The sequence below is a fragment of the Pristiophorus japonicus genome, chromosome 8, assembly GCF_044704955.1.
Source record: "Pristiophorus japonicus isolate sPriJap1 chromosome 8, sPriJap1.hap1, whole genome shotgun sequence".
Taxonomy (NCBI): domain Eukaryota; kingdom Metazoa; phylum Chordata; class Chondrichthyes; family Pristiophoridae; genus Pristiophorus; species Pristiophorus japonicus.
The window spans coordinates 49,531,467-49,675,645 of record NC_091984.1 but is presented as its reverse complement, the minus strand read 5'-3'; the positions used below and the strand labels follow the sequence as shown (position 1 = coordinate 49,675,645).

Sequence of the window (144,179 nt, the reverse complement as noted above, 5' to 3'; positions counted from 1 at the left end):
ATGGAACAGGGGCTGCAACCTCGTGCACTCAATAAAAACATGAAACACGGACTCCTCCAGACCGCAGAAATTGCAGGCGGCCTGGGAATCCGTGAACCGGCTTAAAAATTTGTTGCACGGCACTGCTCCGTGCACCACCCTCCAGGCCAAGTCCCCGATGAATAGTGGGAGGACCCCTGCGTAGAGTGCCCTCCATCGGGGACCCCCGCCTCCTCCGGACGGCAAGATGGTACGCCATGGCGTGTCCGGACGGCAGGCGAGGATGGCAAAGTTGAGAGTGTGCAGGAGCAGCCCGTACAAGAAACCCCTCCGCGCGGAACTGAAAGGCACGGAGGGGATTTCCCCGACGCGGCTCAAGTTGTGAGGCGCCGGCCCCCGAGGGAGGTTCCGGGGTTTGGCGCCGATGAGGAATTCCGTCTGGACGGGGGTCAGTTCGGATGGGATCTCCCCACGTGCTTGAGCCTCCTCGATGCACCTAACGGAGTCAGGGCCCAGAGCTGTTTTTAGCGACTCGATGGCATCGGCCGCGTGGCGGACGTTGGCAGAATTTAGGCGCCGCGCCAGCGTGTCTGGCACCATCCAGCCCGCTCCTCCGCCATCGAGCAGGTCCCTGACCCTGGTCACCTCACCAGCCACAGCCCTCTCTTCCGACCGCCACATAAAACCTTGGTCGTTGAGGTACGGATTCCCGAGCAGCGGCTCCTGCAGGACGGCCGCCACTCCAGCCGGCGGAGAGCTGCGCTTGGTGGAGACTTTGTTCCAGACCCTGATGAGTTCCTTGTAAAAGACAGGCAGCTCCCGGAGGGCGGTCCTGACACCCCCCAAGTTCACAAACAGGAGCTGCGTGTCGTAATTGAGGTCGCGCTGCTGGCGGAAGAAATACGTCGCCAGAGCACACCACCTAGGAGGGGGCTCGACGTAAAGGTATCTCTGCAGGGTCTGAAGACGGAAAGTCGCGAGCTGGGCGCTGACGCACACCAACGACTGACCGCCCTCCTCAAGCGGGAGACTCAAGACCGCGGCAGAGACCCAGTGCTTCCTGTTGTTCCAGAAGAAGTCCACCAGCTTCTTCTGTATCTTGGCGACAAACGCAGGGGGAGGGGTCAAAGTGACCAGCCGGTACCACAACATTGCGGCCACCAGCTGGTTTATGACTAGCGCTCGACCCCTGTAGGACAGCACTCGGAGCAGTCCTGTCCAGCGCCCTAGGCGAGCGGCGACCTTGGCCTCCAGCTCCTGCCAGTTCGCCGGCCAGGCTCCCTCGTCGGGGCTAAGGTAGACTCCCAGATAGAGGAGATGGGTCGTGCTCCAGGCAAAAGGCCTGAGCTCCTCCGGCAGGGAGTCCACCCGCCACTGACCCACCAGGAGTCCGGAACATTTCTCCCAGTTGATCCTGGCGGAGGACGCGGCCGAGTAAATCTCCTGGCACTCACGCATCCTCCGCAGGTCAGCGGGATCCTCTACCGCGAGGAGCACGTCATCGGCGTAAGCCGAGAGGACGACCTCCACGCCCGGCCCTTGCAGAGCCAGTCCCGTCAACCTCGTCCGCAAGAGGCGCAGGAAAGGTTCCACGCAAACGGCGTATAACTGGCCGGACATGGGGCATCCCTGGCGCACCCCTCTCCTAAAGCGAAGGGGCGCCGTCAAGGACCCGTTAACCTTAATCAGACACTCCGCGGCGGCGTACAAAAGTCGGATCCGGGCGACGAAAAGCGTCCCGAACCCGAAAGCGCGCAGAGTTCCGAGCAGATAGTCGTGATCCACCCTGTCGAACGCCTTCTCTTGGTCGAGAGATAAGAAGGCGACCGACAGACCAGCCTCCTGGGAATGATGGATGAGGTCCCGGACCAGATGGATGTTGTCGTGGATTGTCCGGCCCGGGACCGTGTAGGACTGGTTGGGGTGGATCATGTGGTCCAGCAAGGCACCAAGGCGAGCAGACATCGCCCTGGCGAAGATTTTGTAGTCCGTGCTGAGGAGGGAGACCGGGCGCCAGTTCTTAAGGAGGCGGAGATCGCCCTTCTTAGGCAGCAGGACGATGACTGCCCTGCGCCAAGAGAGGGGCATCTCCCCGGTCGCCAGACTTTCCCCCAGGACCCGCGCGTAGTCGCCCCCCAGGACGTCCCAGAACGCCCTGTGGAACTCCACGGTCAGCCCGTCCAGCCCCGGGGATTTTCCCCTCGAGAGCCGGTCGAGGGCACCGGTCAGCTCCGCCAGGCTTAGCGAAGCTTCCAAATTTTCGGTGCCCTCTGGGCTGACCTTCGGCAGGTCCTCCCACAAAACTCTACGCGCTTCCTCGCTGGACGGATCCGGAGAGAACAGAGCCCCATAATATTCACGGGCCCTGTTGTTGACGCCCTCCGGATCCGAGACGAGAGAGCCGTCGTCGGCCAGCAGCATCAAGAGCTGCTTACGGACACTCTGCCTTTTTTCCAGCGAGTAGAAGAAGGGGGATCCGCGACCTCACGAACGCGCCTCGGGACCCGACGAGCTGCAGGTCCTTCAGCGCGGCCTTCTTCGCTTCGTACACCGTCCGCAGGGCCGGGTCCCCAACAACTTGACCGAGACGGGATTCCAGGTCGAGCACCTCTTTTTCTAGGCGCCCGACCCTGGCCGCCCGCCTCTTGGTCGACCCCCTCGCATACTCTTGACAGAAGACGCGGACGTGAGCCTTGCCCACGTCCCACCATAACCCCCTCATGAATCACAAAAAATTAGTTTGCAGGTGCAGCAGGTAATCAGGAAGGCGAATGGAATGTTGGCCTTCATTGCGAGAGGGATGGAGTACAAAAGCAGGGAGGTCCTGCTGCAACTGTATAGGGTATTGGTAAGGCCGCACCTGGAGTACTGCGTGCAGTTTTGGTCACCTTACTTTAGGAAGGATATACTGGCTTTGGAGGGGGTACAGAGACGATTCACTAGACTGATTCCGGAGATGAGAGGGTTATCTTATGATGATAGATTGAGTAGACTGGGTCTTTACTCGTTGGAGTTCAGAAGGATGAGGGGTGATCTTATAGAAACATTTAAAATCATGAAAGGGATAGACAAGATAGAGGCAGAGAGGTTGTTTCCACTGGTGGGGGAGGCTAGAACTAGGGGGCACAGCCTTAAAATACGGGGGAGCCAATTTAAAACCAAGTTGAGAAGGAATTTCTTCTCCAAGAGGGTTGTGAATCTGTGGAATTCTCTGCCCAAGGAAGCAGTTGAGGCTAGCTCATTGAATGTATTCAAATCACAGATAGATAGATTTTTAACCAATAAGGGAATTAAGGGTTACGGGGAGAGGGCGGCTAAGTGGAGCTGAGTCCACGGCCAGATCAGCCATGATCTTATTGAATGGCGTAGCAGGCTCGAGGGGCTAGATGGCCTACTCCTGTTCCTAATTCTTATGTTCTTATTTCAGTCAACCCCTGCACCCACCCTTGGTCTGGATCGTCCGCATCTGGTTCTTCTTCTGTATCTTCAAGATTGGCATCACCTTCTGCAAAATATAACAGAACAGTCAAATGGTTAGCAGGAGGGGGCAGAACAGGTGGCATGAGTGATCTCACACATAGCAGGCCAGGCAGCAGGTTGATTTGAAGGGCCACGATGCATTTTCAGGACTTACCCTCTCCCTCGCGTGTGGGCCCAGCTTGTGCAGTACTGATTGCTTTTCTCCATGTACGACTCATCAAAGCAGCGACCCTCTGTTCCAAGGCTGTCAGGGGATGCAGATTTGGCACGCCTCCTCCTGTTCGGGTTCTTTCCCTTTTGTTGTGGGAGAATTTCTTCTGCAAAGATTAAAATATAACTTTTTACAGAGTGCGTCTTTCTGCAGGGTGGGAAATATACAGATGGTCACATTTACAATTGAGATTCCAACGCGCATGTGCAACGCTGCCGGCACTCAAACTGATGCTGGGCCCTAGCCCCGCCCCGCCGGCAGTGCTTGGTCAGAATGTGTTTGCTCCTCCCCCAGCAGCTCCTGCAGCGTGCGCTGAGCTGCAAACAGGCCTACAGATATCGAAGAATCGCGAGGTAAGTACTTGGTGCTTTTTCAGTTATAGAAATTGGCGGGCCTCTCCGAGGTGCGCCGCTCTACCGGGGATCCTAAACTTGGGCCCAACATTTCCACCTGACTTTCTCTCGTGCTCCTGATTTACTAATTTTAAAAACTCTGTCCCCTAGTACTCAAACCCGTTTTCACAGTAAACAATTTCCCTGGATCAACGTTCTCAATTGCCTTCATAACATTGGAAGCAGTTACAGTATTGCACATGGCTGACTTTCTCCAGTTGTGAACCTGCTCAATACACTGTGATTGCTGCTGCAGATGGGTTGCCTTCATTTGAGATCAAACGTTCTACCAGGATATAAACAGGTTTGATGAAGTGGATTTGCATAACTATGTAGGAAAAAAAAATGAAGGTGCTGTTTTACAGAAAAATTACTGCTTAAGAAAGACTTGCATTTATATAATGTCGCACAGTACTTTACAGCCAATGAAGTATTTTTGGAATGTAGTCACTGTTGTACTGTAAGAAACGTGGCAGCCAATTTGCACATAGCAAGTTCCAACAAAAGCAATGTGATAATGACCAGATAAGCTGTTTTAGTGATGTTGATTGAGGGATAAATATTGTCCAGGACACTCTTCTTCAAAATAGTGCCATGAGATCTTTTACGTTCACCTGAGAGGGCAGACGTAATGTGTAATGTCTCAAGCAAAAGACAGCACCTCTGACAGAGCAGCACAAGTTCAGCACTGCATTGGAGCATCAGCCTAGATTCTTTTTGTGCTCAAGTCCCTGGACTGGGAGTTGAACTGACAACCTTCTGACTCAGAGGCAAGAGTGCGACCCACTGAGTCACAGCTAACACTATAACTGAAGTAATAAACCAATTGTTTGGAATGGAAACTGGCCATGTCATGCTTATTTCCTTGTCTATTACTAATGATGTGCAAATATTCTTGTTCTTTTACTGTATTTGGAGGAAATAGCATTACTGTTTCAAAACTTACTACTACATCAAAAAGGAGTTAGATGAGGTCCTTACTGCTAGGGGGATCAAGGGGTATGGCGAGAAAGCAGGAATGGGGTACTGAAGTTGAATGTTCAGCCATGAACTCATTGAATGGCGGTGCAGGCTAGAAGGGCCGAATGGCCTACTCCTGCACCTATTTTCTATGTTTCTATGATAAATAAAGTGATTTAAGTTGGAGATAAGGAACAATTGGTTACTTTAAAAAAATACTTCAAACAGCATTTAGTCCCATTCCTGATTGAAGATTCAATAAAACATCTTACTACTCATCACATTGTGGCAATGATACTGTGCCTGTTGTCTCAAAATCAAAAGATCCTTCAAAACTGACTATCAGATCCTTCCTTAAGTTTAAGCAGTAGTGTGAATGAGGAATACACAATACAAGAAATGCTGGTGATGTAACAGAGATTTGGTAAACAGGAATTTTTGTTCACTTAGGCTGAGAGTATCTATTAGTATTCCCTATTGGTCAGCAATATCTGACCTAATTAAGAATGTGCCTAACATACACTTACCATATAATGCACTCTTAGCAATTTTGAGGACTTGCAGTCCTAAACACATGGCAAGGGTGATTTAGTCCTCTAAATAGAACACTTTATCTCACTTGTCCCAAAAAACTAATACCTCACAAATATCTATTGAATTTTCCTTTACATTTTTCCACACCATCTGCCTCAGTGGACAGTCCATTCTTAACGTTCATCATAATCTGCAGAAAGCAGTTAAATATAAATTGTACCTCCCCTCTTCTCAGCCCATGCCTCCTTCCTCCAGCGTTTATAACAATCTCAAAACATATTATTGAGGCTTAAGGAGATAAGAAATAGGATCAGGAGTAGTCAATTCTACCCTTTGAGCCTGTTCTGCCATTCAGTAAGATCCTGGCTGATCTTCTACATCAACTCCACTTTCCCGCCTTATCCCCATATCCCTTGTGTTGTGGTAAAATGTCCACACTCGAGTCTGCTAAGTCCAGCAAGTAAAGAGTTTATTCGAGCAAATGCAAGGGAGTAATCCTCAGTTGCCTGAGATACCACACTCAATAGTACAGCGTTTGCAGCACTTTATAATACACAAGTTACTGTAATTTCGATTGTTTTGCGACAATCATAAATCAGTACACACTGTTTCAACACTTATCACATGAGCTTCACAACCCAGTTAATCAATGGAGTTATTCAAATCCAGCAGGTGTCTCCCATTAACTAAACTCCGACTCGCCTTGGGCCTCCCGTTCCCATGGCAACCTTTCTGGCCTTCATTCTCCCCATCTTGATCATAACAATGTGTATTCTTTCCAAGCTTCTAAACAACACTTTATTTTCCCAAGCTTCTAAATGAGCTAACTGTCTCTAAAGATACCCATGGTCAAATATCCCATCATCCCTAAATGAAGTACCATTACCATTTACATCATCATAGGCAGTCCCTCGGAATCGAGGAAGACTTGCTTCCACTCTTACAATGAGTCCTCAGGTGGCTGAACAATCCAATATGAGAACCACAGTCCCTGTCACAGGTGGGACAGATAGTCGTTGAGGGTAAGGGAGGGTGGGACAGGTTTGCCGCACGCTCTTTCCGCTGCCTGTGCTTGATTTCTGCATGCTCTTGGCGATGAGACTCAAGGAGCTCAGCGCCCTCCCCGATGCACTTCCTCCACTTAAGGCAGTCTTTGGCCAGGAATTCCCAGGTGTCAGTGGGGATGTTGCACTTTATCGGGGAGGCTCTGAGGGTGTCCTTGTAACGTTTCCTCTGCCCACCAACTACAGCGTTTATTTCAAAGATACGCTTTACTAACAATTCAAGCATTGCTATTATAATGTTAGCCGAGCTATTATGTTAGCCTAGCCCCACCTGACCTTGAATACCTCAGTATATAAAAATCCAAAAATTGATCTATGTCTTAAATATACTCAACGACTGAGCATCCACAGCTCTCTGGGGTAGAGAATTCCAAAGATTGACAACCCTTTGAAAGATTTCTCATCTCATTCTTAAATGGCTGACCTCTTATTCTGAGACTTAGGGCTCAATTTTCCCCAATTATCTGTGCCGTTTTTTTGGCGTGCATCGTTTTTCTTTGAGTAAATAAAAATCTCCAAATTTCCCCAAATTTTCTGCGGCAGTGTAATTCACTTAGATCCGATTTTTTTAGGCTTCTATTTTTTTGCGTCATGGGGACGTAACCTGATGTCTGCGCCAGTTTTTGACATTTACGCAAGTTTGCCCAACTTACATTATTCCAAGGATGGTGTATGTGATGACTCCCAAAGAATCTTCTCGGCACACCAAAATCAGCACACATTACAAAATCGGTGCAGAAAGACGCCATTGTTTTTAGCCAAAATTTTGGAGGGAGTGAAGAAGGCAGAGAATATGCATCATAAATCTTCATTTTTTCAAAGTCAAAAGGGAGAAATTGGAAGTGTAATGCAATTCTTGAATTTTTGATTTTTTTTCCAGAGTACCAGCCCACCACCGAAACTTTCCTCACCGGACTCGAGGATCGGAGTGTCGGCCGGCAGAATCGCTCCCTCACCCAGACAGAGGGGCTTGGCTTCCATGACCTCCCCCCCCCCACCCCCGGCTTCTTTTGAAGCTGAGCCCCGAGGTCCTGTGAAAGAAATCAAAATTCAAGAATTGCATTACACTTTGTTGCCCCAAATGTCTTAATTGAATGTCTAGCTTCCCATTGTAAGCAAGGCTATCCCGCATGCGCAGACCAGGTTGTGGTTCATACTAGGGCATCCACCTTGGAGTGAGGGAGGAAAGAGGTGTGAGTGCTTTGTCCTGCTGTTTTGAGGTTGTTGGAAAGCTCCAATTTAATTATGGGGGCAATATTGACAATGCCAAACTCGTGCAAGCCTTCTGCGTGATGATGCTGCGGAGGAGAAGGTTAATTAGACAGCATCACCTGAAGAACCTCGGAGCATGGAGGATGATGGGCAAGAGGCCTTACCCACATAGGGTATATCAAGACCTGCACCTGAGTGAGGCAGACTGTGTGAGAAGGCTGCATTGCTGCAAAGAAGTTGTAACCGAGATCTGCGAGTTAATAAAAGCAGACCTGCACCCTAGAAGTGTCAAGAGCACTGCTTTGTCAGTTGAAGTAAATGTTACAGCTGCATTTTCATTTTATGCATCTGGATCATTCCAAGCCACAACTGGGGATTTGCATGCCATTTCTCAACATGCAACACATATCTGCATTCAGCAGGTGACGGCTGCACGATATGCCCGGAGGAATAACTACATAAAGTTCCCCATGACCGCCCCGGCAATGCGTGACAGGGCGGTAGGCTTCTCCAGGATTGCTGACTTCCCAAAGGTACAGGGCTGCATTGATTGTACCCATATCGCCATGAGAGCACCTTTGGAGGATTCAGAGTTGTACAGGAACAGAAAAGGCTTCCACTCCATGAACGTGTAGCTCGTCTGTGACGACATGTATCACATCATGGCAGTTGATGCGAGATACCCTGGGGGAACCCATGATGCTTTCATCCTACCCGGGAGTGCTATATCTGCCATATTTCAGCAACAGCCAGAAGGGCAGAGCTGGCTGCTGGGGGACAAAAGGTACAGCCTCGCCACCTGGCTTATGACGCCCCTACGCGTAAACCGGACGGAAGCTGACCGGGAATACAACACGTTGCACATTGATATGCGCAGCATAATAGAAAGGACCATTGGCATCTTGAAGCAGAGTTTCTGATGTGTGGACCATTTCGGAGGCTACTTGCAATACTCCCCTGAGATTATCGGTCAGTTCACTGTTGTCTGCTGCATGCTGCACAACTTAGCCATAATGGGACAATTGCAACTGGTAGTAGAAAATCCACCTGACGTGAGAGTGGCTGATGATGAGGAAGGTGCAGATGACGAGGAGGAGGAGGACGAGGAAGCCATGCCACTACCTGAACCCGGAGCATGACAGGGGAGGAAGGCGGGCCGTCGTGCCCCTTTAACGATTACCCGAGCCTTGCGCCAGCAGCTCATCCGTGAACGCTTTGCCTGAAGGCTTAGCAGCAACTATTCAAAATGGACCATGTTTACTGTTTGGACCTGTTCCGTAATGTTGTATTAATAATGGAACAAATAATGTAAATGATTCAGTTATAATTTAAAATATATAATTTATTCAACATATTAACACTTGTATGTACTTAACTTTAATAAAAATATTATTGTATCAAAACTTTAAACTATTCAGTTAAGATCACTTACAAACTTATAAATTTACATCACTTACAAAAAACTTTTAATTTGAGAACAGTTACAACCGTGATAATAACAACAACAGCAACAAAGAAAGGCTGCACCCATCTCTCCTTCACCTTATTCTAAGACTGCCCACTGTGCTTGGTCTTGGTGACTCCATCCTTGCCCACTGGCAGTGGCGCAGCGTTTCTTGGGTTGGTACCAAGCTTATTCTTTCAAGCATCTCGAGTAATGGGCACTTCTTGACTGGGCGGCGTGGGTAGGCGGGAATGTGGAAGGCCCGGCTTGGGCCTCTTCAAAAGTTGGTCTGGAGATTGGAGTCGGAGTGGCAGTTGATTCCGTCAATGGCCGCGGGGTCTGGGCATGTTTCCTTAGTGCAGCAGCTACCTCCGACATTCCATCCCTCATGTGCTCCGCCAGTGTCTCAACTACCAGTGACATTCCCTCCCTAATGTTCACCGACAGTGTATCAGCTATCTGTCACAGGCAGTTGAGACGCTGGCGGAGCACATGAGGGATGGAATGTCGGAGGTAGCTGATACACTGTCGGTGGATATGAGGGAGGGAGCTGCAAAGCAACGTTACAGACGGCTCAAGGCTGAGGTCCAACAAAAAAGCAAGGACCTAAAGAATTGGTGGTGGATGGAGAAAGCACAGGGGTTACAACTGGCCGACAGCCACGATATGCGAGGATTCTTCATTGCAGTCAAGGCCACCTACGGTCCAAACTCCCAAGGCCCCATCCCACTCCTGGCCAAGAATGGGGAAACACTCATCAAGGACACCGAGGCTGTCAGGGCCCGCTGGAAGGAGCACTTTGAAGATCGCCTCAATCGAGACTCTGCTTTTGACTCGAGTGTTCTCAACTCCATCCCGCAGCATGCAACCCGCCACCACCTCAGTGAAACTCCAACACTGCACGAGGTTGGCAAAGCCATAAAACAGCTCAAGAATAACAAGGCTACTGGTACTGATGGAATGCCTGCTGAGGCGCTAAAGTATGGCAGGGAAGCGCTGTTGGCGCGGATACATGGCCTCATCTCTCTTATTTGGAGGAAGGAGAGCATGCCGTGAGATCTCAGATGCAGTGATCGTGGCCATCTTTAAAAAGGGGGACAAGTCCGACTGCGGCAACTACAGGGGAATCTCCCTGCTATCAACCGTCTTTTCCCTGTGGCCAAGGAGCTCCTCCCGGAATCACAGTGCGGATTTCGTCCTCTACAGGTCCCAACAGACATGATCTTTGCAGCACAACAGCTGCAGGAAAAAAGCAGGGCGCAGCACCAGCCCTTATACATGGCCTTTTTCAAACTTACAAAGGCCTTTGACACTGTCAACCGTGAGGGCTTATGGAGCGTCCTCCTGCATTTTGGATGCCCCCAAAAGTTTGTCAACATCCTTTGCCTACTCCACGACGACATGCAGGCAGTGATCCTTACCAACGAATCCATTACAGACCCAATCCACATCCGGACCGGGGTCAAACAGGACAGTGTCATCGTTCCAACTCTCTTCTCAATCTTTCTTGCTGCCATGCTCCACCTCACAATCAACAAGCTCCCCGATGGAATGGAACTAAACTACAGAACCAGTGGGAAGCTGTTTAACCTACGCCGCCTCCAGGCCAAGTCCAAGATCACCCCAACCTCTGTCGTTGAGCTACAGTACGCGGACAACTGCGTCTGCGCACATTCTGAGGCTGAACTCCAGGATATAGTCGATGTATTTACCGAGGCATATGAAAGCATGGACCTTATTCTTAACATCCGTAAGACAAAGGTCCTCCACCAGCATGTCCTCGCCGCACAGCACTGCCCCCCAGTTATCAAGATTCACGATGCGGCCCTCGACAACGTGGACCATACCTCGGGAGCCTCTTATCAACAAAGGTAGACATTGATACGGAGATTCAACATCACCTCCAGTGTGCCAGTGCAGTCTTTGGTCGCCTGAGGAAAAGAGTGTTCGAAGACCAGGCCCTCAAATCTACCACCAAGCTCATGGTCGACAGTAATACCCACCTTCCTGTATGGATCAGAGGCATGGACAATGTAAAGAAGATACCTCAAGTCGCTGGAGATGTATCACCAACGATGTCTCCACAAGATCCTGCAAATCCCCTGGGAGGACAGGTGCACCAACACCAATGTCCTCGCCCAGACTAACATACCCAGCATTGAAGCATTGACCACACTCAATCAACTTCGCTGGGCAGGCCACACAGTTGGCATGCCAGACACGAGAGTCCCTAAGCAATTGCTCTATGCGGAGCTCCTTCATGGCAAACGAGCCAAAGGTGGACAGCGGAAACGTTACAAAGGCACCCTCAAAGCCTCCCCTGGTAAAGTGCGACTTCATCACTGACACCTGGGAGTTACTGGCCGAAGACCGCCCTAGGTGGAGAAAGTGCATCCTCGAGAGCGTTGAGCTCTTCAAGTTTCAACGCCGCGAGCAAGAAGAGGTCAAGCACAGGCAAAGGAAGGGACAAACCAGTCCCATCCACCCCTTCCCCCGACGAATGTCTATCCCACCTGTGACAGGGTCTGTGGCTCTCATATTGGATTGTTCAGGCACCAAAGGACTCACTTTAGGAGTGGAAACAAGTCTTCCTCGATTCCAAGGAACTGTCTATGATGATGATGAGCCAGCTGTGACATTCCCTCCCTAATGTTCACCGACAGTGTATCAGCTACCTGCGACATTCCATCCCTAATGTGCCCGGACAGTGTTCCCACTTCTGCCGATAGTCCCGATACCTCATCACCCATCCCATGATGATGTCCAGGAGTGATCACGTAAGGTCAATGCTCTCCCCACTCATTGCCATCATTCTGCATCTCAGGAGCGCTGCTGAGCTCTCCTTCCCTCCTCACCCTGGGCGCGGCTTGTGACGGACGCCTGCTCTCAACAATTTCTTTCATAGTAGGGTATATAAGGAATAACCTGGTTTTGAGCGTCCTTTTCATTAGCAGCTCTGCGGGTGGAACCCCTGTGAGCGAGTGTGGTCGGGATCTATCGGCCAACAGGAGCTGTGATAAACGGCTTTGTAGGGAACACCCTTGGATTCTGAGCATCCCATTTGATTATCTGCACTGCTCATTCCGCCTGGCCGTTTGAGGCCGGCTTGAATGGTGCAGTTCTGACATGGTTGATTCCATTGCCTGCCATGAAGTCCTGAAATTCAGTGCTTGTGAAGCACGGGCCATTGTAGCTGACCAAGACATCTGGTAGACCATGGGCGGCGAACATTGCCCGTAGACTCTGCCCGTGGCAGAGGATGTACTTGAATTTAAAATGGCACACTCAATCCATTTGGAGTAGGTGTCTAGTGTAACCAAAAACATTTTTCCCGTGAAAGGACCTACGTAGTCCACATGGATGCGTGACCATGGCTTGGCGGGCCAGGACCAGGGGCTAAGGGGGGCTTCCCTGGGTGCGTTGCCCAGCTGAGCACGTGTTGCACCTGCGAACACAAAGTTCCATGTCTGCATCTATCCCTGGCCACCAAACGTGTGACCTGGCAATTGCCTTCTACATGACAATGCCCGGGTGCTCATTGTGAAGTTCTCTAATAAACACCTCTCTGCCCCTCTGGGGCATGACTACTCGGTTTCCCCACAGTAAGCAATCGGCCTGAATCGAGAGTTCATCCTTGCGCCTATGAAACGGTTTAAATTCCTCAGGGCATGCCCCGTACGTGGCTGCCCAGTCCCCATTCAGGACACATTTCTTGACTGGAGACAGTAGCGGGTCTTTATTTGTCCAGACTTTAATCTGACGGGCTGTCACAGGTGAACCTTCGCTTTTGAAAGCTTCAACAGCCATGACCATCTCAGCATCATGCTCAGTTGCCCCCTCAGTGGTGGCTAGTGGGAGCCTGCTGAGTGCATCGGCGCAGTTTTCAGTGCCCGGTCTGTACCGAATTGTGTAGTCATAGGCGGCTAATGTAAGTGCCCATCTCTGTATGCGGGCCGATGCATTCGTATTTATGGCCTTGTTGTCGGCCAAAAGGGACGTTAGGGGTTTGTGATCTGTCTCCAGCTCAAATCTCCTGCCAAACAGGTACTGGTGCATTTTTTTTTTACTGCATATACACATGCTAGCGCTTCCTTTTGTACCATCCCGTAGCCCCTTTTCTACCATCCCGTAGCCCCTGGGACAGATTTCTGGAGGCATAAGCTACCGGCTGTAACTGACCATTGGCATTCACATGCTACAACACACACCCGACTCCATAGGACAACACATCGCATGGTAGAACAAGTTTCTTACACGGGTCATATAACGTTAACAGTTTGTTAGAGCACGCAACTTGTTATGCACCATCAAAAGCCCTTTCTTGGCTGTCCCCCTAGACCCAATCGCGACCTTTGCATAGGAGCACGTGTAGCGGCTCTAACAGCGTGCTCAATTTGGGAAGAAAGTTACCAAAGTAGTTCAGGAGCCCCAGGAACGAACGCAGCTCCGTCGTGTCATGGGGTCTGGGTGCTTTCTGGATCGCTTCTGTTTTGGACGCAGTGGGTCTGATCCCATCTGCTGCTACCCTCCTCCCCAGGAATTCTACCTCTGGAGCTAAGAAGACGCACTTTGCCTTTTTCAGTCGCAGCCCTACCCAGTCCAGTCTGCGTAGCATCTCCTCCAGGTTGTGGAGGTGTTCTTCAGTATAGTGGCCCATGATGAGGATGTCGGCTTGAAAAACCACCGTCCTTGGAATCGACTTGAGGAGGCTTTCCATATTTTGTTGAAAGATCGCGGCGGCCGAACGAATCCCGAATGGACATCTGTTATACTCAAACAACCCCTTGTGTGTCGTGATGGTGGTCAGCTTCTTCGACTTACTCGCCAGCTCCTGGGTCATGTAAGCTGAGGTCAGGTCCAATTTTGAAAAATGTTTGCCACTGGATAGAGTCGCAAAGAGGTCCTCCGCTCTCGGTAGCGGGTACTGGTCTTGGAGTGATACCCGATTGATGGTGGCCTTGTAATCACCACATAACCTGACCGACCCATCCGCCTTGAGCACCAGCACGATCGGGCTCGCCCAGTCACTGAATTCGACTGGCGAGATGATGCCTTCCCTCAGCAGGCGGTCCAATTCGCATTCTATCTTTTCCCGCATCACGTACGGCACCGCTCTGGCCTTGTGGTGTATTGGCCTGGCATCCGGGTTTATGTGAATCACTACCTTGGTCCCCATGAAAGTGCCGATGCCAGGTTGAAATAATGAGTCAAATTTGTCCAGGACCTTGAGCATGATACTCGCTCCACAGAAGAAATTGCATTGACATCGCCCCATTTCCAGTTCACGATGTCATGTATTCAACTATCATTATAACTCATGTATAAGCTGACCTAAGTTGTACACCTTGAGAACATTGACCACAAGGGGGTGAACTTGTGGGAGACACTCCTGACCTGGACTTTCAGGTATAAAAGGGGAAGCTCCACCCACCTTCATCAGGGAGTACGTTCTGGATCCACAAACTGTCAGGAGATGAGCCCTGCGTTTTCGGCCGAATCCTGTCCCATCCATTCCTTAGTGACAAAACGTTGCTGTAGTCTCTCAGTAAAGTCATCCCAATCATCACCAACACAGTACCTCTCTTCTGTGCTGCTAGTGGCCATGCTCGCGTGGTTTAAATCCCAGTTTCTCGTTGCCAATGATGTGTCCTTACTATACAGTATAAATGCACGAGGCCCATACTTGAGAGAAGGTCACTCTGTGACCAGTTACCTTTGTTACCAAGGCCTCAAGTGATGAAGGTGGGTGGAACTTCCCCTTTTATACCTGAAAGTCCAGGTTAGGAATGTCTCCCACAAGTTCACCCCCTTGTGGTCAATGTTCTCAAGGTGTACAACTTAGGTCAGCTTATACATGAGTTACAATGATAGTTGAATACATAAGACCCTGGGTGTGGCTCGCTGCACCCCACTGGGACCCGCAGTCTCAGATGGTGGGGCCTTGGGTGTGCCTCGCTGCACCCCACTGGGACCCGCAGTCTCAGATGGTGGGGCCTTGGGTGTGCCTCGCTGCACACCACTGGGACCTGCAGCCTCGGACGGTGTGAAACAATGAAATGTCCCAACACTTGCACCATTCAGGAAAGGGGCTGGCACCTCAATGGGTGGCACCCACCTCCTCCAGAGTGAGTACAACAGTGGGGGCTTCCTCCTCCTCCTCCCCCCGCATGCTCTTGATCTGGAAGATCGGATTGGAAGCTGTTCTCATCAGGCTCGTCTGCATCGGAATCTTCGGCATCGGCTTCAGCCTCTTCAAGGTTGGCCTCAAGTTCTGCAAAATATAACAGAACAGACAAATGGTTAGCAGCAGAGGAGGGGGCAGGGTGGGTGAGATGAGTAGGCTCACACTGCACAGGCCGCAGGCTAATTTGAAGGACCACGATAGCACATTGCATCAACCGAAGCGTAGCTGACGGAGACATCCCCATGAACCAAAGCATGGCTAGCCCACGCAGTGCTTAACATTTAGCAAAGCCAGACTGTGGAATTTACAGGACTTACCCTCTCCCTCTCCCTCGAGTGTGAGCCCAGCTTGTGCAGTGGTGGTTGCATATCTTCAGGCAGGACCTATCAAAGCAGTGACCCTCTTTTCCATGGGTGTCAGTAGGTACAGATTTGCTGGGCCTCCTCCTGTTAGAGTTTCTCTCTTTTGTTGTGGGCCACCTTCCTCTGCAAAGATGAAAATGTAACTTTTTAGAGGAGGGTGTCTTTCTGCTGGGTGGGATGTACACGTTTACAATTGCAATTCCATTCCATAAATGAAAATATTACTCACATCAACTGCTTGACCAAGGTCCTGCCACTTCTTTTTGCACTGACCTCTGGACCTCGGGGTGGTCACCATTGCACAGTAATCTTGTGAAAGTTGATTCCAGCGTTTCTTTATTTCTTTTGGTGAAACTTTGATGTGACCTCTGCTGGTGTCCAGCTTGTGCCATCTGGCCTCAATTACAGTAACCAGTGCCTCCACTTTGTCCTTTGAGAAATTGTTGTTCCTTGAGCTGTGTTGCTCTGATATTTTTCCACTGAGAATAAAAGTTCTCACACACAACTGGCTCTTTAAAAATGGCTGAATGCAGACCGGGGAGGTGTACTGGGCATGCGCGCCCATACCAGTCATGTGGAAAATGTCATTTTTTTTTTGTGCATGCGCAGAAGGGTGAGCCTCCCTTTTTTGGCGCAGACCTTAGGCTCCACCACCCCGCTCCCCCTACCCCCCAAAAGCTAAAGGACAGGTTGCGCGGCCCCAATTAAAAAAATTAGAACGGGAAACTTTAAAGTTTTTTGGGGCTGTAGTCGAGCCCTCAAAAAACGGGCATAATTCTTCAAATACACCAAAAAAGAGCATTGGGGAAATTAAGCCCTATGATCCCTAGTTGTAGACTCCCCAGCCAGGGGAAACATCCTCCCTGCATCGACCTTGTCAAGTCCCTTAATTTAATGTATCTATTAATGCATTCCCCTCAAACACTTGAATACTTGATCACGATCTGGCTAGAACCTTCTCTTCTCCAGAGTAAAGAATCCCAGACTCTTAACTGCTTATCATAGTCCACGATCACTTAAGCTATGTATCAGTTTGGTTGCCCTTTAATAAGTTGCCCCCAGGCCTGGATATTCTTGCTACTGTATCCAATGTCTGGATATTTTTGCCGTGGTACAGTAACCAAAATTAGACACAGTGTAGCAGGTGTGGTTGTACCAGTGCCTTCATCAGCAGGGAAGTGTCATCTGAAGGCAACATTGTCAATATGTACAACTTTTTATAAAAGTGCATATAGGTACCAACGATATAGGTAAAAAACGGGATGAGGTCCTACGAGACGAATTTAGGGAGCTAGGAGCTAAATTAAAATGTAGGACCTCAAAAGTAGTAATCTCAGGATTGCTACCAGTGCCACGTGCTCGTCAGAGTAGGAATCACAGGATAGCTCAGGTGAATACGTGGCTTGAGGAGTGGTGCAGAAGGGAGGGATTCAAATTCCTGGAGCATTGGAACCGATTCTGGGGGAGGTGGGACCAGTACAAACTGAACGGTCTGCACCTGGGCAGGACCGGAACCAATGTCCGAGGGGGAGTGTTTGCTAATGCTGGTGGGGAGGAGTTAAACTAATATGGCAGGGGGAAGGGAACCTATGCAGGGAGGCAGAGGGAAATAAAAGGGGGACAGAGGCAAAAGATCATAAGGAGAAGAGTAAAAGTGGAGGGCAGAGAAACCCAAGACAAAAAACAAAAAGGGCCACATTGCAGCAAAATTCTAAAGGGGCAAAATTCTAAAAAGATAAGCTTGAAGGCTCTGTGCCTCAATGAGAGGAGTATTCGGAATAAGGTGGACGAATTAACTGCGCAGATAGCAGTTAACGGATACGATGTGATTGGCATCACGGAGACATGGCTCCAGAGTGACCAAGGCTGGGAACTCAACATCCAGGGGTATTCAACATTTAGGAAAGATAGACAGAAAGGAAAAGGAGGCGGGGTGGCGTTGCTGGTTAAAGAGGAAATTAATGCATTAGTAAGGAAGGACATTGGCTTGGATGATGTGGAATCGGTATGGGTGGAGCTACGGAATACCAAAGGGCAGAAAACGTTGGTGGGAGTTGTGTACAGACCACCAAACAGTAGTAGTGAGGTTGGGGACAGCATCAAACAAGAAATAAGGGATGTGTGCAATAAAGGTACAGCAGTTATCATGGGCGACTTTAATTTACATATAGATTGGGCTAACCAAATTGGTAGCAATGCGGTGGAGGAGGATTTCCTGGAGTGTATTAGGGATGGTTTTCTTGACCAATATGTCGAGGAACCAACCAGAGAGCTGGCCATCCTAGACTGGGTGATGTGTAATGAAAAGGGACTAATTAGCAATCTTGTTGTGCGAGGCCCCTTGGGGAAGAGTGACCATAATATGGTAGAATTCTTTATTAAGATGGAGAGTGACACAGTTAATTCAGAAACTAAGGTCCTGAACTTAAGGAAAGCTAACTTCGATGGCATGAGGCGTGAATTGGCTAAAATAGACTTGCAAAGAGTACTTAAAGGGTTGACGGTGGATAGGCAATGGCAAACATTTATAGATCACATGGATGAACTTCAACAAGTGTACATCCCTGTCTGGAGTAAAAACAAAACAGGGAAGTTGGCTCAACCGTGGTTAATAAGGGAAATTAAGGATAGTGTTAGATCCAAGGAAGAGGCATATAAATTGGCCAGAAAAAGCAGCAAACCTGAGGACTGGGAGAAATTTAGAATTCAGCAGAGGAGGACAAAGGGTTTAATTCGGAGGGGGAAAATAGAGTACGAGAGGAAGCTTGCCGGGAACATAAAAGCCAACTGCAAAAGCTTCTATAGATATGTGAATAGAAAAAGATTAGTGAAGACAAACATAGGTCCTTTGCAGTCGGACTCAGGTGAAATTATAATGGGGAACAAAGAAATGGCAGACCAATTGAACAAATACTTTGGTTCTGTCTTCACGAAGGAAGACACAAATAACCTTCCGGAGGTACTAGGGGACCGAGGGTCTTGTGAGAAGGTGGAACTGAAGGATATCCTTATTAAGCGGGAAATTGTGCTGGGGAAATTGATGGGATTGAAGGCTGATAAATCCCCAGTGCCTGATTGTCTGTATCCCAGAGTACTTAAGGAAGTGGCCCTGGAAATAGTGGATGCATTGGTGATCATTTTCCAACAGTCTATCGACTCTGGAGCAGTTCCTATGGACAGGAGGGTAGCTAATGTAACACCACTTTTAAAAAAAAGGAGGGAGAGAGAAAACAGGTAATTATAGACTGGTTAGCCTGACATCAGTAGTGGGGAAAATGTTGGAATCAATTATTAAGGATGAAATAGCAGCGCATTTGCAGAGCAGTGACAGGATTGGTCCAATTCAGCATGGATTTATGAAAGGGAAATCATGCTTGGCAAATCTTCTGGAATTTTTTGAGGATGTAACTAGTAGAGTGGACAAGGGAGAACCAGTGGATGTGGTGTATTTGGACTTTCAAAAGGCCTTTGACAAGATCCCACAGAAGAGATTGGTGTGCAAAATCAAAGCACATGGTATTGGGGGTAATGTACTGGCATTGACAGAGAATTGGTTGGCAGACAGGAAGCAGAGAGTCGGGATAAACAGGTCCTTTTTGAAATGGGAGGCAGTGACTAGTGGGGTGCCGCAGGGATCAGTGCTGGGACCCCAGCTCTTTACAATATATATTAATGATTTGGATGAAGGAATTGAGTGTAATATCTCCAAGTTTGCAGATGACACTAAGCTGGGTGGCGGTGTGAGCTGCGAGGAGGATGCTCAGAGGCTGCAGGGTGATTTGGACAGGTTTGGTAAGTGGGCAAATGCATGGCAGTTGCAGTATAATGTGGATAAATGTGAGGTTATCCACTTTGGTGGCAAAAACACGAAGGCAGAATATTATCTGAATGGCAGCAGATTAGGAAAAGGGGAGGTGTAGCAGGCAGTGAAGAAGGCAAATGGCATGTTGGCCTTCATAGCAAGGGGATTTGAGTATAGGAGCAGGGAGGTCTTACTGCAATTGTACAGGGCCTTGGTGAGGCCTCACCTGGAATATTGTGTTCAGTTTTGGTCTCCTAATCTGAGGAAGGACGTTCTTGCTATTGAGGGAGTACAGCGAAGGTTCACCAGACTGATTCCAGGGATGACTGGACTGACATATGAGGGGACACTGGATGAACTGGGCCTTTATTCACTGGAATTTAGAAGGATGAGAGGGGATCTCATTGAAACGTATAAGATTCTGACGGGACGGGACAGGTTGGATGCAGGAAGAATGTTCCCGATGTTGGGGAAGTCCAGAACCAGGGGACATAGTCTTAGGATAAGGGGTAGGCCATTTCGGACTGAGATGAGGAGAAACTTCTTCACGCAGAGAGTTGTTAGCCTGTGGAATTCCCTGCCGCAGAAAGTTGTTGATGCCAGTTCATTGGATATATTCAAGAGGGAGTTAGATATGGCCCTTACAGCTAAAGGGATCAAGTAGTATGGAGAGAAAGCAGGAAAGGGGTACGGAGGTGAATGATCAGCCATGATCTTATTGAATGGTGGTGCATGCTCGAAGGGCCGAATGGCCTACTCCTGCACTTATTTTCTATGTTTCTATAAAAGAACTTCTGTACACCATGGTTGAAAAAGAGATGAAATGCTGATTAGATGACGCCAAATGAATTGCTTTTGAAGTGTTGTGTCGGCAAACACAGCAGCCAATGCAAGGTGATAGACAGCAAACAAGCGAGTTGCTTCAGTGTTGCTGATTGAGGGATAAATGTTGGCCAGTGCATCAGAAGAACTCCCCTGCACTTCTTCAAATAGTGCTGTGCAATCTTCCATTTTATCATCAGGAGGGTGAGGGCCTCTCATTCAAAAAATGGCACTTTCAACAATGCAACACTCCTTTACTTCTAGCAGTTTACAGGTTGTTTATACATAGAATTACATTGAATGTACAGCACTGAAACAGGCCATTCAGCCCAACTAGTCTGTGCTGGTGTTTATACTCCACACGAGTCTCCCTCCCATTCCATCTGCCTCATCTCAGCCTTTCAGAATATTTTTCTATTCCCTTTTTTCTCATGTACTCATCTAGTTTCCTTTTGAAGACGTCCAAGTTATTTTCCTCAACTACTTTCTGTGGTAGCGAGTTCCACATTCGAACCACTCCGAGTCAAGAAGTTTCTCCTTACTTCCCTATTGGATTCATTAGTAACTATCTTTTATAGATGGCTCCTAGTTTTGTATTTCCCACAAGTGGAAACATTCTCTCCAAATTGGTCTTGTCTCGGTTGAGTCGGTGTATGTAGTCTAGCTAGCTGTACTCCACCAACTCAGTGCAGCAGAGCAGGTCTCCAGTCATCCTGGCTCAACCCTTTTCACTGGATAAAGGTCTCGCTCTGTCAAGCCCGTGTGGTGGCTGATGTGCAACGGTCACCACACGTTAAAAAATCCACGCACAGGCATCTTCCACCCCCTCAATTGGAGTTCAGGACTGGAACATCGGGTCCTTCATTGAAACAGCTGTGAACTCTTGTGGAGCCAAGTCATCCTCGTTCGAGGGACCGCCTATGATGATGATGGACACATCATCACCTTCTGGGATTTTTGCTTTATTTCTCTTGACTATATATCCCAAAATCCAGTTAGCTTTCCTTACTGCTGCAACACACTGCTCTGTTGCTTCCTGTGAACTTTCCACCAATACCCCACTATCCCTCTCTTGAGTTGTGCCTTGTAGCCCAGAACTATTTAATTTACATTCCCACTGGTTATTTTCCCTCTCTTGTCTCATTACCATATTTGGCAAAAATGAGAACACCCTGAATTGGAGGTAGCCGTTTGACTTGGATTGGAAATTGTTTGGGAGGTAGGAGACAAAGAGTGGTGATAAAGGATATATATTAAAATTGGCAGGATGTGACAAGTGGTGTTCCCCAGGAATGTGTTCTAGCACTTCAGCTTTTGACCATTTTTTTGAGTGACTTGGATAAAGGAATAGAGAGTTGTAGAGCCAAGTTTGCAGATTACACTAAATTAGGAAGAACAGTAAGTAGTGCAGATGGGAGCAGAAGTTGCAAAGGGACATAGACAGATGAAGCGAGTGGGTAAAACTATGGCATAGGATTACATAGAATATATGACACAGAAACAGGCCATTCGGCCCAACCAGTCCATGCAACGTTTATGCTCCACTCGAGCTTCTTTCCATCTTTCCTCATCTAAATCTATCAGCATAACCCTCTATTCCCTTCTCCTTCATATGCTTGTCTAGTCTCCCCTTAAATGCATCAATACTATTCGCTTCAACCATTCCCTGAGGTAGCGAGTTCCACATTCTCACCATTCTTTGGGTAAAGAAGTTTCTTCTGAATTCCCTATTAGATTTCCTGGTGACTATCTTATATTGATAGCCTCTAGTTGTGCTCTTCCCCAGAAGTGGAAACAGTCTCTCTGTATCCACTGTCAAAACCTTTCATAATTTTAAAGGCCTCTATTAGGTTATCCCTCAGCCTTCTTTTTTCAAGAGAAAAGAGACCCAGTCTGTTCATCCTTTCCTGGCAGATGGAGTTTAATGTAGGCAAATGTGAGCTCATCCATTTTGGACCCTAGAAAGGTCTATCAGAGTATTTTTAAATAGTGAGATACTAGGAACTGTGGAGAAGCAAAGGAATTTTGGAGCTCAAGTACATAAATCATTTAAAGCTAGTGCACTGGTACAAAAAAACAATCAAAAACACAAATGGAATGTTGGCATTTATGGAATGTGGGCTGGATTACAAAAGGAAAGAAGTGATGCTTCAGTTCTATAGCGCATTGGTCAGACCCCATCTGGAGTATTGTGTTCAGTTTTGGGCACCACACCTCAGGAAGGACATATTGGCCTTGGAAGAGAGTGCAGCGCAGATTGACCAGAAATGCTTAGAAGGTTAAATTACGAGGTTGCATAAATTTGGCTTGTATTCCCTTGAGTGTAGAAGATTGAGGGCGATCTGATCGAGTAGTTTAAAATGTTAGAAGGATTCGATCGGGTAGATACCACTAAACTATTTCCTCTAATGGGGAAGCAAGAAAAAGGGGATATAATCTTCAATGTAACTATCCGTACTGCACTTTTTTTGACAGACAGGCGACAAGCCCTGCCCAGTCGAGCCCTGCGCGCCACCCCCCGTCCCCCCCCGTCCCGAATCATTCCATGAAGCAGGACCTGAGGTTCCGACTCTCTCGCCCCCTCCGGCCGGCGGTCCTGGGGTCAAGAGCGGCCGGTGTGGGCCTGAGAGAGAGAGGGAGAGGCTGGGGGGGGGGGGGGGAAAGAGAGGCTGGGGGGGGGGGGGAAAAGAGAGGCTGGCGGGGAGGAAAGAGTGGCTGCGGGGGGTGGGAAGAGAGAGCAACTGGGCCGGGGGGGGGGGGTGGGGCGAGAGAGAGAGGTTGGGGGGCGGGGGGGGGGGGGAAGAGAGCGCGAGAGAGAGAGTGAGCGAGCGCGAAAGCGAGAGGTGTGACACGGGTGTGTGGGGGGAGGTGGGAGGGACATGGGAAGACGGATCACGTACTTCCAACCCCCTACAAGCGACATCGTTGGAGTGCATAATATCCGGAAGTCACAACACTATCACTATTCACTTCATACCCAATAAACCTGTTTACAATCCGTGCACAATGCCTGCCCCATCTAGGGTGGGGTGGCGAGGGCAGGGGAGAGGAAAGAGTGGCTGGGCAGGCAGGGGGGGGGGAAAGAGAGAGAGAGAGAGAGAGAGAGAGAGAGAGAGAGAGAGAGAGAGAGAAAGAAAAAGAGAGAGAGAAAGAAAGAGAGAGAAAGAGAGAGAGGCAGGGGGGCGGGGGAAGGGAGTGACACAGGTGTGTCGGGGGTGCGGGGACATGCAAAGTCGGATCACGTACTTCCAACCCCCTAAAAAGGACATCGTTGGAGTGCATGATATCCAGAAGTCACAACACTATCACTATTCACTTCATACTCAATAAACATGTTTACAATCCGTACACAATGCCTGCCCCATCTATGGTGGGGTGGCGGGGTGAAAGAGGGTGGGGGGGGGGGGGAAGGGGAGGATGCACTTCCGCTGGGATAAGGCACCTCGGCTGGGGAAGGCATGCACAGGGACTGGGGTAAGGCATTTTGACTGGGAGAGGGCTGTACTTGGACTGGGGTAAGACACTTCAGCCGGCCCTTGTTGTCTTCTGGGGAGCTCTGTCCTCTTTCGCTTCAGGAAGTCAAAGTGGGTCAAGTTACAATTTGCAAAGTCAGTGAGACCTTGGAATGGGTGGTTCCAGTTACACATTGCTGTGAAACTTCAGGGTGTGGCTTATCCTCCAAGGGGACCATTCAGAAACAAAGAGTGGAGCAGGTTGGCCATTTTTACAGTACAAATAAGCATGTCCTATAATCTAAGAGTTATTCTATTTAGGAGGGAAAACAGGAAGCTGTAGATGCTAGATCAATTGGAACTTTCAAGACTGAGGTAAATAGATTTTTGTTAGGTAAGGGTATCAAGCGATATGGAGCTAAAGTGGGTAAATGAAGTTGGTACAGATCAACTATGATCTAACTGAATGGCGGAGAAGCCCAGGGGCCGGATGGCCTGCTTTTGTTCCTATATTTGTCCACATTAAATGCTATTTTTCACTCATCAACCTATCTAGATCTTTGTAGTTTCTTTGCCTGCTCCCTATTATTTGACCCATCCCCAAACTAAGACAGCTTTATTTTTGGCCAATCTCCAAATCATTCCTTGACACTGTAAACAGCAATGGCCCCAGCATTAATTCCTACATCACCCTACTCGTGACTCCTTGTAAAAGAAAGACTTGGATTTATATAGCACCTTTCATGACCACCGGACGTCTCAAAGCGCCTTACAGCCAATGAGTGTAGTCACTGTTGTAATGTTGAAGATCTCCTCAATCGAGACTCTGCCTTTGACTCGAGTGTTCTCGACCCCATCCCGCAGCATGCTACCCACCACCACCTCAGTAAAACCCCAACATTGCACGAGGTAGAAAAAGCCATAAGACAGCTTAACAACAAGGCTACGGGAGCAGATGGAATTCCCGCTGAGGCACTGTTGGCACGAATACATGACCTCATCTCTCTCATCTGGAGGGAGGAGAGCATGCCGGGAGATCTCAGACGTGCAATGATTGTGACCATCTTTAAAAAAAAGGGGCAAGTCCGACTGCGGCAACTACAGAGGAATCTCCCTGTTATCAGCCATTGAGAGAGTCGTCGCTAGAGTCCTCCTAAACCGTCTTCTTCCTGTGGCTGAGGAGCTCCTCCCGGAGTCACAGTGCAGATTTCGTCCCCGACAGGGCACAACGGACATGATCTTTGCACCGCGACAGCTGCCAGAAAAATGCAGGGAACAGCACCAGCCCTTATACATGGCTTTCTTCAACCTGACTAAGGCCTTTGACACTGTCAACCATGAGGGTCTATGGAGCATCCTCCTCCGTTTCGGATACCGCCAAAAGTTCGTCACCATCCTCCGCCTGCTCCACGATGACATGCAGGCCGTGATCCTTACCAACGGATCCATTACAGACCCAATCCACGTCCGGACCGGGGTCAAACAGGGCTGCGTCATCGACCCAACCCTCTTCTCAATCTTCCTTGCTGCCATGCTCCACCTCACAGCCAACAAGCTCCCCGCTGGAGTGGAACTAAACTACAGAACCAGTGGGAACCTTTTCAACCTTCATCGTCTCCAGGCCAGGTCTAAGACCACCCAAACCTCTGTCATCGAGCTACAGTACGTGGACGACGCCTGCAGTGGCTGAACTCCAAGTCATAGTCAATGTATTTACTGAGTGGTACGAAAGCATGGGCTTTACGCTAAACATCCGTAAGTCAAAGGTCCTCCACCAGCGTGTCCTTGCTGCACAGCACTGCCCCCCAATCATCAAAATCCATGGCCCGGCCCTGGACAACGTGGACCATTTCCCATAATTCGGGAGCCTCCTATCAACAAGACGAGATTCAACACCGCCTTCAGTGCGTCAGTGCAGCCTTCGGCCGCCTGAGGAAAAGACTGTTTGAAGACCAGGCCCTCAAATCTGCCACCAAGCTCATGGTCTACTAGTAATTCCCGCCCTCCTATATAGCTCAGAGACATGGACCATGTACAGTAGACATCTCAAGTCGCTGGAGAAATACCACCAACGATGACTTTGCAATATCCTACAAATCCCCTGGGTGGACAGACATACCAATATTACTGGCCTCGACCAGGCCAACATCCCCAGTATTGAAGTACTGACCACACTTGATCAGCTCTGCTGGGCAGGCCACATTGTTCGCATGCCAGACACGAGACTCCCAAAGCAAGCGCTCTATGCGGAACTCCTTCATGGCAAACGAGCCAAAGGTCGGCAGAGGAAACGTTACAAGGACACCCTCAAAGCCTCCCTGATAAAGTGCAACATCCCCACTGACACCTGGGAGTCCCTGGCCAAAGTTCGTCCTAAGTGGAGGAAGTGCATCCAGGAGGGTGCTGAGCACCTCGAGTCTCATCACATAGAGCATGCAGAAATCAAGCGCAGACAGAGGAAAGAGCATGCGGCAAACCCGTCCCACCCACTCTTTTCATCAAGGACTATCTGTCCCACCTATGACAGGGTTCTCGTATTGGATTGTTCAGCCACCCAAGGACTCATTTTTAGAATGGAAGCAAGTCTTCCTCGATTCGATGATGAGTAGGAAACGCGGCAGCCAATTTGTGCACAAGCAAGCTCCCACAAATAGTAATGTGATAATGACCAGATAATTTGTTTTTTTGTTATTTTGATTGAGGAATAAATATTGGCCAGGAGATCGGGGATAACTCCCCTGCTCTTCTAGAAATAGTGCCATGGGATCTTTTATGTCCACTTGAGAGAGCATACGGGATCTCGGTTTAATGTCTCATCCAAAAGACAGCACCTCCGACAGTGCAGCACTCCCTCAGCACTGCAGTGTCAGCCTAGGTTCTTTGTGCTCAAGTTCCTGGAGTGGGACTTGAACCTTCTGACTTAGAGGTGAGTGTGCTACCCACTGAGCCACAGCTGACACTTGTGATGTCAACATAGCTCCACTCACAGCCACAATTTCAATTCAACTCAAACCACCTATTCCATATTTCCTTCTTTGTCCACGAATCACTTGCGTGGCACAGTGTCAAAATCTTTGTTGCAATCTAAATATATCACATTTGGAGGATTTAAATTGTTCACATAGGATGAAAATCTTCAAAAATTGTTAATTCTCAGGATGTGTGCACTGCTAGCAAGCCTGTCCCTAGTTGCCCTGAAAGGTGATGGTGATGGGCTTCTGGAGCCACTGGTAGTCGTTTGATATAACTGAATGGCTTGTTCGGCCACTTCAAAGGGTAGTTAAGAGTAAACCACATTAACTTGGAACTGGTGTTCTATATAGGCCCAATCGGGTAAATCCTGGTTTCCTTCCTTAAAAAGGACATTTGTGAACAGTTGGATTTTTACGAAAATTGGACAGCTTCATGGTCACTTTTCCTGATACCAGCTTTTTATTTCCAGACTTTTTAAACTGAATTTAAATTCTCAAACTACCATAGCGGGATTTGAACTCTCATTCTCTGGATTACTAGTCCATGCTGGCTCTTTGTTTAGCCTGTGACACCAAAGCCAATTTAGTATCACAACCATGGCTCCGGCTGGCTAAGATTAGCTAACTTAAAACAGAGCAGAGATAAAATCTGGGACTTTCTTGGGATGTATAGCTCTGTACAACACCATGAAATAATTTTTTTTTGCACAGAGCCATTTTCAGAGTTTAAACATAGGACTAGTTGACGAATTGTCTTCAAATTAGGCTTCTAATTTAACAACTTGCATTTATATAACGCCTTTAACAAAGTAAAACGTCCCATGTCATTTCACAGAAGCGTTATCAACCAAAATTTGCCATTCAACCACCGAAGATGTTAAAACAGATGGCCAGAAGCTTGGTCAAAGAGGTAGGTTTTAAGGAGCATCTTAAAGGAGGAGAGACAGGTAGGGATGCAGAGAGGTTTAGGGAGGGAATTCCAGAGCTTAGGGCCTAAGAAGCTGAAAGTACGGCCGGCAATGGTGGAGTGAAGAAAATCGGGGTTGCGCAAGAGTCAGAATTGGAGGAGTGCAAGAGATTTCAGAGAGTTGTAGGGCTGGACGAGGCTGTGGAGCGATTTAAAAACAAGGATGAGAATTTAGAAGTCGAGGCGTTGACAGACCGGGAGCCGATGGGTGAACGGGGCTTGGTGCGAGTTAGGATATGGGCAAACCTCTTTAGGTACAATGGTTATGGTTAGGAGGAACAGGCAGGAAAATGGAGTTGAGGCCAAGATCAGATCAGCCATGATCTAATTGAATGGCAGAGCAGGCTCGAGGGGCTGTATGGCCTACTTCTGCTCCTAATGTTCTTATTCCTTAATGAGTTAGAGGCAAAGTTACTGTGGTGCCTGCATTGTAATGAAATTCATGGACCCACACATTTAGATCAAGTGGCATCAATAGGCTACTTCCAGCACGGTTCCTCTTCTGTACTTGCAGCTGTCTAGTTCGGGAGCGCAAAAATACTTGAAATGATCTTGTGATTTTTCTCACTTTTCTTCAAAATGAAACTGAATTCTCATCCCAAAAGAAAAATCAGCACTTACTTTCAGAGCGCGTATATGTTACAAAAATATTTCCTGCGAATGATGAGTGAATCGATCAGAGTGGCAATGCCAGTTGGGGAAGCGGGCGATCAGTCAGACATGCGCAGCAGGCAGGGGAAGCTGACGCACACTTGACTCCTTGCCCCAGCTCTCTCTCGCTCTGTCTGTGTCGCCCTCCCAGTTCCCGGAGCTTCTGCATTCGCGCGGCATCACCTGGCGGCACTTGCGGAGCGTTCGGCGGCCAGCTGAGTGTGGCTCGGGCTCGGCCCTCCCTCCCACACAGGCAAGTTGATCAGTGTTAATCGTGGCTGCCTTTTGTTCTTTATCGAGGCGTGGCATCGGCCGTTATTGATTGCATCACTTGTTGAATGCTGTGCAAACGATTCCGTTCCGATCAGGATTCATACATTTTTTTTTGGCGTCCCGGAGACTCCCAGCACTAATTGCAAAGCATAATTTTTGGGGGAATTGTTTTTTTTCAAACCAAGTTTTCATTTCGAGGCATTAGAAGAATTGGGGAAACTTTTTTTTTGGTGTGGGGGAATATGTTTGTCTTTAAAAGTTCAGGGCTCTCCGAGTTAGACCTTCACTTTAACCGCATTATTAGCGCTAATCTTGTGAAATCGGTCTTTACTCCGAATGAAATGTTTTGGGTGAACCAGACTGCGCTGCATGGAGAGCGATGCAGGCCTATCCGCTCACAGCAGTTCGCTGGTTTCCTGCTGATTGGTGGTGGACTCCGCATCCTCGTTGGTGCACAGGCGAAAAGTGGCGCCTTAGACGGGATCGATTGCAGTTCCAGTTCCGCACTGTCGGCCGCCTTTCACTGTCCGTGAGGTCAAATTAGGATCGAAGGAAGAATTCTCATTTATAGAACGCCTTTCACGACCTCAGGACGTCTCGAAACGCTTTATAACCAATGAAGTACTTTTTGTTTTTGAAGTGCAGTCACTGTTGTAATATGGGGCGCAGCAAGATCCCACAGACAGCATTGAGATAATGGCAGTGGGATCTGTTAGGTTTGCCAGCGATGCCAGATTGGGCCTCGGTTTAAAGTCTCTGCCGAAATACATTTTCATTACTCTGGTTAAAGAAGTTCCTCCTAAATTCTTTATTTGATTTCTTATATCTTATATTTATGACTCCTTGTTTTGGACCCACGTCTACCCTATCGAACCACTTGATAATTTTATAGACCTCTAGACGTTTTGCTGAGTCTTCATAAGTAATATCTGCACTCTGGTTTCTTAATGTTAACATTCCTATAACTGGCTCCCATATGCCAATGGCAGAAATGTAGGTGCATTGAAAGCCTGTGCACAGATAATGCTTTCATGTGATTCAAAGTGCCGAACTTGGATGTGCCATGTAGTTTGTAGAAAAGTGGATATGTGGAACAAGCACCTCACAAAACTAATTGTTGCTGTGAGCTCCTTCAAAAAGATGACGAATCAAGTTCTGGATTGCCAAACTCCACCTTCCTGATCCTAGTTGGGGCCACTGCTCCTTTCTCATGTCCATCTTTGAATCTGCAAGTAAGTTTTAGCTAAGTATTTTTGTTTTGGAAGTTTTATTTTTTCTAAATTTCAACCCTTCCTTCCCTCACTGACAATTGCTCCTGTTCCTTGCTACCTTCATGGACCTTTGGCCTTTACTTTTGCTGCTGCCCTATACCCCTCCTATCCTGAGCACAGTATCTATTCTTTGTCTTTTGCTTCTGGTCATACTTCTGTCACTGCTTTTTCAGGCCCTGGGCCATCTGCCCCCTCCCCCTCCCTTTCTCTCTCGGTTCTAATCTTTGCTGGTTGCTGGAACCAACCAGGAAGAAACTTCTGCCACTGCAATTTCAGACTTTTGGCCCCAGGCCATTCTCTTGACTATGTCAGAGACCTGCTAGTCTCCTAATGGGGACCCATGCTTTTCTCTCACAAATACGTACACTGTTGAAATTGCACAGCTCGAAGCTGGTATGCAGGACTTTCAATTTTTTTTTAAAAAGTTGGAATGAGGAGGCACAAAGTGAAGATGAGAGCAAAGAGAGCCGGGTCAGGTAGGCGAGGAGGTGATAGTGGAGACTCAATGGGTTGAGGGGAGAGTGCAGCAGAGGTGGAGGCAGGAGCTGAGTGATAGGGCAGTTGTTTGGAGGTTGGAGGAGTCGAAAGGTGTGAAAATTGGGCTGACTTATGGGGCATAAGGTTAATGGTGGAGGAATTGATAGGGACAGGGCGGATGGGGTGAGGGTGAAGTCATATTTGGAGGCAAGGCTGGAGGACAAGGAGAGGGAAGAACAAAAGTGACAGAGGTAAGAGTTGACAATAGCAGTTCATGCAACTGATGGTGCTATGGAATCATTGGGGCAAAGTAAAGAGGTGAGGGGGAACTGCATGGGTGGAAAGGAGGGTAGGTGTGACAGGAAGATGGCATAGTGTTGACTGGACTGTGGGGTGCATGGTGGAGGTCGGGTGAAGTACAAATGCTTGTAAGTGCTTCAGCTGCTCCCATCACCCATTACTTTACCTGATGTGAGGAAAGAAAGAGGTATGCAGAAACGATATGAGAAGGAGACGAACAGGTGAGGTGATTCAGAGAAGGCGCGGCATGGAAAGGACAGATAACTAAAACATTCGCCAACTGAGTGGTGCTGTGGAAGATGCACTATTTAATGAAAATAATTCTATTCAGTTCCTTCTATAAGTGAAGCCATTTCCTTGTCTCATTAGGTTATTGGAGTATATTTTTAAAAAATTACATGAGAAAGTTATGTGAGTTTGACAAAGAAATACTTCTACGAAGTTGATATCTCACTGGAACTATTTGTATAGCCCGTGGCTTAATCTATTGCTTTATTTTGTGAAAAAGTAATTTGAGTACTATTATGAACTCTGCCAATGTAGAGTTATTGAAGAAATCTTGATGACCGCTCCTTAAGTAGAATGTCCTATGTTATTATGAAGGTTGAATTAATGACAATCTTCAAAAAAAAAACAAAGCCGTGGGTGTTGAATTGGAAGAAGCATAAAGTAAGCCAATCTCAAAGGTTTGATTGACTCTGGACAATTTGGATGTGTGCCAGGGTAGCAAAGTTACAAATTATTGACCAACAAAATAAGATGCAGGAAGACAGAAATGTTAACAAGATTTTAGTATGTTTCTTTTCTGAGGTCATTCAATGTTGTGGTACCTTGTGTCAATATAACTATGATAAGGTGGTTTGCATAGGATTTTGATGTCTTTTGAATGGATTCACACATTTAGTATCGAGGCAGATGAATGACAAATGGCACTTGATACTGGTAAATGTAGCTGTAACCACTTTTAAAGGAAAATAGTAACTAACATTTTCAGAAAAAAACCTTCAGTCCATTTAGCCCACCTATCTACAGTATTCTCTTGGTGCATTTCCAATAACCCTGAATTCCATTTGTTGACAACCTGTCTAGTTCCTTCTAACAATCCATTATAGTTTTTTGTTTTACCATCTGTGCCAGTAATCTGCTCCAAATAATTACCACACTTTTTTTGTAAAGGGTAAAAAAAAAAGTTCCTCTTATTTTGTTTTATTGTCCTGAATTTGTAAATATGATCCCTTGTGCTTCAATTCTGCGTACGGCAGAAATGCTGACTTAATGTGCAGCCATTCTCTGTACCCCCTCCAAATTAAAATTGCCCCCTCATAGGTTTCATCTATTCACTTGTTTTTGGTAATTTCCTAACTTCTTCCAGGATTGCTGTGCATTTGTTTCTCCACTTTGAAGACTCTTGGGACATAAGAATTAGGAGCAGGAGTAGGCCATTCGGCCCTCGAGCCTGCATTCAATACGATCATGGCTGATCTACCTCAACTCCACTTTTCTGTACTCTCCCCATATTCCTTGATTCCCTTAATATCCAAAAATCCTATCAATCTCTGTCCTGAATATGCTCAAAGACTGAGTAGACAATTCAAAAGATTCACCACCCTCTGACTGAAGAAGTTTCTCCTCATCTCAGTCCTAAATGGCCGACCCCTTATTCTGAGACTGTGACCCATGGTTCGAGACTCCCCAACCAGAGGAAACATCCTCCCTGCATCTACCCTGTCAAGCCCTGTAAGAATTTTGTATGTTTCAATGAGATCACCTCTTGTTCTCCTAAACGCGAGAGAATTTAGGCCTCGTCTACTCAATCTCTCCTGATAGGACAATCCCCACATCCGAGGAATCAGTCTGGTGAATCTTCATTGCACTCTTTCTATGGCAAGTATATCCTATTAGGTAAGGGGACAAAAAGGGACATTTTCTACTTTACAGGTGCTAGAGAAATGAAAGTTGTTAAGTTCTGTAGTTGCTTCACACTCTAAGTCAAGAGTAATAGTAATTCTAAGATATATTCAGAATACCTTCGTGAACTGAACCATTGTTAGTGTTGTATCTCTGAGTGTCTCTGATTTAGATCAGTTAATTGTATAACCAAATGACTTGTGAAAGTGATTGGTCCTGCATAAAAATTGAACAGAATTGATTTAGAAAACATCAGGGTTTAATAAATCATCCCTATATGTAATCCCACTGACAAAATGAATGCAAAAGAGGATGATTATTCTTCTTGGAGCTGGCAGGGTAATTTTAATATGCTTGTGTAATGAAATTGCTTTTAGTGGGGAAGAGGGAACACAAATCAGCTCTCATCTCCCCTGATCTTACAGGTTAGATGCAGGAAGAATGTTCCCAATGTTGGGGAAGTCCAGAACCAGGGGACACAGTCTAAGGATAAGGGGGAAGCCATTTAGGACCGAGATGAGGAGGAATTTCTTCACCCAGAGAGTGGTGAACCTGTGGAATTCTCTACCACAGAAAGTTGTTGAGGCCAATTCACTAAATATATTCAAAAAGGAGTTAGATGAAGTCCTTACTACTAGGGGAATCAAGGGGTATGGTGAGAAAGCAGGAATGGGGTACTGAAGTTGCATGTTCAGCCATGAACTCATTGAATGGCGGTGCAGGCTAGAAGGGCCGAATGGCCTACTCCTGCACCTATTTTCTATGTTTCTATGTCTATGTTTCTATGTTGTAACCTAGTCCAGTACAGGGTAATAATATAGTTCAAAAGTCTCTCATCAGAAACAAATGGGTTCCTTGTTGGGTATGTTGTCACTGTTAGTACAGTCTCTTGGGAATTATGATGCACTTGTGCTATGAAGTAGAGGATGTGTCTTTAAAATTAAGAGTTTTGTTCTTTCCACACCCTCTTTTCTCTCCCATGGTAATGTCTCAATTTTAGTGGTATGGGGACTAGCTGGGGTGTTGAGGATGAGGAAGTTGAAGATGCAAAATGGAGGCCTGCTCTCTTCCCAGGTCAGTGCTGCATACTTTTAATGTAGAGCAGTATTTGGAGGCCCTTGGTCACTACTCTGTCCCCTTGACTGAAGATAGATAATATGTTGTGCAGAAACTCATGAGAGGAGCAAATATAAAGAGAAAAGCTTGCATGTTCCTCCTTTTTTCCCCCTCTTTTCTCTTTCCCCCTCCCCCCCCCCCCCCCCCCCCACCCCTCCAAACAAAAATAGTGCTAAAACATTGGTCAAAATTTTGATTTTGGTCAGACTGTAGAAGAAGAAGCACTGCATTTGATCCAGGAACACACTACATTAATGCCAGGTTTGCAAAACTGATTCCTCTGTTGAAGGTTGGCAGTACATTTTTTTTTCCTAAAAGTTATATACTTAAATCTATGGGTTAGAGTTGCTGTGTGACTTTTTTATGCGGAAAGAAGTGATCATGGATGTGAGGAAAATAGATATATACATTATCAAAATAAAATGTTGCGTATGCCAGCCAGATTACTGTAAATTCCATTATACTAATTGTATTTGTCACCCAGTCGTCCAATTACTGTTTGAAATAAGTTATTCGGTCTTGTTTTCTGATGTGGAGTGAGACATACACTTTTGCACCTTTTTAACAGCCAAGTCAAAGGAGATTTCTGATGACTGCAACGTCGCCATTTGAAATTGTATTAAGTGTGTGTGTGCGCAATAATCCATCCCACAAAGTTTCCTTGTAAAACTCCTTTTATTGACAAAAAATAAATCTACAGTACAATACAACTCTGACATGTTGGGCGATTGGCCTTTCGGTGCCACCCACATATCAGTGACAAAACCAGTACTGTGCACTTGAAACTTTTCCTTGATTAGCTTTGTCCCTGGTTTGTTTGTTTCTTCTAGCTTATCCTGTATGTATAAATTTGCACTATACAATTGATAATTTAAAGTTGTTTAATTCAAATGGTTTAGTAATACATTTTCCCCTTTGCTTTGTTTTTTAATTCAAACTCCCAGGGTTGGCGTTCTTGGAGCGTTGTAGGACTGGAGGTGGTTGCAGAGATAGGGTACCAAAAGACCATGATGGGCTTTGTATGTAAGGAAGAGAATTTTAAATTGGAGGTGTTGGGGGAATGGGAGCCAATATAGGTCAGGGGTGATGGGTGAGCAGGACTTTGTGGGATAGGATATGGGCAGCATAGATTTGGATGAGCTGAAGTTTATGGAGACTGATCAGGAGAGCATTTGACTATTTGAGTCTGGAGGTGACAAAAGCATGGATTTGGGGTTTGGCAGCAGAATTAGAAAATGTTTCCATAACTGGTCAAAGAAGAACTCCTTTCTTTTACTTTGCTTCCTCTGCCAACTGTTACATTGTTTTTCCCATCTTTATTTCAGATGTAAGTTTGTGCTTCGTTCCATTTTATTATTTTGATGGCTATCTTCAATGTATTAATAGCTTCCCTGAGTTTTACACACTTCACTGCGGTCTGACCATTTACATCACTAAACAGTAAGTGGAGCTTGGAAACTGCAGCCAAGAATTCAGGAGAGCCCATTTTTTTGGCGAGCGGGGGTTGTAGATTACATTGTGCCAGAATGGTGATGCCCAAGGCTTTGCAGATACAGAGCATAAATAACCAGATTCTATTTTTCTTTACAATTGGCAGCAAGACTTGCTATTCGCTGAGCATGCCAAAGACTTGCTGGCCTAGAAATTGGTCCACGTTACTCGGACTCCTAAGGGCCCAATATGGCGGGCAGGAAGTGCGCGTATATTTCCGGCGGTAGCAGTGGCCCGATTTTATTTCTCGTCTTTGCCGGCGGGCTGTGCCTGATGCACCACATCGGCTCCGTTATGCTGAGGCCTTCAATTTGGGCAAGATTTTGTAACTCTGTTCCTAAAATCCTTAATACATTGTATATTTATTTCTGGTTTACAATGTGGCATTCAGAACTAATTATTTGAGAAAGTTAATGTGACCTGCTTACAACCCATGAGAGAGCATTCATGATGCAACCTGTTGTGCCAAAATCAACAATGCACATGACCAGAGAGATGATTAAATTTTGGCGCTCAAGGTTTTTCCATCTTGCAGGTGAAATGTACAGTTTTAACAATTTTGTTTAAGAAATTAAAATTAGATACTTAGGGATCAATTTTGGCCATGACTTACTCCAATTTTTTTGGAGTAAGTTTTTTCTGGCGTACGTTTAAAAAAACGGCATTTTCCCCAAATAAACTTGCTCCAGAGTAACTCAGTTAGGTATGATTTTTTTTTTTAGTTGAGTTTTTTTTTCAAAAGGGGGCATTTCCAGCCACTTGGGCCAGTTTTGTGCAACATTTTGTTTGATATGCTTCCTGTAATATAAGTGCCACATTTGTGCAGGTTTATTGGCCTGTGAACCTGCAGTCTTTGTTTTCACACTATCTTTTCTAAGTTGTGGGGTTGGGCCAGGTAGCTGATCATTTTTCAGTTGATCGGCTCATGAGGCAGCCTTTGTGTGTTTTTTTTTCTCTACTGACAAAAGGAGTGTTATATAAATGTTTGCCTGCTTTGTACTGTGCTGTGTTTTTCTTGGTCTATTTTGTTGATCACTGTTATGATGTAGGGAACGCAGCATGGTCTCACAAGCAGTAATATAATAATGACCAGATAATCTGCTTTTGTGATGCTGGGTGAAGAATAACTTGGCCAGTAGAACTCCCCTGCTGTTCTTTGATTAATGCCTCAGCCCTCCTCGGTCTAATTCGATCCCTCCCTGATAGTATAAAGGCTACAATTCAGTGCAATGGTAACTTAGTTTTGAAATTTTTTTGATGTCAAACAGCAATGTGTTTATTAAAATTTTGTTTCTGGGATGTGGGCGCCACTGGCAAGGCCAACATTTATTGCCCATCCCTAATTGCCCTTGAGAAGGCGGTGGCGTGCCACCACCTTGAACCGCTGTAGTCTCCCACAGTGAAGGTGCACCCATAGCGCTGTTGGGGAGGGAGTTCCAAGATTTTGACCCAGTGACAATGAAGGAATGGCAATATATTTCCAAGTCAGGATAGTGTGTAACTGGGAACTTGCAGGTAGTGGTGTTCCCATGCTCCTGCTGCCCTTGTCCTTCTAGGTGATAGAGGTCGTGGGTTTGGGAGGTGCTGCCGAAGAAGCCTTGGCGAGTTGCTGTAGTGCATCTTGTAAATGGTACATACTGCAGACATGGTACGCCAATGGTGGAGGGAGTAATTGTTTCAGGTGGTCGATGGGGTGCCAATCAAGTGGGCTGTTTTGTCCTGGATAGCGTTGATAAGCTTCTTGAGTGTTGTTGGAGGTGCACTCATCCAGGCAAGTGGCGAGTATTCCAGCACTCCTGACTTGTGCCTTGTAGATGGTGGAAAGGCTTTGGCGAGTCAAGAAGTGAGTCACTCGCCACAGAATACCCAGCCTCTGACCTTCTCTTGTTGCCACAGTATTTATGTGGCTGGTCCAGTTAAGTTTCTGATAAATAGTAACCCCCAGGATGTTGATGGTGGTGGATTCGGCGATGGTAATGCCGTTGAATGTCAAGGGGCCATGGTTAGACACTGGTCATTGCCTGGCACTAACGTTCTTTGGTATATTTATCTCTTTGCTGCTTCATTATGCTTACTACTCTGTTCCTGAAGGTGTATTACTCTGTACAAGATCAGATGGAAAACTTTTTAATATTGCATGCTCAAGAGCAAATGGTAAAGCCAAACATCTGTTAAGAGATGTTATTACCAACTATGCAGTGCTCATTGCACACAATGAAGTGGAACTTAAACAACATTGCAACAGCTTTTACAAAAACTAATGGATGGAACGCAGGCGAGATCATCAGTCCTTTTGTCTTTTATTCTCTCCTGCCTAACCCTTTTGTTCTTTCCTTCCCTCCCCACCCCCACCCACCACTTTCCCTGCTTCTTCACTTGCTTAAAACCTGTTGTATCGCTAACTTTTTCCAGTTCTGAGGAAAGGGCATCGACCTGAAACGTTAACTCTGTTTCTCTCTCCACAGATGCTACCTGACCTGAGTATTTCCAGCATTTTCAGTTTTTATTTGCAACAGCTTTTTACAGATTTGTGATGAATTTAGACTATTAGTCCAAAGAAGACCGTGATCATGGCACAGGGTGTATTGACTGCACCAGAAGTTTCATAGCTAACGGCATTCTGGAAGTTGTATGCAAATTCTGCTACTTCGGATCAACTGTATTTGATAACTTAGCTCTAGATGACACGCTAAATTTTTGCATTGAAAGGCAGCAACCACATTCGGCCAATTAACTAAGCCTGTGTGGAATAATGGGAAATTAATATTGAACACAAAGGTACTGAGAAGTACTATAAGATTCTGAAGGGGATTGACAGGATAGATGCTGAGAGATTGTTTCCCCTGGCTGAAGAGTCTAGAACAAGGGAGCATAGTCTCAGGATAAGGGGTCGGCCATTTAAGACTGAGATGAGGAATTTCTTCACTCAGAAGGTTGTGAATCTTTGGAATCGCTGCCCCAAAGGGCTGTGGATGCAGAGACGCTGAGTATATTCAAGGCTGAGATAGATAGATTTTTGAATCCAGGGCTATGGGGATCGAGCAGGAAAGTGCTGTTGAGGTTGAAGGTCAGCCATGATCATATTGAATAGCAGAGCAGGCTTGAAGGATCGTAAGGCCTATTCCGGCTCGGGTCTACCAACCATGCAGTCTGAGCATGCTGCTGCAACCCTTTTGACACCTGTTGTCTCTGCCGTAGTCTAATTATCAAGTGGAAAGGCAAAGTTCCTGACACCAAAGTACTCAAGGAAGCTAAGTTTCCAAGTCTACTACCATTTCTCAAACACACATGCCTCCGGTGGCCTGGTCATCTATGTTAGATGGAAAATGCAAGCATTTTGAAGGATCTTTTAAATGGAGAACTTGCAAAACTGCTGAGCCGACCTATGCTCTGGTTGAATGATGTCTGAAAGATGGCCTTAAACTTTTAACATCGATACCACAAGCTGGTAAGATGTGGCTAACAGCAATATACACTGGAGGGCTGTGTTGCATTGAGGAGCCAGAGAGACTTGAGAGAGAGGATAGAGAAGAATGCAAAGAGGAAAGCACATCATGCTTCAAGAGTTAACACTGCGGGCTTCTTCATCTAGCTCTGATTTACATCCACACCTTCTGTGGCAAAGACTGTTGCTCAAGAATTGGATTCTGCAGCTACTCATGCTGATGCAGCACGGCAAAGTAACTGAATTGCTTTGGTGCTTATACCATTGTCTTTTGAGCTAAACTGTTGCCATATAATAATTTGTTTCCAGTCTACTGGTACTTCCCCATTCCCCTGTTCCCAATGTTCTCCCTCATGATTGTCAATTTCTCTCAAATCTCCTCCCTAATAATTGAAAGTACTTGGTGCAGATCAAAAGCCATCTCATTCAGTTCCAAGCATCTTGGGTGATTGGCTTCCTGGGGTACTGGCTTTGACTGACTTCATCCCAGTCACAGGAGTCATCGATCAGGTCCATATGGGAGAAGCGTCAATGATCCTTTTGGATAGCTCTGTGGCCAGGAGCATTCAATTATGTGCTTAGATTTGGCGACATGAGCTCAGGTGAGCATGTTGGTCCGAAGTCTAGAGATTGGGTTCAATCTGGCGTTGTGATACTGTTTTGTCATATGTTCTGGGGATCAATTTTATGTTGAAAGATGGCATAGTGGAAACCTTTTTTCTCAAGGAAAAGTAAAGATTGTAATTACTGTTTGATTCTACATTTATGTGTGTAATGTTAAATAAATTAATGTGTTGGCCTGTGGTCTGATTGTTCTGCTTTCTAAAGGAGGTCATATGGTGGCATATAATATATTCGATACAATGTATGGGTTCTCTATCCAACCCTTGGTATGCATTATCTGTACTTCATATTGGGCAAAGAAAAACTTTTGTTCTTGAGGGACATGTGGTCAGCTTACTAGTATGGTCATTGAACCCAAGTAGTATATCAAAAAATGTAATGCAGCTGATAATCTTGAGGACCTCGAACAAATCACCCCTCCACTTAACAGCTTAATTAAAAATCCTAACTTCTCAAGTCTTCATGTCTGTAACACCACACCATTGGTACACTGCCCTGCACCTTTTCCATTGCTTTTATATGCTTCCAGTACTGGGTGGACAATGATGTACATCATCGTCAGTGAAAATGAGGCTCCTCTACACCACTTGGTGTCAGTTAATGGGAACCTTCCTTACATCACTGACTATCAGTGCATATCATGCTGGTGATTTGACATTTTTTTTTCTTTTTGCTTTTCTTCAACACAATAAGGAGAGCTTATTGGGTGATCCTTCTACAGTCCTCCATTCCTTGACATTCCCTCCCACAGAGATTCCACAATGTGCAAAAGCATTCTCCACCATCTCCCACTTGTGCCATTTACATTCATGTACCCTGCTCCATCTTGAGTCCTCCATTCAGCGAGATATGAATAGAGCTGATTTTTTTTTAAAACAGATTTTAAAAATGTGTATAATGTGATGAAATCATTTAAGAAAGGACATGTGTCCATTCACGTGTGATGAACAGCATCGCGTATGTTAAGCTTTTAGCCGTTGGCCTTTATTGCAAGAAATATAAATGTAAGGAAGATTTGTTGCAATTATATCATCATCATCATAGCAGTCTTTGGTGAGACCACACCTGGAGTACTGTGTACAGTTTTGGTCTCCTTACCTAAAGAAGAATATACTTTCCTTGGAGGGGGTGCAACAAAGGTTTACAAGCTTGATTCTTGGTATAAAGGTTCAGGCCAAACATGTGCCCTTAAAGAAAAAAGCTGGGAAAAATAATTCTAGAGCTCCCTGGATGTCTAGGGACTTACAGGGGAGGTTTAAGAAAAAAAGGGACGCTTATGTCACACATCAACGGCTAAATACTTCAGAATCTTTAGAGGAATATAGAAAGATAAGAGGTAGAATTAAAAAGGATATTAGGAATGCTAAGAGAGAGCACGAGAAATTATTGGCCAGTAAAATTAAGGAAAACCCCAAGAGGTTCTATAAATATATTAAGAGTAAGAGGGTAATTAAAGAAAGGGTAGGGCCGATTGGAGCCCATGAGGGTAATCTTTGTGAGGAGGCAGAAGATGTTGGTAGGGTTCTCGACGAATACTTTGCATCTATTTTCACAAAGGAAAGAGTTAATGCAGATACTGCTATAGAGAAGGAGTGTGATACTCTGGATGAAATAAATATAGTGAGAGAGGAAGTATTAAGGGGTTTAGCAGCTTTGAAAGTAGATAAGTCCCCAGGCCCGGATGAAATGCATCCCAGGTTGTTGAGCGAAGTAAAAGAGGAAATAGCAGAGGCCTCGACCATCATTTTCCAGTGCTCTTTGGATATGGGCATGGTGCCGGAGGATTGGAGGACTGCTAATGTAGTACCCTTGTTTAAGAAGGGAAAAAGGGATAGGCTGAGTAATTACAGGCCAGTCAACCTAACCTCAGTGGTGGGAAAATTATTGGGAAAAATCCTGAAAGACAGGATAAATCTGCATTTGGATAGGCAAGGATTAATTAGGGACAGTCAGCACGGATTTAAGGGAAGATCGTGTTTGAGTAACCTGATTGAATTTTTTGAGGAGGTAACCAAGAGAGTCAATGAGGGTAGTGTGTACGATGTATATATGGACTTTAGCAAGGCTTTTGATAAGGTCCCGCATGGTAGACTGGTCATGAAGGTTAAAGCCCATGGGATCCAGGGCAAAGTGGCAAGCTGGATCCAAAATTGGCTTGGAGGTAGAAAGCAAAGGGTAATGATTGATTGGATGTTTTTGTGACTGGAAGGATGTTTTCAGTGGGGTTCCGCAGAGCTCAGTACTGGGTCCCTTGCTTTTTGTGGTATATATCAACGATTTAGATTTGAATATAGGAAGTATGATTAAGAAGTTTGCAGACAACACTAAAATTGGCTGTGTGGTTGATAATGAAGAGGAAAGTCAAGGGCAGCAGAAGGATATCAATCTACTGGTCAGGTGGGCAGAGCAGTGGCAAATGGAATTTAATTCAGAGAAGTGTGAGGTGATGCACTTTGGGAGGGCTAATAAGGAAAGCCGTAGGCCACTTAATAGTGTAGATGAACAAAGGGAGGTTGGAGTGCTTGCCCACAGATTCCTGAAAGTAGCAGACCAGGTGGATAAGGTGGTTAAGAAGGCATACGGAATGCTTGCCTTTATTGGTCAAGGCATAGAATACAAGAGCAGGGAGGTTATACTTAAATTGTATAATACTTTGGTTAGGCCACAGCTGGAGTATCGCGTGCAGTTCTGGTCGCTGTATTATGGGAAGGACATGATTGCACTAGAGAGGGTGCAGAGGAGATTTACTAGGATGTTGCCTGGAATGGAGAATCTTAGTTCTGAGGATAGATTGGATAAGCTGGATTTGTTCTCATTGGAACAGAGGAGGCTGAGAGGAGACCTCATCGAGATGTACAAAATATTGAGGGGCTTGGACATGGTGGTAAGGGTCTATTTCCATTGGTGGAGGGAGTTATTACAAGGGGACATAGTTTTAAGGTGGTTGGAGGAAGGTTTAGAGGGGATTTGATGGGGGGCTTCTTTACAGTGTTGTGGGGATCTGGAACTCGCTGCCTGGAAGAGTGGTGGATGCAGAAATCCTCACCACTTTTAAGAGATGGTTGAATGGGCACTTAAAGTGCCGTAACGTGCAGGGTTACGGACCTAGAGCTGGTAATTGGGGTTGTTCGGTGCAGATATAATGGTAAGTACTGCAGGGAGTAGAATGCGGCCAGGGTGATCTCCTGGACTAGTTTCGATCGCCTGGATGGGTCGGAGAGGAATTTTCCCAGATTTTTTTCTCCCTAAATTGACCTGGGTTTTTATCTGGTTTTTGCCTCTCCCAGGAGATCACATGGCTCCGGTTAGGGTGGGGTGTAGATGTTTTTAGTATAAGGGGTGTTGCAATGGTGTGGAGTGGACTGGTTGGGCTGGGTGCTCTTTGCCTTTCCGTCATTGTTCATGGGTTTGTATGTAACCTTTAGGGCTGCTGACGAAGGGCCGTGTGGCTCTTTGTCGGCCAGCACAGACGGGATGGGCCGAAATGGCGGCCTCCTGCGCTGTAAATTTCTATGTTTCTATAATCATAGAATGGTTACAGCACAAAAAGAGGCCCATTCGACCTGTGCGGCTCTCTGTTCAGCTAGTCCCGCTCCCCTGCCCTTTCCCTGTAGCCCTGCAAATTTTTTTCCTTCAGGTACTTATCCAATTCTCTTTTCAAAGCCTCCATCATTCTTTCAGGAGGGTTGTCCTATGAAGAGAGATTAAGTAGAATGGGCCTGTATTCCCTAAAGGTTAGAACAATGAGAAGTGATCTCTTTGAAATGTATAAAATTCTTAAGGGGCTGGACAGGATGCGAAGAGGTTGTTTTCCCCTGGCTGGAGAGTCTAGAACTAGGGGATCAAAGTTTCAGGAGAAGGGGTCGGTCATTTAGGATTGAGATGAGGAGAAATTTCTTCAGTCAGGATTATGAATCTTTGGCATTCTCTATTCCACAGGGCTGTGGATCCTCAGTCATTGATTATATTCAAGACACTGCGTAAAAATCTATCCACCGAAGTGAATCGAGCTGTGGGAATAGGGCAGGAAAGTGGAGTTGATTTCGATGATCAGCCAGGATCTTATTGAATGGCGAAACAGGCTCGAGGTGCCAAATGGCCTATTCCTGCTCCTATTTCTTATGTCCTTAAACCTCAATAATATGTTTGAGATTGTTACAAACACTGGAGGAAGCGGGCATAGGCTGAGAAGAGGGAAGGTATAATTTATATGTAACTGCTTTATGCAGATTATGATGAATGTTTAGAATGGACTGTCCACTGAGGTAGTAGATAGTGTGGTAAAATGTAAAGGAAAATTCAATAGATATTTTGGACAGGTGAGATAGAGTGCATATGTTCTATTTAGTGGACTAAATCACCTTTGCCAAGTGTTTAGGACCACAAGTCCTCAAGATTGAGAAGAATGCATTACATAGTGAATGTATGTTGGGCACATTCTGAATTAGGTTGGATATTGCAGACCAATAGTGTTTTTTTGTTGGACCTCGGCCTTCAGCCACCTGTAGAGCTGCTTTGCTGCTCCCAAGTTGGGTTGCTGCTTTTAAGTTCAGAAATGCCTTGCGCTTGCCACTTATTAGCTCTTGGATCTCCCGGTTGTTCTCGTCAAACCAGTCTTGATGTTTCCTGGTTAAGTGATCGAGCACCTCTTCGCAGGCACTGTTTATGATGGCCTTGAGGGCAGACCAGGTGCTGGTGGGCACTCTTGAGTTTCAGGGTCATCGAGGGTTGCCAGCTTGGTAGTGAGGCGCTGGCTTTCTTAACTGGGTCTTTGAGTGCCCCGGCGTTGATTTTTCTGCGGCCTTGTTTCTGTTGCCATCGCTGCATTGGAGCTATGTTGATAATGACTGAGCAGATTAGCGCTGGTCCGTCCAGCAGTTGTCAGCTCCTGTCATGGCGCGGGTGATGCGCATGTCCTTGTGGTCCCTCGCTTGGACGATGACATAGTCGAGCAGATGCCAGTGTTTGTAGCGAGGGTGTTGCCATGATGCCTTGTACTTGTCTCTCTGATGGAACAAGGTGTTGGTGATGATATGGTCATGTGCTAGGCATTTTGTCAGGAGCAGGGTACCACTGGAGTTGGTTTTCCCTACCCCCTGTCTGCCGATCACGCCTCCCCAGAGGTCTGTGTCCTTATCGACTCTGACAGTGAAGTCGCCGAGGAGGATCAGTTTGTCGTCCGTTGGGACTCGGGACAGGGATTGTTCGAAGCTGGAGTAGAATTCCTCTTTGGCCTCATCTGTTGCGTCGAGTGTTGGGGCGTTCGCACTGATGACTGTGGTGCACTGGTTCCGGGATAGGGTGAGCCGGAGATCATGAGACATTCGCTTATCCCACAGGGGGAGTCTCTGAGATGGCCCACCAGCTCATTCTTGATGGCGCAGCCAACTCCATCGAGGCAGTGTTCTTCTTCTGGTTTACCTTTCCAGAAGAAGGTGTAACCACCACTTTGTTGTTTGAGCTGGTCTTCCCCTGCCCTCCAGATCTCGCTTAGGGCGGCAATGTTGACGTCGAAGCGTCTGAGTTCCCGGGCAACAATTGCAGTGCGACTTTCTGCTGTGTTAATGTTGGGGTTGTCCATGAGAGTCCCGATGTTCCAGGTCCCGAACTTCATTTTGAAACATAGAAACTTGTAAGGGCTAGACTTTCCACTTCACATCGCCCATCTATTGCCCAAAACTGACCTCTGGCCCATTTTGAGCAAAAAGTGGAAACTAGGTCCAAAACATCGCCAGAAAGAGGTGCCTAAGTTTCCACTTTGATCGCCGAGATGATCGGCTAAATGATCGCCCACACAAGGCCCATCCCAAGTTTCGGCTCCGAGCATGTACTTCGCTGGGCCGATGCAAGGCCCAAAAGAGTGCTGAAAAATAGTTGCTTTTTCAAGGCCGAAGAGAAGGAAATGGGCACTACGGACGCCATTTTTAACTTCGGAGGAAGGGTGGAGAATTAGTTGTGAGTCATTTAGAGAGTAAAATTGTACTCTGAAATTTGGGACAGGGAATATAAATAGGTATTATCAACCTATTTATGCTAAATAGATCTCTTATATTGGAATAATTTAGTAAATAACTTTTAAATAGTGAAGTAATTTAATGATATTGTTGGGGCTGATCAAACTGACTGGTACAGAGAGGGCAGACTACAGTGATTAGAGAGTATAGAGTAGAGAGATTATTAAAATTCGTGAAAGTAATTATTGATAGTGATATGGGGCCTATGCTTTCCCTGCCTTTTAATTGCAACTGCTCACACACTGGTTGGCACAGTAATACGGAGACGAGGACAGAGGAGGAGACCGTATAGCCAACGAAGGTACTTGGAAAAGCAATCCTACCTAAACTTGTCTGAAAATGCTTGTCTTAGGAGACTGCGATTCCGGAAGGAGGTCATCGATGAGATATGTCAACTCATCAGGGATGATCTGCAGCCTTCCAGCACCATCAGAACTGCACTGTCCATTGAGGTGAAGGTTACTGCTGCCCTAGCCTTTTACGCATCGGGATCTTTTCAGGCTTCAGCTGGCGACATTTGCCATATCTCTCAGCACGCTACACATTGCTGCATTCAACAGGATGGACTTCATAAGCTTCCCAATGACTAGGGAGGCGCAGACTGAGAGGGCATTGGGTTTCTTGAGAATGGCAGACTTCCCCAAGGTGCAGGGCGCAATAGACTGCACGCACATTGCCCTGAAAGCACCCTTGAAGAACGCGGAGGTGTTTCGTAACAAAGGGGTTACATTCACTAAATGTGCAGCTTGTTGTCGATCACAATTAAACAATTATGACAGTAAATGCTACATTTCCTGGCAGCATCCATGATGCGCACATCTTGCGTGAAAGTGCTATCCCTGACCTGTTTGTCAATCAGCCAGAAGGTCACGGTTGAATGCTGGGGGATAAAGGATGTGGTCTTGCCAGTTGGCTCATGACCCCTCTGAGTAATCCTGTCACTGAAGCACCGAAGCAGTATAATGAAAGTCACACAGCGACTCGCAACATCGTTGAAAAGACAATTGGAGTCCTAAAGCAGCGCTTCAGATGCCTGGATCATTCTGGAGGCAGCCTCCAGTGCCACCTTGATCAGCTGGCAGAGTTTATTGTGGTGTGTTGCATGCTGCATAACCTAGCTATAAAGAGAGGACACAAAATGCAAGATCATGTTGCAGGTCCACCTCCAGAAGGAGATGAGACAGAAGAGGCAGCCGGCGAGGAGGAACAGGCGGGAGAGGACATAGGGGACCTTAATCAGCATGGCGATCTAGCACCGGTACCACCCACGTTTCCCAAAGACCAGTAGACAGTGGCAGTTACACGGCCACTAAGCTTTTGCGTCAGCAGCACATTAATGAGCGCTTCGCATGAACTACTATTGTTGATACTCAAACGTTCAATTACAGTTACGGTTAATCAAAAGTTTAATTTCCATGAGGAAACAGAATAAACAAACAAATATGCATGAAAAACTACGTTGTAAGTAACTAAGAGAAGGTACAAAAGTTGTAGAAATTTTTTTTCTTAAGGATCACTTTTTTTAAGAACTAATGAACAACACCCTTCCTCCAACCCCCCCCCCCCGCACCAACCCACCCTTCCCTCAAAATCCCCAAAACGTTAAAAGAAGAAATTGAACATTTAAGTTTTAAAGAACAAGTGGCCATCTCAGTCATGCTAACAAGTGGCCATCTCAAAGAATGGAAAGTGAACATTTAAGTATTGAATACAAGTGACCAATTTAGTAACAAAGCAAGAGAGTAATAAAGTGATGATAAGTGAACTATTGAGAAGCACTTCCCCCGCCCCCCTCCCCCCTCCCTACCTGCGGCTACGTTTCCCTCCAGATCTTGTCCCACCCAGTGTTCGCACCCCACCCACCAGTTTTGGTCTATGCAGACCGACACCAAACGTCGTGCAGAGTGGGACGGCAAGACTTCCTGCCATGGTGGAGGTAACGGAGCGGAAGCAGAAGCCTCAGGCTCTACTTCCGAGTCAGGAGGAACTGTGTCCTCCGTACTCGCTTGCGTTCTCGGGGTCTCGCTGTGAGTGGACACAACACCTTTGGGTGCAGCGCCGTGTCCAGCCAGCAACGCATGCCGTAGGGCATTGGTTGCAGCTGTCTGCTCCCTGATCGCCTCCAACGTCTCCCGAGCAGTCTGACTGCTCAGAAGACCAGCTGGAGAAGAGCAAGCAGAACTCGCTCCAGGTTGTAGAGAACTGGCTCCAATTGGCTGAGAAACCCGCGAACCCCTGGATAAGATCGCGACCGTTTCCCCCTACACAGGGAAAGTAAGCTTGCAGTCTGGTTCTTCATGGCAGGCGAGTGCATATCACACTGACCGGGGGGGTCGGCGTCTGCAATGTCACACATCTTGGCGTCACCACCTGCACACCACTTGGTCCTGGTGCCTCATCTGTCTCAAAAGAGATGGCCACAGGTTGTTCCCCACATGCGGCCCCCCCTCCCCCCCCCCCCCCCCCCCCCACAAAAAAAATCTCCTGTCTTCCTTCTCCTCCTGCTCATGCATAGCGGCAGCAGAAGTCTGCACTGGCCTTAGCCACTAAGTGGAAAGTCTTGCCCATAGAAATTAGGTGCAGAAGCAGGCCATTCGGCCCTTCGAGCCTACACCGCCAATCAACAAGATCATGGCTGATCATGCAACTTCAGTACCCCTTTCCTGCTTTCTCTCCATACCCCTTGATCCCTTTGGCCGTAAGGGCCATATCTAACTCCCTTTTCAATATATCTAACGAACTGGCCTCAACAACATTCTGCGGTAGAGAATTCCACATGTTAACCACTCTCTGAGTGAAGAAGTTTCTCCTCATCTCGGTTCTAAATGGCTTACCCCTTATTCTTAGACTGTGACTCCTGATTTTGGAACTCGCCAGCAACGGGAACATTCTTCCTGCCTCTAACCTGTCCAATCCTGTCAGAATTTTATGTTTCTATGAGATCCCCTCTCATTCTTCTCAATTCCAGTGGATACAAGCCCAGTTGATCCAGTTTCTCCTCATATGTCAGTCCTGCCATCCTGGGAATCAATCTGGTGAACCTTCGCTGCACTCCCTCAATAGCAAGAACATCCTTCCTCAGATTAGGGGACCAAAACTGAACACTATTCCAGGTGTGGCCTCACCAAGGCCCTGTACAACTGCAGTAAGACCTCCCAGCTCCTATACTCAAATCCTCTAGCTATGAAGGCCAACATGCCATTTGCCTTCACCGCCTGCTGTACCTGCATGCCAACCTTCAATGACTGATGTACCATGACATCCAGGTCTCATTGCACCTTTCCTTTTCCTAATCTGTCACCATTCAGATAATATTCTGGCGAGAAAGCAGGAATGGGGTACTGAAGTTGAATGTTCAGCCATGAACTCATTGAATGGCGGTGCAGGCTAGAAGGGCTGAATGGCCTACTCCTGCACCTATTTTCTATGTTTCTATGTTTCTATGTTTCTATGTTTCTATGTTTCCTGTTTTTGCCACCAAAGTGGATAACCTCACAATTATTCACATTATACTGCATCTGCCATGCATTTTCCCACTCACTTAATCTGTCCAAGTCACCCTGCAGTCTCTTAGCATCCTCCTCACAGCTCACACCGCCACCCAGCTTAGTGTCATCTGCAAACTTGGAGATATTCCATTCAACTCCTTCATCTAAATAATTGATGTATATTGTAAATAGCTGGGGTCCCAGCACTGAACCCTGCAGCACCCCACTGGTCACTGCCTGCCATTCTGAAAAGGAGCCGTTTTTTCCGACTCTGCTTCCTGTCTGCCAACCAGTTCTCTATCCATGTCAATACATTACCCCAGTACCATGTGCTTTAATTTTGCACACTAATCTTTTGTGTGGGACCTTGTCAAAAAGCCTTTTGAAAATCCAAATACACCACATCTACTGGTTCTCCCGTGTCCACTCTACTAGTTACATCCTCAAAAATTTTTAGAAGATTTGTCAAGCATGATTTTCCTTTCATAAATCCATGCTGACTTGGACCGATCCTGTCACTGTTTTCCAAATGTGCTGCTATTTCATCTTTAATAATTGATTCCAACATTTTCCCCACCGCCGATGTCAGGCCAACCGGTCTATAATTACCTGTTTTCTCTCTCCCTCCTTTTTAAAAAAAAAGTGGTGTTACATTAGCTACCCTCCAGTCCATAGGAACTGATCCAGAGTCAATAGAATGTTGGAAAATGATCACCAATGCATCCACTATTTCTAGGGCCACTTCCTTAAGTACTCTGGGATGCAGCTCATCAGGCCCTGGAGATTTATCGGCCTTCAATCCCATCAATATCCCTAACACAATTTCCTGACTAATAAGGATTTCCTTCAGTTCCTCCTTTTCGCTAGACCCTCGAACCCCTAGTATTTCCGGAAGGTTATTTGTGTCTTCCTTCGTGAAGACAGATCCAAAGTATTTGTTCAGTTGGTCTGCTATTTCTTTGTTCCCCATTAGAAATTCACCTGATTCTGTCTGCAAAGGACCTACATTGGTCTTCACTAATCTTTTACTCTTCACATACCTATAGAAACATAGAAACATAGAAAATAGGTGCAGGAGCAGGCCATTCAGCCCTTCTAGCCTGCACCGCCATTCAATGAGTTCATGGCTGAACATGAAACTTCAGTACCCCCTTCCTGCTTTCTCGCCATAACCCTTGATCCCCCGAGTAGTAAGGACTTCATCTAACTCCCTTTTGAATATATTTAGTGAATTGGCCTCAACTACTTTCTGTGGTAGAGAATTCCACAGGTTCACCACTCTCTGGGTGAAGAAGTTTCTCCTCATCTCGGTCCTAAATGGCTTACCCCTTATCCTCAGACTGTGACCCCTGGTTCTGGACTTCCCCAACATTGGGAACATTCTTTCTGCATCTAACCTGTCTAAACCCGTCAGAATTTTAAACGTTTCTATGAGGTCCCCTCTCATTCTTCTGAACTCCAGTGAATACAAGCCCAATTGATCCAATCTTTCTTGATAGGTCAGTCCCGCCATCCCGGGAATCAGTCTGGTGAACCTTCGCTGCACTCCCTCAATAGCAAGAATGTCCTTCCTCAAGTTAGGAGACCAAAACTGTACACAATACTCCAGGTGTGGCCTCACCAAGGCCCTGTACAACTGTAGCAACACCTCCCTGCCCCTGTATTCAAATCCCCTCGCTATGAAGGCCAACATGCCATTTGCTTTCTTAACCGCCTGCTGTACCTGCATGCCAACCTTCAATGACTGATGTACCATGACACCCAGGTCTCGTTGCACCTTCCCTTTTCCTAATCTGTCACCATTCAGATAATAGTCTGTCTCTCTGTTTTTACCACCAAAGTGGATAACCTCACATTTATCCACATTATACTTCATCTGCCATGCATTTGCCCACTCACCTAACCTATCCAAGTCACTCTGCAGCCTAATAGCATCCTCCTCGCAGCTCACACTGCCACCCAACTTAGTATCATCCGCAAATTTGGAGATACTGCATTTAATCCCCTCGTCTAAATCATTAATGTACAATGTAAACAGCTGGGGCCCCAGCACAGAACCTTGCGGCACTCCACTAGTCACTGCCTGCCATTCTGAAAAGTACCCGTTTACTCCTACTCTTTGCTTCCTGTCTGACAACCAGTTCTCAATCCACGTCAGCACACTACCCCCAATCCCATGTGCTTTAACTTTGCACATTAATCTCTTGTGTGGGACCTTGTCGAAAGCCTTCTGAAAGTCCAAATATATCACATCAACTGGTTCTCCTTTGTCCACTTTACTGGAAACATCCTCAAAAAATTCCAGAAGATTTGTCAAGCATGATTTCCCTTTCACAAATCCATGCTGACTTGGACCTATCATGTCACCATTTTCCAGATGCACTGCTATGACATCCTTAATAATTGATTCCATCATTTTACCCACTACTGAGGTCAGGCTGACCGGTCTATAATTCCCTGTTTTCTCTCTCCCTCCTTTTTTAAAAAGTGGGGTTACATTGGCTACCCTCCACTCCATAGGAACTGATCCAGAGTCAATGGAATGTTGGAAAATGACTGTCAATGCATCCGCTATTTCCAAGGCCACCTCCTTAAGTACTCTAGGATGCAGGCCATCAGGCCCTGGGGATTTATCTGCCTTCAATCCCATCAATTTCCCCAACACAATTTCCCGACTAATAAAGATTTCCCTCAGTTCCTCTTCCTTACTAGACCCTCTGACCCCTTTTATATCCGGAAGGTTGTTTGTATCCTCCTTAGTGAATACCGAACCAAAGTACTTGTTCAATTGATCCGCCATTTCTTTGTTCCCCGTTATGACTTCCCCTGATTCTGACTGCAGGGGACCTACGTTTGTCTTCACCAACCTTTTTCTCTTTACATACCTATAGAAACTTTTGCAATCCGCCTTAATGTTCCCTGCAAGCTTCTTCTCGTACTCCATTTTCCCTGTCCTAATCAAACCCTTTGTCCTCCTCTGCTGAGTTCTAAATTTCTCCCAGTCCCCAGGTTCGCTGCTATTTCTGGCCAATTTGTATGCCACTTCCTTGGCTTTAATACTATCCCTGATTTCCCTAGATAGCCACGGTTGAGCCACCTTCCCCTTTTTATTTTTACGCCAGACAGGAATGTACAATTGTTGTACTTCATCCATGCGGTCTCTAAATGTCTGCCATTGCCCATCCACAGTCAACCCCCTAAGTATCATTCGCCAATCTATCCTAGCCACGGTTGAGCTAACTTCCGGGATGTCCAATTGTTGAAGTTCATCCATGTAATCTATAAATGTCTGCCATTGCCTATCCACTGTCAACCCTTTAAGTGTCATTTGCCAGTCTATCCTAGCCAATTCACGTCTCATACCATCGAAGTTACCTTTCCTTAAGTTCAGGACCCTAGTCTCTGAATTAACTGTGTCACTCTCTATCTTAATAAAGTTTCTACCATATTATGGTCACACTTCCCGAAGGGGCCCCGCACAACAAGATTGCTAATTCGTCCCCTCTCATTACACAACACCCAGTCTAGGATGGCCAGCTCTCTCGTTGGTTCCTCGACATATTGGTCTAGAAAGCCATCCCGAATACACTCCAGGAAATCCTCCTCCTCCTCCTCCACTGCATTGCTACCAATTTTGTTAGCCCAATCTATATGTAGATTAAAGTTGCCCATGATAACTGCTGTACCATTTTTGCACGCATCCCTAATTTCTTGTTTGATGCCATCCCTAACCTCACTACTACTGTTTGGTGGTCTGTACACAACTCCCACTAGCGTTTTCTGCCCTTTGGTATTCCGCAGCTCTACCCATACTGATTCCACATTATCCAAACTAATGTCCTTACTATTGCGTTCATTTCCTCTTTAACCAGCAATGCTACCCCACCTCCTTTTCCTTTCTGTCTATCCTTCCTGAATGTTGAAGACCCCTGGATGTTGAGTTCCCAGCCTTGGTCACCCTGGCGCCATGTCTCCGTAAACCCAATTATATCATAATCGTTAATAGCTGCCTGCGCAATTAATTCATCCACTTTATTACGAATACTCCTCGCATTGAGGCACAGAGCCTTCAAGCTTGTCTTTTTAACACTCTTTGTCCCTTTAGAATTTTGCTGTAATGTGGTCCTTTTTGATTTTTGCTTTGGATTTCTCTACCCTTCACTTTTACTATTCTCCTTTCTATCTTTTGCTTCTGCCCCCATTTTATTTCCCTCTGTCTCCCTGCATAGGTTCCCATCCCCCTGCCATATTAGTTTAACCCCTCCCCAACAGCATTAGCAAACACTCCCCCTTGGACATTGGTTCCAGACCTGCCCAGGTGCAGACCGTCCGGCTTGTCCGGCTTGGTCCCACCTCCCCCAGAACAGATTCCAATGTCCCAGGAATTTGAATCCCTCCCTCTTGCACCAATCCTCAAGCCACGTATTCATCTTTGGTATCCTGCTATTTCTACTCTGAAGGGTGGAAGATGCCTGTGCGTGAGTTCTTTGAACGTGGGGTGGCCGTTGCACACCGGCTACCACATGGGCTTACTAGAGCGAGGTCTTGGCCCAATGGCAAGGGGGTCCGAGATGACTGGAAGCCAGGCTCTACTGTATGGGCCTAGTTGCCTACGTTGAGATGTGAGCCGTAAGTTCGGCACTGAGCAGCGCCTTCAGGAGAGGTGGTGAGGGACCCAAGGTGTGGAGGGTTAGGGTGGGAGCCACTGGGGCCCTGTTCGCTTTTGTTGGCCGCACCCCGCTCCATCTTGCTTTTTGGTGAGCTGGAGGGGACAGGAAGGCCACTGCCATTACCTGCACCGCGTGCCACAGGTTCCTTGTGGGCTGAAGGGATGCCTTCGGCCCATCTGACCAATAGGGAATACGAATAAACACTTATGGTTTAATAAACTTCTGCTTGTTGTATTGATCCTGATTCACTTGTATCTTTGGTCAGAGCAGTTTGAAGTAAATATGTAAACATTTAATCTGTAAATAAGTTAAGTAGTGGGATTGAAACTAGTTTGCACAGGCCTGGTAAGTCTTCTCTTGAAGTGAGCGTTAACATCAATTTGCAATTGTCAGGAATACAGCACAGCTCAAAGCTTTACAGATTTTGTGATCATAGGACATGCCCAGCCTGAAAGAATTGCTTAATAAGTTCAATAAAAGTACCATTGTTTGCGCTGCTGTTACGAGCCTGGTACTTGAAGGAGCTTCGTTCGTGGAATTAACCGTTGTGGCCCCCTTTTGTTGTACCAACCTTTTGTTGTGGTTGAATTAACCATTATATGTAACAAAAATGTTTTGTATTGCTGTGTTGCAGTCCTATGTCTTTAAAATGGACTATTGTATTTTAAGTTTCTGTAGGTTAAATGTAAACTACAGGATTTTAAGGAGTTCTAGTTCAACTACTACCGGGGTTTCAGTTTCTCTGCATTTTCTCTGATGAATTTGATGCAACTCCAAATGGTTTTCCTCATTTTAAAAAAAATCATCCTAAAAGTGTTTCTTTGATGCAAGGACGTGTTCTTCAGAATGTTTCACTACTAAGTGATTTCTATTACAGTTAATCTAGAAAGTTTGTGCAGTTAATTTAAAGCATATCTAAACTTGGAGAAGGGGAAGAAGTGAGGAAGATGGCTTTGTTTGGGTTCTTCTGTTGGTACGAAAATGATAATTCAGTTTATGAATGGGCTATTGGTATAAGTGTGGAAGTGGATCATGGGAAAATGTTTCCATCTATTCCCAGTTGTGAGAGATTGCAACAGGCCTGTGCGGAAAGCGGGTTGGGCCAGTTTTATACCGTGCAATACAAGTCAGTCGAGATGCAACAAAAATTCTTCAGTCTTTAAACATGCTGTGGATGTGTTAATTGTCATCTTTAGCAGCTTGGAGCTTCACAGTAATATCTAAACGTTTTAACTCTGGTGGTGTGGTCGATGGACACTGGAACAGTGCATTGGAGCTTAAACACACTTCACCAGAGTGGAAGGCACAGGCTTTCCTCTCTTTGCTGACTTCCTCATTTATTTGGTCCATGTACAGCAGCCAAATAGAGGCTAAACAGTTTCTTCAAGAAAGGAAAATGGAGAGGGAAAAGAGACCAACTATTAATTGGTTTGCACCCAGTAGCCAATTTCAAAGCCGTGTTTTCAAGTGTCTGGAAGGAAGTCACCCATCCACCCTTTTGTCCACAAATATTTTGAGGAATAGGGTGATTTCTCAAAAAAAAATCAGTTCCAGTTGTTTATCATTTCTGTTTTATATAGATGTTTATCATGAAGAGAATTATTACTAAACTAAACAGAAAAACAGACCAACATGTAACAATTATAATGTGTTGATCTTTTTCAGGACCTGTGATCAAAGAGCTTTGTGAACTCCATGGCTTCTACCTGGGAGAAGATTAGAGATTTTTACGATTGGGCAGTGGAAAATGGAGGTAAGAAACACAGCATTCCAGTGTGCCCTCAGGTACCTAATTTATTACCATTTATAACAGTTATAGGTTGTGGTTTGCAGGACAAAAGTATGAGAATAAAAATGGGCTGTACTTTCCACAATTTGTCTGTTTTCTTTGACATCAGTAATTGCTCTAGTCTTTTAGTTGTTGGAGCATTGATTACTTTGCCACAGGGAATAGTTGAGAAGAGCGATCATTGACATTCTTCAAGGAAAATGGGTAAATATTTGAAGCAGAGGAAAATACAGCACTGTGGGGAGAGGGAGTGGGGCAGTGGAATTGGTTTTCGTTAATCTGGCAAAACAATTGTCATGCACTGAATGCCTGCTATATTTTTTTAATTCATTCATGGAAAGTAGGGGTCGCTGGCAACACCAACATTTTTTGCCCATCCCTAGTTGCCCTTGAGATGGTGGTGGCTCCTGTGGTGAAGGTAATCCCACAGTGCAGTTGGGTAGGGAGTTCCAGGATTTTGACACCGTGAAGATTAAGAAACGGTGATATATTTCCAAGTTGGAATGGTGTGTGACTTGGAGGGGAACGTGGAGGTGGTGGTGTTTCCATGTGCCTGCTGCCCTTGTTCTTCTAGGTGGCAGAGGTCATGGGTTTGGGAGGTGCTGTTGAAGAAACCTTGGCGAGTTGCTGCAGTGCATCTTGTAGATGGTATACACTGCAGCCACAGTGCGCCAGTGGTGCAGGGAGTGAATGTTGAAGGTGGTCGATGGGGTGCCAATCAAGCGGGCTGCTTTCTCCTGGATGGTGTCGAGCTTCTTGAATGTTGTTGGAGCTGCACTCATCCAGGCAAGTGGAGAGTATTTCATCACACTCCTGATTTGTGCCTTGTAGATGTTGGAAAGGCTTTGGGGAGTCGGGAAGTGAGTCACTTGCCACAGAATACCCAGCCTCTGACCTGCTCTTGTGGCCACATTATTTTTCTGACTGGTCCAGTTAAGTTTCTGATCAATGGTGACTCTTGGGATGTTGATGGTGGGGGATTCGGCAATGGCAATGCCACTAAACGTCAAGGGTAGGTGGTTTGACTTTCTCTCGTTGGAGATGGTAATTGCCTGGCACCTATGTGACACGAATATTATTTGCCACTTATCAGCCCAAGCCTGAATGTTGTCCAGGTCTTGTTGCAGCGGGCACGGACTGCTTCATTATCTGAGAAGTTGTGAATGGAACTGAATATTGCAAACATCTCCACTTCTGATCTTATGATGGAGAGAAGGTCATTGATGAAGCAGCTGTCGGTAATCTTCTATAGTTCTGTCATTATGAAGTATCCAAAGGCCTTCAGTCTTTGTGGCTTTTAGACATTTATAAGTATTTTTGCATTGCAGTGGTATGCCAAAAGAGATTGCTCAAAGTCTTACCTTGCCATCAATGATATGCCAATGAATTTCTGCAGGCCTTCTGTGCATTTTTGCTATATTAGGTTGAGCCCAGTATATGCCAGATTCCTGGCTTTTTGGCCATTTCCTGGATTTGGGTAATTGGGGATTGGCAGGGGACAGGGAGGGGAGGGGAGGAGAGGAGGGGCGGGGTGTGGTGGTGCAGTGGCTACATTGGTCCAAAAGAGATATTCTTCCTACTGGTTGGGCCGCTACTCATGTGCTGTCACAACAGTCAACCATCTTGCTTTGGCCCACACCCAAGATGCTCCCCTAGGAGTACATGTGCCTAATGGCAATATTCTTTAATGCTCCACGTGAACCTGTTCCATATTAAAGGTGCCAAGCATTTATTATAATTTTGAGTGTCTTCACGAAGCAGCAAATGTGGTTATACAGGTGGAGCGTCCAAAATCCAGAAACCTCGTGACCGAGGCCATTCCGGATTACTGGTATTTCAGATTTCGGAAAGTCTTTCCGATGTGCTGAATTCGGAAAAGCTGGGGCTGAGGTAAGAAGGATGATGGGGTGGGTGGTGGGGGAGGGGGGATGCGGGGGAGAGCGGCAGCCTGCCGGGTGGGGGGGGGCGATGGTTCTGGGTTTGGCAATGTTAGCTGTACTGCATCCCAGAGTACTTAAGGAGGTGGCCTTGGAAATAGCGGATGCATTGACAGTCATTTTCCAACATTCCATAGACTCTGGATCAGTTCCTATCGAGTGGAGGGTAGCCAATGTAACCCCACTTTTTAAAAAAGGAGGGAGAGAGAAAACAGGGAATTATAGACCGGTCAGCCTGACATCGGTAGTGGGTAAAATGATGGAATCAATTATTAAGGATGTCATAGCAGCGCATTTGGAAAGAGGTGACATGATAGGTCCAAGTCAGCATGGATTTGTGAAAGGGAAATCATGCTTGACAAATCTTTTGGAATTTTTTGAGGATGTTTCCAGTAGAGTGGACAAGGGAGAACCAGTTGATGTGGTATATTTGGACTTTCAGAAGGCTTTCGACAAGGTCCCACACAAGAGATTAATGTGCAAAGTTAAAGCACCTGGGATTGGGGGTAGTGTGCTGACATGGATTGAGAACTGGTTGTCAGACATGAAGCAAAGAGTAGGAGTAAATGGGTACTTTTCAGAATGGCAGGCAGTGACTAGTGGGGTACCGCAAGGTTCTGTGCTGGGGCCCCAGCTGTTTACACTGTACATTAATGATTTAGACGAGGGGATTAAATGTAGTATCTCCAAATTTGCGGATGACACTAAGTTAGGTGGCAGTGTGAGCTGCGAGGAGGATGCTATGAGGCTGCAGAGCGACTTGGTTAGGTGAGTGGGCAAATGCATGGCAGATGAAGTATAATGTGGATAAATGTGAGGTTATCCACTTTGGTGGTAAAAACAGAGAGACAGACTATTATCTGAATGGACAGATTAGGAAAAGGGGAGGTACAACGAGACCTGGGTGTCATGGTACATCAGTCATTGAAGGTTGGTATGCAGGTACAGCAGGCGGTAAAGAAAGCAAATGGCATGTTGGCCTTCATAGCGAGGGGATTTGAGTACAGGGGCAGGGAGGTGTTGCTACAGTTGTACAGGGCCTTGGTGAGACCACACCTGGAGTATTGTGTACAGTTTTGGTCTCCTAACCTGAGGAAGGACATTCTTGCTATTGAGGGAGTGCAGCGAAGGTTCACCAGACTGATTCCCGGGATGGCCGGACTTACATATCAAGAAAGACTGGATCAACTGGGCTTGTATTCACTGGAGTTCAGAAGAATGAGAGGGGACCTCATAGAAACGTTTAAAATTCTGATGGGTTTAGACAGGTTAGATGCAGGAAGAATGTTCCCAATGTTGGGGAAGTCCAGAACCAGGGGTCACAGTCTAAGGATAAGGGATAAGCCATTTAGGACCGAGATGAGGAGAAACTTCTTCACCCAGAGAGTGGTGAACCTGTGGAATTCTCTACCACAGAAAGTTGTTGAGGCCAATTCACTAAATATATTCAAAAAGGAGTTGGATGTAGTCCTTACTACTAGGGGGATCAAGGGGTATGGCGAGAAAGCAGGAATGGGGTACTGAAGTTGCATGTTCAGCCATGAACTCATTGAATGGCGGTGCAGGCTAGAAGGGCCGAATGGCCCACTCCTGCACCTATTTTCTATGTTTCTATGTTTCTATGTTTCTATGGGTCGGTGGCCGGGAAAAACTTGCATTGAAGACCTGCAAAAAAAGTTACGTTAAAGTTTATTATTTTTCAGCGGTTAATTTGGTTTTTAAAAAGAAAGTCTGGATTACGGAACAATTTCCGGAGTACGGACGACCCCGCCATGGATCGGTCCTGATAATGGAACATTCCAAATTTCGGATGCTCAACCTGTAATAGAAGTTAATCATTGCTAATCAGTGCTCTATTTCATGTATTTATAAATACTTGGCAGATAATGCACACTGTATTTCAGGTCCATTTTTCAAAGCAAAAGTATGTGTGCTATATGTGGGGAAAAAATAGGTTTTAAAATCTTGTGTATTTGTAAGTTGAATTATTATTTTAATTGTCTCTTTTAAAATATTATTTTCAGACAAGAGGACTGACCCTTGGTTCCTGGTTTACTCGCCCATTCCTGTTATTGTGACCTTCATAATCTACCTTCTAATCTGCAAATATGGACCAAAGTACATGCTGAACCGAGAACCATTCAATCTGAAATATGTACTAATTGTTTACAATTTTGCCCTTGTCGTCATTTCAGCATACATTTTCTGGGAGGTACATATGTTTCTTTTTAATTGTAATTGAAAGCCTTTTGCTTATGCTGCAGGTACTATTTGAATCACATGCTTGCTTGCTTTTTGAAAAAACAAATGCAGTGTGGATAAAGCAGTAGGCTGGTCCACTGACCTTAATCTTTGGGATTTCGGTTTCATTCTACCTGAAGCAATAGGATATACGTTCAGTTTGTGTCGTGAAGGTCATCCCACAGTGCTATTACTCCCACATTGCTGTTAGGTAAGGAGTTCCAGGATTTTGACTCAGCGACTATGAAGGAATGGCAACTATATGTCCCAAGTCAGAATGGAGTGGGAATTGGAGGTGGCGGTGTTCCCATGTGCCTGCTGCCCTTAGCTCTGAGGTAGTGTTGCTGCAGTGCATCTTATAGATGGTGTACCGATGAAGCAGACTGCTTTGTCCTGAATAGTGTCAAGTTTCTTGAATGTTTTTGGAGCTGCACTCATCCAATCAAATGGAAAATATTCCATCACACTCCTGATTTGTGCCATGTAGGTGGTGGAAAAGCTTTGGGTAGTCTGGAGTTGAGTCACTTGCCACATTAACCAATTCCTCCACTAATTTACAAATGCCAAGTGGAGACAACAGCGGGGTTTGTGGGGAGGGGGGGGGGAAAGGAGGGGTGAAATGGCCATCAAAATAAGAGATTGAAGGACTTTTACTGCTGTTTCTCAACAATTCTGGTGGAAGACCAGCTGAACTCCCAGATAAAGGGCTTAGTCGCTATTTACAGTCTTTTGGACCATTTCACCAGATGTTCCTCCCACTGAGTCATTGTGCAATTTCAGGGTTTAAGTGCCCCAGTGGTGAAAGCAGTGAATACTGTGGCGGGATTGCTGTATCTTACAATGCTCCAGTGTTTCCACTGACCACAATGTTGCTGTAAATGGTGGATTACAAGTCACCACAGTGACCATGAAGATGATCTGTCGGTAAATACTTCATTGTGCTTTTTACCTCTAATTCCTAGCAGTCTAGTTTTAACGCAGTGTGTAGTCTTGATGGATAATGTTACAGATTTAATATCTGATAACAGCTTATTGCCCAATCTTAGTACAATACTCTCGTGTATGCCACTGTCTTTGTGCGAACATGCCAATTTAGACCCCGATATGTGTATGGTGTAAATGGCAGTTGAAGCGAAACAACCATAATCCTTTTATTAGGATTAGCATAAAGACAGAAGAGGGTAGAGTTTCCGCTGGTGTCTGGCCAAAACCAGCGCAAAAAATCGGAAGTTCAAGTGCAAGTTACGTCCAGCGCAAATCAGGTTTCCGTGATCTTTTACGTTAGTTTAGAAAACATTGCGCTGGAAGCTGACCCCGCCAACAAAATTGGTCACATCCTCGGATTGAAATAATAGTGCCCGTTTGCAGGCTTTTGAGGAGGTTCTTACAATTGAGCTTTTTGGGGACGCAAAGGCATTAATAGGCCAACTTTTTTAAAGTTATTAAACATTTAAAAATTAATTTACAAGCTGATTACTGTGCATCAATTTAAATGGTGTTCTCTAGTTTTTTTTTGTCATTTTCTGTTATTTAAAATCCAGTTACTCGCTGGTAGTGGTCTAGACACTCGTATTAAAAATGCTTGTTTTTGTGATATGCTTGTTTTTCAGCTGTATTATCAAACCTGCACCAGATTACCCCCCTCAAATATGTCAAGCAATATTTTTTGATGCAAAGGCAACAAAGATTAAAAATTGCTTGATTAAAATACTGACCCAATTGTGCTGGTCCACGAAAGATTTTACATGTGTGATTGTGCAAATGAGTTTGAGTGGAAACATGAATCATAAAATCAATTCGGAAAGCCAGCACAATTTACACCCAGATTGCTGACTGCGCCCAAACCACAATTAACCTTGTGTTGAGGGGTTCTCCATACTTTTGCTGTGTGATTTGGAAAATATGTTCGTGATATCACCTGAGCAAACCCCTTCAATGTTTGTCTGTGGTTCACCATTGAAGCTGGTGCATTTGGTGCAGTCTTTTAACTTTGACCTTGGAGTTTCTGCTTAGTGCCAATCTCCTGATCGATGTCCTTTGGACTTTTGAATCCACGTATACAGAACAAGACTCTTATTAGTTTAGTTATGAACAAAGCTCAATTGGCTATGAATGCCACTTCAATCCATCAGTATTAAGTATCTGAAATAGAGGTGGATTTTCCTGCTTTTTATTTATTGGTAGTGGAAGTGAGTGATGGTGGCCTCCTAAGGTGGTATCATTTGATTCGAATTGAAGTGGTATTGTACTCGACGATTTGAACTGTAGTGAAATCTGGTTTGATTTCACTACTCATCACAAGGATATCATGCTTTTTATATATCTTAAATTAATCATTTGTTTTAATTTTGGATTCTAGTTTCTCGTGACGTCAATTCGTGCAAACTACAGCTATCTTTGCGAGCCCGTGGATTATAGCAACAGTGAGCTTGGACTACGGGTAAGACGCATGGGTGGAAACGGTAGTCATAACTGTCATTGTGACATCTAAGTAAATCAGGTGTCCAACATTTAAGTTTAGATTTTATGAAGAGTTATCGAATGGGCATGTCTCATTTTGCTTATAGCAATAGCATAACAACGTGGGTTATTTCATTAAAAAAGTGAGAACATTTTCCTATACAGATGTGACTTGATCTCTGCACTGTTAAATTGTTGATTCAGAGTTAATGCCATAACATTTCCAAGTTTGGAAGGGGACTAATGGGTGAGATCTAAAGTCACAGCGACAAAATGTTCGCATTTGCAAATTCTGTAACGAATTCACATCTTCTGTAGATACCACTGAACCCTGAAAAGGATGTCAGTTGTTCCCATAAACTTGCAGTCTGAACCAGATACTTGAGTCATCTGCACGCATGTTTCTCCGATCTCTCTGAAGGCTGACCAAGTTAACAGTAGATGAGGTGAAGTTTGGTTCAAGTCATCGGTTGCTTTTATTTCACACGATAAAATGTACAGAGCAATAGGTATGATCACCGTCACTTAGTTCAAAAGCTATTTGTTTGTGCAATTAGGCAAATAAAGAACCTGCGATGCTGGTTCCACCTTTTATAGAAACTCAGGATTAAAAATAACACTTATTAACAGAATAACCCCTCTAACATTCTTTCCTACAGCCCAGGACAGAGCCACAGTCCTTACAGCTTTTTAAAAACCTTCTTGCAGCACTTTGCTGCCTCACTGACTTTGGTCTAGTTTTTTTAACTTCTCTCTCGCTGTATCAAAAAGCCTGACCATCTCCTACTTTTCCACTCACGGGCTGATGCATCAGAGATTTCCAACGCAATGGTATGAGGTGTCTTTCTGAATGCCCAGACAAACTAACAGATTGCTTATTGTTTCTTTACTCTCTGGGAGAAGCAACTTCCAATTCAGCGTATTAACCTCCTTTCTTCAGATGCCTTTTTTAAAAAAAACTCATGAGAATACATATTAGCTTTATAGAAACTCAGCATTAAAAATAACACATTTTCCAAAACCTTTCTGTGGAGAAATGGTCAAACAATCCAGAAATGTGACACTGTTTTGCAAAGCCTGGCTTAAAAGTACTTGATGGTTCATATTTCTAAATATTTTTTTATTTTCTTCCACCCACAAACAATGTGAACACGGCTGTTACTGATGGGTGTTCACGCATCCTCTGAATGGGATTGCAATGTTGCATTGCAAGTGATTGACAACTGCATATTGTTCATCAAACTCGTGCTTCTCCCAGGTGAAGATTTTGACTCTTCCTTCTCAGCCACTTCATAAAGGGAAAGATGCTCAATAAATGTGAGACAAATTCTTTTTAATGTTTCTTTTCACCACCACCCCACCCCGACCTCCCTGAAGCAAGGAAAAACTATTGACTAAGCCAACCTAAATTGCTTTTGTGTGCCTCTTTTTAGTTATAGAGCTGGTTACTGAATGTCATTGGCAGAAGCCTTCGAGAATGTTACTTGACTGTTCTTTTGGATGACTATAAGGGTGTTGTGTGACAGGTTGATCTGGAAGGAAAAATTATAAATATTTCTACTGAAATACTGTGAATGTAAATTTATGAAAAGAAAATGATACATGTGACTATTTAAATAGGAATGGGCTGCACTATCAGAAAATTAAAGATAGACTTGTCATATGAAGAGTTAGCTTTTAGGGTGAGCCATTCAGCATGCCTGCTATTTTCAATTTCCCATTACAAGCATAGTGTATTATTACTATATATCAGCTTCTGTCACTGTTTAGCCAAAACTTATTTGTGGCTCTTTTGCACATTACTGCCTAGGACTTCAACAGCAAATAAGTCTGCATTGTCATCGAAGGGTGTGGCTATTGTATGTAAGAACATGTCATAAGTGTACACAACTCTCCCAATCGAGTTTGAATGTATAGTGTTCAGACATACTATCACAAATACTGTACATTTATTAGAGCATAAAAGGAAGCAAGTTCTAATGTTATCAATAAAGTTTTTAATGTGGGAATCAAGGCTGTTCCACAAGCTGAAAATTAGAATTTAATGCTGGTGTATATATGATGCAATATTTCTAGTACGCTGTACGACCCTATTTTATATCCGTACCTGTCCCATCCCCTTTTTGGGATTTTGGAACACCAAATATCTCATGGAGTGATGGAATGAAGATTTGTTCTTGATCTTACCAATGCTGCTGTAGAAAGCAGTCAAAACTAGCACTCTGTCAGATATTGAAGTAGAGGAAAACCTGCACCATGCATCACCCCAAGCCGTGGTCATATAATTCATAGTGGTTAGCTTCAGAGTGACATTGGCAGAGACCTGTCCGCTATGGATGAGTGCATGATTTGGAGAGAAGGTTTGAAAATAGAAAATGTAAAGTAGTATAAAAAGGGAGTATATCCCTCTAGTTAAGAAAATAAATGAATTTTCTAAATCTAAAATAGCTATTAGAACTTCTTGACATCGTTGCGCTCTGTGCACACTTGAAGGTAATTGGTTTTAGTTTTTCTGTCTCCGCCTGAATATATTCATTATTTGAAAGCTTCAGTGTTCCTCCCAGGTTAATGTGAGACTGCCTCAGATGGAGTTGTGTTGATGTACATGTGCATGGCATAACACACACAAGTGAAGAGCTGTCTTGCTTATTGGTGGAAAGGGGACATGGAGGGCAAGAACGGAAAATCCTGTCAGTCGTGAACCGACATTGATAGCTGTCATGGAGAAGTCTCGTGGAGAAATCTCTTGTTTTGCACTATTGGTGTGCGATGCCCCCTCCCCAGATCAGACATGTCCTTGGCAACAAGCAGTGTGAAAAGCAAATGTTTTTTTTTGAAGTAACAAACAGAACTATAAAAAATATTCGATTAATGCTCGAGCAGTAGCTGCCAGTGCTTCAGATTTAATAGCTGGCTATTCCACACCAACTTCTGTGGTCGAGCTACAGTACGCGGACAACGCCTGCGTCTGTGCACACACACAAGCTGAACTCCAGGACATAGTCAACATATTTACTGAGGCATATGAAAGTATGGGCCTTACGCTAAACATCAGTAAGACAAAGGTCCTCCACCAGCCTGTCATCACTGCACAGCACTGTCCCCCCAGACATCAAGATCTACGGCGCGGCCCTGGACAACGTGGACCACTTCCCTTATCTCGAAACCTCCTATCAACAACAGCAGGCATTGACGACGAGATGCAGCACCACGTCCAGTGCAGCCTTTGGCTGCCTGAGGAAAAGAGTGTTTGAAGACCAGGCCCTCAAGACTGTCACCAAGCTCATGGTTTGCAGGGCTGTAGTAATACGTGCCCTCCTGTATGGCTGAGACGTGGACCATGTACAGTACACACCTCAAGTTGCTGGAGAAATATCACTAACAATGTCTCCTCAAGATCCTTCAAATCCCTTGGGAGGACAGACGCACCAACATTAGCATCCTTGTCCAGGCCAACATCCCCAGCATTGAAGCACTGACCACACTTGATCAGCTCCGCTGGGCAGGCCACATAGTTCGCATGCCAGACACGAGACTCCCAAAGCAAGTGCTCGACTCTGAACTCATCCACGGCAAATGAGCTAAAGGTGGGCAGTGGAAACCTAACAAGGACGCCCTCAAAACCTCCCTGATAAAGTGCGACATCCCTACTGACACCTGGGAGTCCCTGGCCGAAGACCAGCAGAAGTGGAGGAAGTGCATCCGGGAGGGCGCTGAGCTCCTCGAGTCTTGTTGCCGAGAGCATGCAGAAATCCAGCGCAGGCAGCGGAAGGAGCGTGCGGCAAACCAGACTCCCCGCCTACCCTTTCCTTCGACCACTGTTTGTCCCACCTGTGACAGAGACTGTGGTTCTCATATTGGACTGAACAGCCACCTAAGAATTCATGCTATGAGTGGAATCAAGCCTTCCTTGATTCCGAGGGACTGACTATGATGATGATATGAGTCTCAACAGCGAGTGTCAGTAGACAGTTTGACCAGGGGAGGCGAGCATAATACCAGAGTTTGATTGTGCTCACGCCCAATTTTCTTAGCCTTGGGTGAAGGGGAAAGCAAGCAATTGTCACTGGAAAAAGATCTGAAGTTGGGACATGGTTCTTTGTCTCTTCCCTAGCACAAAGAGCTCAAGCCAAATGTAGTACTTGTACTGCTGCCCCATCTAACTCAGCACAAACCCAGAATCAAACCTCCTCATCTTTATTGTTCAGTCTCATACTAGGTGTGACGTGTTGGCCCACTGACGTATCGGGTAACTCTGTTTTTATTTGAAGATGAAATATTTCGAGTACATAAATATTACCAAAGGCGGCAGCTGTGCAGCAATTCTTAATCACTGCAGGAATATTCTAAGATGACAGTCTTATCACCCATCTATTTTAAAAACATATTGTTCAACTGAAAATGGTGATTATTGGGAATGCTCGAAGAAGCACAGGAAGCAGTCAAGTGTGGTTTAAAAACATTTATTTGCCACCAAAGTGATTGCCACGCAACAATTATTGAATAGGCAGACTATTAGGAAAAAAGGCATTTCTTTCAGCAAACCAAAAGTCTCGGATGCTTAATTTTTCTGCCATACAATTCCTTCCATGCTTCTTGTATATTTAAAGGTTCGAAGTAAATGTTCTGAACTAAATTTATACAAATAGTAATTCAGAGGGAGAATCAATCTGGTCTCCATTTACCTTGGTTAGATCACACTTCAAGCACTGTGCACCGTTCCGGCCTCCATATTCCTTGGTTAGACCACACTCAGAGTTCTCTAGAAAAGAGAAGGCTGAGGGATGAACTGATAGAGATCTTCAAGTTTATGAAAGGGGTTTGATCGGGTAGACAAAGCGAAGATGTTTCCACTTGTGGGAGAGACCAGAACTAGGGGCCATAAATATAAGATAGTTACTAATAAATCCAAATTTTGTCTTGACACTCCTGTGAAACACCTTGGGACGTTTTACTACGTTAAAGGCGCTATAGAACTTAAAGTTCCTGTTGTGTAAAAAGAAATTAAACTGTTTAAAATTATTTCACGAATTATTTATGTAATAAAGATCTTTAGGATTATTAAAGGGTTTGAGATTTTTTTTCCACTTGTGAGGTGTCCAAAACTAGGGACATAAATATGGGCTCAATTTTCCCCAATTATCTGTGCCCTTTTTTTGGCGTGCACCGTTTTTTTTTGAGCAAATAACAATCTCCAAGTTTCCCCAAAGTGTCTGCGCCAGGGTAATTCACTTTTACTCATACAATTTTTTTAGGTTAAGGTTTTTTTGCCTCATGGGGGCGTAACCTGATAGCTGCGCCAGTTTTTGACATTTTAGCAAGTTTGGCCAACTTACATTTTTTCTATGACGACGTATGTGACCACTCCCAAACAACCTTCTGGACACTTAACAAAAGTCAGCACACGTTACAAAATCGGCACAGAAAGACGCCATTGTTTTTAGCTGGAGTTTTGGAGGGAGTGAAGAAGACAGAGAATATGCATCATAAATCTTCATTTTTTGAACACCAAAAGGGAGAAATTGGAAGTGTAAAGCAATTCTTGAATTTTTGATTTTTTTCAAAGTATCTTCCCACCACCAAACCTCTCCTCATTGGACTTGAGGGTCGGAGCGTCGGCCGGCAGAATTACTCTCTCGCCCGGACACAGGACCTTGGGGCTCGGCTTCAAAAGAAGCCCGGGTGTGGTGGGGGGGCAGGTGGTGGAAGCCGAGCCACAAGCCCCTGTGTCCGGGCACGGGAGCAATTCTGCCGGATGACGCTTCGAGCCCGATGAGGAGTGGTTCGGTGTTGGGGTGGTACTTTGAAAAAAATAATAAATTCAAGAATTTCATTACACTTTGCCCAAAATGTCTTCATTGAATGCCTAGCTTCCTGTTGTAAGCAAGGCAATTGCACATGTGCAGACCAGGGTGTGGTCCATACTAGGGCATCCAACTTGGAGGGAGAGAGAGAAGAAAAAAAGGTGTAGGTTCTTTGCCCTAGTGTTTTGAGGTTGTTGCAAAGTTGCAATTTAATTATAGGGGGGGGCAATACTGACAATGTCATACCTTGTGCAAGCCTTCTGCATCATGGTGCTGCGGAGGAGACAATTGATTCGACAGCATCACATGAGGAACCTCCGAGCCCGTAGGGTGCTGGGCAGGAAGCCTTACCCCCTCGGGCATATTGAGACAGGCGTTCATACCTGCACCTGAGTGATGCAGACTGTGTGAGAAGGCTGTGTTTCCACAAAGAAGTTGCAACCGAGATCTGTGTGTTAGTAAAAGCAGACCTGCACCCTCGAAGCATCAGGAGGACTGCTTTATCAGTTGAATTAACGGTTACAGCTGCACTTTCATTTTATGCATCTGCATCATTCCAAGCCGCAACTGGGGATGTGCGCCATTTCTCAACATGCAACACATATCTGCATTCGGCAGGTGACTGCTGCACTATATGCCTGGGGAAATGACTACATAAAGTTCTCCATGACTGCCCAGGCAATGCATGACAGGGCTGTGGGCTTCTCCAGGATCGCTGACTTCCCAAAGGTACAGGGCTGCATTGATTGTATCCACATCGCCATGAGAGCATCTTTGGAGGATTCCGGGTTGTACAGGAACAGAAAAGGCTTCCACTCCATGAACGTGTAGCTCGTCTGTGACAACATGCATCGCATCGTGGCAGTTGGTGCGGATACCCTGGGAGCACCCATGATGCTTTCATCCTATGCGAGAGTGCTATATTTGTCATGTTTCAGCAGCAGTCAGAAAGGCAGAGCTGACTGCTGGGGGACAAAGGGCACGGCCTCGCCCACCTGGCTAATCACACCCCTGCGTGTAACTCGGACGGAAGCTGACTGGGAATACTACAAGTCGCACATTGTGATACGCAGCATAATAGAGAGAGCCATTAGCATTTTGAAGCATAATTTCTGATGCCTGGACCATTCCGAAGGCTACTCCCCTGAGATTATCGGTCAGTTCACTGTTGTCTTCTGCATGCTGCACAACTTGGCCATCATGAGGCAACAGCAACTGGTAGTAGAAGACCCACCTGACATGAGAGTGGCTGATGATGAGGAGGAAGATGCAGATGACGAGGAGGACAATGAAGCCATGTAACTACCTGAACCTGGAGCACGGCAGCGGAGGAGGGCGGGCCGTCGTGTCCCTTTAACAATTGCTCAAGCCTTGCGCCAGCAGCTCATCCGTGAACGCTTTACTGCCTGAAGGCTTAGCAATAACTATTCAAAATGGACCATGTTTACTGTTTGGACCTGTTCCGTAATGTTGTGTAGTATTAATAATGGAACAAATAATGTAAATAATTCAGTTATAATTTAAAATATATATTTTATTCCAAATTTTAACACTTGTTTGTACTTATAATAATTTTTTTATTAAAGTTATCAAACTTTAAACTATTCAGTTAAGATCACTTACAAACTTGTAAATTTACAAGTTAAATAACAATAACATAAGAACAACAGTGACAACAATAATAACAGCAGCAAAGAAATGCCGCACCCATCTCTGCTCCACCTTATTCTAACACCGCCCGCTGCGCTTGGTCTTGTTGACTCCACTCCTGCCCGCTGGCAGTGGCACAGCGTTTCTCGGGTTGGTGCCAAGCTTATTCTTTCAAACATCTCTGGTAATATGCACTTCTTGATGGGGGGGAGGGGGCAGGCGGTAATGTGGAAGGCCCAGCTTGGGCCTCTTCCGAGGTTGGTCTGGGGATTGGAGTGGCAGTTGATTCCATCAGGGCATCTTCCCTTATTGTAGCAGCTACCTCCGACATTACTTCCCTCGTGTGCCCCGCCAGCGTCTCAACTACCTGGGACATTCCCTCCCTAATGTGCCCGGACAGTGCTCCCATTTCTCGTGAGTGTCGCAACACTCCCAATACCTCATCACCCACCCCACCGATAGTGCCCAGGAGTGATCGCGTAAGGTTAATGCTCTCCCCACTCATTGCCATCATCTGAACCACATCTATTATATCCTGCATCTCAGGAGAGTGCTGTCGAGCTCTCCTTCCCTTCCTTACCCTGGGTGTGGCTTGCTGCACCCCACTGGGACCCACAGCCTCGGATGTTGGGGCCCTGGTTTTGCCTCGCTGCACCCCACTGGAACCCGCAGCCTCGGACAGTGTGAAACCAGGAAATGTCCCAACACTCGCACCACTCCAGAAAGGGGCTGGCACCTTAATGGTTGGAGCATACGACTTCAGTGGGAGCTTCATCCTCCCCCTCTCCCTCCCCTTAGCCCCATGCTCTTGGTCTGGAAGGTTGGATTGGAAGATGTTCTCCTCTTCAGGCTCGTCCGCGTCTGAATCATCATCTGTATCGGCTTCAGCCTCGTCAGGGTTGGCCTGAAGTTCTGCAAATTTTAACGGAACAGACAAATGGTTAGCAGCAGAGGAGGGGGCAGGGTGGGTAACATGAGTAGGCTCACACAGCACAGGCAGCAGGCTCATTTGAAGGACCACGATGAATGATAGCACATTGCATCATCCGAAGCGTAGCTGATGGAGTCATCCCCATGAACCGAAGCGTGGCTAGCCCGCACAGTACTTAACATTTAGCAAAGCCAGATTGTGGAATTTGCAGGACTCGCCCTCTCCCTCTCCCAGGAATAATTAAAGCAGTGACCCTCTCTTCCACGGGTCAGTGGCTGCAGATTTGCTGGGCCTCCACCTGTTCGAGTTCTCTCTCTGTTGTGTGCCACCTTCCTTTGCAAAGGTGAAAATATAACTTTTTAGAGAGGGTGTCTTTTTGCTGAGTGGGACATACAGATGGTCACATTTACAATTGCAATTCCAGTGAATAAATGAAAATATTACTTGCACTAACTACTTGACCAAGGTCCTACCACTGGTCTTTCTGCACTGGTCTCCGGACCTTGGGGTGGTCACTATTGCACCGTAATCTTGTGAAAGTTGTTTCCAGCGTTTATTCATTTCTTTTGGTGTAACTTTTATTTGACCTCTGCTGGTGTCCAGCTCGTGCCATCTGGCCTCAATTACAATAACTAGTGCCTCTACTTTGTGCTGTGACAAATTCTTGGTCCTTGAGCTGTGTTGCATATTGCAGCTCTGACGTTTTTCCACTGAGAATTAAAGTTCTCACACACAACTGGCTTTTTTTTGGCGGTCAGGCCCCCAAAAAATGGACGGAACTCTTGAAATACGCCAAAAACGGCACTGGGGAAAATTGAGCCCTTTAAGATAGTCACTAATCAATCCAAAACGGAAATCAGGAGAAACTTCTTTACCCAGAGCGTCGTCGTCATCATTATCCTAGGCAGTCCCAAGAAACGAGGATGACTTCCTTCCACGCCAAAAAGGGATGAGTTCACAGGTGTTTCAATGAATCACCTAAAATTCCAGGTCCCGAACTATACGTTGAAGGGTGAAAAATGCCTGTGTGTGGATTTTTTTAATGTGTGGTTGTTTTTGCACACCAGCCACCACACGGGCTTCCGGTATCGAGCCAGAGAGTGGTGTGAATGTTAACTCGCTGTCATGGGGAGTGGTTGAGATGATTAGCATAGATGCATTTAAGGGGAAGCTACATAAACACATGAAGGAATAGAATAATGATATGTTGATGGGGTGAGGAGGCTCATGTGCGGCATAAACACCAACATGGACTTGTTGGGCTGAGTGGCCTGTTTCCGTGCTGTAAATACCTTGCAAGACTTTGTAACTGTATTTCAGTGCTGCAATCTCAAATGCCTTGATTGGGGCAGGGGGGAAATGTCATTAGGTATTTTATTAATGTTGCTAAGTCTCAAACCAGTCGTGCACACAATCCGATGATTAATGTAATAGCAGCACAAGTTATTCATTTAGGTTCTTTTTTTAGTTTGCCCCTTTCTACCTAGCTATCAGTGGTAGTGTTCTCACTTCTGTGTCAGCAGGTTTAAGCCCCACTGCAGGCTTGGCAGACAGTGACTAGTGGGGTGCCGCAAGGTTCAGTGCTGGGACCCCAGCTAATTACAATATACATTAATGATTTAGACGAAGGAATTGAATGTAATATATCCAAGTTTGCAGATGACATTAAGCTGGGTGGTAGTGTGAGCTGTGAAGAAGATGCTAAGAGGCTGCAGGGTGACTTGGACAGGATTGCTGAGTGGGCAAATGCATGGCAGATGCAGTATAATGTAGATAAATGTGATGTTATCCGCTTTGGTGGCAAAAACAGGAAGGCAGAATATTATCTGATTGGTAACAGATTAGTAAAAGGGGAGGTGCAACGAGACCTGGGTGTCATGGTACATAGAAAATAGGAGCAGGCCATTTGGCCCTTTGAGCCTGTACTACTATTCAGTAAGATCATGGCTGATCATTCACCTCAGTATCCCTTTCCTGCTTTCTCTCCATACCCCTTGATCCCTTTAGCCGTAAGGGCCATATCTAACTGCATCTTGAATGAACTGGCATCAACAACTCTCTGTGGTAGAGAATTCCACAGGTTAACAACTCTGAGTGAAGAAGTTTCTCCTCATCTCAGTCCTAAATGGCTTACCCCTTATCCTTAGACTGTGTCCCCTGGTTCTGGACTTCTCCAGCATCAGGAACATTCTTCCTGCATTGAACTTGTCCAGTCCCATCAGAATTTTATGTGTTTCTGAGATCCCCTCTCATCCTTCTAAACTTCAGTGAATACAGGCCCAATCGATCCATTCTCTCCTCATATGTCAGTGCTGCCCTCTCCTCATATGTCAGTGCTGCCATCCCTGGAATCAGTCTGGTGAACCTTCGCTGCACTCCCTCAATAGCAAGAATGTCCTTCCTCAGATTAGGAGACCAAAACTGAACACAATATTCCAGGTGAGGCCTCACTAAGGCCCTGTACAACTGCAGTAAGACCTCCCTGCTCCTATACTCACATCCCCTAGCTATGAAGGCCAACATATCATTTGCCTTCTTCACCGCCTGCTGTACCTGCATGCCAGCTTTCAATGACTGATGAACCATGATGCCCAGGTCATGTTCCACCTCCCCTTTTCCTAATCTGCCACCATTCAGATAATATTCTGCCTTCGTGTTTTTGCCTCCAATGTGGATAACCTCACATTTATCCACATTATACTGCATTTGCCCACTCACCTAACCTGTCCAAGTCACCCTGAAGCCTCTTAGCGTCTTCCTCACAGCTCACACCGCCACCTTGCTAAGTGTCATCTGCAAACTTGGAAATATTACACTCAATTCCTCCATTTAAATCATTAATGTATATTGTAAATAGCTGGAATCCCAGCTCTGAACCTTCCGGCACCCCACTAGTCACTGCCTGCCATTCTGAAAAGGACCCGTTTATCCCGACTCTCTGCTTCCTATCTGCCAACCAGGTCTCTATCCACGTCAGTAGATTACCCCCAATACCATGTGCTTTAATTTTGCACACCAATCTTTTGTGTGGGGCCTTATCAAAAGCCTTTTGAAAGTTCAAATACACCACATCCACTGGTTCTCTCTTGTCCACTCTATTAGTTACATCCTCAAAAAATTCCAGAAGATTTGTCAAGCATGATTTCCCCTTCATAAATCCATGCTGACTTGGACCAATCCTGTCCCTGCTTTCCAAATGCGCTACTATTTCATCTTTAATAATTGATTCCAACATTTTCTCCTTACTGATGTCAGACTAACCCCTTTTCTCTCCCTCCTTTTTAAAAAAAGTGGTGTTATATTAGCTACCCTCCTGTCCATAGGGACTGTTGGAAAATGATCACCAATGCATCCACTATTTCTATGGCCACTTCCTTAAGTACTCTGGGATGCAGACTACCAGGCCCCGGGGATTTATCGGCCTTAACGCCCATCAATTTCCCTACACAATTTCCCGCCTAATAAGGATATCCTTCAGTTCCTCCTTCTCACTAGACCCTCGGTCCTGTATTATTTCCAGAAGGTTATTTGTGTCTTCCTTCGTGAAGACCGAATCAAAGTATTTGTTCAATTGGTCTGTCATTTCTTTGTTCTCCATTATGAATTCACCCGACTCTGACTGCAAGGGAACTAAGTTTGTCTTCACTAATCTTTTTCTCTTCACATATGTATAGAAGCTTTTGCAGTGAGTTTTTATGTTCCCAGCAAGCTTCCTCTCATACCCTATTTTCCCCCTCCTAATTAAACCCTTTGTCGTCCTCTGCTGAATTCTAAATTTCTCCCAGTCCTCAGGTTTGCTCTTATTGTGTGACAGTCATTGAAAGTAGGCATGTAGGTACAGCAGGCAGTAAAGAAAGCAAATGACATGTTGGCCTTCATAGCGCGAGGATTTGAGTATCGGAGCAGGGAGATCTTGCTGCAGTTGTACAGCGCCTTGATGAGGCCACACCTTGAATATTGTGTGCAGTTTTGGTCTCCTAATCTGAGGAAGGACATTCTTGCTGTTGAGGGAGTGCAGCAAAGGTTCACCAGACTGATTCCCGGGATGGCAGAACTGACATATGAAGAAAGACTGGATCAACTAGGCTTATATTCACAGGAATTTAGAAGAATGAGAGGGGATCTCATAGAATCATATAAAATTCTGACGGGATTGGACAGGTTAGATGCAGGAAGAATGTTCCCGATGTTGAAGTCCAGAACCAGGCGTCACAGTCTAAGGATAAGGGGTAAGCGATCTCGAACCGAGATGAAGATAAACGTTTTCACCTAGAGAATTGTGAACCTATGGAATTCTCTACCACAGAAAGTTGTTGAGCCCAGTTCATTGGATATATTCAAAAGGGAGTTAGATGTGGCCCTTATGGCTAAATGGATCAGGGGGTATTGAGAGAAGGTGCGAGTGGGGTACTGAAGTTGCACGATCAACCATAATATTGAATGGTGGTGCAGGCTCGAAGGGCCGAATGGCCTGCTCCTGCATCTATTTTCTTTGTTTCTATGTAATCTCGGCTGAAGTTTTGGTGCAATACTGAATGAGTGCTGCACTGTTGGAGGTACCGTCTTTAAGATGTGATATTTACTAAGGCCTTCTCCGGTGGATGTAAAAAGAAAAATGCAATGGCACTATTCGAAAAGGAGCAGGGGAGCTCACCTGGTGTTATGGCGATAGGGGATTTGAAGGAGGCTTCTTCACGCAGAGGGTTGTGGGAGTCTTGAACTCACTGCCTGGAAGAGTGGTGGATGCAGAAACAATCTCCACATTTAAAAGATGGTTGGATGGGTACTTCAAGTGTTACAGACCTAGAGATGGTAATTAGGATTAGACTAGATAATCTCTTGTTAGCCGGCGCAGATATGATGCTCAGTACTGCAGGGAATCTGATAGAGCCAGGGAGATGATCTGGACTAGTTTCGATTGCCTGGATGGGTCGGAGAGGAATTTTCCCAGATTTTTGTTTCCCAAATTGTTCTGGGTTTTTAATCTGGTTTTTGCCTCTCCCAGACGATCACATGGCTCCGGTTGGGGTGGAGTGTAGAATGTTTTCAGTATAAGGGGTGTCGCGGTTGTGTGGGGCGAACTGGTTGGGCTGGATACCTTTCCGCCATTGTTCACAGGTTTATATGTAAACTTCAGGGCTGCTGCCCGAGGGCTGTGTGGCTCTTTGTCGGCCGGCGCAGCCACGATGAGCCGAAATGGCCTCCTGCGCTGTAAATTTCTATGTTTCTATTTATCCCCCAAACATTCTCTGGCCATTTTATTTATGGGACATTCTTGTGCATAAATTGGCTGCGGCACTTCCCTATATTCCATCAGTGACTACATTTTAGAAGTATACACCGGATGTAGAGATGTTCCAGCATTTATTCTATGATTGATTAACTGATGTTTTTGAATGCATGTAAACTTTCTGGAGTAACTCGTTTTTATTTGCAGAATAGATTCAACTTCATTTAAATGGGGTCAGTTTTTAAAGAGATGCCTGTGATGGCAGGGTTCTATTTGAGGGATAAATGGTTCATTCTCGGGTTGGCAATCAGTAACCGGTGGGGTGCCGCAGGGATCAGTGCTGGGACCCCAACTATTTACAATCTATTTTAACGACTTGGAGGAAGGGACTGAGTATAACATAGCCAAGTTTGCTGACGATACAAAGATGGGAGGAAAAGCAATGTGTGAGGAGGACACACAAAATCTGCAAAAGGGCATACAGGCTAAGTGAGTGGGCAAAAATTTGGCAGATGGAGTCTAATGTTGGAAAGTGTGAGGTCATGCACTTTGGCAGAAAAAAAATCAAAAGAGTAAGTTATTATTTAAATGGAGAAAGATTGCAGTACAGTGGGACCGGGGTTACTTGTGCATGAAACACAAAAGGTTAGCATGTGGGTACAGCAAGTGATCAGGAAGGCCAATGGAATCTTGGCCTTTATTGCAAAGGGGATGGAGTATAAAAGCAGGGAATTCTTGCTACAGTTGTACAGGGTTTTGGTGAGGACACACCTGGAATACTGCATGCAGTTTTGGTTTCCATATTTATGAAAGGATATACTTGCTTTGGAGGCGGTTCAGAGAAGGTTCACGAGGTTGATTCCAGGGATGAGGGGGTTGACTTATGAGGAAAGGTTGAGTAGGTTGGGCTTTCTACTCATTGGAATTCAGAAGAATGAGAGGTGATCTTATCGAAACGTATAAGATTATGAGGGGGCTTGACAAGGTGGATGCAGAGAGGATGTTTCCACTGGTGGGGGAGACTAGAACTAGAGGACATGATCTTAGAATAAGGGGCCACCCATTTAAAACTGAGATGAGGAGGAATTTCTTCTCTCAGAGGGTTGTAAATCTGTGGAATCCGCTGCCTTGGAGAGCTGTAGAAGCTGGGACATTGAATAAATTTGAGACAGAAATATACAGTTTCTTAAACGATAAGGGTGTAAGGGGTTATGGGGGGTGAACAGGGAAGTGGAGCTGAGTCCATGATCGGATCAGCCATGATCGTATTAAATGGAGCAGGCTCGAGTGGCCGTATGGCCTACTGCTCCTATTTCTTATGTTTTTATGTTCTAACATGTATTGCTGTGATATTCTGGAAAATATGTTCTTGGTTCAATGTGGGTTACATTTAATATTTAAAAGCTATTTTTGTTTTTCATTTATAAAGCAGCTAGGTTCCTGCAGATCACATGCCTGAAATTAAACTCACTTGTGTATGTTATGTGAGTTTGTGCCAATGTTTAAATTATTTTTAAGGGTCTAGCAGAAAAAATGAAATTAATTTGGGTGGAGGAAAACACTGAGATAACCATTGTTTTTTTAATTTAAAAAAAGGTTCAATGGCATTTGATGGCAGGCTCACAAGGCACCTTCACTTTAAAAAAAAATGTTTAACTCACTATATGGAATAATGTTGGACCTCTCTCTTCCCATGCCTGTTTATCCTTGCCTCTCCCTCCACAATTTTATCCGACTTGTATGCTTTCTCTTACACTGCCTTAGTGGAACAAATTATCGTAACAGTATGCTATCCACGGCATTGCAGTTTTCAGTGGTGGTGGAATAGCACCCTCTTGTGATTATCGTATTGATTTTTTGCATTTGTACCAGTGAAAGCAACAAAAAGCTAGGCTATTTAGTAAAGAGGATTCCATGTAGAAATGCGAAACCGCTACATAATATCTACTCACTTTTTAATCTGTGTTTTGAGAAATATGTTCCTGTGGCTCTTGGAATGTTTTTGTTGTACCACAAAGAGGGTGACTCCTTCAAAGGTCCAATTTGATTGCGGGCTTTTATGTTACTTCTAAAAAGGAAAGGGACATAATCTCAATGTAGTTGCATCCACAGCTGAAAACGGCCCATAAATTGTGAATCTCACAGAAAATGGCTTGTGTAAGAAATGGATCGATTCACTCTCTGGTGAAGGAGTGCTCCATGGAGGTTGGATAAGGCAGGTTGTTGGGGAAGAATAAAATTTGTTTCATTCTGTACCTAATCTTTGCAATACCTTACCTCTGAATAGTTGATGCTAACGATGGCTTCCCAAAATAGATTGTTCCATTTCCAAATATTAAACCAAAAAATCCTTAAATATTAATAAGAAAGCCAATATTCCAGCTGCATTCTTCCTTAAATATAAACTGTTATGCAGCCTGTGTGATTGGTGATTTCCATGATGACTGTAAACCCCCATTGACTTGAATCCCCCGCCACTTCCACCAGCCCTCGCCTATTTGTATTTGCATTCTTCATCTCAGCATCACTGTTTGCACGGAATCGTAGAAATTTATTGCACAGAAGGAGGCCATTCAGCCTATCGTGTCTATGCCAGCCAAAAAAAGAGCTATCCAGCCTAATCCCACTTTCTAGCTCTTGGTCCATAGCCTTGTAGGTTACAGCATTTAAAGTGCATATCCAAGTACTTTCTAAATGCAGAGGATTTCTGCCTCCACCATCCTTCGGGCAGTGGGTTCTAGACCCGCTTCACCCTCTGGGTGAAAAAGGTTTGCTTCAACTTCCCTTGAATCCTTCTCTCAATCATTATGCTCCCTGGTTATTGACCTCTCTGCTAACGGAAATCGGTCCTTCCTATCCACTCTGTCTAGGCCCCTCATAATTTTATACCCCTCAATTAAGTCTCCCTTCCGCCTCCTCTGTTCCATAGCAAACAACCCCAGCCTATCCAATCTTTCCTCATAACTAAAATTCTCCAGTCCTGGCAACATGCTCTTAAATCTCCTCTGTACACTCTCTAGTGCAATCACACCTTTCCTATAATGTAGTGACCAGAACTACACGCAGTACTCTAGCTGTGGCCTAACTCGTGTTTTAAACAGTTCAAGCATAACCTCCCTGCTCTAGTATGCTATGCCTCGTCTAATAAAGGAAAGCATACCGTATGCCTTCTTAACCACCTTATCTAGCTGTCCTGCTACCTTCAGGGATCTGTGGACATGCACTCCAAGGTCCCTCTCTTCCTCTACACTTTTCAGTATCCTACCACTCATTGTGTATTCCCTTGCCTTGTTAGCCCTCCCCAAACCTGTCCCACCCTTCCTTACCCTCAACGCCTGTCTGTTCCACCTGTGGCAGGGACTGTGGCTCTCGTATTGAATTGTTCAGCCACCTAAGGACTCTAAGAGTGGAAGCAAGACTTCCTCAATTCTGAGGGACTGCCTATGATGGTGACCTCGCACTTCTGTGGATAGAATTCCATTTGCCACTTTTCTGCCCACCCGACCAATCCGTTGATATCTTCCTGCCGTCTACAGCTTTCTTCCTCACTATCAAACGACATAATGGATGTTTAGACTTGTATCACTGTGCAATCAATATAAATGTTGTGATTGTTGCAGAATTGTAAAATTAAAATACATGTGTTGATTCTTTAGCTGTGTCCTCCACATAAAATATAGCCCGTGCTGGTGCACGGTTCACTCTTAAATGGTACAAGGTACATGAATGCAATCATGGCAATTAACTCTGATGTCTAGACACTGGAAGATCTTCCAATATTTGTTATAGCTCAGCACTGGCACGGTAAAACCCCTGTTGCTATTTCAACAGCTTAATTTTATGTGCCCTGCCTGTGCTTCATCAGCTGCTTCCCCTTTTTTCCAACCAACTCCTCACTCGATCACTGACTGGATTTCATACTTCTGTTTGTGCACAAGTCGGGGTGGGGTGACATGGTATTTAATAATTTGATTAATCATTTTAATTCTAGAATTACTAATACTGGGTGCTACTAACACATATATTTCCTATACTTAATGTATAGTAATGTTATGTACACTATGTGAAGTATTGCAAAGTGTGGATCTATCTATGGAGATGTAGAAGACATACTTTGTTGATTAATGTGGCCTAGTTTGGAGCTTGGAATATTGGATGTGCACATGGATCACTGGGTTGGTAGCAACTCTGATTGTCGATAATCAGCTTATTCATTGTTACCAAGATTTCAGCATCAAATGAGGTGTCTTTTGTTTCCACCATTGCAAACCAAAGCAAAATACATATGTTGCATATGGTTATTGTTCTGACTTTTAAAAACTCAACTCCAGCTGCAATTTGTAGGTAACTGTTATGGGCCTAGCCTGCCGATACTATTGTGTGTTAAATTTAAGCATTTAGTACAAAAAACTAATTAATAAAAGGGATCAAAACAAATAATTCCTCCGAGATAGGTAGTATTTATCCCAGATTATTAAGTGAGATTAGACAGGAGATTTGTCATTATGGGGATTGACTGGACCCTGGGGAGTTACCAGGAGATTAGAACTGGGCAAACGGTGTTCCCATTTTCAAAAAAGGCAACAAAGCAGACACTATCTACTACAAACCCATTAATCTTTCTTCAATACCATGTAAAACAATGGAATGTATTATTAGGAATAGACTTGAGGATTATCTGTACAATAACCTAGTCAACAGCTGTCAGTGTAGATTCAGAAAGGGACGATCCTGCCTGACCAATCTCCTTTGGACTCTTTTCAGGAAGTGAAACTAGCAAGTGCCCAGTGGATAGCACTATGATGTGTACCGAGATTTACAAAAAGGCATTTTACAAAGTTATTGAGATTATGGCTAAATCTTGACAATAGATGAGAAATTAACTGGAGGATGTATTTGTTCTAACAGTTATGTTTGGGGGTGGGGTGGTGAGGATTCTGAGTGGGGCACCCAGGAATTAGCATTGGACCACCTACTGTTTCTGAATTACATCACTGATTTGGATTTAGAAACTCAGTACAATTTGACCACATTTGCAGGTGATGAGGGACAGTCGAAATTAAAAATGTGTCGGACAAAATAGATAGTTAAGCAGAACAATGGCAGATGAAATTTAATGTTGATGCAAGTGAGGCAAGACTGAGCTGTGAAGTTTTTTTTAAAGCAAGGTATTCGAATTACATAGCAGGTCTGTCAGCATCAGAAAAGAGAAAAGGTAAGTTACTGTTTTGAGCAGAGACTCATGGAAATTATTTGTGCAAGGCCTCTACTCAAAACATTAAATGGCGTCGGACCTGTTTATCATTACTAACATTTCATTTTTATTTTAGATTTTGCAGCGTTATCTTTTTAACGCCTTTTGTCTATTTACAGATGGCAAATGTCTGCTGGTGGTTTTTCTTCTCTAAAGTTATTGAGCTGATGGATACAGTAAGTGACCATATTTTAATTTTAAAAGTACTATCCTTTCAATTATTTTAGTGGTTATATTGAATTTTGTTTTCAAAACTACTTGCTTTTAAGAACCAGTATTGGTGCTTTTCTCAGGAATTTGTTTTTAGAGATGTTTATGAATCAGAGACCAACATTCACAATTGACTTAGTTGAGCTAGTTAGTATCAGCTGTTGGAAGGATTTTTCACCCGTCTCAATTTGGTGATTAGTGACTGCACCCCTTGCACGATAGTTGACTTTCTATAGTGACATTAAAGCCACAAGTGCAAAGGTTTTTACTATATATTAATAAATCTGTGATGATAGATTGAGTATAATTCATTAGAACAGTGCCCCTTTCCTCTGGAATTAAACCCATGTCTCACTGTGTCTGTCATGGCAGTCTAAAGAGCGCTTTATTTTAGCTGACACCACTGCTCAGTACAGAATAACTGCTGGCTTGGTTCAGATTCTCAAAGTCAGAAAATTCTTTGTTCAAGCTCCACTCCACGAGTGCATTCATGTAGACTAGCGCTTCCACTTTGAGATGTAAAGTCAAGGCCCCCATCTTTCTGTTGAACTGCATGTTTAAGGATCCCATGTCACTATTGAAAGAAGAATGTAAGTGATCTCTCTGTCCTGGCCAACATTCTTCCCTCAACAAATGCCACCAAAAATAGATGAACTGGTCATTCAACTCATTGCTGTTTGTGGAGCTTGTGTGCAAAATAGCAGCTCTGTTTGCCTGCAGCACAGTTACTATCCTTCCAAGTCATTCACTTGCTTTAAGTCTTGGAAATATTTCTGAAGGAAGTGATGAGGTGCTATTATAAATGCAAGGTTTTTCTCTTTCTTTGATCTGGGAGGACTAAATGACCGTTTTGAGCTTTTTTGCTAAATGTGGTTCGTTCATGTCATTTAAGATAAACCCTATACCACATATCTTTCCAACCTTTGTTGGAGCAAAAAGGAAACTCCAGGTTTCATGGTCAAACTCAAACTCAAAATGAATGAGCATCACTTGCCAGTAATAGTGTTGTGATTTGGTATTTTTGCCTACTAGAGACTGGGTTGATAAACAGGGTTAGTATCCTGGTTTTGATGCTAGTTGAAAGCAGCCAGCCATTAATTAGCAGTATCTGAAATTTGAGCTTGGCTTGTGGGCAGTGAGAATGAGCTGCTAACTTGCTACGTTTTGCACATTGGTGTTCCATGGCGACACACTTGCACGTGTATCCATGAAAACAAAGGGAACTCTAAATATATCTGCATACTAATATTTTTTATAGTCTAGTTAAGTATGATGTAAAAAAATTTTAAAGCTGAATAACATCTGCGTTGCCATAGAATTTTAATGAACATTCTAAGCATTTTTTTTCAATTGCAATGACTGCTAAATTATTTTGACATTTATCTCTGGAGTGCCACACAAGAGGAGACTGAATGCAATCCTATTAGAAATTTAATCTCCCAGTGTGAAATATGATTTTCATGGCTTCAAAATGAGATTTGAATAAAATCAATACTAATATCTCCTTAAGAGATTCTACACTTTAAAAAAAAAAAGTACTTTATCTGGACTAACATTAATGGCACTGTGCTGGTGATAGATGAGTCTGTCTGTATCAGATAATTAGAGAGTATCCTAAATAGTATGCGTCAAATCTAATGAACCCTGTATTACTGAATTTAACCTCAGTCAGGATGAAGTACAGTTGATTCTAGTTTGTTCTTTGCGCAGATACAGAAATTTATTCAGTTAAGACAAAATATAACAATATAAATGTCGTCCATTTTGATCATTGCCCATAAGTGACAAGGGACTAGATTGAATTGAGCTTCATCATTGAAGTAGATTTTGTCTTTTAATTTGCTTGAATGGATTTACATATGACACATGCATATCTTTCTTTTTTTCTTTGGTTTTTCATTGCTCCTGTCCTGCTAACTCTGTTTTGGTTTTGTGTTTTTTGACAGATATTTTTTATTCTGAGGAAAAAGTACAATCAGATCACATTTCTTCATGTTTATCACCATGGCACAATGATTTTCAACTGGTGGGCAGGAGTGAAATATGTACCAGGGGGCCAGTGTAAGTATTATTCAAATTGTGACCTGTAGGAAAAGTACAGACTTTGGGGATGTTTACATGAAATAATCAGTCATGTACTTTTGAAATCAAATTTTCAAAGATAAGTTACCGCAATGAATTAACATGATCAGCAAATAAACCACCCTATTCCATTACATCATTCAAGATAGGAGATCTTCATCCGGTCAGTCAGTTTGTTGACAAAATAGCTGGTGTTTTATAATTAACATATTCAACTCTTCTAGTGCGGCAGTCACTATGGTAAACAGGTTTCATGCTTATTGTGAACAACCTGGGGAAAATCCCCAGAATCATAGAATCTTGCAGCATAGAAAGGGGCCATTCGAAAGAGATGTCCAATTTAGTCCCACAACCCAGCTTTCTCTCCAATACCCTACAAATTAGTTCTCTTCAAATACATGTCCAATTGCCTTTTGAAAGTTACTATGGAATCTGATTCCACCACCCTTTCAGGAAGTGCATTCCAGATCATCAGAACCCTCTGCATAAAATAACTTCTCATTTCCCCTTTGGATCGTTTGCCAATTATTTTAAATCTCTGACTTCTGATTATCAAGCCACTTGCCAGAGAAAACTGTTTCTCCCTACTAACCTTTTTCAAATCGCCTCATAATTATTTATACTTTCTATATTCGGTCTCTCCTTAACCTTTTCTGCTCTAAGGAGAACAATCCCAGCTTCTCCAATCTCGCCACATAACTGAACTCCTTCATCCCTGATGAACCTTCTCTGTACCCTCTCCAAGGCCTTGTCATCCTTCCTAAAGTGTGGTCCCCAAAATTGTACACAATACTCCAGCTGAGGCCTAACCAGTGACTTGTAAAAGTTTAGCATGACTTGTTTTTATATTCAATGCCCCTGTTTACAAAACCAAGTATCCTATACACTTTCTTACTCACCTTCTCAACTTGCCCTGCCACCTTTCAAGGATTTGTGAATTTGCACCCCCAGGTCCCTCTGCTCCTGCACCCTCCTTAAAATAATGCCATTTAGATTATACTGCCTCTCCATATTTCTCCCAAAGTGTATCACTTTCCACTTATCGGAATTAAATTGCATCTGCTATGTGTCTGCCATTTCATCAGTCTATCTATGTCCTCCTGACTGCAAAAGCTTCTATAGATATGTGAAGAGAAAAAGGTTAGTGAAGACAAATGTCGGTCCCTTGCAGTCAGAATCAGGTGAATTTATAATGGGGAACAAAGAAGTGGCAGACCAATTGAACAAATACTTTGGTTCTGTCTTCACTAAGGAAGACACAAATAACCTTCCAGAAATACTAGGGGTCCGAGGGTCTAGCGCGGAGGAGGAACTGAAGGGAATCCTTATTAGTCAGGAAATTGTGTTAGGGAAATTGATGGGATTGAAGGCCGATAAATCCCCAGGGCCTGATAGTCTGCATCCCAGAGTACTTAAGGAAATGGCCCTAGAAATAGTGGATGCATTGGTAATCATTTTCCAACATTCTATTGACTCTGGATCAGTTCCTATGGATTGGAGGGTAGCTAATGTAACACCACTTTTTAAAAAAGGAGGGAGAGAGAAAACAGGGAATTATAGACTGGTTAGCCTGACATCGGTGGTGGGGAAAATTTTGGAATCAATTATTAAAGATGAAATAGCAGAGCATTTGGAAAGCAGTGACGTGATCGGTCCAAGTCAGCATGGACTTATGAAAGGGAAATCATGCTTGACAAATCTTCTGGAATTTTTTGAGGATGTAACTAGTAGAGTGGACAAGGGAGAACCAGTGGATGTGTATTTCAAAGGGCTTTTGGCAAGGTCCTACACAAGAGATTAGTGTGCAAAATTAAGGCATATGGTATTGGGGGTATTGTATTGACGTGGATAGAGAACTGGTTGGCAGACAGGAAGCAGAGAGTCGGAATAAACTGGTCCTTTTCAGAATGGCAGGCAGTGACTAGTAGGGTGCCGCAGGGTTCAGTGCTGGGACCCCAGCTATTAACAATATACATTAATGATTTAGATGAAGGAATTGAATGTAATATCTCCAAGTTTGCAGATGACACTAAGCTGGATGGCGGTGTGAGCTGTGAGGAGGACGCTAAGAGGCTGCAGGGGGACTTAGACAGGTTAGATGAGTGGGCAAATGCATGGCAGATGCAGTATAATGTGGATAAATGTGAGGTTATCCACTTTGGTGGCAAAAACATGAAGGCAGAATATCTGAATGGTGACAGATTAGGAAAAGGGGAGGTGCAACAAGAGCTGGATGTCATGGTACATCAGTCATTGAAAGTTGGCAAGCAGGTACAGCAGGCGGTGAAGAAGGCAAATGGCATGTTGGCCTTCATAGCTAGAGGATTTGAGTATAGGAGCAGGGAGGTCTTACTGCAGTTGTACAGGGCCTTGGTGAGGCCTCACCTGGAATATTGTGTTCAGTTTTGGTCTCCTAATCCGAGGAAGGACCTTCTTGTTGAGGGAATGCAGCGAAGGTTCACCAGACTGATTCCTGGGATGGCAGGACTGACTTATGAGGAGAGACTGGATCGATTGGGCTTGTATTCACTGGAGTTTAGAAGAATGCGAGGGGATCTCATAGATGGGATTGGACAGGTTAGAAGCAGGAAGAATGTTCCCGATGCTGGGGAAGTCTAGAACCAGGAGTCACAGTCTAAGGATAAAGGGTAGGCCATTTCGGACTGAGATGAGGAGAAACTTCTTCACTCAGAGTTGTTAACCTGTGGGATTCTCTACCACAGAGAGTTGTTGAGGCCAGTTCATAAGATATATTCAAAAGGGAGTTAGATAGAAACATAGAAAATAGGTGTAGGAGTAGGCCATTCGGCCCTTTGAGCCTGCACCGCCATTCAATGAGTTCATGGCTGAACATGCAACTTCAGTACCCCATTCCTGCTTTCTCGCCATACCCCTTGATCCCCTAGTAGTAAGGACTACATCTAACTCCTTTTTGAATATATTTCGTGAATTGACTCCTTTTTGAATATATTTAGTGATATGGCCCTTGCGGCTAAAGGGATCAAAGGTATGGAGAGAAAGCAGGAAAGGGATACTAAGGTTGAATGATCAGCCATGATCTTATTGAATGGTGATGCAGGCTCGAAAGGCTGAATGGCCTACTCCTGCACCTATTTTCTATGTTTCTAAGTCTGCTACTATCCTGCTCTCAAAACTTGCCAATGTTGTAAATCGTGTCATCCGCAAACTTTGAAATTGTACTCCCTGATCCCAAGTCCAGATATACAAGAAGAAAATCAATGTCCTTAATACGATCCCTGGGATACTGGGATACTCCAGTCAGTAAAACATCTCTGCCTCCTATCCCTTAGCCAATTATGTACACAAGTTACCACCATCCCTTTAATACTATGTGCTTCTATTTTTCCAATAAGTTGGTTATGTCCCTAATGTTAGATGAATTGAAAATGGAAACCTTTTAATTTCTCTGATGACCCCCCACCCCACAATCTGTTTTCAAGATGTTCTTTCGTGTTCTTCTATATCTAACCGCTGGGAGCTGAACAAGAGTAGTCTATGGTCATTGGCCACTGATTATTTTTAAATTCCTTTTTGGTAAGGAATGCTAAGTCTTTAGTACCTTTCTAAAACCGCATGAGATTGGTAACTTGTGTTTGTAGGGGTTTCTGGTATTTTAACATGCTGCTTATCTCCGCCACAGGTTTTGGCAACAGTACTGTTTACAGTTCAGAGACGAGTGATTATTCGCTGGCATTTAAATGTTGGGGGTATGACTTAGAAGTTTGCAGCTGACACTAAAATGGGCTGTGTGGTTGATAATGAAGAAGAAAGCTGTGGACTGCAGGAAGATATCAATGTACTGGTCAGGTGGGCAGAACAGTGGCAAATGGAATTCACTCCGGATAAGTGTGAGGTAATGCATTTGGAGAGGTCTAACAAGGCAAGAGAATACACATTAAATGGTACTACACTGAAAAAAAGTGTAGAGGAACAAAGGGACCTTGGAGTGCTGGTCCACAGATCCCTAAAGGTAGCAGACCAGATAATAAGGTGGTTAAGAAGGCATATGGAATACTTGCCTTTATAAGTCGAGGAAAGGAATACAAGAGCAACGACGTTATGCTTGAACTGTATAAAACACTGGTTAGGCCGCAGCTGGAGAACTGTGCAGTTCTGGTCACCACATTACAGAAAAGATGTGATTGCACGGGAAAGGGTGCAGAGGAGATTTACAAGAATGTTGCCTGGACTGGAGAATTTTGGCCATGAGGAAGGATTGGAGATGCTGGGTCTGTTTTCTTTGGAACAGAGGAGGCTGAGGGGAGACCTGAGTGAGGTGTATAAAATGATGAGGCGCCTGGATAGAGTGGATAGGAAGGACCTGTTTCCCTTGGCAGAGGGGTCAACAATCAGGGGGCATAGATTTAAAGTAATTGGGGGGAGGTTTCTTCACCAAAGAGGGTGGTGGGAGTCTGGAACTCACTGCCTGAAAGGGTGGTAGAGGCAGGAACCCTCACCACATTTAAAAAATACTTGGATATGCACTTAAAGTGCCATAATCTACAGGGCTATGGATCAAGAGCTGGAAAGTGGGATTAGGCTGGTTAGCTCTTGGTCGGCCAGCGCGGACACGATGGGATGAAATAGCCTCCTTCCGTGCTGTAAATTTCTATGATTCTATGGATTTTCCGGCACCCATTATCCAGCCACTGTACTCTCCATTACTCCATCTGGTGTGAAGCTTCTTTCTCTTTTTCCTAAATTGTCTTCTAAAGTCTCACCTCCCCTATAAGTTTACAACCGTTTGGCCCATCTTCTCTGCTGGCTCTTTGCTAGAACAAACTGGCTGGCAACATGATGGTGATTATTTTACACACAATGGAAACATGGTGGCACAATGTAACTAATTTTTGGCAAATAATATTGGCAAAATGTAACTAATGCCTGCAAGTAAATTTTCTTTCTCTCTTTCAGCCTTCTTCATTGGCTTGTTGAATTCCTTTGTTCATATTGTGATGTACCTATACTATGGCATTGCTGCTCTGGGACCACATATGCAGAAGTACTTGTGGTGGAAACGTTATCTCACCATGCTTCAACTGGTAAGTTTGTCCTATCTTTGTAATAAGAGATTCACTGTGTGGTTTTTCATCATCATAGTGTACCAAAGTAAATCTTCGGTCTGTCATAAAATTAAGATCTAATAATTTAATAATAAAGTTATTCTGGTGGTGTAAGTCCATGTATTCTGAGTCAGAAGGTTGCGGCTTCAAGCCCCACTCCAGAGACTTGAGCACAAAAATCTAGGCTGACACTCCAGTGTAGTATTGATGGAGTGCTGCATTGTCGGAGGTGCTGTCCTTTGGATGAGACATTAAATCGAGGCCATGTCTGATCTCGCAGGTGGACATAAAAGATCCCGTGGCACTATTTTGAAAAAGAACAGGGGAATTATTCCTGGTGTCCTGGCCAATATTTTTGGACGAGCTTATTTGTACAAGGAAAATGCTCTCATTGGCTCTGTGATCACATCACCTGATTGCTGATTGGTCTCCTTGGGGCATAAGAAACACCCAGCAGTTTCTCTTGAATGAGTAATCAGAACTGCACAGCCCAAGTTCTGAGTGACTTTGCAAACTCAAGCCATTCTGACTTCAGACCCCAGACAGGATAGAATTGCTCCGTCCCGGGCTCCTCGCCCTGTCGTCCCGCCCCAGTTCCCCACCCCATCATCGTCCCCCCCCACCTGGCCCAAGTTCCTGATCTTGCCCCACCCCACCCCGCCGTCCACTTATAGATGGGCGATGTGTGTGGGTCACGGATTGTTAACAGGTTCAATGGGTATAAAGTGAATAATGATAATCGTGACTTCCGGATTTCATCCACTCCAATGATGTCCTTTGTCACACACGCACTGAGCTTTCTGAGAAATCGGGTTTGGGTGCAACGGTGGGGTTGGAAGAACTTGATCAGTTTTCCCTGAGGTCCCTCTCCCCTCCAATCCTCCTCTCTCATATTTTTCTCTCTCTGCCCCCAGTCTCTCTCTCTCTCCTTTTTCTCCCCACACCCGCCCACCCCCCCCCCCCCCCCCCCCCCACAAGCCGCAGTCACGCTCTCGCGCTCTATTTCCATGTCTCTCTCTATCTCTCTCTCTCACCATGACTCTCGCTCCCCGGTGACTCACACGCGCGCTCCCTCTCTCCACCCGGGGTGTCTCTCGCGCGCATGTGCGCGCTCCCTCTCTCCGCCCGGAGTGTGTGTCGCGCGCGCGCGCGCTCCCTCTCTCCGCCCGGTGTGTGTCTCGCGCGCATGCGCGCGCTCCCGCCTCCCGGCCCGGCCTCTCGCTGGCGCGCGTTCCCCCTCCCCTCCCGGCCTCTCACCGGCGCGCGCTCCCCCCTCCCGGCCCGGCCTCTCGCCCGCTCGCTCCCCCGCCCGCTCGCTCCCTCCCCCGCCCGCTCGCTCCGCCGCGCGCTTCCCCGCCCTCGCCCGCCCGCTCGCTCACCCGCTCGCTCCCCCCCCCTCGCCGGCCCTCGCTCCCGCTCCCCCGCCCTTGCCCGCCCGCTCGCTCCCTCGCACGCCCGCTCGCTCCCCCTCACTTGCCTGCCCGCACGCTCCCCCGCCCTCGCCGGCCCGCTCGCTCCCCCGCCCGCGCCCTCCCGCTCACTCCCCCGCTCTCCCGCCCTCGCCTGCTCGCTCCCCCTCACTCGCCTGCCCGCTCGCTCCCGCTCGCTCCCCCTCACTTGCCTGCCCGCTCGCTCCCTCGCCCGCCCGTGCCCTCCCGCTCCCTCGCCCGCTCCCCCGCCCTCGCCCGCTCGCTCCCTCGCCCGCCCGCTCGCTCCCCCTCACTTGCCTGCCCGCTCGCTCCCCCTCCCTCGCCCGCCCGCTCGCTCTCCTGCTCGCTCCCCCTCCCTCTCGCTCGCTCCCCCCCCCCCCCCCCCCCGGTGTCTCTTGCGCTCTCTCTTGCTCTCGCTCTCGCTCTTGCTCGCGCTCGCTCTCTCTCTCTCTCTCCCATCTCCGATGTTTTCTCTCCACGGAAGGCTGCGAAAATGTTTGTGTAGATAATCACAGCGATATTCTAGTCAAAAGTCCTGAAGACACACCGGCACAGCTCATCACAATACAGGGCCCACTTCCAGTGTCGGGTTCGAGGCGTCTGCGCATGCGAAGGCACGGGGACAGGGTCCAGGGCACGCAGGCACAGAACGACACTAAAAACACTGGTGCAAATCTTCACCCTGAATATTTATCCCTCAGCCAACATCACTAAAACAGATTATCTGGTCATTATCACATTGCTGTTTGTGGGAGATTGCTGTGCGCAAATTGGCTGCCGCGTTTCCTACATTGCAGCAGTGACTATAGTTTTTAAAAAGTGCTATGGGATGTCTGCTGGTTGTGAAAGGCGCAATATAAATGCAAGTGTTTAATATCTGAATATTTTATGCACCTCATGCTGCAGCAGCGAGAAGCTTCAGATTTGCAAAGACCTTCTCTATTAACTATCCATAAACTACTATATTTGGATCACTCGGCACAGCTGCATGGCAACTGATCTAATTTGCTGCCGGGGTGCTTTTCAGACTCCTGCAACAGATGGAATTGGCATTGGGACCTCACTGCAGTGCAAATGTGTCGTTGCCTTCTATTCTTTACAGAGTGTTGATAACTATGGATTTTTTTTTTACTGAGAGCTCAAAATGTGCAGTCCTGCTTCAGTGCTGAATAGAAGTATCCCTTTCTAATGCTGGATGCCAGTTTTGTTCAAAAAGGGCAACCTGTAATGTGTTGAGGGTGGGAGTTATGCATGTATCGTTGAAGTGAAACAAGATCTTTTCCCGCAGCAGATATTTTTTAAAAATGAAGAGATAAATTAAAAAATAGAAATGTATAATGGATTAGTATCTGTAGTAGACCTTGTTGCTAGCGTCCATCTGCTTCAGTGCGCCATGGAATATGATCATCTGGAATTGCCTTTACCTGGTTCACCTCTCTCCACCCTCACCAATCCCTAAAAAACGGGGATTTTTTTTTCTGTTCTGGGATTTGGGCGTCAATGGAAAGGCCAGCCATTATTACCCATTCCTAACTGCCATTGAGAAGGTGTTGAGCTGCAGTCCGTGAGTTGAAGGTACTTCCACCTGTTGGGAGGGAGTTCCAGGATTTCACCCAGCAATGATGAAGGAACAGCGATCTATTTCCATGTCCGGATGGTCTGTAACTTGGAGGTGGTGGTGTTCCCACGCGCCTGCTGCCCTTGTCCTTCTAGGTGGTAGAGGTCGCGGGTTTGGGAGGTGCTGCTGAAGAAGCCTTGGCGAATTGCTGCTGTGCATCTTGTAGATGGAGCACACTGCAGCCACGGTGCGCCGGTGGTGGAGGGAGTGAATGTTTAAGGTGGTGGATGGGGTGCCAATCAAGCAGGCTGCTTTGTCCTGGATGGTGTCCAGTTTCTTGAGTTGTTGGAGCTGCACCCGTCCAGGCAAGTGGAGAGTATTCCATCACACATTTGAAAGCATTTATTTGAAGTTATTACTGTTAAAACGGGCAAAAAAATATTTTGGCAAGACTGAATATATCTGACGTGTTCCATTTTGTTAAATTTTAGGTCCAGTTTTTGGGCATCGCCGTGCACACCTCCTATAATCTCTTCACAGACTGCGATTTCCCAGATGGATTTAACCTTTTCGTATTCATCTACATCATCACCATCATTATTCTGTTCAGCAACTTCTACTATAAAACTTATATCGAGAAAAAAACAAAAAAAGCATAAACTCTGGAAAAAAAAAATTCTCTTTACTTCCTTGACCGACCTGGGAGTAACTGTAACAAAGTCCTCCCATCTATCTCAACCGTATCTTTTTTTAGGGGGAAGGGTTTTATATCTTACGATACACTCTTTGTCATTGCAGAAAACCCCTTGGTTAATTATTTGCTGCTGTCTGGTATCATCAATATTTGTCTCTGTATCTTGCAAACTCACAATAACCATCTTGTGACACATCACCACTAAGTATTTTTTTAATTTAATGCAAATGCTTCAGCCAAGTTTATATGGCAGCTGCTTGTACTTAAAGTGGTTCTGTAATCTACTGAGGCCTCTCGTTCCATGGAATCCACTCTGCCTATGTTTATTGTGACTTTCACTTTTAGCTACAGACCTTCCCCAATGCTAGGGACTGGTCTGACTACACGTGAAAACTTACATTACTGTCCTTATACAGGTGGGCGCACTGATGAGAAATGTTGGCATAAGGTACCACATTTACTTTGCAGCGCTGCAGTTGATGTTGGAACAGTTGTGAGCGGCAGCATTGTAAGGTAAATGAGGTGTTTCGTTTGGCCAGTACAGCATAATTAAGACTGCTACCACAATGCAAAGTTTAGATTCCTGGTGGTGCTCACGTGTCATTCATTCATCCTGTGATGCTAATGTTGCTATCCAACTAGCTGTGAGCACATGTCACCAGCAAAATCTTTACTGTCCCTTCAAATACATATGTTACAAATACAATGTGTAATTAAGTTTAGGTTTCGGGAGCTGTTCCTTCATTTAACTCGTTTTTGTTCATATTCAAAGGACTTTTATGCAGAACTGTCTCCTGATTTACCTTGGGGGAGTAAAATACAGCACAAAAATAGGTTAGTGCTGCCACAAATGATTTTCTTATTTAGATTTGGGTTGAACACGTTCTCAAATTATTTTTGGGAAGGTTGAAGGACGATCAAAGCTGTATTGGTAAACACTGAAGAACTTTTTTTTGTTTTAAGATGCACCTTTAACACCGAGCAAATGTGCCTCTTCAATACATAGGAATTGCACCAAAAAGTTGCCACAATCAGAAGTGGCCCAATTTTCCTATTTCTCAAAAACCTCATGAAAGAAAAATCTGTTTTGTAAAAGGGGATATGTGATGTTTGAGGGAAACGGGATTTGCCTTTGTTCATTTGTTATACCTATTCATACAAAGTTTCCTATAGAGGGTCAGTATGTAATATGTGCCAAGCTTTGTTCAATGGACCCCAATGTCGTGAATTCTACTTTACTTGAGTATGTGCTTTTAGGCCCCTGTTGGGCTGAAGCACAACTACCTGTTGCACTGTTTTGCTGTTAAAATGATGCTTTTAAGTGTATAATATTGCATAAGTTTTTTGCCATCTTGTCTCTGTCCCATTTGGGAATGAATGATGCTGTGGGAGAGAATGACCAAATTGATCATAATTCCACCCTGAATTGACAATTTCACCTTGGAACTAACTAGGATGAATACTGAGAGAAATACTGACTTTGAGAGTGCATTGGGGCTGATTAGAATGGGTGGTTGTCTTCTCTGGTTGGGTTAACCTTGTGGATATGGTCCTGTACTTCATGTGGTTTACTTGACCGGAGTGTGACACTTATTTAAAAAGTGCATTCGTGTTCCATTCCTTAATACTATTATCTTATTAAGCAAAAAATTCAGTCATTCTCTCATTCACATATGAACACAGTTGTAGAAATTTTTTATACTCTATGAAGGGTGATGTGAAAATTCTAACTCCTTGAAATTGCTCAAAAAGGCAAGCCCTAAAAACTTAGTGTAACTTAATTCCAGTTGGACTCCTATTTTCATACTCAAATGCAAGTGTGGCAGCTCTCCTTGTGGTTCAATTTGATCCCCAGTCTCTACTAAGCTACACGTTTTCAACTTTGGTATTAACGGTACTGCAATTTGCCTCAGTGTCCCTGAGTTAGGCATATTATCAAAGCAAGAAATGGAAATGAATTCAGTGTTAACAGCATTCTGCTCGACTTCTCTGGCTGTACCTTCAGCTTCACGATATTGCTATGCCATCTGATTGCTTATTCAGTACTAAGTCCTGGATTGGCCGTTATTTTGTTTCATCTTAACATCACTGAGACCATTACCTTTGCTAGCTGCTTAATCAAACCTTAGTGCTCAATGGTGGGATCAGGCTTGACTCTCGGCCAAGCCCCAAATCCTACCCTTTGACATGATCACCTGTTTCCACCTTATGTAACATTGTCTGCCTCAGTCTGTACCTCACTCTCAATACCATGAAGCCCTCTCATAGAAACATAGAAAACAGGAGCAGGTCATTCGGCCCTTCGAGCCTGCACCACCATTCAGTAAGATTATGGCTGATCATTCGCCTCAGTACCCCGTTCCTGCTTTCTCTACATACCCCTTGATCCCTTTTGCCATAAGGGCCATATCTAACTCCCTCTTGAATATATCTAATGAACTGGCATCAACAACTCTCTGCGGTAGAGAATTCCACGTGTTAACAACTCTGAGTGAAGAAGTTTCTCCTCATCTCGGTCCCAAATGGCTTACCCCTTATCCTTAGACTGTGACCCCTGGTTCTGGACTCCCCCAACATCGGGAACATTCTTCCTGCTTCTAACCTGTCCAGTCCTGTCAGAATTTTATGTTTCTATGAGATCCCCTCTCATTCTTCTGAACTCCAGTGAATGCAGGTCCAGTCGATCCAGTCTCTCCTCATATGTCAATCCTGCCATCCCAGGAATCAGTCTGGTGAACCTTCGCTGCACTCCCTCAATAGCAAGAACATCCTTCCTCAGATTAGGAGACCAAAACTGAACACAGTATTCCAAGTGAGGCCTCACCAATGCCCTGTACAACTGCAGTAAGACCTCTCTGCTCCTAGACTCATCCCCTAGCTATGAAGGCCAACATGCCATTTGCTGCCTTCACCGCCTGCTGCACCTGCATGCCAACCTTCAATGACTGATGTACCATGACACCCAGGTCTCGTTGCATCTCCCCTTTTCCTAATCTGCCGCCATTCAGATAATATTCTGCCTTCATGTTTTTGCCACCAAAGTGGATAACCTCACATTTATCCACATTATACTGCATCTGCCATGCATTTGCCCACTCACCTAATCTGTCCAAGTCACCCTGCAGCCTCTTAGCATCCTCCTCACAGCTCACACTGCCACCCAGCTTGGTGTCATCTGCAAACTTTGAGATATTACTCTCAATTCCTTCATCTAAATCATTAATGTATATTGTAAAGAGCTGGGGTCCCAGCACTGAGCCCTGCGGCACTCCACTAGTCACTGCCTGCCATTCTGAAAAGGACCCGTTTATCCCGACTCTCTGCTTCCTGTCTGCCAACCAGTTCTCTATCCACATCAGTACATTACCCCCAATACCATGTGCTTTAATTTTGCACACCAATCTCGTGTGGAACCTTGTCAAAAGCCTTTTGAAAGTCCAAATACACCACATCCACTGGTTCTCCCTTGTCCACTCTACTAGTTACATCCTCTAAAAATTCTAGAGGATTTGTCAAGCATGATTTCCCTTTCATAAATCCATGCTGACTTGGACTGATCCTGTCACTGCTTTCCAAATGCGCTGCTATTTCATCTTTAATAATTGATTCCAATATTTTCCACACTACTGATGTCAAGCTAACCGGTCTATAATTCCCTGTTTTCTCTCTCCCTCCTTTTTTAAAAAGTTGTGTTATATTAGCTACCCTACAGTCCATAGGAACTGATCCAGAGTCGATAGACTGTTGTAAATGATCACCAATGCATCCACTATTTCTAGGGCCACTTCCTTAAGTACTCTGGGATACAGATATTCATGGCTTCATCACCTCCAGACTTTAGTTCTCTAACACTCTCCGAGGGGCTGAATGGCTTGCTCCTGCTCCTATGTTTCTTGCTGTCTTCCCAATCTCCACTCTATGTAAAATCCTACTGATCCAAATCTCCACTACCTATGCCCTCATTAGAAAACCTCTGCATGGCATGGCCCTTCCTGGCCTCTGATGACCTCCAGCCCTTTGTCTCCCCTCTCACTTTCAACTCTTTCAATCCTAGCCTACCATTCATTTTGCCCCCCCATGTTTTCCAATTGGTGGTCGAGCTTTCAGCCCTCATGGCTCTGCACTTAAACTCTCCCTAAACCAGTCCTGACTTGCTGCATCTATCCCCACTTACCAAAGCATCCTGAAAATACTATGTTCATCTATGCCTCCAGTCATCTCACCAGTTCTTCTAATTAATGCTTGCTGTTTGCTTCCTCTCTTTTTCTGGTGACATTTTGTTGCACTAAAGTTGCTTTAAAAAAAAAAATGGAAGTATTTGCAAAAAAATCAGCCCAGGGTTCCTGCTCGTGATTTGCACGTCTAACAGTGATCAGTGGAGTATTGAGCTTGACTCTGATGCTTGCTCCCCTCCCCTCACTTTTAAATAATCTGCCAAAACACACAGTTGACGATCAAACATTAGTAAGATGAAGTACCAGAAGACAACCAAGAACTGTGGAACCATCCCCTAGTCAGCCATCTCAAAAGAAGAGGAAGGGAGAAATTAAAATTGATGGAAAAAACATAATTGCAGTCCAACTTGGCCCTCTCTCGCTCTTTGTCTGAAGATGAGTACCATTGATCAAAAAAAATAGTTGGGAGAGCTTGCATACATGATGCACCAACATGCCAACTCGTGGTCTAGTGTGACATGGATATGGTTTGAGGGGGGTGTTTAGTAAAGGGAGGTAGTGAGAATTTAAAGCAGCGCACTAATTTCAAACTAAACTTTAGATCTCGTGGAGAAATCACTACCCATCCAGTTTATTCACTGTGCATAATGGATTTGACTAGGGAAGGGACCTCCATAGCACCGCGGATCTTGAAGTTGATTTGCTAATCAAAGGCAAGTTTAAGCATCACCCTTCCAATGTTTGTGCATTGTTTGCACCTGAAGCAGACATTTGCAATTTTCTTCACTGGCCCTGGTTTTCAGAAAATACTGTTAATGGGAATAAGCTGAAGATGCACAGAACATCCGTCAGCAGGTGTCGATTTCAGAAGTGCTAACTACTGTTTCCAACAATCCTATTTTTCATTTTATCACTACTGTAAGGTAGAAAATGTTTTGTAAATTAACTTCTTTATAAAACAGTGGAAGTATTTATCTAGCAGATATGTAGTAGGGGGAAAAAAATGTTCTATTAGATGCGGCACAGCTAACTATGCACTTAAAGCAGTGATGCACAATGGGAGGCCTGCTGAATGATTTTTAGCTGGTGCTCAAAGCACTTTCATTTGAGAAAATCAGCCTGATCGTGATCCCAAAATATCAGGCTGGCCATTTTTTATTTACACTGTAATGCATGCTTTTATTAACCAGAGCTAGCTTCACTGGTTTTCTTTTTGCTTCTCTTCTTCCCCTCTCCCCCTTCTACCCCGCCCTCCCAAAAGGGTAAGGCAGGGCATTCCGTCCTTTCAGCTCTGCACGCTCGTCTTGAGAGCTGATTTGATCGTGCTCCTGACTTAATCTAGGTAAAAAGGTGTAGCAACCAATTCGCTCCACTGGCACTCAGTGGATATGTAGATTCTTAATACTGTTACGTCTCAGTACCACCCTGTGCCATTTTTTGAGGCCATTCCTGCTGATTAATGTATTTGGTGTTTGGCCTTCCATAGGCTAAGAAGAATACATTGTGGCCCCAACAGCCAAAGGAATTGTGCGCCACTGGCTTAAGCTATTGAGGAACTGAATGCACAAATGTTCATTTTAGTTAATACAAGGGATTCTGGCGGTTTAACCGGCAGGCTGAAACACTACTGAGCCCTGCACAAATTCAGAGAAGCCCTGGACCCCCAACAGAGACAAATAAATTGTCACTGTACTGTGCATCTAGCATGTGTATGATGTCAGAGTCTGCGTCTGTAGAAATGCACGTGTGACGTGCCTATCAGCGGGCCAGGAATTAGAAGCAGGGCAATAACTGATCAGATAGTCCAGGTGTGCCCGGAGTCTGCAGTGTGTGAACAGAGCTGAGCCTGTTCGTACCCAAGAATCTCAGGAATGCTTGTTACAATAGGAATCCTCTGGCCAAATTATATGGAAAGGGTTAATATTGAAACCACAGTTGCTTTTAACAATTTTACCAAAGTGTAATAGTATTTTATGATTCACTAAAATTGAATCATTGTAGGAAGTATTTGTAAGTTTAAAAAAATGTTTGTATTGATAATTGCACTTGAAGAAAATAATAAATTGCAAAAAATGTAATGATTGTTAAAGCTGCAGGACTTGCATATTAAATGGCTGTAGCTATCCTCAATCTAAGATTGCACAGACAAGGGATTTTATCCTTGTTTGTCTTTCCATGGTCTCCAGTAATGTACACTCATCTTTGTTAGAGTTGGCTGGTGGGAGACATCAGACACCTTTGTGGCCTCTCGTCACTCTAACGACCTGGTCTGGTGGTATGAGCCAAAGTGGTATTCCAGCTAATAATTATTTTCCTCTCCTGTTCTGTTTGTTGTTTGGACATCCTGATTGCAGTCCTCATTTTGAGTGATTAAACTCCATTGAGACTAATGCTAATCATTCAATGGAAGCCTGAGTAAGGCTTGAATTGAGACCCCTTGTCTTTTGGTATGTGGTGCTGCATGCTAATATTTTCCAACTGAGCTCGATGAAATGTTTGTTTAATGGCCTTTTATGTTTCCAAGTTCCTGAGTAAAAGCTGATCGTTCACTCATGTTTGGTACTGTGATTTTGTGTGTGCCTCAATATGATACCTTTAACCCCATCATTCACCTTGCTGAGCTCCAGCAGTCTGATGTAAGTGCACAAATCCTACTTTAAATGGGAGTAACATTTAACTTATCTGTGTCATAAAATTAATTGGCGCTGCAATTTTATTATTGGCATTTAAATTGCTATATAAATGTTTGCTAGTTTTGGGGAGGTTGCAGGTGGCATATTGCTACAGTGTGGCAGAATACAAGTTTGCATCTATTTTCTGTTACAGCAAGCCCAAATAATGGGAACACTGAGTAACAGCAAAGTGCTTCTCAGCAAATTAGGAAGCCAAGTATTTATACAATTAAATGTTCTAACTCCTAGCATGATCTTGTCTAGGATATCAATTGCAAAACACTTTGATAACATTTAAGGCAAGAATTCTGTATGCCCGTGTCTTAAACCTGTTCTTTTTTTCTTCAAGAATGTAAGAGCCTTGAGCTCAGACTGAATCGACTGTCATTCTGTGTGACCTGTGAAAATACCTGAAAAATGCAGGCTGCAGTAGCTATTTACTACCAAGGGATTCAGTTGGTTTAGAATACTAGTTACTTACGGTGATTATAATAATCCCCTAATCTAAAGATACAGATGATGTCATGGTGTACATTCTCAAATGTGGGAATGTATTCCAGCTCTAACATTTCTCACTTTGATGACTAGAAAACTTCAAAATAAGTCAATTTTAAAAAGTAATTTGAAATTGGCAATATTTTTAGATGACAATCAGACCAATGCTCCGTGTGCTGTTTTCTAATGTGTGGCTACAGGAGCAGTAACACTTTGGGATGCTTACACTAACTGACTGCTGGCATCGTGGTATTTTGGGTATTAAACATGAATGTTATTAGTACAGAACTTGGATGTTTATCTAAGGCTATTTGGCCGTACTGGCAAAGGGGTGGGGCAGAAACACTGGCTCATTTTAACTAATGGCAAATCCTATGCCCAGTGATTATAAAATATCCCATTAATTTTCACAATTCAAGCAAGCTTGTTTTCTCCAAAAATAAATATAATTCTAATTCCATATCCAGTTAGCACCAGAGGCCGTTACCCAAAAATCCTCTGGTGATTGCAGTCGCTATTCCGAGAGTACTGAGCAATTGGAAATTCAGGTACTAATTAGTTAAATATGCATCATAGTGCAATTCTTTTATTTGACAGTAGATGTCAGCATCTGCCTTTGAACTGTATAATTTGTGTTATAGTCACGGACTCTGGCCCTGCTGATTCAGACTAATGAAGATCACAATATGCATCTGTCTCAAATAACCTGCTTGGCCCCACATTTCCTCACAGTGACGGGAATAAAAATATTGAGAGTTTCCCCACAGATCATTCTTGTGCTGCTGCATCTTGTGCTGTAACTCAAGACCAACATTAGCAGAAACTTTGGAACAGGTCACTTCACTACTGCCTGAACAAGGGAATGGAAAGTGGCATGGAGGGACAATAATAGAAAATTAAAAAAATAAGGGCAAAAGTGTTGAAACTTAGAGCTCCATAGCAGTGATATGATTAGAGAGAGTTTCTTTTATGTATGAAGTATCTTTCAGCACATCAGAAGAGGTTGATACTGATAGCTCCCAATTGTAGGTGGAAGTTCTGCCTTACAGCCGCCATGTTCCATTTTCACACATCTTATTTTATTTGTTCAATTTGATGCCAGTGATGTGAATCAACACAGAATAATTTATATATCAATGTATCAACTCTGGTAAGATGTGCCTACATTCTAGTAATTCTCTCCATGAGTTCCAATCTCCGTTGGTCACAGGTAATAAATTGGTTGTTTCACCAGACTCCTTGATGTCACTGATTGCACACAACAGATCGAGTCCGGGGGGTGGAAAATTCATGGGTAAGTTGTCTCTTGATCAACTGGTTTCAAGTGACAGAAAATATATTACCCCTTTTAAGCTTCTCCATATATTCCCATACACCATGCATCTTTTCTCACCTATAGAATAAGCAGGCTCTTTGTATCACTTGAAACCAGTGCAGTGACCCATAACCTTTCATTATTAAACGGTAAGGTGACCAGACATCCAAATGGCAATGGATTGGTTAATTATATACATGTAATATGTATTAATGCATTCAACTTAAAGTATGCAACATTTTCAGAATGCAAATCTAGTCAAATTGTTGGCTGACCAAAACAGCAAGTGTGAGAAATGTAACTAAAATAGTAAGTGTGAGTAATAGTCAGCCAGTAGATTTCACACTAACAATCTGCAGTAGATATGGTGCATCCCTCTTCACTGCCTTGATCTCATTTTGAACCATTATCCTGTACATTTATTTGAAGTTATTTTCTCCCTTTTTCTACATCATGTAACATCACCAGCTGAGAGAACAGATCTCACACCTGCTACCAGCTTCTACCAATACCACTCTGGTGATTTAAGAGGGCTTTGTATTCCAATTGTATAGCTTTCCAATTTCCCTCCTTCCCTTTTCGAAGTGGCTGATCTGTTAGTACTTGCCTGTGTCAGCACAGCTCAAACACACTAAGTGGAATGATAGATATAAGCCAGCATCAGGTAACCCATGTCTTTTATTAACCCCATTTCAATACACCCGCAGCACAAATGTTAGGAGCCACAATCCCCATGTCTTATAGCTGGACCCTTATAATGCAGACCATTCCAGATTATAACAACTTGCATTTATATAGTTCCTTTAACATAGTAAATCTTCAAAGGTCATTATCAAACAAAATTTGACACCAAACCACGTAAGGAGATAGAGGGGAATTATAGACCGGTCAGCCTGACATCGGCAGTGGGTAAAATGATGGAATCAATTATTAAGGATGTCATAGCAGCACATTTGGAAAGAGGTGACATGATAGGTCCAAGTCAGCATGGATTTGTGAAAGGGAAATCATGCTTGACAAATCTTCTAGCATTTTTTGAGGATGTTTCCAGTAGAGTGGACAAGGGAGAACCAGTTGATGTGGTGTATTTGGACTTTCAGAAGGCTTTCGACAAGGTCCCACACGAGATTAATGTGCAAAGTTAAAGCACATGGGATTTGGGGTAGTGTGCTGACATGGATTGAGAACTGGTTGGCAGACAGGAAGCAAAGCGTAGGAGTAAATAGGTACTTTTCAGAATGGCAGGCAGTGACTAGTGGGGTACCGCAAGGTTCTGTGCTGGGGCCCCAGCTGTTTACATTGTACATTAATGATTTAGACGAAGGGATTAAATGTAGTATCTCCAAATTTGCGGATGACACTAAGTTGGGTGGCAGTGTGAGCTGCGAGGCAGATGCGATGAGGCTGCAGAGGTTAGGTTCGGTGAGTGGGCAAATGCATGGCAGATGAAGTATAATGTGGATAAATGTGAGGTTATCCACTTTGGTGGTAAAAACAGAGAGACAGACTATTATCTGAATGGTGACAGATTAGGAAAAGGGGAGGTGCAACGAGACCTGGGTGTCATGGTACATCAGTCATTGAAGGTTGGCATGCAGGTACAGCAGGCGGTTAAGAAAGCAAATGGCATGTGGGCCTTCATAGCGAGTGGATTTGAGTACAGGGGAAGGGAGGTGTTACTACAGTTGTACAGGGCCTTGGTGAGGCCACACCTGGAGTATTGTGTACAGTTTTGATCTCATAACTTGAGGAAGGAGATTCTTGCTATTGAGGGAGTGCAGCGAAGGTTCACCAGACTGATTCCCGAGATGGCGGGACTGACCTATCAAGAAAGACTGGATCAACTGGGCTTGTATTCACGAGTTCTGAAGAATGAGAGGGGATCTCGTAGAAACGTTTAAAATTCTGACGGCTCCGACAGGTTAGATGCAGGAAGAATGTTCCCAATGTTGGGGAAGTCCTGAACCAGGGGTCACAGTCTAAGGATAAGGGGTAAGACATTTAGGACCGAGATGAGGAGAAACTTCTTCACCCAGAGAGTGGTGAACCTGTGGAATTCTCTACCACAGAAAGTTGTTGAGGCCAATTCACTAAATATATTCAAAAAGGTGTTAGATGTAGTCCTTACTACTAGGGGGGCATCAAGGGGTATGGCGAGAAAGCAGGAATGGGGTCCTGAAGTTGCATGTTCAGCCATGAACTCATTGAATGGCGGTGCAGGCTCGAAGGGCCAAATGGCCTACTACTCCACCTATTTTCTGTGTCGGACAGATGATTAAAAGCTTGGTCAGAGAGATAGTTTTTAAGGAGCATCTTGAGGGAGAATTGCGAGGTTGAGGGAGGGAACCCCAGAGCTTGGGGCCGAGATAGCTGAAGGTGGAGCGATTTAAAATTGGGGATGCGCAAGAGGCCAGAATTAGAGGATATCTCAGACGGTTTTAGGGCTGGAAGAGATTACAGAGATAGGAAGGGGTAAGTTCATGGAGGGATTTGAAAACAAGGATGAGAATTAATGAGGTGTAGCCAGACAGGGAGCCAATGTAGGTCAGCGAGCACAAGTGTGATGAGTGAATGGGACTCGGTGCAAGTTAGGGTCAGAGCAGCAGAGTTTTGGATGAGTTCAAGTTTATGGAGCATAGAAGATGGGAGACTGACCAGGAGAGAATAGCCAAGTCTTGAGGTAACAAAGGCATGGGTGAGGGTTTCAGCAGCAGATGAGCTGTGGCAGGAGCGGAGTCGGACAATGTTATGGAGGTGAATGTAGGCGGCCTTGATGGAGTGGATATGTGGTTGGAAGCTCATCTCAGGGTCAAATATGGCACCAAGTTTGCGAACAGCCTGGTTCAAATTCAGACAGTTGCCAGGGAGAGGAATGGAGTTCGTTGCTAGGGAACGGAGTTTGGGGTGGGGACAAGACAATGGCCCAGATTTTGCGGTCAGAGGCAACGGAACACGCTCGCGGTCTTCAGCGCGGAGACTTGCTCTTATCTGGTGTCTGATCCACCACCGTGCCCTTTAGTTGCAAAGCCTCGCTGTTTCTTGCCCAATCAGATTGAAGAATTCTCACTGACAGTTTAAAGCAGGAAATACAAATTTGATTTAAATTATGTACAGAAAGTGAAATAAAAATTGGGAAAAAAAGATGTGATTAAGGGAGAGAGATAAAAGACAATCAGAAAAAGTAATAAAATTAAATCTGCAACATTAATTATCTTCTAAGGGAATGAGATTCCACACGTAAAATTAATTTTTCAGGGCCGGAGAGGTTGTTTGGCAGTAATTATCACTTAGTATGTTGTTAAAAACTAACTAACTCACTCCTGAATGCACCAACCCTAACTTTTTCAGCTGTCTTTAGTGGGGATCTAGAGGACAAGTACCCCAAATTCACGCCATTGCATTCGTTCCTGCACTGAGTATCGGTGAGAACTGCAACAGCGCACCCTGTGGAGAAGCGGGGTATTTCTGATAGCAACTTCTGGATTTCCATGTTTACCTGCGCATGTGCAGATGTCAAATGTTGGTGTCTGATTTACCCTGTTATAATGGTGAGCGCTGATAACCTCACCATTATTCTTATCACAAAATCCGGGCCAATGACTTCGATCTTTAGTTGGAGGAAATTTCTACTTATCCAATACTGCAGACCGGGTAAGCAGCGAGACAAATTAGAGACAGTGGAGGTGTTGAGCTGGGTGTTGTCTTTGTACGTGTGGAAACTGATGCTGTGTTTTTGGATGATGTCGCTGAGGGGCAGCATGTAGATGAGAAATAGGAGGGGTTCAAGGATAGATCCTTGGGGGACATCAGAGGTAATGATGCGGGAGTAGAAAGAGAAGCCATTGCAGGTGATTCTCGAGCTATGACTAGATAGATAGAATGGAACCAGCTGAATGCCGTCCTATCCAACTGGATGACGGAGGAAGGGTATTGGAGGAGGATGGTATGGTCAACCATTTTGAAGGCTGTGAACAGGTCTAGGAGGGAGAGTTTACAATGGTCACAGTCACATAGGATGTCATTTATAACTTTGATAAGGGCTGCTTCAGTACTCTGGCAGGGGCCACAACTTGCTGCATAAATTGTTTTCTCATATCGCCTGCGTAATCACCAGACGGAAGCCGAGAAGCCTACAACGAAAGCCATATCGCTACATGCAATATCGTCAAACACAATTGGAGTGCTGAAGCAGTGCATTGGATGCCTGGACCACTCTGGAGGCAGCCTGCAATTCCACCATGACCAGGTTGCTGAGTTTATTGTGGTGTGCTGCATGTTGCATAACCTCGCTATAAGGAGAGGACAACAATTGCCAGATGGGGCTGCCGGTCCACCTCAGGAGAGTGTGGAGGTGGAAGAGGCAGACGAGGAGGATGATGAGTGTTATGTCTCAAATAAAGCAATGTGACTGAGTACTGTAGACTTGAGTAAGTGTGACCTTAGTCTCTTTATTCTGACTCCAGAGTGCTGGTACAGCATGGGAGGCCTGCTTATATGCAGTGCTCCCAAGGGATGCTGGGATCCCTTGGGACTCCAACAGATATGCCCCCTGGTTGCGGTAGAATGCTGGTTACAAGGTGTTGCATACATAACATCACTCCCCTCCCCGCCCCCAAAGTCACTAGTACACTTAATAACGGTGAGACGATCTGGGGCTTTTCGCTCCTTAGTCGATCGTCTCGGTACAAACGCAGGTGAGTTGGTTGGGGCTTCGCTTGGCTGCTACGCAGCTGGCCTTGCTGAGCTGCTGGGGATGATGAGTTCAGCTTTCGTGGTCAACTGTGATGGTTGGCACTTCTGTGTGTATCAGAGGGTTGAAGTTGGTGGTGTCCTCTTCAGGTTGCTGATGGCTGTCTATGAATCGTAGTTTGGTTTGGTCCATTTACAAGTTTGACCTCAAGCACCCTACTCCCTTCTTCGGCTACGACAGTGCCAGCGAGCCATTTGGGACCATGTCCATAGTTGAGTACAAATACAGGGTCATGGACTTCAATATTGCGTGACAAATTTGTGCGATCATGGTACATGCTTTCTTGATGCCACCTCCCCTCGACATGATCATGGAGATCAGGGTGGACTAGAGAGCCTTGTTTTGAGTGCCCTTTTCATGAGCAGTTCGGCAGGGGGAACCCTGGTGAGTGAGTGGGGTCTTGCGCGGTAGCTGAGCAGGACTCAGGACAGGCGGGTCTGCAGGGAGCCTTCCGACACACGTTTCAAGCTTTGATGGTTTGGATTGCCCGTTCTGCCTGGCCGTTAGATGCAGGCTTGAACGGGGGAAAAGTGACGTGCTTGATCCCATTGCGGGTCATGAATTCCTTGAATTCAGCGCTGGTGAAGCACGGCCCATTGTCGCTGACAAGGACATCAGGCAGGCCGTGCGTGACAAACATGGCTCGTAGGCTTTCGATGGTGGCAGTGGATATTCTTACAGACATTATTACACACTCAATCCATTTTGAATAAGCATGCACAACAACCAAAAACATTTCACCTAGAAACGGGCCAGCGAAGTCAACGTGGATCCTAGACCACGGTTTGGAGGGCCATGAACACAAACTTAACAGTGCCTCCCTGGGTGCATTGCTCAGTTGAGAGCAAATATTGGTGCGCGCAAGATTCCAAATCTGAGTCGATGCCGGGCCACCACATATGGGATCTGGCTATAGCTTTCATCATTACTATGCCTGGGTGGGTACTGTGTAGGTTGCGTATGAACATTTCCCTGCCTTTCTTAGGCAAAACCACGCGATTACCCCATAAAAGACAGTCCGCCTGTATCAACATTTCTTCTTTGCGCCGCTGGTACAGCTTGATCTCTTCATGCATCTCCGCTGGGATGCTGGACCAGCTCCCTTGGAGGACAGTTTTTTTTAACAAGGGACAGTAAAGGTTCCTGGCGGGTCCAGGTACTGATCTGGCGGGCCGTAATGGGTGATTTTTCGTTTTCAAATGCCTCCATCACCAAGAGCAAGTCTGCAGGCTGTGCTATTTCCACCCCGGTGGTGGGCAATAGTCGCCGACTGAGAGCATCAGTGCAGTTCTCTGTGCCTGGACTGTGGCGAATTACATAGTTATATGCAGACAGCGTGAGCGCCCATCTTTGGATGCGAGCAGAGGCATTGGTATTAATACCTTTGCTCTCTGAGAATAGTGATATGAGCGGCTTATGGTCAGTTTCTAACTCGAACTTAAGCCCAAACAGACACTGGTGCATTTTTTTCACCCCGTCAATGCATGCTAGAGCCTCTTTTTCAATTGTGCTGTGGGCCCTTTCGGCCTTGGACAAACTCCTGGACGCATACGCGACCAGTTGTAATGTTCCCGATTCGTTGCTTGTTTTAACACACACCCGACCCCATACGAAGACGCATCGCAAGCTAGCACTAAATGTTTACATGGGTCAAACAGTTTGTTGGAACATAACAGATTTCTGGCTTTCTCAAAAGCAGTGTCTTGTGATTTCCCCCATACCCAGTCATCTCCCTTGCGTAGCAACACATGTAGAGGTTCTGGCAAGGTGCTTAACCCGGGTAGGAAATTCCCAAAGTAATTGAGGAGTCCCAGGAACAACCGCAGCTCCATCACGTTCTGAGGTCTTGGCGCGTTCTTGATGGCCTCCGTCTTGGCGTTGGTGGGTCTGATGCCATCTGCCACGATTCTTCTCCCTAAGAACTCGACCTCTGGCAGCAGGAAAACACACTTCGAGCATTTCAACCTGAGTCCCACATGATCTAGCCAACTTAGAACCTCTTCCAGGTCCTGCAAGTGTTCGATGGTGTCCCAACCTGTGGTCAATATGTTGTCCTGGAAAATCACGGTGCGCGGAGCCGACTTTAGCAGACTCTCCATGTTCCTTTGAAAAATAGCCGCGATCGAATCCCAAATGGGCATCTATTGTAGATGAACATACCTTTGTGCGTGTTGATGCAGGTGAGGCCTTTCGACGATTCCGCCAGCTCCTGCGTCATGTAGGCCGAGGTCAGGTCCAACTTGGTGAATGTCTTCGCTCCTGCCAGCGTCGCATATAGGCCGTTTGCTTTGGGTAGCGGGTACTGGTACTGCAGCGAAAAACGGTTAATCGTCACCTTATAGTCCCCACAAATTCTGACCATGCCATCGCCCTTGAGAACCGGAACAATCGGACTGGCCCACTCGTTGAACTCAACCGGCGCGATTATGCCCCTCGTTGTAGCCTGTCCAGCTCAATTTCCACTTTCTCTCGCATCATGTCTGGCACCGCACGTGCCTTGTGGTGGATGGGTCATGTACCAGGAGCCAAGTGGATCTGCCCCAGAGAACTTTCCGATGCCTGGCTCAAACAACGACGGGAACTTGCTCAAAACCTGGGCACATGAAGCGTTGTCGACGGATGAAAGCGTTCGGATGTCGTCCCAGTTCCAGCGGATTTTTCCCAGCCAGCTTCTGCCGAACAGTGTGGGGCCATCTCCTGGTACAAAATCCATAGAATCCACCGCTCCATCATAGGAGACTTTTACTGCTGCACTGCCAATTACAGGGATCAGATCAGTGTAAGTTCTCAGCTTGGTATGAATAGGGCTCAGCTTGGGCCTTTGTGCCTTGTTGCACCACAGCCTCTCGAAGGCCTTTTTGCTAATGATAGACTGACTCGCACCTGTGTCCAATTCCATGGATACTGAAATTCTGTTCAGTTCAACTTTTAACATGATCGGTGGACATTTCGTGGTGAAGGTGTGTACCCCGTACACTTCTGCCTCCTCGGTTTGAGTCTCTAGTTCAGTCTGATCCGCCATGGATCGGTCTTCCTCTGCAACGTGGTGGTTTGCAGGGTTTGCAGCTCATCTACACATTCGCTGGAGGTGTCCTATTGTTCCACAGCCTTTGCACGCATAGTGTTTGAAACGGCTTTGATGGGCTCGATGATCACCTCTGCAGCGCCAACAAGGTGATAATTGCCTCGCATTCACTCTTGATGGCGGACTGAGTCACCTGAGGTCGTGCAGCTGCAGGCATGTACGTTCTGCCATATGTATTCCTGCCTGAAAATATGTTTTTGTACAGTACTTGCCGATGCATCTTTATGCTGCAAAATTTGTTTGGTGTTATCACTGGTGGACATAAATACCTGGGCTATCGTTATGGCTTTGCTCAGGTTCGGTGTTTCAATAGTCAATAGTTTGCGAAGGGTAACCTCATGGCCAATGCCAAGCACAAAAAAGTCTCTTAGCATTTGCTCCAGGAATCCACCGAATTCGCAATGTCCTTAGTTCGGCGATGTAGCTCGCCACTTCCTGGCCTTCAGACTTTGACATGTATAAAATCGATACCTTGCCATCAGAAAGCTTTCCTTCGGATTTAGGTGCTCCCGGACCAGCGTACATAGTTCTTCATACGATTTGGTTGTTGGTTTCACCGGAGCAAGAAGAATCTTCATGAGGCCATCGGTTGTTGTCCCGCAGATGGTGAGGAGGATCGCCCTTCGTTTGGCAGCGTTCACATTCACTTCCAGCTCGTTCGCCACGAAGTATTGGTCGAGTCGCTCCACAAAGGCTTCCCAATCATTACCTTCTGAGAATTTCTCCAGGATACCAACAGTTCTCTGCATTTTTCACGTGATGGTTCGTTATCTATTACTCGTCGGCAGTTGTTATGTCTGAGATAAAACAATGTGACTGACTACTGTAGACTTGAGTAAGTGTGACCTTAGTCTCTTTATTCTGACTCCAGAGTACAGCATGGGAGGCTTGCTTATATGCAGTGCTCCCAAGGGATGCTGGGATCCCTTGGAACTCCAACAGATGTGCCCTCTGCTGGTGGTAGAATGCTGGTTACAAGGTGTTGCATACATAACAATGAGGACCTCGGGGAAGTCCCATGCCTCCATGCCACCCCCCCTCCACAAGAGTTACAAAACTCTTGCATCGGCAACTCATAAATGAACGTTTTGCATGAACTTACATTGGTGGTAGTTACAGTTATGGAAAGACAACAGTTGCAGTTGCACAACGTTTCATCCTTTCTTGGCCTGGCCATTGTTTTCCAACAATTGTATTCATGTTTTCCCTTAACTAACTTTATTATAAGACACTGCACAATAATTGTAAAATTCAATAAAAAATTTTAATCATTGAACAATAATCTTTTCATTTTTAAAATGTAACACCTGCCCCCCCCCCCAAAATGGTCACACAACTATAAATTAAAAAAACAACAATAGTATAAAAACAGAATAACAATAACACCCCCTCCCTACCTTCGACCACGCTTCTCTCCAGGTCCTCTCACCAGCCCCCCCCCGGCCCCGTGCCTTAGTCCCCTGTTTGAATCCCCAGGTATAGCGGGACAAGGACAACTTGCAGCAGGTGACCTCAAGACTTCCTGCTGTCGTGTCGGGGGGGCGGTGACGGTGGCAGGATCATCTGAGGGGGGTGGTGGAGGGGAAGACGTTCCTGAGGAAACTACTTCCGAGCCAGAAGTAAGTTCTTCCTCCTGACTCACATCTGTGCTGGCGGTTGGTGGGACTGCACCTTGGAGTGCTGTGCCGTCTCCCACCAGTCTCGCATGCCGCAAGGCATGGATGGCGGCGGTCTGCTCACGCATCTCCCGGATGATGATCTGCATATCCTGCGATATGCGAGCGGACATCCGGGAAATGTTCCCCGTGAACGCACCAAAAGCCTGGAGGAGCTTGCGACTTATCAGGACACTCTCTATGCATAGTCTGTACATGCCCTCAATGCGATCTGCCTGTAGCAGCGTGTGCCGACCTTGCTGACTCGACCTCCGTAGGGTCAGCATGGGCACTATTATACGCCTTGGAGTCGCTGGCTGCAAACCACTTGGTCCCGCTACTTCTTCTGTCGAAGATGCCGACGATGACAACGAAGTGGCCACAGGTACAACATTCAAAGTGATGCAAGGGGCATCCTCCTCCCTTTGCATAATCTCTTCCTCTGGTTCAGTAGGTGTCTTCTACCTCCTCCACATCCGTGGTGATGACCACCTGCACGTTGCCAGGTGCCGGTGCAGGTGTGTCCTCCCTTTGCACCATTCGGGTTGTGGGTGCTGCAAAACACAATTGAGCTTATTAGAACAGAAGGGATTCTTGCGCTGCACTGGCATACATAGGAGGAGTAGCACTACTACAATAAATGTGACCGAGAGACGTTACATATTAATGCATCATATGGTAGTACATATGGTAGTACATCTATGTGGAATTCACTGCCCCAGAGAGCTGTGGAGGCTGGATCAGTCGGAGATAGACAGAATGATAAAGGAGTGAAGGTTTATGGGGAGCGGACCAGGAAGTGGAATTGAGCCCTACATCAAATCAGCAACGATCTTATCAAATGGCGGAGCATGCTCGAGGGGCCAGGTGGCCTGCCTATGCTCTTATCTTGTTAACCTGAGAGTAGCACAGAAGCTACATAGAATTCCACATAGATGTACATAGATGTACTACCATATGTACTACCATATGATGCATTAATATGTAACGTCTCTCGGTCACATTTATTGTAGTAGTGCTACTCCTCCTATGTATGCCAGTGCAGCGCAAGAATCCCTTCTGTTCTAATAAGCTCAATTGTGTTTTGCAGCACCCACAACCCGAATGGTGCAAAGGGAGGACACACCTGCACCGGCACCTGGCAACGTGCAGGTGGTCATCACCACGGATGCGGAGGAGGTAGACATAATTCATATATGAATTGCCATTACATTACTTTGAATAAACATTGCTTTACACATTACTCACGTGACGCAAGGGAGGGCTCTGCCTCACCACGGATGGTCGCCGAGCGACTGTGGCTGCCGACCAGTGCCGCAGCACATTCCTCCAAGTCAGTCAGGATGCTGAGCTGGGCAGGGCCTCCTCCTGTGTGCCTGCGCTCAGCTCGATTCTTAGATATCTTCCTCTGCAAATGTGACAAGGGCATGGCATAAGCTAATTGATTAAGTAATATCATGGAAAGACAACAGTTTCCAACGTTATATGCTGATAGGTTTGTATCCACAATTGATGCATGGTTATAACTGTTATATATGCAGACTATAGATATACTCTCTGTGTATTCACTGTATAGTTGCATAAGATGGAGACTTGTTACGTGCTGTACTATCAATAAGGTTTACATTGTGTATATACATGCTGGCACCACTAGAGGGTGCAACTGGTGGAGACTAGGGTTTCCTGCCCTGATGGCAGGGGCTGTATAAAAGGGCAGCCACCCTGCAGCTGCCTCACTCTGGAGTTACGAATAAAGGACCAAGGTCACTACAGTCTGAGTACAACACATTGCCTCGTGGAGTCATTCATAAGTGCATTACAGACATAACAAAGATCATGTTTAGGATCTAATGCTTGACACAAACATCTTGACTACAATCTTCATTGAAGGGTCCCCAGGGATGGTGGGAATCAGGACAGCTGGTGAGCTCAGCAATGACGGGAGCTAATGTCCCAAAGTGTCCCAGGACAACTCTTCCCCCAGTCCAGGCTGGGTCACTGTGTAAGTGACAGCAGCCAGAGAGACTGACACAGTCTGGGTAAAGGTGATGGGACCCCTCAGTGCTCAGTCATGCTCCATCCACCAATGTAACCCAAAAGGAGACGGTGCCAAAATTAGACTTAAAAAGGGTGCAGGTTCCGAGCCATGTGCAGATCTTAGCAGGGAATATATGCACAAATAACCAGCTTAATTTCAATCCAGAAGATTTACATATTATGTGGATCATTACAATTTAAAATCTATTTCATACTTACTCTTGCCGAAGCAACCGGGCTGTTCCAGCGCTTGTGGCACTGGTTGGACCCCCTCACCCTGTGGGACGTCAATGAGACCACGTCAGCAATCTCACCCCAAATCTTCTGGTATGCCCAGGATGGAGGTTTCCCCACACACACACCCCGGGTTAATTGGGCCCACCGCGACTGCACCGCCCCAACGAGGGCCTCGGCCTCATCGGAGAAGGGTTTGGCCCTCCTCCTACCTCCTCCTCCTCGAGACTCTTTCCTGAGTCCTCATGGGACATCTCCATAACTTTCTCACTTGATTTACAACAATCTTTAACTTTTAACTCCTTCACAACAATAGCACTCCTTCAAAAATCTTAGCAATTCCTCAATCCTTAAATCTCTTCTCGCTCTCCCTCCCTTTGCCTTCTACTCATGCGTGTATGACCCCTGACCTCCCGAATCATGGGAAAACTTGTTTCCATAAAAAAAGGTCATGCGCAGAAAGGCCGTTGCTAGGGAAACCTTGCCTTCCACATCACTAAGGCCCAATTCTCATCGCAGGGCTATCGCTGGGGGAAAAAAAGCCGACAGTAGCGATCCGAAATGTGGGTGATCTTCCAGCGATCCTGAAAGCTGAAACATCGCTAAGGTTGGAACATCGCCCATTTTTTGGGCCCTAGCGATCTAAGTGGAAAATCTAGCCCCCAGTCTTCACATAGACACTATGCAAACATTAATGATGCTTTTTTCAATAATCGAATTAGAATAAATAATCAGTTCAATTGTCACCTTATTCCGTGTCTAATTGAATGGCGGGACAGGCTTGAGGGTCTGAATGGCCTACTCCTATTCCAATGTAGTTCCTACACCATTACTATTTTGACCTAAGATTTAGTTTGATGTACATCCCTAATTGATGGTTAGTAATGTTGAACACGTTTTTTCATTTTTACCTCCACGTTCTAGAATATTTCCTCCCCTTCATTAGGTTGCACACTGTTTTCGGAGCAAGCCAGCTATTGCCAGTAATTGCCTCACACTCTTAAACTGGACACTGAGGCTTTTTAATCTGAGTGCCACAGATCAACTTACCGCTGTGGTTTTTTTTCCAAGCTTAAATGATGTACTCTGCCTTGACTCTGCATTTCTCTTAAACAGCCTAGCAGATATTGTTACCTTGTGTGGGAAAGTACATGTGCTGACACAGTGCAGCAGTCAGTAACAAGCTCATTTTAAATGTTACATGTGGATGCACATTAGATAGAAAGTACAGCACAGAAACAGGCCATTCGGCCCAACAGGTCTGTGCCGGTGTTTATGCTTCACACCATCCTCCTCCCACCCTTCTAAACTTATCAGCATATCTTTCTATTCCTTTCTCCCTCATGTGTTTATCTAACTTTCCCCTTAAATGCTATTCACCTCAACCACTCCACGTGGTAGTAAGTACAACATTCTCACCACTCTCTGGGTAAAGAAGTTTCTCCTGAATTCCTGTTGGATTTATTCGTGACTATCTTTTATTTATGGCCCTAGTTTTGGACACCCTACAAGTGGAAACAAATTCTCAAATCTTTTCATAATCCTAAAGATCTCTATCATGTAAGTAATTAGTGAAATCATTTTAAACTGTTTAATTTCTTTTTATATAACAACAGCAACTTTAATTTATATCGGGCCTTTAACGTAATACAATGCCCCAAGGCGTTTCGCAGGAGCATTATCAGACAAAATTTGAGATCGAGCCACATAGCTAGAACGAGCTGTAGGTATAAAAGAAAAAAAGAATGTAGACCCTCGATTATAGAGGGCAATGATTTTGGGGAGTGGGGGGAGGGGGTGTGGTGGGGAAGAGAGAAAATAATAAACATCTTAAAAATTAAACTTTATTTCCAGGCAATATAATAAAGAACATAAAGTGTGAAATGTTAGACATTCAGCCCATTTCTTCCACAGACTGAGTAAAATGTATCCATGGGGTGACGGTACCCAACTTCTTTATTCTACAGAGTGAACAATTTGCTAAATTTCTCCCCTCCCGAAAAGGCAATCTATTCCCAAAGGCAGTCAAGTGAAATTCCACCATATCTATCAAGCCCCTTGACCTTAATTATTCTACTCAAACAATTCCTTTCCGCATGTTATTTCCATGATCCCAGTAGAACGAGAACCATTGCATTCCACTGAGTATTTGATCTCCTGTGTCCACACTCGTCCTTATAAACTTCAATCACATGCAGCATGAAAGGAATGTGGAAATAATTTTTTGTTCTATTTAAAAGGTGGAGATAATAGTTTTTTTTAAAGTATCTCAATACAAATCTAAACTGCACATTCACTAAATGAATGAACATCTTGTGCTCTATACTCAGTTCAATGTCCACAGTTTGTTCTGAAACTCACTGGAATGATCAATAATGACACCGCATACTTGAGCACTTATGTGCTCCAACCCCATTCTGGAGGAATGCTGCCAAGTGCCAGATTTCAGTCACATTAAAATGGGGAAACACCCAGTCGAGGCTGACCACTTCCCTACGAGAGGGATGAAAGGCTGCGGTGGGTGGGTGGGGAATGGGGGGGTGGGGGGCATGATTTGAGTTATCGTGTGTCTGGAGGGGGATGTCTGAGAGTGGCACCAGCAGAGGTCTTGGAACAGATTCACCTCTCGGCTGTAGATGGTGTACGACCATGGAAAATTGGAAATAGCAGAATTGCAACATCAGCTGATATTCCAGCACTAGAATATTCATTGTTCCCACAATAATATAATTTCACCCAGATCAACCCTCCCTCCAACCCCTTTCATCCACCCCATTCATGATCAAGCTGCTCTTGCACTGTACATGTGCTTTTACCACAGGCCCCAAGTAATCGAGGCTCCGTGTCCTCCTGCATACACTCATCAGTGAAAAAGCGGCAAGAAAAGTATCGAAAAAAAACCTGAAATACAATGTGGTAAATAAATTAGCGCTTGATGTCATTTGAGTGAGCCCTTTGACTGGGAAAATGAAATCAGCCATTTTGCAATCGGACAGAAGACAACAGCTACAAATCTGCAGCTACAATAGTTTTTTCTCTTTCTCTTCCCAGTGGTACTTACAAGCTTGCATCTAACCAAGGAATTCAGATGGTATTACAAAACTTGAGAGAAATGATAGAATGTTTCAGATGAAGTTATAGATTTCACAATCAGATTGCAGCTTGTAACGACTCATATATATATTAGTATCTGCCTTGTATTCATTCTATAGAATTTGTTTTTAAATTGTTTACAGTGCTGCTTTTATCAGTTTTATATTTTTGAGCCAATTTATTACTTGCGGAAGAGCTGGGATCTGCATTGTTAACATGTAATGATATTCACACAGCAGGATTAATGATTGTGATGTTATTGCTGCAAGTTAATCCAGAAATAATTTATAACTGATTACCAAGAAATATGGCTGGTGGTATTAGAATAAACAGTTACTGAGGTGTTGGAATAAACATAGACACTCCTAAAGTGGAATGATTGTGCTCTATAGGCAGCAGACAGGCTAACCTAGGCTTGTATTTTAACTGCTGCATAACCTTATTCGCACACACAATCATTTAAAAAGACAAGAGGCAAAGGAAGAGTGAATTTTTAAATCATACAAAAAAGAGAGGTTCCTTTTTGCATTTATTTTGTTTTCTCTTTATGGTAAATAACACATTACATAGTCTTCCTTATTTATAATGCAATCCTGATCAAATATCTACAAATTGGATTTTAATATGAAAAATACACCTAAGTAGCTCTGAACTGTCATCAAGGATTTTAAAAGTCCAGCCCCATTTAAACGTGACATTGTGTTTCCGTCTGTGTTGCAGCTGCAGTAGACACAGCTAATCTCTTGTGAAAACTTTTCATTTTTAATTCATTTTAAACATTGCATTTCCTTACAGTTTTGATAATTATGTTCCTGTCTCTCCATATAAATGGACTTTCGGTTTGGCTGACTTGAGAACGAGATCCTCTCATCCCAATTTTCCAAGCTGTAATTCAGCTCTCTACATCTCGTTAATTCACTGCACCTTGGAGTGGAATCGCCCGTCTCCCCACGACAGGAGCTTGGCAGTGTGTGAAGAACTCGGCCCACTCTGCAGGGGCCCTATGTCAGGAGGCAGGCCTCATTAACTGCCTTGCACCTCAAGGGCACCAGCTAACCTTTCCAGCCATCAATAAGGGTTTTATCTCTCGCCTTCGTCAGGTGCATTAGTTGGGCCAAACCATGCAATGTGTTTTCATTAGAGAAGGGTTATTTATCAAATGGGAGCAGCTTTGATGATTAATTCATCTTAGATTCATATGGTTCCTCTTTTCTTTTATTAATACTCTGCAAGGGTGCATTCATTAATGCTCCAATTACAGGCTTCCACAATTGATTGCAATCTCTGGTTTTAAATAAGAAAAGAATTGCTGTGAAAAATTCTGGCAACTATTCCTGTTGAAACAAAATTGGAAATATTCATCCAAAGTAACATATTTTTTCACAGCTGTACTTAAGAGATTATAAGATGCTTTGGTTTGTTTTCTAGTTGTGCTCAGTCATTTCCATGCCCAATAACTGCATAATTTATGTGTGTGCAAGTGAAAACGGACGACACAGAGTTAGCCCAGTAATATGATGTTAGGACTGTTAGACTTTCAGCACTCAAATTCCTGCCTTGACTACAATTTGTTCTCTAGCATCAGCTAAAGGGTGAGATTATTGGTCTCATCTGTGTCTTTGTGGGAGGGAGGAATTATGTCTCCAGGTCAAACCGTCTAGTCCAACTGGAACCGGATTGTATGGTTGAGTGGACAATTTGGACATGAGACTATATAAAGTGAAAGTAGGAAGGGAAGACCATTTACTAATAACAACATTGGCATGTTTAAAAACTAAACAAAAATGCTTGTATTTGTCAGAAGCAACATATATTACTTGACAGATTCAGAGAAGCAGCAGATTCTAGCGTGACCTATGTAGTGTAGCTGGAGCATCACATTACATTGTAGGATGGTTGAATTTGTGTGAAGGAGACTGCCATGCACAAACCTAAATAGGATTTGTTGATGCCTATATAATCGTAATATAAGTAAAAATGGCAGCATTTGGGCATTTGCGATAAAATGTAAAAGTCCCCAATTTGAACCACTTTAGAATTCCATTTTAGTTTGGATCTCATTCTTAGTTCCAAGTGAAACGAGGTTATACAATTTTAATCCAGCCCCAAACACAGAAATGTGCTCAATACAGAAAAATAGGTATGAACTTGACAACTCAATTCAGACTGGCTATGAAGATAAATCATCTGGGAAATGAGAAAATCACATTAGAGGGCGCTCTTCTGAGGTTGTTGCTGAGGCTTAGAGACGGAACATTACCAAGCTGCAGTTATCAATTCTGTTCCTTGCTGCACACTCTTTCTCTTTCTTTCTCTCTTCCCTCTCCCCACTATCACTCAAACATATATACACACACACATTTAGTATGGACACATACATTTGCACAAATAGCCCACATACATAGACATACAGTATATATGAAACCAGATACATGCAGAAATAGGTACACGTGGTGTTTGTTCACGCACAATTTTTTTTATAAAAACGATCTCCACTTGTACCTAGCTAAAAAAGTTTGATGCAATTTTTTAATATGTTTAACTGCATAGTCAGACGGTAACTGTCAATCAAACAATCATAGTCCTGAGGTTAGTATAATAATGCTTAAATTCCTGAATTAAAAAAGGAAGATATGCTGTTTGCATCTCATCATTATAGACAGAGAAAAATGAATGTTTTGTAAATAGAATTTCAAGGTTATTGAAGAAGCTTTTCTGACTTGGAAACTAGATTACGAGTTGGAAAATGAGTTATAGATTTCATGCATTCATTCATGCACAGCACCAGAAGAACCACAGTGCTCAAACGTAACAGCGCTTATTGGAGAATGAAACATTATTGCTGCTAAATAAATAATCCAGGTGATATATTTTATGATAAGCAAAATAAACTTTATTGAGAAGTAAATAAATAATACAGAAATGTACAGGGTCATGTATTTTAAAAGATACACCAGGCAGCATAATATTCAACATTAATGTGACCTTGCAGCATGAAGAGCAATTTTTCTTTCCGCTGCACTGAGTTCTTAGCTGTTGAGTAGAAAGATAACTTAATGTAGTAATAAATAAGTAGTTTATCTGTATATGATGTGGAATTGCAGGTGGAGAATCTGAAAAGTGAAAGAAGTATGCTGAGTGATGCCGCAGTGGATGCTGCAGTTTCATGCTCAGTGGTATGGTTCCAGGTTAAGTGGTGTCGTTTAATATTGAATGATACAATGGTGCAGATTTGTCAAGTGGTACTATTTGGGTGAGTTGATGCCAAATGTACAGCGTTATGTCGGGTGGGGCAGGTTCATGCTGAATGGGCCTGTGGTAGTTTCATGCTGAGTCAGGGGCGTCCATGCCAAGTGGTGAATTGGCATGGGTTTGTACTGAGGTCTGCAGTGACATAGGTCATGCCACCAACTGCTGTATGCCAAGTTCATGATCTGCACCACATTGCCAGCAGCCCTACACCTTCTTGCCTTTCTCTTCATTTAATCAGTGCTCCCCTAAACTTTTCTTGTTCCAGCTATGTCCCATGTGCTCTTTCTCTTCCCTGCATTAACACTGTGTTGAAGTCATGGCTCATTGCAGTGCCGCTCACTCTAACTCATCCTTTCCCATGACCTCAAAATTGTGGAGTCCCTTAATGCTTGCAACTTGATCCCCCACAATGTTTTAGAACCCAAGCTTGCCATCACCTTCTTGAGTTGTCTCATCTTTTCAACTGCAGTGGTGGCCTGTACTGGCTGTCTTAGCCCACATTGTTTTACTTTTATAACATAGTAATGGAGTTAAAATTGTATATCATGTCTGGACACATGTTAACAGGTAATCCCCAGTTAATTTACCTCAATAAAAAAAGTTATAAATATTGACCAGCTGTACCATGTTAATGTTACAGCTCCTTTTTATATTGTCCGTTTGGAGTGTCAGTCATCCATTTGGTCATTGGACAGGGAATCTTGGTCTAAAACTGATAGAAATATAGAGAGGTGCCCCAGGTTGAGTGTTGAATGTGTGGGACAGGGATTCAATTAAAAAAAACACACTTTTCACAAAATCATCAACCCTGTATTTAATTTTTCAGAACCTATGTTCTTGTTGATTCTGTCTCTGGCCAAGATCATACCACAAACCAATGATCGTACCAACTCCATAACATTGCTTTTTTTGGCTATTTGAATACATAAAATATTAACACTATATGCCTGTTCTCCTTCAAAATGTTTAAACATAGCAAATCTTAATTTAACTTCTGCAATCATAGACAATGCTGCTACTACTAGCTTAACTCTATTACACACCAACAAATGTATTGGTCAATCCATTGCTGAGCTTTTTAAAAACTGTGTTGAATTGCATTTATATGGCAGTCATAATGTCATATGCACCTTGTTTCTTAATTATTTAGTTCACAGTATAATCCTTGTTTGCTGATTTGATTAGTGCTGTTTTAGCACTCATAATCATCACTCTCTCCTATATTAGTGAATCTCCCAAATTTTGTAGCACTCTGACCAACTGTAATGAAGGAGTAAAGTCGTTTTCTGCACAGACTCCGTAATATTTCCCCTTCAAACCTCATTAATTACTCCTGCTGGAAAATCGCAACTGAAGACACATCAGAATGTGAATCAAAGATAGGCAGAGTCGGCATTGGTGAGGCCACTTTGTTCGGAGGCTGACAGACCATAAGCATTCAGTTTTTTTCTCCCTTACTGTATTCAAGTTGCTTTTCCAAATCATTGTCACTAATGTGTGTGTAGAACTAAATGTTCATTAAATTGTAAAGCAACCATTCTTTTTCTAAGATCATTGCCTTTTTATTATTCCTTCAACAGCACATTGTTCTAGATCTCAGTCAAGAGTTTGCCAAATCAATGATGACATTAATCCCCAGACACAGTTCCCTCCAATGGATGCAAATCCAATTACATAATGTAGTCTTCAGGGCCTGGTCATTATTTGGTTCTGAGCTCCATCTCGATCAGCAAAAGATCTCAGCAGGAAGTTCAGGAAAATGAGAGATGAAGAATTTAACAAAGAGCTTACTTGACAGTTGTATGGTTAAAAAACGGTTTACCTGACATATGAAGATTTTAACAGGGAGTTTACCTGACAGATTAACAGTTTAATAAGGAGTTTACTTGACAGATGAACAATTTAACAAGGGGTTTACCTGATCCTGCATCCAGCTCACTACACCGAATCAAAGGCAACATTAATCTGTGAGTCAAACTGTATCATTTCCAGACTGTAATCAGTATCTGACCCCTCCCTGCTCTGGGTGAGGTAAATCAACTGGAAATTACCTGTTAATGTGCACTCTGATATAACATATAATTTAACTGGATTCCAAATACTGCATTATGAAAGAAAAACAACTGAAATTATTCTAAAGCAAATACTGCATGGGGAGGTGAAATATTAAGAATATTTGTACCAGTGACTCGCCCAATAACTTTAGAGGGCTACCAGAGCTGCGTGATTGTAGGTCAGTATATTGCAAACATATAAAGAACATTTCACTTCCCCCTCCTTTGCAGTATGGTTTATCATGCATTACTAATCGGCTTATTTATTTTTAAGATTAAATGTTATTCTTATTCCATAATTGCCTGTTGTATCTATCATGTTCTATAACAATGACAGCAAGTTTGCTTGCTGTATCATAATTTTAGAAATACTGTACTTATTTCCACGGTTATGAGCAATCTTCACAGATGACAATAGATGACAACCTGCCTGTAGCACATAGGGAAAATGATAAAAGGAATCTAGATTTGAATCTCTAGAGATCAGGATATGCAAGTCCTAAAATCTGGTCCCAGAATTGGCTTTGTTGAATATACATTTTAGACAACTCTGTACAGATGCGATGAGAATCAAATACCTGTTGAAAACTAGAAGAAATTTCTTGATTATAATATTAGAGATAATGGAAATTTTCATTTTCACTGGCGGTAATCTGGTGGAGCAGATCGCACACGTTCTGCCCAATTTTCATCCCATTGTGGGTATAATGGTTGGGCAATCTCCGATCATGTGATGATGACAGCGATTTACCCCAATGTCATTTGGATAAAATGTCACCACAACCTCTAGCAATTTTCTCCATTTTGTTTGCATCATTGTTTCACTGACTCTGCAATGTCATGATTATGTCACTTTGTAACACAATTGAAGGTTGCCACAAATTGAAAGGGCAGGCTATATTCTTAACGCAGCTTCTTAAGTGTACCACATCCTTGTACCAAACTATCAAAGACAACTGTTGCATTTTGATTGCGTGCATCCTATTTTGCTTCCATTTTTTTTGTTCTTTCTTTCCTCCTCTTCTGACCAATGCTTCATGCTGCAGTACAGTTCCATCGGTACCAGCAGTAATTAGTAGATGTTTCCTCTCTCTAGCCTGAGACACTGAGGCCATCTAACTCAGCACAGTCCGAGGATGTAACCTGAATATTCTGGATGGATCAATACTTCACTTCACCGTGTATTTATCTCCTGAGAATTGGGAAAAATCTGATTTAAATTTCTTTATGGTACAATCAGTTTAGTTATTTGTTTCTACCCCTATTTTATTTCCCCCTCTTTAGATTCCCCACTTCACAATAAACCATTGCCAAAATGAAAGTACAGGTAGTTGATAATTTATTATTTGTTCTTGGGATATGGATGGCGCTATCAAAACTGGATTGATTGCCCATCTCAAGATGCTCTAACAAGGTAGTGTTGAGCCTTCTCTTTGAGCTTCTGCAGTCCTTGTACTGATGTTACATTTACAATTAGGTAGGGAATGCCAGGATTTTCACTCAAGAACACTGAAGGAATAGTGATACGTGTACAAGTTAGGATGGCATGTGTGACTTGGAGGTGAACTTGGAAATGAATGCTTATGCTCGTGTGGAGCCAGGTTGGGCCAAATGGCCTATTTTTGTGCTGTAAATTCTATGTAATTCTATATTGCTGCTCTTGTCCTTCTCGGTGATAGAGGTCATGGTACTGGGAGATGCTGCCAAAGTCAGCTTGGCAAATTTGGTGAAATGCATACGCTGCCACAATGTGCCGATGATGGATATTGAGTTCAGTAATGGGGCATTGATCTCAATACTAAAACAGCTATTGTCCAGTTCTGCAACATAGACATGAGCCTCATCTCTTAACTCTTCAAGGTTTCTCTGTCCAGTACTTTTCCATTAGGCCACAGCTGGAGCCTGTCTTTCCAGTACAGCACTTCAATATTCTGACTTTAAACCTTAACTATAAATTGTCACAGTTGCCTGGGTTTCTGCTGTCCATCTTATATCTCCTTTTCTAGTTGACTTACTCGAAGGTATGTCTCTTATCTCTGCAAGACTAACAACTGTCTGAATATACTAACTCAAGCTAATTTCACTCACCCTAATACCTTTAAAAATCTACATCCAGATCCTGATGCAGGTTAGCATGAGCTCTTCATTGTCAATAGAGTTGTGAATGGAATCATCAGAGAACAGCCCTACTCCTAACCTTATGATGGAGGAAAAGACATTGATGAAAATAACTGGGCGTGGGACATTGCTCTGAAGAACTCCTCCACCAATGTTTCGAGGTTGTAATGATTGACCTCTGATAACAATGACCATCTTTCTGTGTGATTCCAGCCACTGATGAGTTCTCTCCTTGCTTCCCATTGACGTCCATTTTGCTCAGATTCCTTGGTGCCATACTCGGTCAAATCCTTCTCCTCCTCTGGCATTCAGTTCTTGGATGCATGTTTGCCTTCTATCAGAACTGTTCTTGAATGAGTTACTGCTTGGTGTATGAGGACAGCACAGGTTCACCCTCTTTTGGTCAGGCTGAAATTGGAAATTCATCATGTGGGGAATCAAATTGAGGTGAAAGCCTGTCCCACATCTCTGTCAGCCTAGTCGTCCTACCATGCTATGACACAATCAGTTTTATAGATACTTCCATGTGTTATTTATTCGGAACAACAACTGTTCCAATGTTTATGTAGACTGGCCAGAGGTGGCCTTGACAGAAAGAACTTGCACTTATATCATGCCTCGTCAATTCCTCAGCACAGTCCAAAGTGCTTCATATCCAGTTTACTGCTTTCAATGTGCCATTCACCATGAGTTATGTAGGAAAGGCTGATCTAGGCAAATTCCAATAAATCCAAATTGTCCTGGAACTAAACTGATTAGGATTCAGAAACATTCTGTCTCGCAATTGCGAACAAATACAGTCTAATTGATTTTTAATGATGGGATCTTTACTGACGAGAATTTTTAAAGCTGTTTTTCTTTTTCTCCAGGGTTTTTGATTATCTGAACTTTGATTTTGGAGAAATTAATTCATCGAGAGATGCTCGAGAAGGTTGCTTTCAAAAGTGCAATGAAGTAGTAGAAAGAAATCTGAACTTTTACCCTTAGTAATGAGCTCTAACATTTAAAAATTAATTTTTTTTTTTACAATTCACATCATTTTTTAATGTATTAGGATTAGCAAAATATCACGTTTAGTGATGCACCGATTGACAATGACCCTGTCAGTAAAGGTAGTTTAGTTATTTATCTAGTAAGACAGTTTTGAATTATAGCCCAGATAGGCCAATAGAGAGGAAATTTAATCTTTTATTCATTTATATATATTTTTTTTAACTTATTTTAGAATAACACAAACATTCTGGGGAACCATTTCTCCTTGCTCTAATTCTTCCTTCATTCCTAACTCTGTGTGACTTTAATCAGGATTGTGTCTTCTATGCTTCCTCTTCCACTGCAATTACACTCCGGAGACTCCAATCTTTTGATTGCATGAACTCTTGTACCTTGTAAAGAGCATTCAATTAAAATGCACATAATTTCCCGACAGATTATTTTAATGGAGTTTGTTTTTGAACTCCCCTTAGTCTAGCCAATGAGATAATTCATGCTATGTATACATTGTCCATGGCTCTGAAATAGAAGGAAGCTAATATTTACTGGTTTATAAATTTATTTCAGTTCTGTTGACAATATTTAATTCTGACCTACTCGACTGGAGGAACCCCTATTGTATAGCCATGCTGGATGGGGCATAGACTGATTCAGTCTGCAGGGAGTGACTTGGTTTATCATCTTATAAAAACTATACAATCCTACAAGGCAAAAACATAGCTGGGTCAGATTGAGTCATTGACCCTATTTATAAGAACTGGTGTAAAATTATTTTCCATTCTCTAGTTTGTTAACTGCATTCTTTGTATTCATGATTCGTTCTCTAGATTAGGCAGTGGGTGCTTCTTTCACTGTTTGCTCTGTAAGATCAGGAGAACTAAGAAACAGATTTCTGAAAACTGCTACAGTAACAGAAAATGGCTGCATGTGTTCACAGCCTCAACAAATCATGAACCAGTTACTAGACAGATCATCACATTTCATTTGTGGCTGACATTACTCGTTAGTTAGACTTTCTGACCGGCTGTTGTGAAATTTAAGAATTAGTGCATATTCCAAGGTATCTTGACATCGAATCTTTTGACTGCAGGTGAATGGCCGGGATTGATGATTTGGGGTTAAAACTAGTCAACAAAGTGACCAACATTATAAACTTGAGGAAATGGGGTCATTGGGTTTGTTGTCATTTTCATAATTTTTGTTTTCTAGTTTCAAATACACAATCTGGAGCATGATTTTACTGGAAACTACAATGAGCTCAGTGACTGCTGTCATGTTTCATAACCCCCATTTGACACTGCCAATACTTGCTCTTGATTATAGCTGCTTTAAGGCTTGGTGCTGTTGTTTAATTTTTTTCTCTCGCCTTTCATGTTATTTTCTCTCACTCCTCGCTGTGCCTCACACCTGTGCCACACATGAGTCCTCAAGTGAACCGATTGGTAGGTGGAGAGAAGACAGCAATAGTGGGTATTTGGTAACTTTCTCCTATATGTAACTAATGCTGCAGTTGACCCGAGAGTACTTGATGCTAACATGGGATGCATACAAAGAGCAGTTGGGGATAATTAGTTGTTAGGAGAGGAAAAAGGCAAAGAAAGGTGGATTACAGATAGCAGCAAGAGGGATCCAAAGATTTTTTTTTTTAGCAATGTAATAGTGTAGTTATACTACAGATATTGCATCACATCAAAATGATTTCTGTAATGCAAGATGAGTAGCATAACTGCATCTGAATTGGCATTAGTTGAGCAATTTGGTTCGGGTGTGAAACAACCTGCAGATGTTCATCTCACAATGCGTTGGCTTCATACCAGTTACGAAGAATCTTGATTTCAAAATAGTGAGAAAGCAGGATATAACTCTTTTTGTGCCAAGAGATGTATTTTAACAATGTAAGAAGGATGGACTCTTTTGGCATGCAATTATAGAACAAGTACAAGAGCTATGGAAAAGGCACTGCGCAGTTTCACTAAGATGTTATGAGGGATCAGGAATTACAGTTATATAGAGAAACTTGAGAAATTAAGGCTCTGTTCCTTAAAGCTGAGAAGATTAAGGGCTAACCTAACAGAAGTCTTCTAGACCAGGAAAGATCATGAGGAGGTAAAAGTGATTGAATGTTTCCAATGAAGCTTTGTCGGGGAGAAAATAGGTTATCGAGAAGGTAATGAGAGGATACAAATTCAAGATAATCACAATGAATTAAAAGGGAGGTCAGAAAAAAAACTCTTTACATAAAGGAATGTGAAATTCATTGCCAATATATATGGGTTCGATTTTCGTGGGGTTTGTGACCAGTTTAACGCTGGGCAAATCACAAAAACTACTTTTTTTTTGGAGCAATCTTTTTTGAGATTGGTGCTTCTCAGCATCTAAGAGGATGTAGTTTGAATGTCAGCCAAGGTTGAGGTTCTGCCTGCCAGTAGTGACTGCAGTGCTAGCCTTCTTACAAGACTGTTGACAATGGGCATTTGTTTTTCAAGGGTATAAATCTATACATTGTTCCCGAATTCCTCCTATAAATATAGACCCTGAGTCTCCATGAGTCACAGCTACCGTGACTCAGAGAGCAATTGGTGACCTATTATTTTCTCCTTGGAAAAAGCCGCAGACTGTGCTCCAGAGCTCGCCCTATTGAAGCCTGGTGTGAGAGGAGAACCCACGGCCTAACAGTATTTGATTTGAATACAATATATTAAATGCACTGTGTCTCCATCGGCAAATGTTAATGAAAAACCCCGCTGTACATTCAGAGCAATCAGGTGCACATCGATTGCTGCAGGAAAAGCGGGTTGTTAGAAACAGGAGGATGCTGTCAGTGCTGTCCAGGATCATTAATGCAATCTGTACAGACCCTCTGTGGGGGTGGAGTACTTCACTGACAACCAGTGAAATGAGGGCAGTGCTAGATTAATGTCATCATTAGAGGAGGACCTCTGAGGCCACCAAGCGCGTGATAAGTGACAGGACAGAGCGGATGAACCCGTGTCCAGTTATTGTGTTAATGCTTTGAGCCTAGACTGCGATCATCTTTACAGACAGACGACATTTTGATTTTGATACAAGAAAGTCTAAGTTTAAATCATGTATTTATTTAAATGCGAGAGGTATGTAACTCAAAATTGTGTTATATGCGTTTTAGGTAAAAAGGGCTCATGAGCAACTTCAGTAAATAGTCCCTGTCTTTACCCCCCCGCCACCTCCCCATTATTTCCATTAAAAAAAACCTGTATTTTTCAGAGAGGCTGTAAGATACTTTAGAAGTTGTTCAGACAGAGGAGTGTGCAATGATAGAATTATTAATATAGTATTGACATCACATTGCCAATTGTGCATGTCATAATTTTTAAAAATGAATTCAAAATTATTGCTTAATATAGTCAGGTTCTCTGGCTTCTGCCTCTTCTGTAATTCATTGCTAATAGGTGTGCGATCATGACTTGGTGATTTCCGTACATTCAGTGGGAAGTGCCTGCCTGCCTTTGGTGGCTAATCTATGACTGGTAACTCGTGTGGTGAATCATTAGGCGAGCCCAGGTCCTACTGTGCCATAATGTAGCACGTTGCAGCTCTAACTTGCCATGGTGGAACCCTACATACTGTGCCATCAATACAAACCCAGAAATATTTCTTCAGTAACGTAGGACCCAAAAATCCTATGGCCATGATCCAGCAGTTTCTCCAGTCATCAATGCCCTCCCCCAGTGACCACCCAAAAGTTGGCAATGCCAGTGGGAGGCCACCTCACTTGATAAGCTGAGGGGTGATATAGCCATAGTGGACTGGAAACTGCTACTTGAAGGTAAATAAGTGTCAGAGCAGTGGGATGCATTCAAGGAGGAGATCCGGAAGGTTCAGACCAAATATGTGCCCTCAAAGAAAAAGGGTGGGACTAACAAATCTAGAGCTCCCTGTATGTCTAGGGACATACAGGGCAGGATAAAGGAAAAAAAGGGAGGCTTCTGACAGATACCGTGGACTAAATACTATAGAATCTCAAAGTGCAGGGGTGAAATTAAAAAAGATTCTAGGAAAGCAAAGAGAGAGCATGAAAAATTATTAGCAAGCAAAACCCAAAGATGTTTTCCAAATATATTAAGAGCAAGATGATAACTAAAGAAAGGGTAGGGCCTATTAGAGACCATGAGGGTAATCTGTGTGTGGAGGCGGGAGATACGGGTATGGTTCTTAATGAATACTTTGTGTCTGTTTTCACAAAAGAGAGGGGCGTTGCAGACACTGCTATCGGGGGAAAAGGAGTGTGAAATATTAGATGAAATAAACATAGTGAGAGAGGAGGTATTAAGGGGTTTAGCAGCTTTGAAAGTGGATAAGACCCAAGGCCCGGATGAAAGGTATCCCAGGCTGTTAAGCAAAGCAAAAGAGAAAATAGCAGAGGCTCTGACCATCATTTTCCAATCCAGTGTGATGCCAGAGGGCTGGAGGACTGCTAATGTGGTACCTTTGCTTAAGAAGGGAGAAAGGGATAAGACTGAGTAATTACAGGCCAGTCAGCCTAACCTCGATAGTGGAGAAAATAATTTTTTTAAATCCTGAAGGACAGGATAAATCTTCATTTTAAAAGACATGGATTAATCAAGGACTGTCAGCACAGATTTGTTAAGGGAAGGTCGTGTCTGACTAACGATTGAATTTTTTGAGAAGGTAACCAGGAGGGCTGAGGGTAGTGTGTTTGATTTAATGTGTATTTTAGCAAGGCTTTTGATAAGATCCCACATGGCAGGCTGGTCAGGAAAGTAAAAGCCCATGGGATCCAGGGCAAAGTGGCAAGTTGGATCCAAAATTGGCTCAAAGGCAGGAAGCAGAGAGTAATGGTTGATGGGTGTTTTTGTGATTGGAAGGCTGTTTTCTCTGTGGTTCCGCAGGGTTTAGTACTAGGTCCTTTGCTTTGTATGGTATACATCAATGATCTAGACTTGAATATAGGGGGTATGATTAAGAAGTTTGCAGATGATACTAAAATCGGCTGTGTGGTTGATAATGAAGAAAGCTGTAGACTGCAGGAAGATATCAATAAACTGGTCAGATGGGCAGAACAGTGGCAAATGGAATTCAATCCGGAGAAGTGTGAGGTAATGCATTTGGGGAGGGCTAACAAGGAAATGGAAAACACATTAAATGGTAGGATATTGAGAAGTGTAGAGGAATAAAGGGACCTTGGAGTGCATGAGCATAGATCTCTGAAGGTAGCAGGCCAGGTAGAGAAGGTGGTTAAGAAGGCATACGGAAAGCTTGCCTTTATTAGATGAGGCATAGAATACAAGAGCAGGGTGATTATGCTTGAACTGTATAAAACAATAGTTAGGCCACAGCTAGAGTACTGCGCGCAATTCTGCTCACCACATTACAGGAAGGATGTGATTGCACTGGAGAGGGTGCAGAGGAAATTTACGAGGATGTTGCTGGGAGTGGAGAATCTTAGCTATGAGGACAGATTGAATAGGCTGTATTTGTTTTTCTTGGAACAGAGGAGGCTGAAGGGGAGACCTCATTGAGGTGTATAAAATTATGAAGAGTCTAGATTTGGTGGATAGAAAGGGCCTATTTCTCTTAGCAGAGAGGTCAACAACCAGGGGGCATAAATTCAGAGTAATTGGTAGAAGGTTTGGAGGGGATTTGAGAAATTTCTTCACCCAGAGGGTTGTATGGGTCTGGAATTCACTGCCTGAAAGAGTGGTAGAGGCAGAAACCTTCACCACATTTAAAAAGTACTTGGATCTGCACTTGAAATGCTGTAACCTGCAGGGCTACGGACCAAGAGCTGAAAAGCGCGATTAGGCTGGATAGCCTCGTGTTGGCCGGCACGGACACGAAGGGCTGAAATGGCCTCCTTCCGTGCTGTAAATTTCTATGATTCTATGCATTGGACTGGTGGGTGCCTGTACCACTACAGGCACAGGCCTAATTGCCCACTAGCACCACACTGCCAGGAATTCTGGTGCTTGGTCACCATTAACAAGGGGGCCAATACAACAACATTTTTAAAAATTACCTTAAATTTGGGGTATGTAAGCCAGAAAATTATCTGGCCTGGATTCCCCATGTTAGTGGGGGTCACTTGTATCTTATGATGGTTTTATGCCTCATCTGATGGAGGGAACCAAGGGATATAGGATAGGTTGGGAAAGTGGAGTTGAGGTAGAAAATCAGCCGTGGTCTTATGGAATAGTGGAGCAGGCTCGAGGGGCTGTATGGCCTACTCCTGCTCCTATTTCTTTTGTACTCTTTGCTAAACATATGCTGCATCTCATAAAGGCAGGGAAAGCAAGGACTCCCGGTGTAGAGATTTCTCACCCCTGATCCCATTGCATTGTGTTAGTAGCCTTGTGTGGTCCCCAAACAAAGCCACGGGAACCTCCCGTTTAAGCCTGGGAACCAGCGTATCCACAACCCAGAGAGGTTTCTATCCCCTGCCCCCTTCCAAACCCACTTCCTTCTACAGGCAACCCTGGAAAAAACTCTTTCCCTATCCCCCCCCACCCGCCCCCCACCTCCACAGTCACTTACAACAGCACTTTCAACCTCCCTACTCTCTGGCATTTGATCCTCCATTCACCACATTCTGCAGCTGTTGGTCTGCTCAATGACTCCCTCATCTTTACTTTTAGAATATAAGAACATAAGAAATAGGAACAGGAGTAGGCCATACAGCCCCTCGAGCCTGCTCCACCATTTGGAAAGCAGTGACGGGATCGGACCAAGTCAGCATGGATTTATGAAAGGGAAATCCTGCTTGACAAATCTTTCAGCATTTTTTGAGGATGTAACTAGTAGAGTGGACAAGGGAGAACCAGTGCATGTGGTGTATTTGGACTTTCAAAAGGCTTTTGACAAGGTCCCACACAAGAGATTAGTGTGCAATATTAAAGCACATGGTATTGGGGGTAATGTACTGACGTGGATAGAGAACTGGTGGCAGACAGGAAGCAGAGAGTTGTGATAAACGGGTCCTTTTCAGAATGGCAGGCAGTGACTAGTGGGGTGCCGCAGGGCTTAGTGCAAGGACCCCAGCTATTTACAATATACGTTAATGATTTGGATGAGGGAATTGAGAGTAATATCTCCAAGTTTGCAGATGACACTAAGCTGGGTGGCGGTGTGAACTGTGAGGAAGATGCTAAAAGGCTGCAGGGTGACTTGGACAGGTTAGGTGAGCAGGTAAACGAGTGGCAAATGCAGTATAGTGTGGATAAATGTGAGGTTATTCACTTTGGTGGCAAAAACACGAGAGCAGAATATTATCTGAATGATGGCAGATTAGGAAAAGGGGAGGTGCACAGAGACCTGGGTGTCATGGTACATCAGTCATTGAAAGTTAGCATGCAGGTACAACTGGTGGTGAAGAAGACAAATAAGAACATAAGAACATAAGAATTAGGAACAGGAGTAGGCCATCTAGCCCCTCGAGCCTGCTCCGCCATTCAACAAGATCATGGCAAATCTGGCCGTGGACTCAGCTCCACTTACCCGCCCGCTCCCCATAACCCTTAATTCCCTTATTGGTTAAAAATCTATCTATCTGTGACTTGAATACATTCAATGAGCTAGCCTCAACTGCTTCCTTGGGCAGAGAATTCCACAGATTCACAACACTCTGGGAGAAGAAATTCCTTCTCAACTCGGTTTTAAATTGGCTCCCCCGTATTTTGAGGCTGTGCCTCCTAGTTCTAGTCTCCCCGACCAGTGGAAACAACCTCTCTGCCTCTATCTTGTCTATCCCTTTCATTATTTTAAATGTTTCTATAAGATCACCCCTCATCCTTCTGAACTCCAACGAGGAAAGACCCAGTCTACTCAATCTATCATCATAAGGTAACCCCCTCATCTCCGGAATCAGCCTAGTGAATCGTCTCTGTACCCCCTCCAAAGCTAGTATATCCTTCCTTAAGTAAGGTGACCAAAATTTCACGCAGTACTCCAGGTGTGGCCTCACTAATACCCTATACAGTTGCAGCAGGACCTCCCTGCTTTTGTACTCCATCCCTCTCACAATGAAGGCCAACATTCCATTCGCCTTCCTGATTACCTGCTGGACCTGCAAACTAACTTTTTGGGATTCATGCACAAGGACCCCCAGGTCCCTCTGCACCGCAGCATGTTGTAATTTCTCCCCATTCAAATAATATTCCCTTTTACTGTTTTTTTTCCCAAGGTGGATGACCTCACACTTTCCGACATTGTATTCCATCTGCCAAACCTTAGCCCATTCGCTTAACCTATCTAAATCTCTTTGCAGCCTCTCTGTGTCCTCGACACAACCCGCTTTCCCACTAATCTTAGTGACATCTGCAAACTTTGTTACACTACACTCTGTCCCCTCTTCCAGGTCATCTATGTATATTGTAAACAGTTGTGGTCCCAGCACCGATCCCTGTGGCACACCACTAACCACCGATTTCCAATCCGAAAAGGACCCATTTATCCCAATTCTCTGCTTTCTGTTAGCCAGCCAATTCTCTATCCATGCTAATACATTTCCACTAACTCTGCGTACCTTTATCTTCTGCAGTAACCTTTTGTGTGGCACCTTATCGAATGCCTTTTGAAAATCTAAATACACCACATCCATCGGAACACCTCTATCCACCATGCTCGTTATATCCTCAAAGAATTCCAGTAAATTAGTTAAACATGATTTCCCCTTCATGAATCCATGTTGCATCTGCTTGATTGCACTATTCCTGTCTAGATGTCCCGCTATTTCTTCCTTAATGATAGTTTCAAGCATTTTCCCCACTACAGATGTTAAACTAACCGGCCTATAGTTACCTGCCTTTTGTCTGCCCTCGTTTTTAAACAGAAGCGTTACATTATCTGCTCTCCAATCCGCTGGTACCTCCCCAGAGTCCAGAGAATTTTGGTAGATTATAACGAATGCATCTGCTATAACTTCCGCCATCTCTTTTAATACCCTGGGATGCATTTCATCAGGACCATGGGACTTGTCTACCTTGAGTCCCATTAGCCTGTCCAGCACTGCACCCCTAGTGATAGTGATTGTCTCAAGGTCCTCCCTTCCCACATTTCTGTAACCAGCAATTTCTGGCATGGTTTCTGTGTCTTCCACTGTGAAGACCGAAGCAAAATAATTGTTTAAGGTCTCAGCCATTTCCACATTTCCCATTATTAAATCCCCCTTCTCATCTTCTAAGGGACCAACATTTACTTTAGTCACTCTTTTCCATTTTATATATCTGTAAAAGCTTTTACTATCCATTTTTATGTTTTGCGCAAGTTTACCTTCGTAATCTATCTTTCCTTTCTTTATTGCTTTCTTAGTCATTCTTTGCTGTCGTTTAAAATTTTCCCAATCTTCTAGTTTCCCACTAACCTTGGCCACCTTATACGCATTGGTTTTTAATTTGATACTCTCCTTTATTTCCTTGGTTATCCACGGCTGGTTATCCCTTCTCTTAACCCCCTTCTTTTTCACTGGAATATATTTTTGTTGATCACTATGAAAGAGCTCCTTAAAAGTCCTCCACTGTTCCTTAATTGTGCCACCGTTTAGTCTGTGTTTCCAGTCTACTTTAGCCAACTCTGCCCTCATCCCACTGTAGTCCCCTTTGTTTAAGCATAGTACGCTCGTTTGAGACACTACTTCCTCACCCTCAATCTGTATTACAAACTCAACCATACTGTGATCACTCATTCCGAGAGGATCTTTTACTAGGAGATCGTTTATTATTCCTGTCTCATTACACAGGACCAGATCTAAGATAACTTGCTCCCTTGTAGGTTCTGTAACATACTGTTCCAAGAAACAATCCCATATGCATTCTATGAATTCCTCCTCCAGGCTACCCCGTGCGATTTGATTTAACCAATCGATATGTAGGTTAAAATCCCCCATGATTACTGCCGTTCCTTTTTCACATGCCTCCATTATTCCCTTGATTATTGCCCGCCCCACCGTGAAGTTATTATTTGGGGCCTATAAACTACGCCCACCAGTGACTTTTTCCCCTTACTATCTCTAATCTCCACCCACAATGATTCAACATTTTGTTCATTAGAGCCAATATTGTCTCTCACAACTGCCCTCATATCATCCTTTATTAACAGAGCTACCCCACCTCCTTTTCCTTCTTGTCTATCTTTCCAAATTGTCAGATACTCCTGTATGTTTAATTCCCAGTCTTGGCCCCCCTGCAACCACGTTTCTGTAATGGCCACCAAATCATACCCATTTGTAATGATTTGTGCCGTCAACTCATTTACTTTATTTCGAATGCTGCGTGCGTTTAGGTGGAGTGTTTTAATACTAGTTTTTAAAACCATGATTTTTAGTTTTGATCCCTCCTGCAGCCCCTTTACATTCAGTGGCCCTTTTTGTTTTTTGCCTTGGGTTTCTCTGTCCTCCACTTTTACTCATCTCCTTTCTGTCTTTTGCTTTTGTCTCCTTTTTGTTTCCCTCTGTCTCCCTGCATTGGTTCCCAACCCCCTGCCATATTAGTTTAAGTCCTCCCCAACAGCACGAGCAAACACTCCCCCTAGGACATTGGTTCTGGTCCTGCCTAGGTGCAGACCGTCCAGTTTGTACTGGTCCTACCTCTCCCAGAACCGGTTCCAATGCCGCAGGAATTTGAATCCCTCCCTGCTGCACCACTGCTCAAGCCACCTGAGCTATCCTGCGATTCCTACTCTGACTAGCACGTGGCACTGGTAGCAATCCTGAGATTACTACTTTTGAAGTCCTGCTTTTTAATTTAGCTCCTAGCTCCTTAAATTCGTCTCGTAGGACCTCATCCCTTTTTTTACCTATATCGTTGGTACCAATGTGCACCATGACAACTGGCTGTTCACCCTCCCTTTTCAGAATGTCCTGCACCTGCTCCGAGACATCCTTGACCCTTGCACCAGGGAGGCAACATACCATCCTGGAGTCTCGGTTGCGGCCGCAGAAACGCCTATCTATTCCCCTTACAATCGAATCCCCCATCACTATTGCTCTCCCACTCTTTTTCCTGCCCTCCTGTGCAGCAGAGCCAGCCACGGTGCCATGAACTTGGTTGCTGCTGCCCTCCCCTGATGAGTCATCCCCCTCAACAGTACTCAAAACGGTGTCTCTCTTTTGCAGGGGGATGACCGCAGGGGACCTCTGCACTACCTTCCTTGCACTGCTCTTCCTGCTGGTCTTCCATTCCCTAGCTGGCTGTGGACCCTTCACCTGCGGTAAGACCAACTCACTAAATGTGCTATTCACGTCATTCTCAGCATCGGTCGACATAAACTTTGGCCCACTTAAGTCGACAGTGTTTTAATATCCCGAACAACATTAAAGGCTTATGTCACTTACTGCTTACACTGACATCCGACCTGGACTGCCAAAATCCTTCAGCCCCCCGATGTGAAGCGTCTTGATTCCTGTGATCCTAGTGCGCACAGCACTCAGCCTCAACTAGCAAATTGTGAATGGATGGTGGAAATCTTCCTTCCGCACACCTGACTCCAGGCCCCAAGGATTCGACAGTTGATAGCGCTGGAGAACAACTTGGATGATTTCTCCAAGCTGGACAACTTCTCTGAGGAGAGCGGAACTACATCATCAACACATGCATGCCTTTTTGGTTATTTTTATTGCATCCTTCCCACTGCAGGTAAATCACAACTTCCAACTTTTATGCGGGTTTCCAGAGATCAAGTTGGAATGTTAGGCTCTCCACAAACTCCCCAAACTTTGAGGGAACTTCAGCAACTCTTTGGACCTAGTTTGTGAAGCCTTGGGCTGTATGTGCAGGGCTTTGAGGCTCGGACCCTAGTCACTTGTTCTATGACCTCGGGCGAGGCACTATAGATGCAGTTCTGTTTTGTTCCTTTTAAGACCGTATTTGGGAGGCATCTGCTATCATGGACCCAGCTGGCCTGTTGTCTCTCCTCGAACCGGTGAAACTGTACTCTCAGGCAACCAGGACTTGAAGATAATGCCGTCGAGCTATAGGAGTAGGTGGCTCAGAAAGGCAATGAGTGGCTCACAGCTAATCCTCACTGAGAACCTCAGGGCAACAATAAACAGGTTGAGATAATATGGGGTACATGGCATGCGGGATTGGACCGGTTCAGATAGGGCCGCCGTGGATTATTTGGGGAATGAGAAAGTTCAAATCCAGAAGCTGAACAGGAACTTTACATTCAGCACCTCAGACAGCGATTTCCTCACTGCCCCAGTATCCAAACTCCCCAATTCTGGTCAGACTTGCATCAATTCAAAGGAAACCACTTATGTTGACAAAATACTTACATCATCAAAATTGGAATGGTCCCCGAAATCTTGAGATAAACGGGTAGTACTGTATTAGGTGGGGTGACAAAGCTTGGTAATTTTTTAAGGAGATTCATAAAGGAGGAGACAGGTGGAGAGCAGAAACAGTGGAGAGGCAGAGAGATTAAACATAGAACATACATTTTGGCTGGGTCCATGATAGCGGATACCTAGATGACTGAAGGAATAATGACCAATGGTGGGCTGAAGAGAGTAGAGGATGCACAAGAGGCCAGAGTTGGAGCAACAGAGTTTTCCGAGGGCTGTAAGGCTGGAGCAGGTTACAGGGATGAGGAGAGGCAAGGCCATGAAGAGATTTGAACACGAGGATGAGAATTTTAAATTAGAGGCTTCAGGGAACTGGGAGGCAATGTAGGTCAATGATCACACATGGATGGGCAAGTGGGACTTAGTAGGGAATAGGATACAGGCAGCAGAGTTTTGAATAAGCTGAAGTTTATGGAAGGGGAAGGATGGGAGGCTAGTCAGGAGAGCATTGGAATAGCTGAGTCTGCAGGTACCGAAGGCATGGATGAGGGTTTCAGCAGCAGATGGGCTGAGGAAGAGGTGGAGACAGGTTATGTTACAGAGATGGACACAGGCAGTGTTTATGATGGAGAAGGTATTTTAGATTGGAATCTCAACTCGGGATCAATAGGATGCCATGGATGTGAACAGTTGGCTTCAACCTGAGGCTGTGGCTGGTAAGATGACATCAGTGGCGAGGGTGCGGCGTTTGTGGCAGAGGCCTATGACGATGGCTTTGGTCTTCCCAATGTTTAACTGGAGGAAATTGTGGCTTAACCAGGACGAGATGTTGGACAAGTAGGCCAACAACACAGTGCCATGGAGGGTCAACAGGTGGTGGTGAGGTGTAGCTGGGTGTCATGAAAGGTACATGTGGAACCTGATGTCACTTTTTCGGGTGACATTGCTGAAGGTAAGTACGTAGGTGAAGAATAGGATGGGGTGGAGTGGTGGAGGATAAATCCTTGGGGGACTGCAGAGTTAATGGTGTGGGTTTGGGATGAGAAGTCATCACTGAAGATGCTCTGGCTACGTTTGGAAAGGTAAGCATGGAACCAAGCTAGGGCAGTCCCACCCAGCAGGACAACAGAGAAGAGAGGTTTGTAGGAGGACGGTGTAGGTTACCATGAGCGAGAAGGGATAGTGCACCACCATTACAGTCGCAGAGGATGTCATTTCTGACTTTGATTAGGACTGTTAGTGTTGTGGGAGTGGTATAAACCTGATCGGAGAGTTTCAAATGTGGAGTTGAAGGAAAGATGGGCATGGAGTTGGAAGGTGACAACACAATCAAGGACTTAAGAGGAAAGGGAGGTTCGAAATAGAAGTAGTTTGCAAGGACACAAGAATCATGGATATTTTTGAGGGGGGATGATGATGGTGGTTTTGAAAGGTAAGAGGCCATTACTTGAGGAGAGAGAACTATTTATAATGTCAGCTGGCAGGGAGCCAGGAAGGAAAGTTGTGTGGTCAGCAACTTAGTAGCAATGGGGTTGAGAAAGCAGGTGGTGGATCTCATGGGCAAGGTAAGCTCAGAGAGGGCATGAAGGGGGATAGGAATGAAGACTTAGGTTCAGGTCTAGGGCAGGGAGGGAGCCTTGGGGGAAGCTTGGCTTGGAAGGCAAGGCAAAGGGGAAAAGCAGCCGAGGCAGCTGTACAGATGGTCTCAATCTTATGTTCTTAGTGACAAAGAAGACCATGAACTCTTTGCACTTGTTGGTGAAGGTGAGAGCAGAAGGTGAGAGGAGTGTAAGGAGCTAACTTGTAGTGGACAAAAGAAGCCAGGGATTATCTTTACATTCCCGGATGATCTTAGAATAGTGAGCTGTCAAAGCAAGGGCGAATAGTGCTTGATGTGGTCGAGCCAGATTTGGCAAAGGATGGCTGAACCAGTTGTGTTCCAGATATATTCAAGTCTGGGCCCTTGGACTAGAGAGAATAGAAATGGGGATCCGTACCAGCGAGAGCAACTTGAATAGAAGAATATAGGGTTTTACTGATACAAGGGCAGGGAAGTGGAGCTGAATCCATAATCAGATCAGCCATGATCTATTAGAAACATGAAAACATAGAAAATCGGTGCAGGAGTAGGCCATTCGGCCCTTCGAGCCTGCACCACCATTCAATAAGATCATGGCTGATCATTCACCTCAGTACCCCTTTTCTGCTTTCTCTCCATACTCCTTGATCCCTTTTGCTGTAATGGCCTTATGTAACCCCCTCTTGAATATATCCAATGAACTGGCATCAACAACTCTCTGCGGTAGGGAATTCCACAGGTTAACAACACTCTGAGTGAAGAAGTTTCTCCTCATCTCAGTCCTAAATGGCTTACCCCTTATCCTTAGACTATATCCCCTGGCTCTGGGCTCTCCCAACATCAGGAACATTCTTCCTGCATCTAACCTGTCCAGTCCCGTCAGAATTTTATATGTTTCTATGAGATCCTCTCTCATCCTTCTAAATTCCAGTGAATATAGGCCCAGTCGATCCAGTCTCTCCTCATATATCAGTCCTGCCATCCCGGGAATCAGTCTGGTGAACCTTTGCTGCACTCCCTCAATAGCAAGAACGTTCTTCCTCAGATTAGGAGATCAAAACTGAACACAATATTCCAGGTGAGGCCTCACTAAGGTCCTGTGCAACTGCAGTAAGACTTCCCTGCTCCTATACTCAAATTCCCTAGCTATGAGAGCCAACATACTGCAGAAGATAGAGGTACGCGGAGTCAGAGGAAATATAGTAACATGGATAGAGAATTGGCTGGCAAACAGAAAGCAGAGAGTCGGGATAAATGGGTCCTTTTCGGGTTGGAAATCGGTGGTTAGTGGTGTGCCACAGGGATCGGTGCTGGGACCACAACTGTTTACAATATACATAGATGACCTGGAAGAGGGGACAGAGTGTAGTGTAACAAAATTTGCAGATGACACAAAGATTAGTGGGAAAGCGGGTTGTGTAGAGGACACAGAGAGGCTGCAAAGAGATTTAGATAGGTTAAGCAAATGGGTTACTGTTTGGCAGATGGAATACAATGTCGGAAAATGTGAAGTCATCCACCTTGGGGGAAAAAAACAGTAAAAGGGAATATTATTTGAATGGGGAGAAATTACAACATGCTGCGGTGGAGAGGGACCTGGGGGTCCTTGTGCATGAATCCCAAAAAGTTAGTTTGCAGGTGCAGCAGGTAATCAGGAAGGCGAATGGAATGTTGGCCTTTATTGCGAGAGGGATGGAGTACAAAAGCAGGGAGGTCCTGCTGCAACTGTATAGGGTATTGGTGAGGCCTCACCTGGAGTACTGCATGCAGTTTTGGTCACCTTACTTAAGGAAGGATATACTAGCTTTGGAGGGGGTACAGAGACGATTCACTAGGCTGAGAGGGTTACCTTATGATGATAGATTGAGTAGACTGGGTCTTTACTCGTTGGAGTTCAGAAGGATGAGGGGTGATCTTATAGAAACATTTAAAATAATGAAAGGGATAGACAAGATAGAGGCAGAGAGGTTGTTTCCACTGGTCGGGGAGACAAACAACTAGGGGGCACAGCCTCAAAATACAGGGGAGCCAATTTAAAACCAAGTTGAGAAGGAATTTCTTCTCCCAGAGGGTTGTGAATCTGTGGAATTCTCTGCCCAAGGAAGCAGTTGAGGCTAGCTCATTGAATGTATTCAAATCACAGATAGATTTTTAACCAATAAGGGAATTAAGGGTTATGGGGAGCAGGCTGGTAAGTGGAGCTGAGTCCACGGCCAGATCAGCTATGATCTTGTTGAATGGCGGAGCAAGCTCGAGGGGCTAGATGACCTACTCCTGTTCCTAATTCTTATGTTCTTATATTCTTATGATTAGGAAAAGGAGAGGTGCAATGAGACCTGGGTGTCATGGCACATCAGTCATTGAAGGTTGGCATGCAGGTACAGCAGACAGTTAAGAAAGCAAATGGCATGTTGGCCTTCATAGCGAGGGGATTTGAGTACAGAGACAGGGAGGTGTTGCTACAGTTGTACAGAGCCCTGGTGAGGCCACACCTGGAGTATTGTGTACAGTTTTGGTCTCCTAACCTGAGGAAAGACATTCTTGCTATTGAGGGAGTGCAGCGAAGGTTCACCAGACTGATTCCCGGGATGGCGGGACTGACCTATCAAGAAAGACTGGATCAACTGGGCTTGTATTCACTGGAGTTCAGAAGAATGAGAGGGGACCTCATAGAAACGTTTAAAATTCTGATGGGTTTAGACAGGTTAGATGCAGGAAGAATGTTCCCAATGTTGGGGAAATCCAGAACCAGGGTCACAGTCTAAGGATAAGGGGTAAGCCATTTAGGACCGAGATGAGGAGAAACTTCTTCACCCAGAGAGTGGTGAACCTGTGGAATTCTCCACCACAGAAAGTTGTTGAGGCCAATTCACTAAATCTATTCAAAAAGGAGTTAGATGTAGTCCTTACTACTAGGGGGATCAAGGGGTATGGCGAGAAAGCAGGAATGGGGTACTGAAGTTACATGTTCAGCCATGAACTCATTGAATGGCGGTGCAGGCTTGAAGGGCCGAATGGCCTACTCCTGCACCTATTTTCTATGTTTCTATGTTTCTATGACATAAACAATATTTTTTTGATTTAAATATATGGAAAAGGACTGGTTAAATGGATAGGATTTTATATACTTATTTGGCTTGGTGTCCATTTTTTTTGTCTGATTACACTTCTGTGAAGCACCTTGGGACATTTTTCTATGTTAAAGGCACTATATAAGTGCAAGTTACTGTTGTATTACTTTGGACACTGACTGAAGTTAAGATGGGAGTCTGCTGAATAGACCTGGACCCATAGTTTTTATCCATGTGTTTTTATTGGACACTGTAATATGTGCTATGATAACTTTTTTTAAACATTCTGCTTGTTTAATATATACAGATCTGCAGCATATAGCAGTCCGCTTATTTTGTTCAGCAATTCAGAGACCGAGAGAAACATAAAGAAATAGTTTGGTTGTTTTTAAATACAGTATAGTCAGTCTGTCACATTATATAATTAGATCAATTTATACAAGATCTCCCACAGGATTGATCAGACATGTTTTTTTTTAATTGTGTCTCTCTTTCACTTCTTGTAACTCTGGCCAGAATTTCCCCCTAAAAACAACAGGTGGGTGTGGAGTGTGGGGGCAGTTAAATTGTTAAAAATGGGATTTCCGGCCTGATTCCACCTCCAACCCACGCACTTCCGGTTTTAACGGGGGCGGGACAGGGGATGGGTGACCAACCCGCTCCCAGGGGACGGAACGTCAATTTAAATATTATAATGAGGCTGGAAGTCTCTTTTTTAACCTCCATTTTGAATTTAGCTGCATGTGGACAGGTTTCACACAATTCGTGAAACCCAACATTTAAGCCGAGGCGTGGACTGCTGCATCAAGTAGGTCGGTGCCTTTATACCTACCTGCTGGATCCAGGGTCCCAACCTAACCTACCCCCTCCCCCCACCCCCACCCCACCCCAGCATTTGGAGATCCCACAATCCTCCTGTGGCCGGCCCAATGCTCTCTCTTCCCCTGCCGATTCCTGGGCAACCCCTATCCGCTCCCCCCCCTCCCCTCCCCTGCCGATCCACCGATCACCGGCCAACCATCCACTGCCGATCCCCGACCCCCTCCGTGATCCCTGACCAAGCCACAGCCAACACACCGCCCCCAACCCGCCTACCATGAGAAAATTCCAGCCTATGTCTCAGTTTGTCTCTCACTCAGTTTTTTTCTAATCTCCCGCGTTTCTTTCGGTTTGTTTTGGACTCTCTCTTTCTCATTCTCTCTATCTCTCTAGGGATCGCAAAAGTTTTAATTTTGTTATTGTCTCTGTATTTCTTTGTTCGTCTCTTTTTTTTCTGTCAAACTTGTTTCCCTGTAGTATGTGTCTTATGTTTTCCATGTCTTATCATTTAGTTGCTCTCTTTTCATACAATAATTCTGTTAATTTATCATTCCCACATCTATTCAGATAAAAATGAATAAGGCTGAGGAGAGGTCGGCACATTGCTGGAATGAGTGAGTTCCAGACCAGGTGTTGGCTCCCAGCACTAAAGTCCAAGAGCAGGCCAGGGAGGGAGCAGAATTTTAAAAATTCATTCTCCATCTTTCTGCGTTTCATTTACCTGCTTATTCCACTCTCTGTATGCCTCTCGCACATTCATTTCTTTCTATCTGTATTTCTGTTTCTCTCGGATTCTTTCTCTCATTTCATCTCCATGTGTCTCTCTCTTGGTTTTTGCATGATGTTCTATCGCTTTACAAAGTATTTACAGCACAAAAACAGGTAATTCGACCCAACAGGTCCATGCCAGTGTTTATGCTCCACACGAGCCTCCTCCCACCCCTCTTCATCTAACCCCATCAACATATTATTCTATTCCTTTCCCCCTCATGTGTTTATCTAGCTTCCTCTTAAATGCATCTATGCTATTCGCCTCAAATATTCCTTGCAGTAGCGAGTTCCACATTCTCACCACTCTCTGGGTGAAGAAGTGGAAACATCTTCTCTATGTTTACCCTATCAAGCCCCTTCATAATTGTAAATACTTCTATCAGGTCACCCCTCAATCTTCTCGTTTCCAGAGAAAAGAGCCCCAGCCTGTTCAATCTTTCCTGATAGGTATAACCTCTCACTTCTGGTATCTTTCTCATAAATCTTTTTTGCACCTTTTCCAGGGCCTCTATGTCCTTTTTGTAATATGGAGACCAGAACTGTTCACAGTACTCCGAATGTGGTCTAACCGATGTTCTGTACAAGTTTCACATAAATTCTCTGCTTTTCAAATCTATCCCTCTGGAAATGAACCCCAGTGCTTTGTTTGTATTTTTATGGCTTTATTAACCTGCGTCAATACTTTGTGATTTGTGTATCTGTACCTCCAGATTCCTCTGTTCTTCTACCCCATTTAGACACTTATTTAACTGCCAGTGGGTTACCAGCCAGCAACCACACTGGTGAGTTAATATTCCAGCCGCCCGCAGCAGAATGAGACCTGGCTGACTTTATATCTAGCCGGCCGACTTCCCACCCGTTCTAGGTGAGAAGTCGGTGGGAGGCGATGGAAAATTGTGCAGCCTAGAGGCCGCCTGCCAACAGCAGGTAAGTCGAGGGATTGACTACCGGGCCATCCCGTGGAGGACTCGCGATCGGAAATGGTAAGTTTATGGCAGGATAGGCCTAAACTTTCTCTGTGGGGCCAGGAGGAGCATTCCTGGTCTCATAAGGAAAGTAAAAATGTTTTTAAACTTATCTTTTTGAACCTGTTCAGGCCCTGATCCTCTTCGTCACTGGGCTAACCTGGAGGGAAACTCGCTGCCGTTTCCTGACTAGGCCACCTAGTAAAAATTGCAGCCGGGTTCTGATGATGTCAGTGGGACCCAACATGTATATGTTAAAAAGGACCCGATCAGCTTTCAGGAGAGCAGATGAAAATTTGAGCCTATCCGGTCCTGGTGACTTCAATATGGCTAAGTAACTTGGACAATTTTAACTGCTGGGAGGGTAGGGTTAAAATCACCCCCACTTGAGCCAGAATCGGGATTCCAATTCTGTGCCACAGGAATGATCTTGTGTCTATCGCAGTACGGAGGAGGGAGTAGGGATCAAGGCCTGAGAAAAGGGAGGGTTGGGTCAGGGTCACTGGCCAGAATGGAGCAGGGAGATCAAAGGCAAGATAAGAAGAAGTGAATTGTCTGGGGACGAGATTGGGAGGGAGTTAGGATGCCAGAGACAGACACTAGTAATTGAGGGTGAAGCTGAGATTGTGGGGACCATATAACTATAATGTATTAATGGAGTGTGTGGTCAGTGCTTCAATGCTGGGGATGTTGGCCTGATCGAGAACTCTGATGTTGGTGCGTCTGTCCTCCCAGTGGGTTTGCAGGATCTTGTGGATGCAGCGTTGGGGGTATTTCTCCAGCACTTTGAAGTGTCTACTGTAATATGGTCCACGTCTCTGAGCCATATAGGAGGGTGGGTATCACTACAGCT

General features: G+C 44.6%; 1 protein-coding gene across 1 annotated transcript; it reads left to right on the top strand.

Moving 5' to 3' along the window:
* The first annotated feature begins 28,622 nt into the window (after positions 1–28,622).
* On the top strand, positions 28,623–98,643 carry elovl8b (ELOVL fatty acid elongase 8b). Its single transcript, XM_070886766.1, has 8 exons — positions 28,623–28,741; positions 55,231–55,318; positions 59,316–59,503; positions 61,892–61,972; positions 80,981–81,037; positions 83,018–83,132; positions 88,089–88,216; positions 91,717–98,643. The coding sequence occupies exons 2-8, from the start codon at positions 55,261–55,263 to the stop codon at positions 91,882–91,884; spliced, it is 795 nt and encodes a 264-aa protein (XP_070742867.1). The 5' UTR covers positions 28,623–28,741; positions 55,231–55,260; the 3' UTR covers positions 91,885–98,643.
* The last annotated feature ends 45,536 nt before the right edge of the window (positions 98,644–144,179 follow it).

What these genes read in the sequence shown, in the direction of transcription:
- elovl8b (XM_070886766.1), top strand. Translation starts at nt 55,261, where the DNA reads ATGGCTTCTACCTGGGAGAAGATTAGAGATTTTTACGATTGGGCAGTG. An exon ending in TTGGGCAGTGGAAAATGGAG is followed by an intron (nt 55,319 to 59,315) that starts GTAAGAAACACA and finishes TATTATTTTCAG; the next exon opens with ACAAGAGGACTGACCCTTGG. An exon ending in ATCTCACCATGCTTCAACTG is followed by an intron (nt 88,217 to 91,716) that starts GTAAGTTTGTCC and finishes GTTAAATTTTAG; the next exon opens with GTCCAGTTTTTGGGCATCGC.